General features: G+C 46.4%; 1 protein-coding gene across 2 annotated transcripts; it reads right to left on the bottom strand.

Annotated features, from left to right (window-relative positions):
* Window positions 1–31,267: 31,267 nt before the first annotated feature.
* FAM83H (family with sequence similarity 83 member H) lies at window positions 31,268–128,046 on the bottom strand. 2 transcript variants are annotated; one of them, XM_030220418.1, is made up of 5 exons: window positions 127,762–128,046; window positions 52,683–53,170; window positions 49,794–49,958; window positions 40,164–40,288; window positions 31,268–36,021 (listed from the first exon to the last, which is right to left on the bottom strand). In XM_030220418.1, exons 2-5 carry the CDS (start codon window positions 53,136–53,138, stop codon window positions 33,357–33,359), a joined length of 3,411 nt encoding a protein of 1,136 aa, XP_030076278.1. In that variant the 5' UTR covers window positions 53,139–53,170; window positions 127,762–128,046; the 3' UTR covers window positions 31,268–33,356. The 2 variants fall into 2 exon arrangements, with proteins under 2 accessions (XP_030076278.1, XP_030076270.1); XM_030220410.1 differs by lacking the exon at window positions 127,762–128,046 and adding an exon at window positions 93,128–93,250.
* Between the last annotated feature and the right edge of the window lie 16,133 nt (window positions 128,047–144,179).

Below are 144,179 nucleotides of genomic sequence, written 5' to 3'. Positions count from 1 at the left end.
GGGGGGGGGGCCGCTGCACCCGGGGGGCGGGGCGCCACCCCGGGTGTCTGCCCCCCTAGGAACGCCACTGCTCAAAACAGAATTAAGATCTTGTGCAAAAACAAAGGAGACTAAGAGTGATGCCCGCTCTGTTACATTATCTAAAGACTGTTCCAATATAGCAGATATGTTATTAACATCAAGATTCACATTTTGTGCATTTTTTATTTCTCCTTCCCTTTGGGGCTAATAGGTAGATAGAAAATCTTGTTTATTGGAGGAATAGCTTCAAGTGGTATTTTTAAATTTTCTGTTAAGTATCTTTTAAATAATTCAAGTGGACTAGTCCCTGGGAGTTTAGGGAAGTTCAGAAGACGCAAATTCAATAGTCTATTAAAATTTTCTATCTGCTCAATTTTTCTATGAATATCCATATTGTCTTTAGCAACAACAGCTTTAAACTCTTGAAATTGTTTAACATCTTTTTGTAGATTTGTAACTCAACTGTATTTTTTAAATCTTCAAATTTAACATAAAGAGCATTTACTTCACCTGAAGATTTCTGCAAGGTTGAGTCCATTTTAATTAACATCAGCCAAATCTTCTCAAGATTAACCTCCGAATTTTTCCCTGAGGTCACAGGAAATTCCTGGGCCTCGGTTCTCAGCGGCTTCTGCAGCTCTAGTCCCCCATTAGGTATCTCCGCGGCTAATGTGGGGGAAGTATGCCAGAAATGTGCGCATAAGGTTTTGCATTAAATGTGGCTTCTTGTGCTCGTCTAAACCAAAAACAAAAGTGTCAGCACAATTGGTGCTTGTTTTTCTGTGTCTAAATTTGGCCTTGCACAATTTGTTTGCACTTGAAATTTTTGAAAGGCTCATATTTAGGTGCAGAACAGGCGCCAATGTATGCTTTCACTTTGCTTTCATTGGACAAACGCACGTTTGTTACTTAGCATTTGCCTTTAAAACTTGCACAAGCTTTCTTCTGCTTGCATAACAAGACAAAGCTAGCACATAAATATGAAAAATTGATAAGAAATCCTCCCAACAAACCTTTTGTGCTACCCAGGACCCTCATGGAAAAATTCTCCCATTGTGCACACATTAAAAGTGGGTGGGATACCACGGAATACCTGAATTACCTTATCAGCATACATTTTCATATTGTTTGTGGCTGGGTCACACACACGCACAAGTCCTTTCTGCATTCCTTGATACTTACAACCTGCTCCAACCCTTGTTCTTTCTGCATCGCCCCATGAATGCCCTAGGGAAAATGCTGGCACTCATGTAACAGGTCTTTCTGACAGAGGACCCCTGCGGTTAGATGTTTGGGCTGTGGCCACACTGGTCCTTAATCTGAATAATTCCAATGCTAAAGTTTTGTGCTCAAATATGGGAAGAAAGTGGTAATATTCAAAACTGCCCAAGCTGCTGCTTTAATACTCAGTAATGTCCCTTCCATCTCTTGCCTGGTCACAATCCGGCATTAGCTTCCGCTAATAGATTCCTCCCCCCCCCCCCCCCCCCCCACTGCCCTTTCCCTGTCCTTCATATTCCCCCTGCCTCATTTCTCCCCTATCCCTCTTCAAGCTACTTGATTCTATGCAATTCAGATCCCCTATCTTATTGTATTTCTTAGTTCCATGTAATATAGATCAACCTCAATATAACAGTGAATCAAAATTAAAACACTCCCCTTTCTTTTGTTGTGTTTTAGATTGAAGGAGGAAAAAGACCTCATAAAACTGTGGCAAAAGACGTGAAAGGTAGATCACTGAATCAGTGAACTAATACGCACACAGTTAAAACAGTAATCATAGGTCAAAAACCTCCATACTGTGAAAAATATCTAATGTTCAATCAATCTTCATAACACTTGTGCCATAAACAATGGACACTCAAGCCTTCCTTAGTGTACAATAAATTATGAAAAGTGTCTAATCTTCATAATCCTTGTGCCATACAAACTAGTCACTGAGAACAGACTCTAATCTTTATGATAATAGTATCCCAGTGGTCGGTTGTTCAGTCTTAGCTGATATGAAGATTAATTGAACATTAGACACTTTTCACAATTTATTGTACACTATGGAAGGCTTGAGTGTTCATTGGTAAGATCTAGATTTCAAATATCCTGAGAACCAATCATGGACAGCACCACAAATACCATAATGGTTGAGAATATTGCGGCTGACAGTATCGAATGCACTAGACCAGGGGTAGGCAACTCCGGTCCTCGAGAGCCACAGGCAGGTCAGGTTTTCAGGATATCCACAATGAATATGCCTGAGATAAATTTACATACCATGGAGGCAGTGCTTGCAAATCTATCTCCTGCATATTCATTGTGGATATCCTGAAAACCTGACCTGCCTGCGGCTCTCGAGGACCGGAGTTGCCTACCCCTGCGCTAGACATATCGAATTGGAATACTTTTGTGAGGAGGTCTAAATCCAGATTGCAATTTATGCAGAATGGAACAGAGTTGGAGATATTCTGTTGTGAGACCAGTCCTTCCATGACCTTGACAAATAAAGGGATTGAGGCTGCAGGTCTGTAATTGGAAACAATGCTTTAGCTTGTTTGGGAATTTTTAAGGATAGAAGTCAGGGTAATATTGCCACTTCTTAGAGGAAACAGACCCAGGGATAACAATAAAGTAAGATAGGAGTGTAAATAATCAAAAAAACAGTGTGGGGTCTGACCTAAGCAGATAGTTGGGACAAATGTCAAGCAGACATTGTGATTTGGCATATTTGCATAATAACTGTCTGACTTGATCCACTGAAAAAGAATGAAATGCAGACCAAATTCTGTCAGCATCCAAGCAAGAGGATGACTGATCATGTTGACTCAGGAAATGCTCAGTTGAAGAGGGGGAGCTATATAGTTCCAGTCTGATTTTAATTATTTTCTGTTCAAAGTAGTTTGCCAATCGATCTGCTGAAGGCAGGGATTCATTAATTTTTATTTATTTATTTGTTGCATTTGTATCCCACATTTTCCCACCTATTTGCAGGCTCAATGTGGCTTACAATACTCCGTTTTGGCATTCACCATTCCAGAGTGAAAAAGAATACAGATTGGTATTACATTGAAAAAAAAAATAGAAAGGACAATAGAATTAAACAGTTATGCAAACAAATCTTGGAAGAGATCAGTTCAGAGTATAAAGTACAGTAGCGATGTGTTGCGATTATAGTTGTTACTCATTGTGGTATGCTGTGTTGAACAGGTAGGTCTTCAGGGATTTATGAAAGTTAGTTAGTTCATAAATTGTTTTTAGGTTAAGTGGCAATGCGTTCCATATCTGTGTGCCTAGATAGGAAAAGCTGGACGCATGTGTTACATAGTAACATAGTAACATAGTAACGTGGTAACATAGTAGAAGAAAAAAGAAAAAGACTTGCACAGTCCATCCAGTATGCCCAACAAGACAAACTCATATGTGCTACTTTCTGTGTATACCCTACCTCGATCCGTACCTGTCCTCCTCAGGGCACAGACCATACAAGTCTGCCCAGCACTATCCCCGCCTCCCAACCACCAGCCCCGCCTCCCACCACCGGCTCTGGCACAGACCGTATAAGTCTGCCCAGCACTATCCCCGCCTCCCAACCACCAGTCCCGCCTCCCACCACCGGCTCTGCCACCCAATCTCGGCTAAGCTCCAGAGGATCTATTCCTTCTGAACAGGATTCCTTTATGTTTATCCCACGCATGTTTGAATTCCGTTACTGTTTTCATTTCCACCACCTCCCGCAGGAGGGCATTCCAAGCATCCACTACTCTCTCCGTGAAAAAATACTTCCTGACATTTTTCTTGAGTCTGCCCCCCTTCAATCTCATTTCATGTCCTCTCGTTCTACCGCCTTCGCTTCTCTGGAAAAGATTCATTTGCAGATTAATACCTTTCAAATATTTGAACGTCTGCATCATATCAGCCGTTTCTCCTTTCCTCCAGAGTAAGGTCAGCAAGTCTCTCCTCATATGTCTTGTAACGCAAATCTCATACCATTCTCGTAGCTTTTCTTTGCACCGCTTCAATTCTTTTTCATCCTTAGCAAGATACGGCCTCTAAAACTGAACGCAATACTCCAGGTGGGGCCTCACCAATGACTTATACAGAGGCATCAACACCCCCTTTCTTCTGCTGGTCACACCTCTCTCTATACAGTTTAACAACCTTCTAGCTATGGCCACCGCCTTGTCACACTGTTTCGTCGCCTTCAAATCCTCAGATACTATCACCCCAAGATCCCTCTCCCCGTCCGTACCTATCAGACTCTCACAGCCTAACACATATGTCTCCCGTGGATTTCTATTCCCTAAGTGCATCACGTTGCATTTCTTCGCATTGAATTTTAATTGCCAAACCTTAGACCATTTTTCTAGCTTCCTCAGATCCTTTTTCATGTTTTCCACTCCCTCCCGGGTGTCCACTCTGTTACAGATCTTAGTATCATTCGCAAATAGGCAAACTTTACCTTCTAACCCTTCGGCAATGTCACTCACAAATATATTGAACAGAATTGGCCCCAGCACCGATCCTTGAGACACTCCACTACTCACCTTTCCCTCCTCCGAGCGAATTCCATTCACCACCATCCTTTACAGTTGGGGAAGTGAAGATTGAGGAATGTGCGGGATGATCTTTTCGTGTTACTGAGTGGTAGGTCGACCAGGTCTGACATGTATGGAGGGGCTTCTCCGTGAATGATTTTATGAACTAGAGTGCATACCTTGAACGCGATACGTTCTTTGAGTGGAAGCCAGTGTAGTTTTTCTCTTAAGGGTTTTGCGCTTTCATACTTTGCTTTCCCAAATATGAGTCTAGCGGCAGTGTTCTGAGCTGTTTGAAGTTTCTTAATGATTTGCTCTTTACAGCCAGCGTAGAGTGCATTGCAGTGGTCTAGGTGACTCAGCACCATAGACTGGAACAGGTTGCGGAATATGGTCTTTGGGAAGAAAGGTTTTACTCTTTTGAGCTTCCACATTGAATAGAACCTCTTCTTGGTTGTGTTCTTTACATGATTTTCTAGTGTAAGATTTTGATCTATGGTAACTCCAAGAATTTTCAGGGTGTCTGAGACGGGAAGGGAAAGGTTTGGTGTGGTTATTGTGGTGAATTTGCTTGTATTATGTTGCAATGTCAGTATAAAACACTGTGTTTTTTCTGCATTAAGCTTCAACCAAAATGCATCTGCCCATGAGTGAATGATTTGGAATCCTTGGTTGATGTCGTTGGTGATTTCCTTTAAGTCATGTTTGAACGGGATGTATATCGTGATGTCATCTGCGTATATGTATGGGTTGAGGGTTTGATTGGATAGTAACTTGGCTAAGGGTGTCATCATTAGGTTAAAGATGGTAGGTGAGAGGGGAGATCCTTGAGGGATTCCACAGAAACAGATTGAGGTGTTAAATAAGTTGTTAACCAAAGAAAATAATTTCCTAGGGTTGACTTATTTCACCTATAAACTAATAAGTAGTTTTAGCCTTAATTATAAATACAGTGCACTCCATTTAAGTGCACATTGGATAAGCGCATGCTCTGTTTAACTGCATGCCGTACTTCAGTCCCGTTTTTGGCACCATCAATTTCTATGGGGACAAACTTCGGCTTAGCGCACCACTGATAAGTGCAAGATTCGCTTATATGCATGGTTTAAGACTGCTCCTTTGCAGGACAGACTCCACATAAGCGCACGCATGGAATATGGAAGCCGATTGGCACGTGACAAAGAGGTGATAAATTTGAAAACTCATTGGCTAACTGCCACAGGAAGAATAAGCGAAAGAAAGTTGTTAAGAGTGTACACTAGAGTCGTCGTCATCGTCGTCATCGTGCAACTGTAAGACTTTAACACTGGCTGAACGAATAGAAGTTCTTAAAAAATTAGAAAACAAAGTCAAGCATCTATTGCTAAAGAATATGGTGTCAATCCCAATCAAATTTCACGTATCTTGAAGCAGAAAGATCAGCTTCTGGAAGACTGGCAAAACAATACAAATCCACACCAGAAATGGAAACGGGCGGGAAAAGCTGAGGTTGTAGAAGATGCTCTTCTTCGGTGGTTTTCTCAAGTCAGGAGCAGACAGTTTCCTGTCAGTGGTCCACTGCTTATGGAGAAAGCTAATCAGCTAGCTGAAAGTCTTGGACTAACTGAATTCAAAGCCACTGTTGGATGGTTGGAAAGATGGAAGGAGAGGAACAACATAAAATTCAAGAAACAGCATAGTGAAAAACAAGACGCTGATGACTTTGGTGCTGAAAATTGGGTTGTTTCAGTTCTTCCTACCATCTTGAACGAGTTTGCACCTCATGACATTTTCAATGCTGACGAAACGGTCTGTACTGGCGAGCGATTCCTGATGGAACACTTGCATTCAAACAAGCTGAAACTACAGGAAGTAAAACGTCAAAGGACCAACTGACGATCCTCCTTTGCTGCAATATGGATGGGAGTGAGAAGTTGGAACCACTTGTCACTGGAAAGAGCAAACAGCCCCGTTGCTTCAAGAATGTTAAGCGACTTCCTGTGTCATACGAGGCTAACGCAAATTCATGGATGACTGGGGAAATTTGGAAGCAGTGGCTAAAGAAGTTAGACACTAGAATGTGGGCACAAAAGCGTCAGACTTTGTTGCTTTGTGATAATTGTGCTGCACACAGTGATGATGTCAGGCTGTCTAACGTCAAGGTGGTCTACCTCTCTAATCCAACCTATGGATCAGGGCAAAATAGCCAATTTCAAAAAACATTATCGGGCTCTTGTGCTACGTCGTCTGATTAGCGATATGGATGACTAGACTGGCAAGGATAAACGTGCTGTTGAACTGGCCCGTAATCTATCACTGTTGGATTCCCTACATATGCAGAAAGAAACCTGGAATCATGTTACACAGACAACCATTGTGAACTGCTACAAGCGGGCAAGCTTTGTTAAGGATGTGGAGAGGGACGAAACAGATGCAGCTGTTGCAAATGCGTCAGATGAACAGGCTATTGACATCCCAGCCGGTGTTACTAAAGAGGAGTTTCATCACTAGGTAGCTGTTGATTACGATCTACAAACAGCTGACGACAGCTACAAACAGCTGATGTCGAGATATGCGCCTACACGCAGGCAACGGCTGATGATGAAACAGATGATGAAATGAGCAGCAAGCACACGCTGATGAAATTCAACAACCTCCTGTCACTTTTGCAAGAGCGCTGGAGAGTCTGAACACTGTGCGAACCTATCTGGAGGCCACTGGATGTCAGTGCTATGACAGTTTTTACCGTCTGGCAGACATAATCTATGGAACTCACAGACACAATAGTGTACAGAGGACTATGACTGATTACTTCAAGTAAGCCTAACGTCAGTTAATGGAGACTGTATAATGTCAGTTACCAGAGACTGCATACTGTACGTATAATAAACAGTACTTTACATATGTTTATCAGATGTCAAGCTTCTTTGAGTCACAACGGTTAAGTGCACGCTCCGGTTAACTGCATGTATTTCTTTGGTCCCAGACCCTTGCAATTAAACGGATTGCACTGTATTCTTTTAAGATCTTTTTCCAAAGAATCCATTGGTCCATGGTTCTAGTTTTAGCCCAGACTCTTGCCGTCTGCACTTACGCTTCATTTCTAAAAGAGAATCATTAAACCAGGGAGATAATTTTTTATTGGGTCTAGTGTCGCGCCTCTGTCGTCGCTCTGGTGTTGGTGAGCTCTCAAGTCTCCCCGAGCCCCACAAGGCCCCAGGAAACAGCCGAGCACCCCGAATCTTCACCCGTGGCGACCGCCGTTCACCGAGGGTTGAGCCCTCAGCTGCGGGCGGCCAGCAGGACTGTTGAAACCGCGGGGTGACGGCTGGCCTGTCTGGATGTGAGTACACAGTTCTTGGGGAAGGGCTTAGCCGGGCGGCTGGCTGAGCACTGGGAACAAACACAGTCTGAGGGAGGTGGCTTAGCCACTGCCAGCTGAGCACTAGGAACCAACACAGTCCTCACAGGAAGTAGCTAGCAGGACGGCTAGCTGATACGAGGAACAAACACAGTCTTCAAAGGAGATAGCTAGCAGGACGGCTAGCTGGCACGAGGAACAAACACAGTCTTCAAAGGAGATAGCTAGCAGGACGGCTAACTGGCACGAGGAACAAACACAGTCTTCAAAGGAAATAGCTAGCAGGACGGCTAGCTGGCACGAGGAACAAACACAGTCTTCAAAGGAGATAGCTAGCAGGACGGCTAGCTGGCACGAGGAACAAACACAGTCTTCAAAGGAGATAGGCTTCTGAACACGAAACGGAAGCACTGGACTCTTTTCATGGCTCCGTTTAAATCCCCCGCTCGTTCCTTCGCTAATGCCAGCTGAGACCAATCCCCTTCGCCCAGGCAGACCTAAGGGCCTGGATTGGCTCTCCCGCCCAGCGGGCGGAGTCTCTCAGGGGGGTGCGCCAATCCGGCGCAAGTAGGCGGAGCTACCTCGCCGGCCCCGCTCCAGCGAGGAGAACGAAAACGCCGGCGCCGCCATCTTGGCCGGCAGTTCTCCTTCTTCGAGACCGGCGCTTGCCTCTGTGGATCGCCGGCCTCGGAGCGGCCGGCGGCAACGCCGGATCCCCCAGGCAGACTATCACCGCCCTCCCGGGTCCCATGGGCGCCCTGGCTCCCGCTCCTGTCCGCGGACCGCCAGGTAAGGGCCCGGAATGGGACAGTATCCTCCCCGGATGACCCCTTTTCCCGGGGCCCGGGCTTGGACGGATACCGGGCGTGGAAGGCTTTGACCAATTCTGGAGCATGTACATTAGCTACGGGTTCCCAGGAGTTGTCTTCGGGACCAAACGATTTCCATGATAGCAAATAATACAGTTTTCCCCGCCGCCACTTAGAATCAAGAATCTCTCCTACCTCATACTCCGGATCCGGGGCCACCTGGAGATCTTCTTCTTGGGATGGGTGCGGGTGCCACCCGGACCCCCGGAACCTCTTCAATAACGAGACATGGAAGGCGTTGTGCACTCGTAGGGTACCGGGTAACCGCAACCGATACGTTACTGGCCCAACTCGTTCTTGAATCGCAAATGGTCCCGCATATCGAGGTCCCAGTTTTCGGGAAGGCACTCGGAACCTCAGATGCTTCGTGCTCAACCATACCTTCTGTCCTGGTTGGAGCACTGGGGCGGGCCGCCGATGGCGGTCGGCAAAGATCTTATCCCTGGTCAGGGTCTTCTGTAATTGTTCCCTAGCCATCTCCCAGACCTTCTGTAGGTCGGCCACGACTTGGTCCCCCGCCGGTGTTACTGCGGTAGAAGGGAACGGCCCTGGAAGCCGAGGATGTCGTCCGTATACCAGGAAGAACGGGGACTGTCCTGAGGATGAGTGGTCACTTTGGTTATAAGCGAACTCGGCCCAGGGAAGTAGAGAAACCCAGTTATCTTGTCGTTGGTTAACAAAAGCTCGCAAGAATCCCTTCAGTGTCTGGTTAATCCTCTCAACCATGCCGTTGGTTTGAGGATGGTAGGCGGATGAAAAATGGGTCTCTACTCCCAAGGCCGTGCACAAGGCTCTCCAGAAGCGTGAGGTAAATTGGGGTCCTCGATCACTGATGATCCGACTGGGCAGCCCATGTAGTCGAAAAATGTGATGAATGAAGGCCTGGGCTAGAGAGGCTGCCGAAGGAAGGCTCGAGAATGGGACAAAGTGGGCCATCTTTGAGAACCGGTCTACCACAACCCAGATCACGGTATGACCCTGGGAACGAGGTAAGTCAGTGATGAAATCCATGGATACCTCCGACCAGGGATTGGTCGGTACGGGTAGTGGTTGTAGGTCTCCCACGGGAGGTCCTCCTACTGACTTGGTCCGTGCACACACCGGGCACGAGGTAACAAACTGGAGAATATCTCGTCTCATCTGTGGCCATTGATAATGTCTTGTGATGAATCGGAGAGTCTTTTGATACCCGAAGTGCCCGGCCCATCTAGACGAGTGTCCCCAGTGCATGACCTTTCTCCGATCGGCGGCCGCCACGAACTTCTGGATCGGTGCGACGTCCCCTGTAGCCGCACTGAGGCAAGCGAGATCTAACATCGGATGAGTCTCCTTGGTCTCTTCCGGGACCTCAAATGCCCGAGAGAGTGAGTCTGCCGGAGTGTTCTGGGACGCCGCCCGGAACACTAATTGAAAATGAAACCTGGCAAAGAATAATGACCACCGAGCCTGTCGAGGATTCAGCCGCTGAGCCTCTTGGAGGTATAGGAGATTCTTATGGTCAGTGATGACCGTAAACCGGTGTTCCGCTCCCTCCAGCAAGTGTCTCCACTCCTGCAATGCCAATTTCAGGGCCAAGAGTTCTCTATCCCCTACCGTATAATTCCGTTCGGCTGGGGAGAATTTACGTGAGAAGAAGGAGCACGGCTGGCGCCGACCCTCAGGGTTGATTTGAGAAATGACCGCCCCGGCCCCTAGGGCGGACGCGTCCACCTCTACAATAAAAGGTTTCTCAGGATCGGGGGCCAGCAGAATTGACGCTGATTCAAAAGCCTCTTTTACCTGACGAAAGGCCGCTTGCGCCTCTGGCGGCCAATCCCTGACCCTCGCGTTCTTTTGGGTGAGCGCCGTCAACGGTGCTGTCAATCGAGAGTACTGGGGAATAAACTGGCGATAGTAATTAGCGAAGCCCAGGAATCGTTGTAGGGCCTTCAGTCCCATCGGTTGCGGCCACTCTCGAATGGCCCGGAGTTTGTCTGGCTCCATCTGTAACCCCCCTGGAAGCAGGATATACCCTAAAAAGGGTAAGGACCGCTGATGGAAGGCGCATTTACTGAGCTTAGCAAATAGATGCGCTTGTCGTAAGCGGTGCAGCACCGCGCGAACATGGCCCGGATGCTCCATGGGGTCCTTAGAATAAACCAGGATGTCGTCCAGATATACAATCACCGTGGAGTTTAGCAAATCCTCTAGCACGTCGTTGATAAGACGTTGAAACACCGCAGGGGCATTGCAGAGGCCGAACGGCATCACCCGATATTCGAAATGTCCCTCGTGGGTGTTGAAAGCCGTTTTCCATTCGTCCCCTGACCGGATTCGCACTAAATTGTAGGCCCCCCGCAAATCCAATTTAGTGAACATCTGAGCTCCTTGCAGCCTGTCAAAGAGCTCGGGAATGAGCGGTAGAGGAAACCGATCTTTCACGGTGATGGCATTTAATCCCCGATAGTCAATACAAGGTCTCAGGGACCCATCCTTCTTGGTAACGAAAAAGAACCCTGCCCCGGCTGGGGATGTAGAAGGCTGAATGAACCCTTTTCGCAGGTTCTCACGGATGTATTCTTGCATCACCTTGGACTCTCCTCGGGACAGTTTGTACAGTCGGCCCCGTGGGGGTACCGTATCCGTCTTCAGATTAATGGCACAGTCAAAAGACCTATGAGGCGGTAGCACCTCCGCTTCCTTAGGATTAAACACGTCTGCAAAGTCTCTATAATCCATAGGCAGCGAGCCCAGTTCACCCTGTCCCTCGTTGGGCAACATATTTAAGGCCGGACAGCTGCCAGCCCGACCCTTACAACAGGTCTCCTGACAGGAATTACCCCAGGCTTGAATTCTTCCCCCGGCCCAGTCGATAACCGGGTTGTGGTACCGTAACCACGGCAGTCCCAGGACCACTGGGTGAATGGTCCGGGATAACACTAAGAACTCGGCCTCCTCCCGATGATCCTCCCCCACCTGCAATCCCAACACGGGGGTGATCTCCGTGACCGGCTGGGGAAGGGTGGTCCCTTGGATGGAGGTTATTCGCAGCACCGGCCTCCGCGGGAGCGTGGGCCAGCCCATTTTCTGCAGCAGTTCGAGTCCAATAAAGTTGCCCCCTGACCCCGAGTCCACCAGGGCCCGGGTCTGGATCGTGGCCTCCTGCCACCGTAATGTTACTGGTAGGATGATCAGGGAGTCCGGTAGGGGAGCGGAGTGCCCCAAGAACCCTCCCCTCAGGGTGCCTTGGGGAGCGCATTTCCCGGCCGGACGGAACAAGTCCGGAGGAAATGTCCAGCCTTGCCACAATAGAAGCACAGTCCGTTCGACTGTCGTTGCTGTCTTTCGGAGGGGGTCAACCGTTGACGGCCCATCACCATCGGCTCTTCCCCGGGCTCCGTGGAGTCCCGGTTCCCCTGGCGAGGGGACGGCCCTTTGCCCGTCCGGGGGGTCCCTCGTGCCCACTTCTGCCGCTCCGCCCGGGCTCTGGCTCGCTCCTGGAATCGGGTGTCTACTCGTATACAGAGCGAGATGAGGGCATCCAATTGTCCGGGAATCTCCCGTCCCGCCAATTCGTCCTTGATTCGTTCTTGTAAGCCTTCCATAAAAATGGCCATCAAGGACTCCGGATTCCAACGCAGCTCCGTGGCTAAGGTTCGAAACCGGATGGCATAATCGGCCACCGTGCCCTCTCCCTGATGAATCCGGAGCAGCTCCGACGCCACGGAGGAGGGTCTCCCCGGAAGGTCGAACACCATCCGGAACCGGCGATGAAATTCACTATAATCATCCAAAATAGGGTCCTGTTGTTCGTTCAGGGGGGCCACCCAGTCCTGGGCCTTCCCTACGCACAGGCCCATAATGTAGCCCACCTTACTTTGGTCCGAAGCAAATGCCTCCGGTTGCATCCGGAAGGCCAGGTTACACTGGTTAAGGAACCCCCGACAACCTCCAGGGGTTCCATCGTATCATGCTGGTTCAGGGAACCGAGGTCCCATACGGAACCCTCCCACACGGGGAGCCGCAGCGGCCTGGTTCTGTACCTGAAGCGTGGAAAGTTGAGAGCATACGTTCTGGAGTGCCCCAGACAGGGCATTAAGCTGTTCCTGTTGCTGCTGGAGAACCTTGGCCAGGTCCCGTAGATCAGGTTGCGTCGGCGAGCTCATGGCTTCCGTTTTCTGTCGCGCCTCTGTTGTCGCTCTGGTGTTGGTGAGCTCTCAAGTCTCCCCGAGCCCCACAAGGCCCCAGGAAACAGCCGAGCACCCCGAATCTTCACCCGCGGCGACCGCCGTTCACCGAGGGTTGAGCCCTCAGCTGCGGGCGGCCAGCAGGACTGCTGGAACCGCGGGGTGACGGCTGGCCTGTCTGGATGTGAGTACACAGTTCTTGGGGAAGGGCTTAGCCGGGCGGCTGGCTGAGCACTGGGAACAAACACAGTCTGAGGGAGGTGGCTTAGCCACTGCCAGCTGAGCACTAGGAACCAACACAGTCCTCACAGGAAGTAGCTAGCAGGACGGCTAGCTGATACGAGGAACAAACACAGTCTTCAAAGGAGATAGCTAGCAGGACGGCTAGCTGGCACGAGGAACAAACACAGTCTTCAAAGGAGATAGCTAGCAGGACGGCTAACTGGCACGAGGAACAAACACAGTCTTCAAAGGAAATAGCTAGCAGGACGGCTAGCTGGCACGAGGAACAAACACAGTCTTCAAAGGAGATAGCTAGCAGGACGGCTAGCTGGCACGAGGAACAAACACAGTCTTCAAAGGAGATAGGCTTCTGAACACGAAACGGAAGCACTGGACTCTTTCCATGGCTCCGTTTAAATCCCCCGCTCGTTCCTTCGCTAATGCCAGCTGAGACCAATCCCCTTCGCCCAGGCAGACCTAAGGGCCTGGATTGGCTCTCCCGCCCAGCGGGCGGAGTCTCTCAGGGGGGTGCGCCAATCCGGCGCAAGTAGGCGGAGCTACCTCGCCGGCCCCGCTCCAGCGAGGAGAACGAAAACGCCGGCGCCGCCATCTTGGCCGGCGGTTCTCCTTCTTCGAGACCGGCGCTTGCCTCTGTGGATCGCCGGCCTCGGAGCGGCCGGCGGCAACGCCGGATCCCCCAGGCAGACTATCACCGCCCTCCCGGATCCCATGGGCGCCCTGGCTCCCGCTCCTGTCCGCGGACCGCCAGGTAAGGGCCCGGAACGGGACATCTAGTTTTTACTTTTAGTGGAGCCAGCTCATCTAGTACTTCATGACATGTATCATTCCATAGTTGTATAAAGTCTGTGGAAGGAGCTGAGATGAGCAAGCTAGTCATTTGATCTTTAGACCAGAAGCTTACTAGATCAATTTTCCCTCTAGTAATAAAGGTATTAAGTTTATTGGCTACATTGGGACAACTTATAACTTCTTTCCAATTAAGTTTGAATATTAGCCTACTATGATCTGACTATGGAATAGGAGACCACTGTGATTCTGATATAAGAAAGTTTGTGGGATCGTTAAATTTAGTTGCTAATATATCTAATTGATGACCTTTGGTATCAGAGGACAAACCATTAAAAAGTGAGAATTGCCAAATATCAAGAAAATCAAGAACATTTTTTGTATTCTGATTATTAGTGTCTTCTAGAAGTAAATTAATGTCTCCAACCAATTAAATATTATCATTATTGACACAAGCATTAGCGATGAACTCATTTAATTCCTCTTCTACTTGAATCCAACTTCCTGGAGGACAGTAAATTTAATTCCAGTTTCCTAAGGTCTTCCTGCAATTTTTCACACTCCGCATGTGTTTTGAGAACTTTAAATTTGCAGATGACACAAAACTATTCAATCACTTCACTTGTCGTTCTGATTTCCAGATCATTTGTTAAATTTGTTAAATAGCACTGGTCCCAGTACAGATCCTTGTGGCATGCCGCTCCTTGAGATCTGAGACAGGCTTTCTGTTGATGAGCTGCCACAGATACAATATGCAGATACTAGGGGCTCCTTTTACAAAGCAGCACTACCGATTCACAGCGCTGAATGCTGTCTATTCAGTTTCCATGAGCTTCTTCGCATTCAGCGCTTGCTAATCAGTAGTATCACTTTGTAAAATCAGCTGTAAGACTGCAGTTATTTCTATGGTAGCTCCTGTCCTTTGGAACAAATTACCTGGACATTTGCGGATGATCAGTGGATTGCACCAGTTTAAGAAATTCTTAAAAATGCATTTATTTATGAATTGTTCCTTTTGCAAGGGCGTCATTTAAATTGTTACCACCGTGCAGACTCTGCCCATCTATCGCTAAAGATTGTTTTATTCAAAACAGTCTAATCGGCCTGGAAATGGATACGTAAATGTCATTGCCTTTGCTACTACCATAACTCCGCTGTTGCCCATAAGACATAATGGTGCATTTCCACCAGATGTGGATTTGCCCCTCTTCATTGCTTGGGAAGACAAAGGCCTTCTTTACTTGCAAAATGAAATATTTTGCGGCAATGCAAGATTTGTTCGCCTATCTGCAGCTCAGATATTATGTGGCCTCCTTAGAGGTGACTCACCTTACTTTGGACACTCCTGAACTGCTTACAACTGCTTTCACCTTGGGTTCGCAGCTCAAGTTCCCATTACCTTTCCATCATCAACATCTTGTACATACTTGTACATTTTTAGTATTGTTATGTTGTTAACAAAATTGTAAGTTTGATGTTAAACTGTACCTACTATACACTGCCTTGGGTGAATCTCTTCATAAAGGTGGTTAATAAATCCCATTAAATAAAATATGTCGTAAGGAATATTCACCCTCCATTAACTTTGAGAAATTGAAAAGGAATTGGTCAATGAACTTGAGGATGCAGGTGACGGAGGGATCACTTGTTGCTGGCATCAAAGGCATCCGCTCCCTAATGGATCATGTGTCTTTCTGGGAGATGCAGTACAAATTTATTCTGTAATGATATATATATATATATATATATATATATATATATATATGTCTTCATGAAGGGCTCATCTTTTAAAAACTTTTTCATGTATGCCTGAAATGTGGTGTTTCGGATGCCTCGCTCAGACATATGTTTTGAAAGTGTGCAGTGGCGCAATCATTTTGGCAGCGGTTACTGATTTCTGATTCTAACATTTGGTCAGTTACAGTGTGACACCTGGTTTCTTGTTCGGCAATATTCCAAAACCCAGGCCTTTGAAGAAAGGAGCCAAATCTTTCTTGAAATGGACAGCTTTAATGGTGCTGAAGGTTATTTTGACTCTGGCTTTCTAAAGATGCACCTATGGAACATTAGTGACTGATCCTCATGATTTCTTGCTCACCATGGAGCGCCGTAAAGTCTCAGATTTGTCTTCTCCTGCTGGCTGAAAGTTTCAGTCACTTTGGGAGCCCTTTTGGGACATACTCACCCCACCTGTGAGGAGAAGAATCTTAAATTGTTGATGTTTGATATTATTCTCCTTGCCGTACACTGTGAGACTCTGAGCAAGGGTTGGGAGTGGGCCGGAGAAATAACACAGCCGGACAAAAGGGATGAACACAAAATAAGTATTTATTTAAAGAACTCCCCGGGCCTGTTCCTTCATAGGGCCCAAGACATAGTGTGGGTAAACCTCTGCGATTTAGAAAACACAGTTATTACACAGGCCTCTAGCAGGAGGTCTAACACAAGTTCTGACTGCCAGGGTTGCCATGTCCCAATCACAGCCTATAGTTCTTGTTTTTCTTCAGAGGTCCAGGTCTGGCTTCAGCCAGACCTCAGTAAAACTTAACAAAAGCACAAGGTTGGCTTACCTCAGCCAGGTCATAGTAGCTAGACATATTCAGTCAGGGCATAGACTGAGGCTTCTGTTCTTCCTTAACCTCAGTCTGGCCCTGTCTTTTATACTCACTGGTATAGGTTCTGCCCCTCCTGGCTCACTTCCTCCAGGGTGGGACCAGTGCTCTTAAGGTGGCCCAGGCTATCGGGACTGTTCTTAAGGTGGCCCAGAGGGACGTTTCCTAAGGGTGAGGGGCAGTGTTTTACAAACCCCCTCACATACACAAAGTCATTTTGCTTGTTCCAGAACTCAGTGCAGAGCTGGGGGCTTGGATGGGCTGGGGAGGATGAGGGGGAGAGGCGTGGGGTTGGAGTTTCAGGGTTATAATGTTTTCACAATGGAGTACCTTTGTTATGGGATGTACGTTCCATTACTTAGTCATTTTGATGTGTATCTTAGTTTTTTACTTGCTTGAGGTTTAAGCAAAATATAAAATCATTCAAATGAAGAAGGTATTACCTTCAAAAGCTAATCAAAAACTGTATTGTTAGTTCAATAAAAAAAGAAATCATCTTCGTTTCTTCTCTTAGTCTACTTTTAAAGTTAATAAATAGAAACAAAACAAAAACAGCTAACCCACTACTTTACTCAAGATACTAGTGAAATTTTCCAACAAATATCAAAATCAATGTGGTTTGTGCCCCTCGGAATAAAATGGATTCTCATTTGCACATCGTACAGAATAATTCATAGACTTTTTTTTGTGGGGGGGGGGAGGGTTGAATAAGGGGAGTGACATATGTCATTACATTGTCTAATGGGATCTGTTTGTTTAAAACAGATTTGTATAAATATGGAGAAGAGGAATGGTAGCAGTCCACAGGTAACATTGATTTAAATGAAACCAGAATTAGAAACTCCAAAGCTTATCCATTTTTTATTTGAAGAGGGCTTTGTTTGTCAGAATCACACACACACACACACACAGAGCATGGAAAATGTGATCTCTGCTGACATAAGGAATGGGGATTTATGAGTTGTGTTTGCTGTGAGGGTGGAGATGTAAACCATTTTGACAATCTATCACACTCTCAAGCTGGGGTGTTACCCCTGCTCCAGGTCACTACAAAACAATATAGTAACAGTTGTCAAAAAGCTGTCAGGTTAACACTTGGCTTCTGTTTATTGTACTACTGCAATGAAAATCCAAGGGAGCCCCAGAGAACCCAAATGTGCTACCATGGGACACTGTCCTGATAGGTAGGCTGATCCTATGCTGGATTTCCAACATGTACAGACTTGTACTGCAGATTTTAACCTTTCTCCTTACCCAAAAGTAGGTGTAGGGCATCCGTGTATGAATCTGCAGCAAATGCATCTAGCTTGGTAGCCCAATAAGCAGCATTGACAATTTCTTCTAATTTCAAAGTAATGCCCTGGCATGTCAGACTTTTCCAGGATCCCGATAACAAGAGCTGCAAGCTGCTCCCCAGTTACAGTGCGTGGTCTTTGTGTCACCAGTTGAGATCAGAAAAAAACACAGAGCTGGGTGCATTTTTAAAGGTCGACTTCCTCAGCAGAGACCAAAATGATAAAGGGGATGGAACTCCTTTCATATGAAGAAAGGTTAACAAGGTTAGGGCTCTTCAGCTTGGAAAAGAGATGGATGAGGGGAGATAGGTCTACAAAATCCTGAGCGGTGTAGAACGAGTAGAAGTGAATTGATTTTTTACTCGTTCCAAAAGTACAAAGACTAGGGGACACTCAAGGAAGTTACATGGAAATATTTTTAAAACAAATAGGAGGAAATGTATTTTCACTCAACGAATAGTTAAGCTCTAGAACTTTTTGCTGGAGGACGTAGTAACAGTGCTTAGTGCATCTGGGTTTAAAAAAGGTTTGGACATGTTCCTGGAGGAAAAGTCCATAGTCTGTTTTGAGATAGACATGGGGAAGCCACTGCTTGCCCTGGGTTGGTAGCATGGAATGTTGCTACTATTTGGGTTTCTGCCAGGTACTTGTGACCTGGATTGGCCACTGCTGGAAGCAGGATACTGGGCTAGATGGACCATTGGTCTGACCCAGTATAGCTGTTCTTATGATTTGAATGCTGAATGCATGGAGAGAGTTCCATATGGCAATCACTTTCATCTGGGGTTTCTAGGTTCAGTCTGTCCATCCTACAAAATCTGTTTTGCAGATTAGAGCTGAACTCCCAAATTCCCTCCCTCCTAGGGACCTATTTCTGCTGTTTTCCCAGCCTGTCTGTCTTGTCAGTGAGTTATAAGGAAGGAAAAAATGAGCATGACTTAACAACCTCTGCCTGTATGAAGGACCTCCTTTGGTTTTTGTCTCCATCCATCAGTGGTGCTTAAGTTAACTTTGACAACCAGGCATGGAGAACCTTATAGCTGAGGTGCCCAAGTTCAAACTGCATGTGCTTACCTGTAGGTGGTGTTCTCTGATTACAGCAGTGCAATGAGTCTCACGTTCCACCTGCCTCCTGGTAGGTTGTTTTCACTCCAGATAATTCATTTGTAGCTGTGGTACTTTGTAAACTGAAGAACAGCAGCTCAAGCAGCAGGGGGAATCCCTCTTGTGCTCAGAAGTTTTTTCTAGAAAGTTGTAGGAGCTAAAATGCTGGCCTTGAAATGGTAGTCAGCTCAAATGGGAGCCAATGGAACATAGGCATCAGAACGAAGGAAGGGGGCCATATAGGCTCTGGTTCCACCAAAATTTTCCTGCCAGATGCTACCTTCACTTAACTTGCAGCGTGATGGGAACTCAGGGCTGGCATATCGCCTAGGGCGACACAGTTTAGGAAGCAGCACTGGCACGGTCTCCAACACCTCTCTCCTTCCCACCACTCCAAGTTATTCAGTATCTACCTCCCCTCCTCCTCTCCTCAGCAACCCAACTTTCAGCATCTATAGAAGATGCATCAAAACTGGTGCAGGGGAGGTATGGAGGGGGCAGAAGCCAGATGGCCTTGAGCATGCATGGATGTTCAAAGACTGGTGCTAGCCACTATGCATCTTCTATAGATGCTGACTGTTGTGTCACTACCCTGGAGAAAGGAAATTAAGATGCTGAACACCTCACAGGGAGGTGGAGGGGAGATAAGGAAGGAAGGAAGGAAGGAAGAAGAGTGATGCTAGACACCACGGGAGAATGGGGAGAGATATGCTGGTGACCAAGTAGAGAGAGAATAGTAGAGAAAAAAAGAGATACTGGAGACCATGGGGGAGGGGGAAGGACGGAGATGCTGGAGACCATGGAGGGGGCAGGGAAGGAGAGAGATGATGGAGATGGGGGAAAGGAGGTAGGGAAGGATACAGATGCTGAAAACCACAAGGGGATGGAAGAAAAGAGATACTGGAGACTGGGCAGAAGGGAGGTAGGGAAGGAGAGAGATGCTAGACACCATTGGGAGGACATAGGGAGGATGACGCTTGACTATGGAATAGTAAGGAAGGGAAATGGAGATGCTGGAAATTGGGGAGGAGGCCTCAAGTCACCTCTTGATGATGGGGGGGGGGGGGAGTATGTCTAAAGGTTCACCTAGGGTGTCAAGCTTCCACAGGGGGTATTTGTCTTTCCACTGTCCCTGCTCTGTGTCACTACCCGCCGTGGTGTCCAGGTAGTCTGCCAACTTGCCAATCCAAGGACACAACTCCTCCCCGGCTTTATACAGGAACTTTTAATAATAGCTTGAAACCATAATAGTTAATGAACACAAAACTCTCTTATTTCCAAGATAGGCCTTTCCTCAGGCATCATAGCATTTAACAACTCAGTTCAAATAAGGCTCAGAGCCTCCACTCTACAAAAGGTGTCCAACAAAGCCCTATTATGTCCGGCATTCAGGTCCTTAGGCGTTTGTCTCCCACAGAGTTCAATACAGTCCTTTGTGCTTGGATAGAGCTCCTTCAGCAGCCCAAGATATCCTCATGGAGTGGAGGAGTAGCCTAGTGGTTAATGCAGTGGACTTTGAGCCTGGGGAACTGAGTTCAATTCCTACTGCAGTGCCTTGTGACTCTGGGCAAGTCACTTAACCCTCCATTGCCCCTGGTACAAAATAAGTACCTGAATATATGTAAACCACTTTGAATGTAGTTGCAAAAAAACCCTCAGAAAGACAGTATATCAAGTCCCATTTCCCTTTCCCTCATGAGCCTTAATAAAGTTTATTCCCAAAGCACAGCTTTTTTTAAGGAAAACCCCTTCACTTGAATAAAGTTCATTTATTTAGTACAGTCTTTTAACTCAAAGGTCCTATGCCCTCACCTCAGCAAATGTCCTGAGACTAAGGGGACCCCCCACCCTTTCAGATGCCAGCCCTTGAACACCTGGTATCCACCCACTTGAGTCTGGCTTGAGTCAAAGTCCAGCTTCTATTGTCATTCAAACAAATTCAAATACTTGCAGCAAGCCTCAGGCAGGTTCAGCCATCCACACTTCCAAGGTTCCTCCCCTTAGGGTGCATTCCTCCGTCTGCGACTTAAACTATCCAGCAGAGAGGTTATTTTTGAATATTGTCCATTATTCGTGATTTAATGTCCTAACCTTTGCAGCTGATCCTTTTAACTTTTTTTTTAACCATTTTCCTCATTTTAATATAGTCGCCACTCCATGGTCTCCAGCAGCATTCCATGCCAGAAGAATCTATTCTATATCCTGGAACTCAGCACTTCCTTTTATAGTCCTGCAAGAGGGCGCTAACTGATGATATCACTTGAGAGGATGACATGACGTCAAAAAGCTGCGCTGAGGAGAGGGAAAGGGAGATTAATTTAATTGGCTTCAGTTCAGCTTTTTGACGTCATGCCGTCTCTTGTTAACCTCCTTGGACTCAACCAATCGAGCCAAGAATGCGTCAAACGCTTTCTTTTTGTTTTCCTGGGCAGTACTGCGTGTGCAGTCAATCAACGCAGGGTGATAAAAGAGTTGCGGGAGAAGGGTAGCTGTATCTGGTTCCAGGTTTCGTTTTCTGTTGTTGGTCAGCCAGAATAGAATGGCGATTTCGTCTCTTTTCTTGCGGCTCTGAGCTTTTGTTCTTTCTCCCTGCAGGAAGGGGATTTTTCCTCAGTTCAGGTCCATTTCCTCGCTCCCGAATGGAGGCTCCCGTTCCTTTGTCGATTCTGAGGTCAGTCTGGAAATGGAAGAGGATCTAGATCTGGACCTGTCATTGGAACTTAAAAGGTAAAGAAATAACGAATGAGAAAATAAAAGTTTAGTTGGTAAGAGACGTCACTAGATCAAGACTCTGAGGCCCTAGGTGAAGCTTCAGGGCTATGCATACTCTCCCTTAATCCTATAAACTTGTGTGCACAATTTTAGCATAGCTGCAGAGTTGCAAGTGTAAGTTATAGAATAGTGCCAGTTAACATGTGTAACTTAATTTAATAATTAGCTTCTAGTTAACAGCCACAAGTTATTGGTGATAATTGGCTGTAATTAGCATTCCCCCAGGACAAACAGGCTTATAATTCTCACAAGTGGGTGACGCTGATCTGTGGCACCTGGTCCAGCATTTACAAAAGCTAAATAAGAGCTTTGTGGAGTGCGAGGCATGCTCCACTGTGCATGCACGGGTGCCTTCCCGCCTGCCGTGAGTTCCTATCTAGTGATATATATAAGGAAGTTTCTGACTCTCTACCAGTGCCTTTGCAACTGGTCTCCTAGCTTTTGCCTGGTGTGAGTTGCTATATCTGTCCTTGTTCCTGCCTTGCCTAGTTCCAGAGTCCTGCCTGTCGGTGCCTGCCTTGCTTCAGTGGGTCATCCTGTTGGTTTCCTCTACCCAAGGGCTCTTATAAGAGCCACCTACTGACCTCTAGCCTGTTCCTGTGTCTGCCTGCCCTGACCTCTGGGATTGTTTGGACTTGCTCACCTGCTGTGGCCTCAGTTACAGTACTCCTACTCTGCTGGTGAACCTCTACACTTATAGTTCTGGTCCTAGCCTGAGCATGACTTGCTTTTCACCAGAGCCCACCTAGCCTCCGGGTTAGTTAGGCAGTGTCAATTTGGCCGCGGCCCAAAGGCTCACCCTCCTTGGCCCACGATAAATGGCTACTGGAATGTCATTGGTTCTTTATTTTAACTATGTTTACAGTTTTGATGATGAAAATACTGATTTGATAAACTTTTATTTGATTTTACTGCTATGCTATGCAGCGTCAATGCTAATTACTCTATTGGGTGTACTGCAGTCTTCAAGCATCTCACCAGTAGGTTGTTTGGCACAGACAACTGGACGGTGGCAATGCTCTCTAGGAGGAGTCAAGAACTGGATTGCTGTTTAGGCTGAGGGGCTTGTGACTTCTGTCCCCACTGCTGTCATGGGCACGAGCGCTGGGATGCAGGAGCGCTGGGATGAGGAGGAGCAATAGGAGTATAATGACGCTTAGAGGTGTAGTAATTAGAATGCCTAACTCCTCCCAAAAATCTTCTAGAAGAAGAAGCTGTAGAGGGCTGTGGTCTTGAGAGTTTTAATGGTATCTGTATTTAAAGCCACTTGGCACCCTCTTTGACATTAAGGGAGAAATGGCCAACGCAAGGTCAAAAAGCTCAATAGTCCAGGGAGCTTGAGTGAATTTCACACTGAAAATGGTCAATGCTCCTAAAAAGGCCTCAGAGGGCCCTAAGGCTGAAAAATGAAAAAATTGAAAAAATTAGAAAAAAAAATTATTTGGGTTAAATTTAACCATGAGAAAAAGAAAATATGACAAAAAAAATATCCCGAAAAGGGAAGGCACCAAAAACGAGAGGTTGATGTGCTGAGGAGAGATTAGAAAACCAATCTCTCTGTTCCCTGGAAAACACAAGACTGCTGGTCCCGTGCTCAAGCATCAGGTGGGAAAGAACCTGCGCATGTGCGGTGGGGGCACTGCTTTAAAGTTGTTTAAAGTGACAGTGCACTATGGCAGTCTGCTCCTAAAGTGCAAGGCTCTGCTGGCAGATTTCTCCTTTGACTGTATAACAGGGACAGCAATGTCTTAGGCTTAATGTTTCTGAGACCTACCTTGATAGGGCTTGGCTTGAAGGCTCTCCCTAGATAGAAAGTCAGAGGCCCGATGTAGAACCTGTTACTGTATGCCTAACTAGTTACTGCTGTGGGAGACAGTGCAATATTGAAGTACAGAACCTGTAAGAGACAGAACCTATAAAGTTGCTGATGATGAATGAGGGTTGGGGCCCCTCTGTGTTCCTTCTAATCACAGAAAAAAGGGGAATCTGAGCTACTCTATGAAAACCAGCAAGGCATCCTGGTCACAATCCCTTGTTGTCCAGGAACATCTTAAGGCTGAAGGATTGACGTACTTATCATTTCTGCAGGAGCACCTGTGTGTTCAACTACAGCTAAAGGGATTCTAGAGAGTCACTTTTGCCAGCTAACTGTAAGTGATAACAAACTGGACTCGGGATTATCATTTCTCTTAATAACCTTGATAAAACCCAGGGCGACTATCTGCATCCTGCAGTGAGAATGGTTGCTCCCCATCCCATCATGTATAAGAGACAATCTTCATTTTGCCTTAAACCTGACAATCAAATCTGATCCTTGTCTCTCTCTAACCCCCCAAAGTCTGCATTGTCTTTTCACCAGTCATCATTTCCACAATACAGTAGCTGTTCTAACCCCTTCTTTAATGCAAATAAACAAAACAGACATTGCTTGGGCAGTACTCCTGATTCAGCCACTTCTTCATTTGTAAGTGCCCAAGAGTTTTGAGTCTCCCATGTTAAGATACTGGTTTAGCTCTCCACCAATCACGGTGTTGGGCATTTTCAGAAAGCTGAAGAATCAGAAGTAAATCTGAGAGCTTGAGGTTATCTCCAAGACAGAGTGAAGTTCATTCCTGTCACGCAAAGGAGAAAACTAATCTCTTTGTGTGTGTTTCTCAGCTGAGTGTGCTTTGGAAAACATTCTAGCCTGAGAGAAATGCACAAACACACTCACACGTACAGCCTACATCAGGTAGGCCAGGATTCAAATCCTGGTGACACCCCTTGTCATTTTGGGTATATCACTTCACCCTCCACTGCCTCAGCTACAAACCAAGGGCCTAATTAATGCGAGTTATGCATTTAGTGGTCAGTTTATTGGCACCTAGCTTTTAATGGCCTATATTGAATTTATCCCTAAGTTGGTCATCTACAACAGTAGCATTGCACAACAAATCTGTGAGAGAATACTAGCTAAGTCCACAGTTACATGCCAAACTTTAGGTGTGACCACTTACGGCTGGCGTAAAAGGAGCCACCTAAATGCAGCAGTTGGGCGTATAAACACCTATTATTTGGTAAGTTTGTGATATGAGTATTTGCTATATGCATGTGCTATTGTTGGTAACCTCTTGTTGGATAATTGTTAATTTTTCTTTTATTTTCTGTAATTGTAAACTTTTGCAGGTATCACCGGTCTCTTACACTGCATTGAACTTCTTTGAGGCTATTGCGGGTTAGAAACATCAAATTCTATTGTATTGTAAATGCAAATATTCTACGAAGTGTGTACAGGAATAGTCGCAATGCCCTGTCATGTCCATTCCCCTCCCGCTTTAATGCTCCTTTTGCAGTTGTGCCTAACAGAAGTTAGGCGTTCTGTCTAAAGAATAAGGGCCTACAGCAATCGTGCACACATCTGCCAATTAGTGCTTGTTAATGACAATTATGGGTCCCTATCTCCAATTAAGTACCAATTGTGTTACATTCAAAATGGACTCTCTTCAATAACTACATAAGTACATAAGTAATGCCACACTGGGAAAAGACCAAGGGTCCATCGAGCCCAGCATCCTGTCCACGACAGCGGCCAATCCAGGCCAAAGGCACCTGGCAAGCTTCCCAAATGTACAAACATTCTATACATGTTATTCCTGGAATTGTGGATTTTTCCCAAGTCCATTTAGTACTGGTTTATGGACTTGTCCTTTAGGAAACCGTCCAACCCCTTTTTAAACTCTGCTAAGCTAACCGCCTTCACCACTAGGCATCATTTATAGAATTTGGGGTTAGTAAATAAGTACCAAAAACAAAAGAGAGAATACATTAATACCTCTTGCAGGGAGAGATAATTTAGTCCATATTTAACAAGAAAAGAAAAGCTCCTTTTGACTAAGGTCTTTTTCTTCACTTTTTTCTTTTCTATTATTATGTACCAAACGTGAACTTACATGGGCTTTCAATCACTGGTCATAAAAACAATCTGCTTTCCTTTTTATAATGTGTCATATATATCAACTCACCGCAACAGGCTGAATATTCTGTGAATATAATCAGGCAAAAATAGCCACATTCATAAAAACTTTCTTCTGTATTATTTCTACATACAATTGCCAAAAATATGTTATCTTCAAAAATCATTTATTTTTTTGTTACATTTGTACCCCGCACTTTCCCACTCATGGCAGGCAATGGAGGGTTAAGTGACTTGCCCAGAGTCACAAGGAGCTGCCTGTGCCGGGAATCGAACTCAGTTCCTCAGGACCAAAGTCCACCACCCTAACCACTAGGCCACTCCTCCACTAACTGACAACTCAGCATGGTTTATCTGTTTGAAAGCCTCCAACTTCACCTGGAGAACAATCAAATCCCCACAGGGTTTCCCTGTTTTGCTCAACCCTGCTTTGGAGGATTGTAGAACTGTTCATCAAATGGTTTTCAAAGTGGTTCTACCCAATGACCCCCCCCCCCCCCCCCCCCCCACCCAGAACTAACTGGACATGGCCTGGGTGGACACAGGCAATATTCGTCAGCACTTCCCGCTTAAGTGCCACTGAAGACTGCCGGATGGTCAATTCAGCGTGGTTTAAACCCTACCTCTTCTGGGGCAGGAAAATCTCCATGTACCTGAATATACACGATGTCCGGGAAAAAAGGGACCCCCAACATTTTTTCAAATAACCCAAAAACATCCTACTGCAGCAGAAACTTCTGCCTGAAATTTGACACATTTCTGAGTACTCTATTTTTCAACAGGATGGAGCTCCAGTGCATCGAGCTCGCAAAACAGTTGCACTCTTAATTAATGAAACCCCAGAATTCATTGAGTGAACAGCTCAGAGGCATTGAACACCGTGAATGAGTCAAGGTTGAAGGAGGACACTTTGAGAATACATTAGTATAATGGGGTTTTTTAGTTCAAAATTTGTGTTCAAAGGTAATACTGAATGCTTAAACAATTACAAAGTATTTTGAAACTATGTAAGTGGTCCTGTGTTTTCCCGGACACCGTGTAACTCACCTGGAGCTTGGAGTTTGACAGTCGAGTAGTTAAATCTATTTTCATTCATACACAGCCATGCAAAAGAACAAGGAGCCCAAGGTAGAAACTTTTATTAACAGAAGATTCTTTAAAAACGCCTAAATACAGTCTTAAAATCTTATTAAACAAGAGATTTAAGTTGTGCCAATGCCCCACTGTTTGTTACATCCCATCCTAAAAATATAGTACAAGTTTTATTTAAAGCCCAGTGTGATGACTTCTCATCTGTCAGTAGTTATAAAACAGGACCAAGAATGGCCATGATCCAATGGGCCCCTGAGGGTAATGAGGCAGCCTGGTCCAGCCACACCTCACAGACCTGCCAAGTCTCCCGCATTCAGTGAGTCATCTCCCACACTCCCGCCAAAATGGGAAATTCTCCCGCTGAGATAAACTGCTACCACCGCACCGCTGCTGCTTCTCCCAATAAGCAGCAGCAGCGGCAAAATAACAGGAAGCAAGCGCAGAGTTGCAGCCTTCAGGCATGCGCTGTCAGCTCTGCCAGTCCTCTGCCCCCGCTGACATCAACTTCCTGTTCTGGGGCAGAGGACCAGTAGAGCCTACAGCACGTGCCTGAAGGCTGTGGACCCGCACTTGCTATTTGTTGTTTTGCCGGAGCCGCTGCTGCTCATTGATAGAAGCAGCAGTGGCTAGAAAACAGAATATACTGGGTCGGAGATGGGGGGCATGGAGAGGCAGGAGATGCTGAATGGAGATCGGGTAGGAAAAATGATAGAAGAGTGGGGACACTGGATAGAAGAGGGGTAGAGAGAGAGAGCGAAAGATTATGAGTGGAAAGATGGGGACATGAAGTGGGGAACACACTGGATGGCAAAGGGCTGGAGAGAAAAGGGAAATGGGACTTGATATACCACCTTTCTGAGGTTTTTGCAACAACACTCAAAGTGGTTTACATATATTCAGGTACTTATTTTGTACCAGGGGCAATGGAGGGTTAAGTGACTTGCCCAGCATCACAAGGAGCTGCAGTGGGAATTGAACTCAGTACCCCAGGATCAAAGCCCACTGCACTAACCCCTAGGCTACTCCTCCACTTCAAAGGATGGGGAGATAGGGGGAGACCATGACTGGAAGGATGGAGAAAGAGGGAACGTGCTGGATGGAAGGAGGGAGAGAAAGAGGGAAGATGGTGGAAGGATGGGGGAAGAAAGAGGGGAGATGCAGGATGGGAGGATGCAGAAGGAAGACGCTGGATGGAAGGGTAGAGAGAGAAAGTGGGCAGAGATGGAAGGTTAGGGAGAGAGTACAGAAAAAAGAGAGTGGGAAATGGACCAATGACTCCAGGACAACGGGAAATGAAATGCCAATAAAGTGGTTCCTTGGCATTTCATTTCCCGTTGTCCTGGAGTCATTGGTCCATTTCCCACTCTCTTTTTTCTGTACTGTTATTTTTACGTGGGAGTTTGTGTTCATCCACTTAGGTGGATTACTCTCTCTTAGGTTAGGGAGAGAAACAGAAAAGATGCTAGATGAAAGGATGCAGAGAGAGGGGGGGAGACACTGGAAGGATGGGGCTAGAAAGAGGGAAGACACTGGATGGAACAGTAGGAAGAGAAAGAGGGGAGACGCTGGATGGAAGGATGCAGAGAGAAAACGGGGAGACACTGGAAGGATGGAGAGAGGGGAAATGCTGACTTGAAAAGGATAGAGAGAGAGACTGGATGGAAGGAAGAGGAGAGGGAGGCACTGGATGGAAGGATCGAGAGAGAGAACAGATGTTGGGTGGAAGGATGGGGAGAGAAAGAAGACAGACTGGTGGAAGGATGGGGAGAGAAAGAGGGAAGACCCTAGATGGAAGGGTAGGGAGAGAAAATGCTGGATGAAAGGGTAGGTAGAGAAATAGGGAAGACACTGGATAGGAGACACTGGGTGGAAGGATGCAGAAAAAGGGGGAGACACTGGAAGGATGGGGAGAGAAACAGAGAACATGCTGGATGGAAAGGGGGAGAAGATAAAGTTAGCGAAAGTGGAGATGAAAGGGCATAGGGGAGAACAAGGGTGAGGGAAAGATGAAAAGCCATAGGTTGATGAAATTAAAAAAAGGGAAATTAAAGACTGGATAGTAAGAATGAATTAAATTTGGACAGAGAGGCAGAAAAATAAATTAAAGAAAACTGAAACAGGAGGGAGAAAAATGACAAATGCACAGGAAACCCTGGCAAGAGAATTAAGAGAAGACGAAGGAAAGCAAAAACAAGAGAATGGGACCAATACAATTGGAAAACGTAAATGGCCAGGCAACAAAGGTACAGAAAATAATTTTATTAATTTAGGATAAAGTAATGTGGTAGTTATGTTAATAAAGGTTAATAAATACAAATAAAACACAAAATAGAAAATAAGATGACACCTTTATATTGGACTAATTTTAATATATTTTTGACTAGCCAACACTTCCTTCCTCAGGTCAGAAGAGGATACCATAACAGCAGTATGTTGTCCTGACCTGAGCCAAGAGGGTTTGGCCTCTGAAAGCTAATTGAAAAAGTTATTAGGCTAGAACAATAAAAAGGCATTATCTTATTTTCCATTTTTAAGTGCCTGAATTGAGTATATGCGGGAGGGCCAGCATCAGCGGCTGAAGCATGCTGCCAACTGCTGCATTGCTCAAATAACACAGTAGGGGGCTCATGCTGTGGACCTCTTCAGCTAGCAGGGCTTGGGCACCTCCACCAGCGATTCAACTAGTGCCACAATTTTGGAGTGGTCTTAAGCTCAAAGGGGGGGGGGGGGGATTATGCCCTTGGGGGGGAATAGATGCTGGATAGGGGGTATAGAGTGAACTGAAAAACTCCTTCTTACCCATCCCTGCTGTCAGTGGTGTAAATAAAATATTTTTTCTGCAATGGCTGTGTGATTGAGGTATGCCAGGGGGGTGGAGCCATGAGGTAGAGTAGGCAGGGCCAAGGCAGAGTCAGGCGGGGCTGGGGCATGTACTAAAATCTCTCTCAAAAATCAGGACCCCCTTGGCAGCTCTGACCTCATATCCTTGGCTGCTTGTGCAGGAGCCAATAACGGGGCAGTTTGTGGCAAAATGTCCTGTCCACAGGCAGAAGCTGATAATTCAGGCACATGCAGGAATAGCGGTCCACCCTGGGACTGCTCTTTCTTGAAACTGTATTGGTGTTTCTGTTCCTGAAGAAACACAACACTGACCCTATCTGGAGAGCTGCTCTGCCACTCCTTTTCTGCCTGCCCAGTGGTAACTATCTGCAAAGCTCAAGATTACTTTTCCATGTTACTGCTTATGAGCTTTTACAGAGTGCCTTAACCAATCAGAACACTGCTGCCATGTGCTAATACCTCACTTCTTGCATCTCTGTTTTGCTTTCCAATTGGCTACAGGCTGCAGCCAGTCAGAATACAGCTTTTTATAAATATGAAAGTCATTGGCTGTAGCCACTTCCTCTTGACTCTTCTGATGCTCTTTTTCATTACAATTTTTTTAGTGAAAACTTACAATAAAATGTGAAAATTCTCTCAGCTTCCGCCAAGTGGATGCACTGGCTCTCAGCCTACTGAAGGAAGGCTAGCAAGCTACCAACCACCAGACTCCCCACCAACTATCCCTGGCTTCACCTTCACTCTACCCTACCAGCCCAATCCTGGGTCTCCCATCACCCATCCTTCCCCTGCTCAGATCCTGAAGACACTCTTCCCCTCCCCTGCTTCAGCTCTTCCTAGCTCAGCAATAGCAGGGTGTAAGCTCAGCGGTGTGCCCACTCCCTCACATGGTTTCCTGTAGGGCCTGTCAGTTCACATGATGGGTGCATGGCCTTCTGATCACTTACATCCTGCTATTGATACTGCCAAGAGCTGCCACCTCACTAAGTCAAGCCAAATAGGCTAATCCAGGCACAGGTAAAGCAGAAGTATATTTCCCTAAAGGCCTTGGGGCAAAACCAGCCTGTTCAAGCTGATCTGATATGGCATGCCTAATACTGATACTGCTGTCTCTTGGTTTCTGGCACGAAAGAGAGCTGAGGTGGGAGAGAGATCCCAAGACTGGTATGGGAAACAGTGAGAGCTGAGTTCTGAAAGTAAACAGCTAATTCCACTTCCCTCCTCACCCCTGACCCAAACTATAATCAGCCCACACAGGCTGACCCAGTCTTGGTGTTGCCTGTTGTATGGAGGTATCAGAGAACTGCATTTCCATGCACACAATAGGACAAAACATGGACTGGATCAGTTTGTTACAGTTCGGCTGGATCACATGGCAACCCTAGAGATGCACCAAGGATAAAACTGAGTCTGGCTCAACCTATTTCTGATGAACCGCAGCATTTGGAGACCCTCTGAGCCAGTCTGATTGTCCAGTGACTGCAGATCTTAACGAATGCTTCAGCTGTTCCTGGATTGTCAGTTCACCAAAACATCTGCCCCCGTTTACTAAGCCGTGCGGCAATGCTGACACAGCCCATTCAAAGTGAATAGGCTGAGTCGGAATTAGCGCGTGGCTTTATAAACGGGGGGGGGGGGGGGGGGGGGGGGGGTTGGGGATTTCTGATGTTCTGCCTGAAGAAGGGAGTTGGGAAAACCTGGATCCCGCCCAGGCCCCCTCCTTTGAGTGGGTTGGCAGTGAGTGAGACTGCATGTAATAAATGTAAAGTGTTTTGCTTGTAGCACAGAAAGGCGGTATATCAAATCCACGAATCCCCTTTACTCCTAGGGGACTTCAAACTGAATTTGAAAACACACATTTTGCTTTATTGCTGTTTTTGTAACCCACTTTTCTCTTACATCATAATGTTTGTATAGATTGTAGTTCGCTTTGCACAGCTATCAGCAGAAAACTGGCCAAAGATCTGCCCCACGTACCATTGCAGGGCCCACTCTTAAGGCTGAGGAAACAGGAGCTGAAAATCTGCAAACACGTATGTGTTTACTGTCCAGCTCAGATGTGGCAGTTACACAAACTTAAACACCAGAACTGGTGCCCCCTTGTGGACAGCGGCCAGATCTCTGTAGCTTCAATCTGAAGTGCAGAAACACTGGCCAGGGCTGTGTGGTACTGATGGTGGATCAGAGCCTCCAGCTCAGTAGTAATCAGATGTGTAATAGGAGCCCGTAACATTGTAAAACTAGGACTGGTTTTGGCTGTTGCCCTTTAAAACTTATCATTAATAAAAACAACAACAGAACACAATTGTCTTCCTCTTCTGTCACGCAATTCCTTGCCCAGTTCCTCTGCTTCACTTCCTAGCCCTTTGGAGTACTGCTTATGGTAAGGTGGGGTAGCTGAGCCACAGATACAGTACTAAGACAGCTGTGCCACAGAAGTAGCGCTGCTTCCTCTCAGGAAGAATGACTGTACCTCAGAGATAGCTTTCCTCCCCCAGGGGAAAACAGCTGTGCCAAGGAAGTAGCACTGCTCCCAGCACTACAGAATGCCTGCACTCTTCCCCCCAGCTGAAGACAACCCTATTACAGAAAAGGAAGTTCATGGAATGGATATAGCACTAGAACAAGCATGCCACAAAGGCAGTGCTACCCCCTCCTTGGCAGACAGGCACCCACAGTGATAGAGGGAAAGACAGCCATGTCACAGAGATAGTACTGTGTTTGACTGTGGAAGACAGCTGAGCCACAGATCTGAGGTCAGGGTTACCAAAGAACTCCATGCTAGAGGACAGGCTGATCCAGGCTTTACGTTTTATCTTTTTATGGCTAGAGATGTAACTCTGTTTTCAAAATAGGGCTGCATCTCCCTGCATGCACCTGAGTAATCCAAGCACTGGCTCTTGGCTTAGGTTAGTGACATGGAACTTTCTGGTAGCCATGGCTAGAACATAATCATTATAAATCCATAAGCATAAGGCTTCCATAAAAATCATCTTTATAAAAACTCTCATGTGTTTCATTTTAGTCCCATCTTTACACTTGCTTGCTCTGTACTCTGCAGCTGAGGCATGTTTATCAGTGAGGTACCTGTGTAGACCAATCCCACGGTACTGCCAAGAGCCTCCACTGCACTTTACAGCTGAGCCTGTGGCCTGCAGAGCTGCATCCCTCAGGACAGCTTGCATGCTGGGATGCTCTGTGACAATCCATGGCCCCCCTCTATCACTGGGGCCTTACAGAGACTTTTAGAGGTGTCTGTTAGCAACTCAAGGCCTTGAACTTTCAGAAAAGTCCGTAACCCAACCAACTGTGCCTATTTAAATGTTTCTGAAAGCATCTAAGGAAAATTATCAGGTATGTGTGTGAGTGGGGGGGGGGGGGGGGGGGGGGGGATGAAGAGAAATAAAATACAGCGGCTTATGTGATAAAGCAGAGTAGGTCAACCGTGGAAGAGACCATATATCCAGCATTGTTTACCTTTCTGAAAGCCATAACTAGGAATATTCCCACTGTACCCAGGACCCCAAGACCTAGGCTGTGAACTGTACTGTATTTTGTTTCTTATGGGCAATTAAATTACCATGAAAGTCCCAGCAAACAACGTCTCTTATAAACTTGGATTCCTAAGCAGTGTCTTAAGCTTGGAGCACTGAAGGATGATAAACACAAGCACTCTCTTTCCTTTTCAATAGGAAGAACCCCGGCCTGCTCCAGCACCATACAAGTCTCAGGATTCATTACTTCTTGGTTTTGAAAGACCCCAGGAGTTTGGGTACTATTTTGCCTAGCTTCCTATCTTTGGCATCCAGGTCTCCTTCTGCATCTCCTTGATTTGGCTGCTCATCTTTCTTGCAGAAAACCTCAAACCGGCTGTAGACCCGTTTCTCCTTACGCATACTCTCCATCTTCTTCAGAAGAGTCTCCCTGTCCTCCGCAGAGGTCTGAGGAGGCTTCATGAAGCGATTTCGAATGGTAAAGCTTTCTGATCTAGGGATCAGGCCCTGCTCAGGTGCCTCTTCCCCTTTGCTCTCTAGGTCATTGGTGGATGTCACTTGCTGAGCCTGCTTAATGAGCTCGGCCCGGTTCTTTTGGCTGTTGGCAGAGATTTGTTCCAAGATGACTTTGGTATCATCCCGGAGGTTGCTGCTGTAGATGACATTGGATGTAGAGGAACTTAGCCTGCTGTGAGAGGGCTGAGTGGTCTTGGAAGCTGGGGCAGTTTTGTGGCTCATCTCCTCACTGTTTGTCATAGAAGTGACCTCATGAACATCTCCTTTGGACTGCCATCTTAGAGTCGCATTCTGCTTCTCAATCTTGGCACTGTCCTGGACAGCTTCCTCCTCTGCCTTCTTCTCTACTTTTGTGTTCAGAAGTTGCTTCAATTTTAAGGAACCCTTCCGGAAAAACTCCATGGTGGGCTGGTCTGACTTGGTTGAACCCTCAGCATCTGTCTTGGTTGAAAGGATTGATGGCTCTGGGTTCCTGGACATGCTTTCCAGAGCATTCCCAAAAACTAAGGCAGAGTTTGGCTTCTTGGTCAGTGAATCTGAGTTTCCTCCAATAGAAATCTGGCTTTCTTGTGGTTGTGGGAGAGCTAGTTTAGTGGTCTCTAGAAGAGATGATTTAGTGGCATTTGGAAGAAGGTTGCTGGCCTCTCTGATCTGGAATTGAGTTTCTACCTTTTCCACCTTGCTACTGATAGTTCCCTGAGTAGACTGATTCATGAGTTCCTCAAACTGTGAGCTTACAGTAGATGTACTGTATTGACTATTCAAGAGTGTCCGAGTGAATGATTCCTTTGTGTCTAGCACCTTGGACTCCAGGGCTTTGAATGTTAAAGTTTCAGTACTCTTTTTCTGAATGTCTTGAGAGTCTTCCTGTAGGAAGCTGGAGACAGCTTTAGTGTGGCTCATGGCAGTGGTCTCTGAATCTTTACCTACAGTCTTATACTTCTCCAGGAGATCAGCCATTTTAGTAGAGGAGGTTCTCCCACTATCATTCTCACTAGTCACCTCACTGGTGGCCTGCTCCTTCTGGAACAGCTGGAATGTGTCACCCACTGAGTTGTGCTGCTCCACTTTGGAGTTGCTGAAGATCAGCGAGGATCTTAGTCTTGAGCTCCTCTGAATCATAGGATTGATCCTAGACCGGAAGGAATCATGTTTCAGCAAGGCACTTGATTCACTGTCTTTATCAGTGCCTGCAGTCTCTTTGAATCGTTCCGTAGCCAAAGGTGAGCTGTTAAATAGCCCTGTAGGTTTGTAAGAAGGGATTAGATCATTGGAATTCTTCAGCAGGGATTCACTGGGGTCCACTGATTTTTCCACAGGAACCAGGACATCATCACAGGTTTCCGATTCCATGGAAATCGGGAGACCTTCTTCTCCTTGGTCTGATTGGTAGGCACTCAGGTAGGATGAGATCCTCCAGTTGCGGAGACCCTGCTTATTATCCTGAGGTTTCTTGTCTGTGTCTTGGTCTTGTAAAAATAGTCTTTGCTCCAAGCTCTGCTTTTGAGTTGGGGAGGTCTGACATATGAACTTCTGACCAATGTTTTGCCTCTTCTGAGACCTCTGTCCTAGTATCCCATCTCCTGTTAGGTTTATCTGGTCTGATCCATATCTCACTTCCCGGGAAGAACCAGAGGGAACATAATCCAGTCTCAGGGGATAGCCCTCTTGTTGGTAGTTGGATTCAATGGGCAGAGTATCTGGGGGATATCTAGAATCATTTCCAAATTCCTCCAATTCCTGGAAGCCTTGGCGGCCAGCTCGGATTCGCTCAAACAGCCCTTGTGGCCGGTTGGCACCAAAAGTACGCTCAGTCTGGAAGGTGTGCTCCTTCTGAAAGTGGCTAGCCTGGAATCTGTAATCATCATTGTTCACAAGCATCTGTTTGCTGTACTGCTTGGAGGCCATGTAGTTTTCATATGTGCCCTCTGCAAAACTGTGCCGTTTGAAGGCCTCCATTTCCAACTGCTTGCTGAACATCAAAGCTCTGTTCTGCTCCATTTGGGTTCTCTCCATTTCCATCTGCTGTGCCACCTTCTTAGCAAACACCCGCATTCCAGACCCTTCCAGTGTGTGCCGAAGAATATCATCACGCCGGAAGCTCTGAAGAAACACCTTTTCTGGATCTGTCCTGTCATAGGAGTTGAAGGAATTCTGGGAACTGTCATCCCTGGGGAACATCATGTGGAGCTTTCTTTGGAAGAATGGACGGACGCCACCATAAGGGGCTATCGTATATGGGTTGTCCATCTTCACCAGGGCATTCTGTGCAGGAATGAGGGGATCTGACTGGGCAAAGAGAATCCGGAATTCCTCATCAAAGCTAGCCACTAGCTCCCCTTGGAAGATGTGAGCCATGCTACGGTGGATCTTTTCGAAGGACCACATAAAGCTGCAAGAAAGAAAAAAGAGAAACAGGTTAAGAGAGGATCCCCTATGATTGCTCAGTGTGCTGCATACAGGATGATCTTTGGTATTGTAACTGTAGAAACAAGCAGGCTGATATTCACGTGAATGCACAATTGGCTTATTGTGGATGTTTGTCCCTTATATGGATTGCTTCAGGTTGAAAATCCATTGAATAACTTGATATTAATAAGTCAATACTAGCTGTATAGTAAGGGGCCAGGCTTGGAGTGGAATGAGAACAGGCTATTAAGTTATCCAGCGTAGTGCAGTGGCTACAGTATCCGGGTGTTCAGCGCCATTGCTTATGTGAATAGCAGTGCTAAATATCTGGATTAGGTTAAACACATAAACTGGTCATTACACTGGCTGAATACTACTGAATTATGGTCTCTGTGGGCTTAGGGAGGGGGGCAAGAGGGAAGGAGAGGCACTGTCAGGGGAACGTGCCAGACTGGTTACATATTCAGCACCACCTACCTATATGTGTGGCAAAACAGTGGGTTTCCAAGCCTGTGCACGTTATTATTTCATGAAGTGCATTTTCCTTGTTTGGCCAGCAGATGGTAACTGTCTTTGTCTTGTAAAGCTGTTACAGAAGTGACAGTTTTTTTCCTGCCTAGTTATGAGGTAATCTTTAGTCTCAAATAGGGAGAGGAGAGAGAAAGATCTCTTCACTGAGGCCCTGTGAGCAGCTATATTTCCTGAACTCCCCAGGTACTACTCAGGTAGTAAACAAATGTTTAGTTTTAATATTGATACCTGTTTGATTTACCTGTTATTGTTGCTAATTTTCACCATTCTTCTTACCATTCACTGTTCAATTTCTGACAATAAACCTTATTAGTTTATTGACTCTGCTGTTCTGGACTAAGAATCCTGGGGGTATGTGTTATGGTCTGTGGATGCTTTATAGAAACTGTGGAACCCCTGGGATTGTGGCCCCAATGTCCTTAGAAACCACCGGGGAAATAACTTGTGGGTGGGAGACATGCCCAGGTGCAGGCGGGTCTGAGCAGTGTTGGGAACAGACCCACCAGGCAGCAGCATGGTTAGCCCCAGGCGGGTGCTAGGCATTCCGTGACAATATGAATAACTAAGCTGTCCTAAATTAGGCCACTTAGATATGCTGGGTCCCGCCACTGAATATCGGGCTGGCCGCTGCATATCCTTTTACAAAGTTTTGGGTAAAAATTCCCCTGAGTCCCCTCCCGCTCCCAACAATGCCCCCCTCCTTCCCTCCTGCCACCCCCCTCCCCAAACCCAGGGTGGGCAGGTCTGACCTACAAGGTAGGATTGCCCAGAAGCTCCATGCCAGCAAGAATAGGCTCTTTAAGCATGGGACAGGCACATGGGATCTCTTAGGAAAAGGAGGAGATAGTGGTTGCTGTGGATGGGCAGACTGGATAGGCCATTTGACTTTTATCTGCAGTCATGTTTCTCTGTTTCTAATAACCCATAATTAAGTCCTGATTTACTATCTCTGATATTCTTCCCATTGGGTTGATGAAGAGTAAACTGTAAGCTTTATTGGAAACACAGGTGAAAATCTAACCTTTTTTCCACTATTTCTTTTTGATTTGTTGAGGCATGTGTAACCCTTGGTTTGTTTAGGATTTACGCTAGTGAGCCCTGGGCAGCAAGTCATTAGGGGATTGACTGGATGACCTGGGAGGAGCTCAGAGGTAATAAAAGGGAAGCTCAGGGGGAAAAGATTTGTCCTTGGTTGCCTGAGGTCTGAGCTATCTATAGTCCCCTGCCAGGTGACCCACTGCAATTAAAGGGGAAGGGGGGTTTCTGTAGTGGCGAAACCAGTGGATTGGATTCACAGACAGTAAGCTGTCACATTGCATCAGCCATTTGAGGAGCCAGAAACTCTGCGAATTTGGGGAGTCCGGCTGTAACCAAGGCCTGGGTAGGACGCAGTCTACCTGTGGCTGTGGTGAGACTTTTACCTGCTAATAAGGGGTAGTGCCAGCCTGGTCACGTGTATTCAGCGCCACCTACCTCTAAATTAAACTAAGCATTGGTACTGTGGATAACTTACTCTGCTGATTGTGCCAGCTCAAAATGTACACTTTTTTACATGTGTATAACCAAAACAATTTTATTAACAGCCCAGGCGACTGTGTGCAATGCTGTTCCACGCATTATGCTATTGCCTATGTGATCTGCTCTCCCAAGCTGAATCTCACTACAGACAGAAGCAGCTCACCAAAGCAGAGAACCCAGACAACCTTTACGTCTCCAGTGGGTGTCTCTGTACGGGCTGTACTGTGGTTGTGCTTTTCTTAACCTGCAGGTTTATCTGACAGCAAAAATCTATCGCCAGAGAGCTGGATTCAAGGTGGACCATGGCCACCAGGGGGAGCTCCAACAGCTCTGTACCTGCCAGAGACCAGAAGCGTCTGCAGCTATAATCTTACCAGCAGATGGCAGCATCGCACTGCTTCTGCCAGTCTGAAGAAGGAACAAAGATCATGGAAAATTATCTTTGGAAATAGGATCAGCCTGAAAGTTTATGCCAGCAGTAGCAAGTTCTCTTTAACTCTGTCCCTCTCCTGCCCCCCACCAGGTTGCCCCCACCTGTTGCTTAAGTTAAAAAGCAGGGGAGGGAGGGGAGGGCCCAGTTTAAGAAGGATGCTGTCTCATTCTTTGTCTTAAATCAAGTCCTTCACTGGCCATTGTGAAGTGCTAGCAGGAGCTTCAGCAACACAGCTCCAATGGGTGTGAGCCTATGATGCACATATTCCTACAGTAGTCTCACAATTAGAGCCTGTATTGTATAGCTGTCAGTGAGTTTGAACAGTGCAGAGCACAAACTAGGTCAGGACAGCTATGGCAAGACATAAAAACTGCAGGAGCTAAAGCACAATTTCTAAGCATCATGGTGATCTGCAACGTAGGATCTGTTGCGCCTACTTTAATTATATCCTGACAGTAAAGACATTAGCTTTGGAGAGGGGAGGGGACAGCAGAGCTCAGCTCTGTCCTGTACATAGTGATATTAAAGATATGAGAGAGGAGGAAAAGGGAGGGTGCAGATCCCAGCTCTGTCCTGTATATAATAATATTAAAGATATGAGGGAGGAGGGGAGGGGAAAGGACAGTAGAGCCGGGCTCTGTCCCGTATATAGTGATATTAAAGATATCAGGGTGGTGTGGGGAGAGGAGGGGAGTGTAGAGCCCTGCTCTGTCCTGTATTTAGTCCATGTGTCGTCGTCCCCCCCATCCCCCCACGATATTCAGCCAGCGACAGTCAACATCTTTTTAAAAAAGCTTACTGTCACTAGTTAAATTAACTCACAATACTCTGCGCGGGGCCAAGAATATTGGGGGCTAAATGTGGCAGACTGGGCATTGGAGCTTATGTTGGCCCGGCTGATATTCAGCCAGGGCTGCATAAGAGAGTTAGGCAGGTGCTGGCACTGAATATCATTGAGTACGTGACGCACTGGCACCTTCTTTGTGTGAGAGGGTTTGTGTGTTATCAGGGATTATTGTAAAAGTCTGTTTTGCTTTCATATGATAGGCACATTTCTGGACTGTTCACATAGGTGCCCTGTCAAAAAATGACTTTAGGTATAAGATAGGGTCAGGGATCACCTAAGGCAAGATGTTGCCTGAGGCAGGGCTGAGATGCCACCTCTCCCCCCCACCCCTCTGGGGGGCAAGTTCTGGCACCTCCCCCCTTCCTTTCTCCACCCCATTCCCTGAGTTTACCTGCTTTCTCCATCTTTCAAAAGCCGGTGGCGCCAGTGATTCCCATACGCTGCCCTGCTGTCGGCACTGGCCTCTTCTCTACTGTGGCCATCTCTGAGGAGTTACATCAGAGAGGCAGGCCGCACTAAAGAGAAGAGGCGGCTGCCGGCAGCAGGGCAGCGTATGGGAATCACTGGCGCCACCGGCTTTTGAAAAATGGAAAAAGAAGATAAACTTGGAGAACAGGGTGGAGGAAGGAAGAGAGAGATGCCACTCCCGGAAGAGTGCCGCCTGAGGCCCCTGCCTCAGGTGGCCTAATGGTTGGGCAGCCCCTGGCTAGGGTGTGTGTGTGCATCCTGCGCGGTATACATACATACTTGTATAACCTGGTATAGGAGGGAGAAGAGTACAGATGCCAACTGTTACCTGTAATTCCCGCTGAGTACCATGGTGCAATCAACCAGTAGAAATTTCTCCATGAGGTTCCCTTTGAACGATGACCCTGTTCGGCAAAAATAGGTGGAACCCGCAACAGTCCGCACCCTGAAAAACTACAAGATAGCAGAAAATTTAAAGATGGTCAGAGATTATATACAGAAATATGATTACAGAAAAATATCTGAGGTGGTGGGGTACTAAACTCCTAATTCTGAAAAAGTCACCAAAACTTGGCTGTGCCCAATGTGCGCATGCAATTTAAATAAATAACAAGCTAATTAGTGCCAATAATTGGCTTTTTAACCAATTATTGGCACTAATTAAATTTAATGAACTTTACATACGTAAATTGGGCCTAAATTTTATGTGTGATTTGAAAAAGGGGGCGCAGAAATGGGAGAGTCATGGGCGGAACGTTCCTAAAATTAAAGCGAGTTGTTACAGAATAAGGGGGCTATGTGCCTAATGTAGGGTGTGTACATTCACACTACATTTCAGTTAGGCACGATTCGCAGGCATAAGTGCTATTCTATAAACCGTGCCTAATTTTAAGCAACGCTTATAGAATAGTGCTTTTTTCAGTGCCGATTTTTTGGGGCACCATATAAAGAATCTAGTCCTAAGTGATTCAATGTGGTATTTTGGAAATATTAGACTCAGTTTTTACCCTGTATGGGCTCAGATAGAGGTGCTTATTCATTATTTAGATTCAGTAGGCTTGAGGTCTTTTCCCAAACCTGAAACAATAAGCAGGCGGGTATCTGTCTCCCATGTGCTTCAACTCTAAATTCCCTTATGAGTACAAAAGTCCTCAGAGATTGCACTTTCTCTCTTCTCCAGATACAGCATTCCCTACACACTTGCAAAACTTTCTTTTTGCAGTCACTCAGTAAAAGTCGAAGTCCAAGACCAAGTCCAATTTATTTGATATACCACAAATAAAGCAAAAGTCTAAGCTGTTTACAAGGTCATTAAAATATACAGGGGAAACTGACAAGACATAAAAAGCAAGAACAATAAAGCTAAGCTGACAATAAAAGTGGACATGCAAAAAAGAAAAAAGTAGGGGAAGAAAAGGTACAAATCAAGCAGAGGAATGATCCCCAAGATGTATTCCTAATTAACAAAGGAGTACAAGGTCATAGCGGAGAGACTAAATGAATTATTTGTTTCAGTCTTTACTGAGGAAGATACAAGGGAGACACCCATTCCAGAAAAAGCGTTCAGTGGTGATGATTCAGAGGACTGAAACAAACCTCAAAGAGGGCAAACAGACTAAATAATGGCAAATCACCTAGACCAGATGGTTTACAACCCAGAGTGAAGATAAGAACACACAAGAACATAACAGCTGCCCTACTAGGTCAGACCAAGGGTCCACCTAGCCCATCTGTTCCACTATATCCTTTTTGAGATGCAGCAACCAGAATTGCACACAATACTCAAAGTGCCATCTCACCATGGAGTGATACAGAAACATTTATTCTCTATTCCTTTCTTAGTGAAGTGGAGTAGTTTAGTAGTTAGTGCAGTGGCCTGAGAACCTGAGGAACTGGGTTCATTTCCCACTGGAGCTCCTTGTGACTCTAGGCAAGTCATTTGACCCACTATTGCCCCAGGTACAAAATAAATACCTGTATGTAATATGTAAACCACTTTGATTGTAACCACAGAAAGGTGCTATATCAAGTCCTATCCCCTAGTATTTCTTAACACTCTATTTCCTTTTTTTGACCACTGCCACACACTGAGTAGAACATTTTAACATATTGTCCACAATGTTTGTTTATTGCAGAGTTGATATATCGCCTTTCACAAACAATTAAGGCGGTGTACAATAAAATAAAAGAAGAAAGGAATGCCAATATCAAAATAGGACAGAAAAATCACACAGCTTAGAATAGAAAAGGAAAGAATAGTTCAAGATCTACCAGCCACTTCTATCATATCCCCGGCTTAGTCAAATTTTCTCCAAGAAGAGCCCTCAACTGTATAGCCTCTGTTCTTAAGAGTGGTGTTTTAGCACATTTCGCATTTTTCTCACCCTTCTCTGAACTTTTTTCAGTCGCACTATATCCTTTTTCTGAGATGGGACGACCAGAAATGCACATACAGCCAAATTCTATAAATGGCGCCTAAAAACCACATGCTTAGTGTGATTCTACAAACTACCCCTAAAGTTAGGGGTAGTTTATAGAATACACTCACATGCTGTTCTTGTGACTAAAATTTAGGTGCACCCATTTAGGCCATCTAAAACCAGGCCTAAATACCAGATCGGGAATAATCCATAATAGTACGCATAGTTTTTTGAAAGATCCACAACCTGTCCATTCTCCGAGGACAAGCAGGCTGCTTGTTCTCACTGATGGGTGACGTCCACGGCAGCCCCTCCAATCGGAATCTTCACTAGCAAAGTCCTTTGCTAGCCCTCGCGCGCCCGCGCGCACCGCGCATGCGCGGCCGTCTTCCCGCCCGAAACCGGCTCGAGCCGGCCAGTCTTCTTTTGTCCGCACTCGGTACGGTCGTGTATTCGTCATGTCGAGCCCCGGAAAGTCGACCTCGCGCGTCCAAAGTTTTTTTTTGACGTGTTTTTTCTTCGGAAAAGTCTTTAAAAGTGTCGGAAGTGCTCCGGAAACCCCCCCCCCCCCGGGTTTCGTGTTAACCCTTCCCGTACTTCCAGCTTTTTGCCCCGATAAGTTTTCTTTCGTCGTCGGGGTAGGCCTCTTTCGGCCTCGGTTGAGATTTTCTCCCTTAAAATTTTTGGTGCTTTTTTTTTCCCGTCATTTCGGATTTTGATTTCGCCGGCGTGATTTTTCCGCCCATGACATCGAAGCCTTCCAGCGGCTTCAAGAAGTGCACCCAGTGCGCCCGGGTTATCTCGCTCACTGATCGACACTCGTCGTGTCTTCAGTGTCTGGGGGCCGAGCACCGCCCTCAGAACTGTAGTCTGTGTTCCCTGCTTCAAAGGCGGACTCAGGTAGCGAGATTAGCCCAGTGGAACGTGTTGTTCTCGGGCTCTTCGTCGGCATCGGCACCGGGATCTTCGAGTGCATCGACGTCGTCAGCGTCCAGACCATCTTCCTCGGCCGCCCCTGCATCGAGTGCATCGAGGCATCGGGCCTCTGCATCGGCGCCGAGACATCGGATAGCTGCATCGACGTCGGTGGTACCGGGACCTCATCTGCTGATGTCGTCGGACGGTGGTGCATCGTCGGGAGTGCAGGTGAGGGCTGTCCATTCCCCTGCTGGTGGCGGTGAGCCTTCGGGTGGGTCTCCTCCTACCCTGAGGGCTCCTGCGGTACAGCCCCCCCGAGACCGACCTCCTTCGGCCTCGGCCCCGAGGAAGCGACGGCTGGATTCTAAGTCCTCCTCGTCGGTGCCGGGGAGCTCCGGTGACGTGCTTCGGAAGAAATCGAAGAAGCATCGACACCGGTCGCCTCCCCGAGTCGGCACCGAGAGCTCTGGGTCGCCGAGGGAGTCGGCACCCAGCAGGCATCGGCACCGAGAGGACCGCTCACCCTCTGTTCAGGAGGTGTCGATGCGCTCCACTCTGGACAGCCCGGAACAGCCTCCTCGCCCGGAACAGGTTCTGACGTCGACGCCTGCATCGACCTCTTTGCCTTTCTCTGCAGCCGCTCTGAACAAGAGCCTCCGGGCCGTTCTCCCAGAGATTCTGGGAGAGCTGTTGCGCCCTACCCCTCCGGTACCGGCGGTGCTTGCGCCTCCGGTACCGTCGAGCGTGGCGCCGGCTGGCCCATCGCCCGGGGTGAGGTCCCCGACGTCGGTACCGCGTGCGGTGCCGACTGCGGCCACCTCCCAGGAGGGCTCCCCGACTACGTCGGCGGAGGGAGCTTCGCCGATGCGGGCGAGGGAGTCTACCTCTCGACGCCCCCATCGTGGACGTGGCTCCACTGAGTCGAGCCGGGCGAGGTTGCAGACACAGGTTCGTGAACTTGTGTCTGACACCGAGGGTGAGGCCTCGTGGGAGGAAGAGGAAGACCCCAGATATTTCTCTGACGAGGAGTCTGAGGGTCTTCCTTCTGATCCCACTCCCTCTCCTGAAAGACAGCTTTCTCCTCCTGAGAGTCTGTCTTTCGCTTCCTTTGTCCGGGAGATGTCTACGGCCATCCCCTTCCCGGTGGTTGTAGAGGACGAGCCCAGGGCTGAAATGTTTGAGCTCCTGGACTATCCTTCTCCACCTAAGGAAGCGTCCACTGTTCCCTTGCACCATGTCCTCAAAAAGACATTGCTTGCGAACTGGACAAAACCTCTAACTAATCCCCACATCCCCAAGAAGATCGAGTCCCAGTACCGGATCCATGGGGACCCAGATCTGATGCGCACCCAGTTGCCTCATGATTCTGGAGTTGTGGATCTGGCCCTAAAGAAGGCTAAGAGTTCTAGGGAGCATGCTTCGGCGCCCCCGGGCAAGGACTCTAGAACCTTAGACTCCTTTGGGAGGAAGGCCTACCATTCCTCTATGCTCGTGGCCAAAATCCAGTCTTACCAGCTCTACACGAGCATACACATGCGGAACAATGTGCGGCAGTTGGCGGGCTTGGTTGATGCTCTTCCCCCCGAGCAGGCCAAGCCTTTTCAGGAGGTGGTCAGGCAGCTGAAGGCGTGCAGAAAATTCCTGGCCAGAGGGGTGTATGACAACTTTGATGTTGCATCCAGGGCCGCTGCCCAAGGTGTGGTGATGCGCAGGCTCTCATGGCTGTGTGCCGCCGACCTGGAGAATAGACTCCAGCAGCGGATTGCGGACTCGCCTTGCCGTGCGGACAACATTTTTGGAGAGAAAGTCGAACAGGTGGTAGAGTCTCTCCACCAGCGGGACACCGCATTCGACAAGTTCTCCCGCCGGCAGCCTTCAGCATCTACCTCTGCAGGTAGAAGATTTTTCGGGGGAAGGAAGACTGTTCCCTACTCTTCTGGTAAGCGTAGGTACAATCCTCCTTCTCGACAGCCTGCGGCCCAGGCTAAGCCCCAGCGCGCTCGCTCTCGTCAGCAGCGTGCGCCTCAGCCAGGCCCCTCGGCTCCCCAGCAAAAGCAAGGGGCGAGCTTTTGACTGGCTCCAGCAGAGCATAGCCGACATCCAAGTGTCAGTGCCGGGCGACCTGCCGGTAGGGGGGAGGTTGAAAGCTTTTCACCAAAGGTGGCCTCTCATAACCTCCGATCAGTGGGTTCTCCAAATAGTCCGGCAAGGATACACCCTCAATTTGGCCTCAAAACCTCCAAATTGTCCACCGGGAGCTCAGTCTTACAGCTTCCAGCACAAGCAGGTACTTGCAGAGGAACTCTCCGCCCTTCTCAGCGCCAATGCGGTCGAGCCCGTGCCATCCGGGCAAGAAGGGCTGGGATTCTATTCCAGGTACTTCCTTGTGGAAAAGAAAACAGGGGGGATGCGTCCCATCCTAGACCTAAGGGCCCTGAACAAATATCTGGTCAAAGAAAAGTTCAGGATGCTTTCCCTGGGCACCCTTCTTCCCATGATTCAGGAAAACGATTGGCTATGCTCTCTGGACTTGAAGGATGCCTACACACACATCCCGATACTGCCAGCTCACAGACAGTATCTGCGATTTCAGTTGGGCACACGCCACTTCCAGTACTGTGTGCTACCCTTTGGGCTCGCCTCTGCGCCCAGGGTGTTCACAAAGTGCTTAGCTGTAGTAGCAGCAGCACTTCGCAGGCTGGGGGTGCACGTGTTCCCATATCTCGACGATTGGCTGGTGAAGAACACGTCCGAGGCAGGAGCCCTGCAGTCCATGCAGATGACTATTCGCCTCCTGGAGCTACTGGGGTTTGTGATAAATTACCCAAAGTCCCATCTTCTCCCAGCACAGAGACTCGAATTCATAGGAGCTCTGCTGGATTCTCGGACGGCTCGCGCCTATCTCCCAGAGGCGAGAGCCAACAACTTGTTGTCCCTCGTCTCGCGGGTGCGAGCGTCCCAGCAGATCACAGCTCGGCAGATGTTGAGATTGCTGGGCCACATGGCCTCCACAGTTCATGTGACTCCCATGGCCCGCCTTCACATGAGATCTGCTCAATGGACCCTAGCTTCTCAGTGGTTTCAGGCTGCTGGGGATCTAGAAGACGTGATCCACCTGTCCACGAGTTTTCTCAAATCCCTGTATTGGTGGACGATTTGGTCCAATTTGACTCTGGGACGTCCTTTCCAAATTCCTCAGCCACAAAAAGTGCTGACAACGGATGCGTCTCTCCTGGGATGGGGAGCTCATGTCGATGGGCTTCACACCCAAGGAAGCTGGTCCCTCCAGGAACGCGATCTACAGATCAATCTTCTGGAGTTGCGAGCGATCTGGAACGCTCTGAAGGCTTTCAGAGATCGGCTGTCCCACCAAATTATCCAAATTCAGACAGACAACCAGGTTGCCATGTACTACGTCAACAAGCAGGGGGGCACCGGATCTCGGCCCCTGTGTCAGGAAGCCGTCAGCATGTGGCTCTGGGCTCGCCGGCACGGCATGGTGCTCCAAGCCACATATCTGGCAGGCGTAAACAACAGTCTGGCCGACAGGTTGAGCAGGATTATGCAACCTCACGAGTGGTCGCTCAATTCCCGAGTGGTGCGCCAGATCTTCCAAGCGTGGGGCACCCCCTTGGTGGATCTCTTCGCATCTCGAGCCAACCACAAAGTCCCTCAATTCTGTTCCAGGCTTCAGGCCCCCGGCAGACTGGCATCGGATGCCTTCCTCCTGCATTGGGGGGAGGGCCTGCTGTATGCTTATCCTCCCATTCCTCTGGTGGGGAAGACTTTGTTGAAACTCAAGCAAGACCGAGGCACCATGATTCTGATTGCTCCTTTTTGGCCGCGTCAGATCTGGTTCCCTCTTCTTCTGGAGTTATCCTCCGAAGAACCGTGGAGATTGGAGTGTTTTCCGACCCTCATCACGCAGGACGAAGGGGCTCTTCTGCATCCCAGCCTCCGGTCCCTGGCTCTCACGGCCTGGATGTTGAGAGCGTAGACTTTGCCTCTTTGGGTCTGTCAGAGGGTGTCTCCCGCATCTTGCTTGCTTCCAGGAAAGATTCCACTAAGAGGAGTTACTTCTTTTTATGGAGGAGGTTTGCCGTCTGGTGTGACAGCAAGGCCTTAGATCCTTGCTCTTGTCCTACACAGACCCTGCTTGAATACCTTCTGCACTTGTCTGAGTCTGGTCTTAAGACCAACTCTGTAAGGGTTCACCTTAGTGCTATTAGTGCATACCATTACCGTGTGGAAGGTAAGCCGATCTCAGGACAGCCTTTAGTTGTTCGCTTCATGAGAGGTTTGCTGTTGTCAAAGCCCCCTATCAAGCCTCCTACAGTGTCATGGGATCTCAATGTCGTTCTCACCCAGCTGATGAAACCTCCTTTTGAGCCACTGAACTCCTGCCATCTGAAGTACTTGACCTGGAAGGTCATTTTCTTGGTGGCAGTTACTTCAGCTCGTAGGGTCAGTGAGCTTCAGGCCCTGGTAGCCCAGGCCCCTTACACCAAATTTCATCATAACAGAGTAGTCCTCCGCACTCACCCTAAGTTCTTGCCAAAGGTCGTGTCGGAGTTCCATCTGAACCAGTCAATTGTCTTGCCAACATTCTTTCCCCGTCCTCATTCCTGCCCTGCTGAACGTCAGCTGCACACATTGGACTGCAAGAGAGCATTGGCCTTCTACCTGGAGCGGACACAGCCCAACAGACAGTCCGCCCAATTGTTTGTTTCTTTTGATCCCAATAGGAGGGGAGCGGCTGTGGGGAAACGCACCATATCCAATTGGCTAGCAGATTGCATTTCCTTCACTTACGCCCAGGCGGGGCTGGCTCTTGAGGGTCATGTCACGGCTCATAATGTTAGAGCCATGGCTGCGTCGGTAGCCCACTTGAAGTCAGCCTCCATTGAAGAAATTTGCAAAGCTGCGACGTGGTCATCTGTCCACACATTCACATCTCATTACTGCCTGCAGCAGGATACCCGACGCGACAGTCGGTTCGGGCAGTCAGTTCTTCAGAACCTGTTTGGGCTTTAGGATCCAACTCCACCCCCCGAGGGCCCTGTTTGTTCTGTTCCAGGCTACACTCTCAGTTAGTTGGTAAATTTTTTAGGTCAATCTCAGTTATGTCCTCGCCGTTGCGAGGCCCAATTGACCATTGTTGTTGTTTTGAGTGAGCCTGGGGGCTAGGGATACCCCATCAGTGAGAACAAGCAGCCTGCTTGTCCTCGGAGAAAGCGAATGCTACATACCTGTAGAAGGTATTCTCCGAGGACAGCAGGCTGATTGTTCTCACAAACCCGCCCGCCTCCCCTTTGGAGTTGTGTCTTCCCTTGTATTGTCTTGCTACATACTGCACTGGCCGGCTCGAGCCGGTTTCGGGCGGGAAGACGGCCGCGCATGCGCGGTGCGCGCGGGCGCGCGAGGGCTAGCAAAGGACTTTGCTAGTGAAGATTCCGATTGGAGGGGCTGCCGTGGACGTCACCCATCAGTGAGAACAATCAGCCTGCTGTCCTCGGAGAATACCTTCTACAGGTATGTAGCATTCGCTTTCCGCGCCCATAGCCACACCCCCTTTTCAGCTTTGCGCATTAGAATTTACATGTACCGCATGGTAGAATATGCCGATAGTTGTGCACGTACATTCTAATTAAAACCAATTAGTGCCATTAATTAGTTGTTAAGTACCAATTATTCACACCAATTGGCATGTTAACCAATTAAGTTGTGCGTGCAATTTAGCCATGCGGCCAAATTAGCAAGTACAACTTAAGGCGACATATATAGAATTTGGGAGATAGTGTTCAAGAGGCGGACGCACCAAGGACCTATACAGAGGTATAATGATCCTGTCTGGTACTCCATCCTTGAGCCGAGGATTTCAATGTATAAACCGATTGGACAGCATCAGCCTGGGATGTCCCACCCACTCATTACTAGAGGGGGGACACCAGGAAGTTCGGATCCAATCAGTTCACAGCTCTAAAATGATGTCATCAGGGAAGTCTTACAGGGAGGAGGAGTTGGGACAGCAGCCAGCCAATGAGAGTCCATCTTCAGGGAGATGGGCGTTCTAGGATGTCAGCCAGCCAATAGAAGGAAGCAGCAGGAACAGCTAGGGGTGTAACCAAGCCCTGATGCTGCTGATTCCTCAAAGAAGAGCGGAGAGCAGCAGAGAGGTTTTTGCCACTTTTTCCCAGCAGCGGGAGGCAGGAAGCTGCAATACAGGTATGCCCAACCCAAAAAAAGCGCTTTTGTGTTTGCCCAAAAAAAAAAAGGGTAAATCTACGCTATCATACACGCAGCTTGTCTGCGAGTATGAGAGCCGTCTGTAGCATGTGCAGAGCAGCCATGCATAGCAATTGACTGTTCTGCGCATGCTCAGCTCAATGACTTGCTTCCCCCATATCGCATGCAAATGAGCAGGGTCGCAAAAGCAACGAGCAGCTCATTTGCATTTGATTTTCTTTGTGAATCCCTCTGTGTTTCTAAATTGGTAAATTTTTACCGATTTGGAAACGCAGATGGATCTTTAACGGGACCTTTGTGCATCTGGCTCTGAATGGCAAAAACGAGATATGGCAGTGTCTCTGTCCACCCAGCACAAGCCCCCCACCACTCACCTCCACATAGTTCAGGTTTACCCTGCACTTGGCAGCCATGTCTAGAAAGTGGTGGGCGTTCATCTCATCCAGTAGGATGTAGACAGGGACCCTGCGGGAAGCGGCATTCAGCAGCTCACTCAGTATGTCCACATCTGTGAAAATGTCCATCACAATAGCAATAACCTAGAAAAGAGACACAGACCACCGTTGTGTCTGTAAGGTTATCTCTGAAGCCTCATTTCACCACAGTCCACAACACCTCAAAGCAAGTCAGTTCTCTCCACAGCACACTATAAAAACACCCATCTGTAACTGCACAGCACAGCTGCTAGCTCTGAGGGTGTGCTGGGTGTGGCTCACCCCCAAAATTTTGCAAGCTCCTTCACTGTGTTCAGGGAAGGGTAGACTGTTGCATACAGCACTTCCATAATTTTTAAAAGTTCTCCTCTATGCTACGGAGTACTACTGCACATACTCACACTGCTGTATAAATTGTAATCACTGTCCTGAGACTCTACAGCGCTGTTTACACATGCAATTCCATCAGTGTACACAGTACTGTTCAGTCACAGGGCAGTGATTATTTATTTAATTATTTATTTGTTTGTTTGTTGCATTTGTATCCCACCTTATCCCACCTCTTTGCAGGCTCAAAGTGGCTTACAATACATCATGAGTAGTGGAAAAATGTTAGTAAATAAACATTTAGTATTGCAGGATCTTGGTCAGCATGATGATAATAAAACAAAGTAATAGTATACAGCAGGTATTAAGAAACAGTTCTGAATATAGATGGGCGAGTTATTATTTATAAAGCTCCATCATTGTACACATCATTGAGACTGGGAGACTGGGCGTCTAAATGGCAGATGACATTTAATGTGCGCAAGTGCAAAGTGATGCATGTGGGAAAGAGGAACCCGAATTATAGCTACGTCATGCAAGGTTCCACGTTAGGAGTCACCGACCAAGAAAGGGATCTAGGTGTTGTCGTTGATGATACGTTGAAACCTTCTGCTCAGTATGCTGCTGCGGCTAAGAAAGCAAATAGAATGTTAGGTATTATTAAGAAAGGAATGGAAAACAAAAATGAGGATGTTATAATGCCTTTGTATCGCTCCATGGTGCGACCGCACCTCGAATATTGTGTTCAATTCTGGTTGCTGCATCTCAAAAAAGATATAGTGCAATTAGAAAAGGTGCAGAGAAGGGCGACAAAAATGATAAAGGGGATGGGACGACTTCCCTATGAGGAAAGGCTAAAGCGGCTAGGGCTCTTCAGCTTGGAGAAAAGGCGGCTGAGAAAATATATGATAGAGGTCTATAAAATAATGAATGGAGTTGAACGGGTAGATGTGAAGCATCTGTTTACACTTTCCAAAAATACTAGGACTAGGGGGCATGCGATGAAGCTACAATGTAGTAAATTTAAAACAAATCTGAGGAAATTTTTCTTCACTCAACGTGTAATTAAACTGTGGAATTCGTTGCCAGAGAATGTGGTAAAGGCGGTTAGCTTAGTGGAGTTTAAAAAAGGTTTGGCCGGCTTCCTAAAGGAAAAGTCCATAGACCGTTATTAAATGAACTTCGGGAAAATCCACTATTTCTGGGATAAGCAGTATAAAATGTTTTCTACATTTTTGGGATCTTGCCGGGTATTTGTGACCTGGATTGGCCACTGTTAGAAACAGGATGCTGGGCTCGATGGACCTTTGGTCCTTCCCAGTATGGCAATACTTATGTACAGTCAAAGAGTGGTGATTATTATTTACAATGATGTGTACAATGAAGGAGCTTTATAAATAATAATCACTTCTCTTTAACTGTGCAGTACTGTATACACTGATGAGCATTATAAATTATTACTGCCCTGCGAATGTATAGTACTGTATACACTGATAGACCATTATAAATAGTAATCACTGCTCTGTGACTACACAGTGCTCTGTACACTGATGGAGCTTTAATAATCACTGCTCTGTGACTGTACAGTGCTGTGTACACTGATAAACCATTATAAATAATAATCACTATTCTGTGACTGCAGGGGTGTAGCCAGACCTCGGCGGGAGGGGGGGCCAGAGCCCAAGGTGGGGGGGGCACAGTTTAGCCGCCGACCCCCCCACCACTTTGGAACCCCCCCCCCGCGTCAGGTACCTTGTTTGCTGGCGGGGGTCCCCAATCCCTGCCAGCCGAAGAGTCTTCTTCAGCGCCAGTCGACTCCGACGCCTTTGTTGTGTGATCATCTGTTTCTGACGCCTTATGTCCTGCACGGGGCTAAATGCATGGTGCAGGACATAAGGCGTCAGAAACAGATGATCACACAACGAAGGCGCTGGAGTCGACCAGCGCTAAAGAAGACTCTTCGGCTGGCGGGGATTGGGGACCCCCGCCAGCAAACAAGGTACCTGATGCGGTGGCGGGGAGGGGTCAAATGTAGAGGGGGGCCAGGGCGTAATCTGTGGGGGCCCATGCCCCCGTGGTCCCACGTAGCTATGCCCCTGTGTGACTGTATAGTGCTGTGTACACTGAAGGATCTTTATAAATAATAATTACTGCACTTTGACTGTACAGTGCTGTGTACACTAACAGGACTTTATAAATAATAATCACCGCCCTATGACTGTACGGTGCTTTGTACACTGGTGATGCTTTATAAATAATAATAAGAAAACTGAGTGTACATTGTTGTGCAAACTGGTGGAGCATTATAATTACTGCTCTGTGACTGTACAGTGCTGTGTACACTGGTGGCGCTTTACAAATAATAATAAAACTCTGACTACAGTGTTGTGTACACTGGTGGAGCTTTATAAATAATAATCACTGCTGTGTATATTGGAGGATCTTTATAGATAATAATAACTGCTCGATACTGTGTACACAGGCAGACCCAGCTCCTCCTACCTGCTGAGCTGAGCGGATCATCCTCCGGACCTCCTCTTTTATGCTAGGATTGTCGGGGGGTGGTGGGTGAATCAACGTCGTCACCTCGGTCCCCTGAAAGCCAAGGATCATTGGCCAGCCCAAGTCCAGCTCGGGGGCGGCTGTGTCCGAGTGCATGGGCCAGTAAGTGCCAGAGGAGCCATCGGCATCCAGCTCTGTACTGTAGGAATTCTCTTGTGAGCAGCTGTCTTGTATGGCACCATGTGGTCGATGCAAGCGCTGGCTGATGTGGTCCACTTCGGTTGTGCACAGGAAATCGGGGAAGCCCTCCTCAGTCAAAAAGCGATTGTAGCTCTCCACGCCCTCCTCGGCCAACATGTCGATGGCCACCCGGTAGTACTCCTTGTAGTGGGGTGGCAGATAGTTCGGGTCCAGGGGGTTGTCCCCCTGGGAGGAGCTCTGGGACCGACGAGCCATTGGTTAGCACCAACTGGGGAAAGGGATGGGACCTGCAGATAAAAAAAAAGGGGTGAGTACGACAGCAGATATGGCTGACTGATAGTGATATAAGTTCAAATACTGGGACCCCAAGCTTGGGGTTCCGCCATAGTGGCAGTGCGAACGTTTCCCCTGCCTACCCACCCTGCCCATTGCTTCATAAAAACTTATGCCTCTGTGACTGGCTGGTGGTGAGCACAGCAAACACCGAATTTACACTCCCAGTGCTGCCATTGCAATGCGAAAGAGCAAATGTGGTTCTTATTGTGAGATTTGGCCCCAGCCATAGGAAATGATGTGCTTATGCTGTTAGGCATAAGTTGTTCTGCTCTGCCTCCATCCACTCAGTACAGAGGTCACTGGCCCCCTACGCTGCAGGGACTGCTTGGGTGGTATTTAGAAAAAAAAAAGAGAATAGGTGGAAAGGTAGCTGATCTTAAAATATGTTGTCTTGTGACTTCTTTTTTTAAAAAAAAGCATCTTATAGAAACAGAGAGGGAGGACATCAGTTGAATGAATATAGGTCAAAGGTCCTCTCAAAGTACACAGTTGTCCAAGTCCAAACCTTCCTATATATATTTCAATCATTTGTCACTCCCACCTCCACCTTGTCAAAAAATACTTTATTGCAACATTCCAAGTTCAATTTTAATTCTATAAAAATCCACTCCATAAGAATAAAATAAAGAAAAAGAAGCTGATTTGAAAGTATGCAGCGCTGGCTTCATTTCACATACCCGACGCCTACCAAATTCCGATGGCGTTTCAGCATTCAGCTTTCTCCCGAGGTTAACAAAAAACCTTAACCGCTTACGCCATCCACAATTCTAATAGCCTGACTAAAATATACATAGGAAGGTTTGGACTTGGGACAGCTGTGCGCTCTGATATCCTCCCTCTCTGTTTCTTTAATTTTTTTTTTTTTAAGTCATAAGTACATTTATTTTTTGTTACATTTGTACCCTGCGCTTTCCCACTCATGGCAGGCTCAATGCGGCTTACATGGGGCAATGGAGGGTTAAGTGACTTGCCCAGAGTCACAAGGAGCTGCCTGTGCCTGAAGTGGGAATTGAACTCAGTTCCCCAGGACCAAAGTCCACCACCCTAACCACTAGGCCACTCCTCCACTGTTGCTACTATTTGAGATTCTACATGGAATGTTGCAACATTCCATGTAGAAGTCGGCCCTTGCAGATCACCAATGTGGCCGCGCAGGCTTCTACATGGAATGTTGCTAGTGGAATAGCAACATTCCATGTAGAATCTCCAATAGTAGCAACATTCCATGTAGAATCTCCAATAGTATCTATTTTATTTTTGTTACATTTGTACCCTGCGCTTTCCCACTCATGGCAGGCTCAATGCGGCTTACATGGGGCAATGGAGGGTTAAGTGACTTGCCCAGAGTCACAAGGAGCTGCCTGTGCCTGAAGTGGGAATTGAACTCAGTTCCCCAGGACCAAAGTCCACCACCCTAACCACTAGGCCACTGTTGCCATACTAGGACAGACCAAAGGTCCATCAAGCCCAGTATACTGTTTCCAACAGTAGACAATCCAGGTCACAAGTACCTGGCAAAATCCCAAAACAGTACAATACATTTATGTTGCTTATCCCAGATTGGATTTTCCTGAGTCCATTTTAATAATGGTTTATGGACTTTTTTTTAATAGGATTTCAAGAACCCAATTCTCAAGATTGCTGGTCTTTCCAGCTTGCAGGCACTGATGATAGTAAAGGAAACAACAGGCTTGCTGTCTACAACAAATTCTTTGTGGCACACCTCTTGAGGACACACTGGTTGAGAACTACTGGTCTAGCCAGATGTGCAGCCAGCATACTCCAACAGGTGGCAGTATAACCCTGGGCAGGACAGTCAGGGCACTAGGTGTGACAAGCTGCTGGAACACCCAGCTCCCTGCAGAGTGGGTGTAAACTCTAAGGAAATGAATAAAGATCAGGCCCAGTTAGATCCTCCAGCCTGGGGTCTCAATATAGTATCCTGAAAGAATCAGTACTGTGGGTTTTTACTGGCTCAGTGCATGTGAACAATTCAGCGCTGAACAACGAGAGAGCGAACCTGACAGGAGCTTTCAGTACCACCTGTACAGTTTTGCCAGGAAGGTTCAGTTTAGAAGAATCAGCATTCGCTGTTTGTTCTGTTACCCATGGACTGTGGTGTCTTTTTCATCATATGGGAAATAAAAGAGGCTGTAGGCCCTCCAATGTGTGCATTTCTGTTACTCATTCTCACAGTATGACCATGGCACAATGAAGAGAGTTACCCTATTAAAAAAGATCATCTGAGGCCCACTTCCAAATATAACTGACTGATCAGTGGACCAGAAGGCATTTACCTTGGGAAGGAGCTACGCTTGCCCCAGAAATTCCTTACCTGTGGTAAAGTAATGTGGTAAGCTGTGTTAGTCTACTTTTAAAGGTAATAAATAGAAATAAAACAAAACAAACAAAAAAAAGATGATACTTTTTTATTGGCCTAACTTAATACATTTTTTGATTAGCTTTTGAAGGTAACCCTTCTTCTTCAGATCGGAAATAAGCAAATGTTGACAAATATTAGAATATATAAGTGAAACACAAAAGCATTCCAATGACAGTCTCACAGGAAGAGGGAGGGGTAGGTTAGGTGAGAAACGGAGAGCTGGCTGGGTGAGAATTAGGGAGAGATGGATGGCTGATAAGAGAGTGACAAAACAGTATAATTTTATGGTTTATAGTCAGATAGAAAGCCCAGATCTTTCTTTAGTCCTGTCTAGTGGGTGTCATTTTGACTTCAAAGGTCTTACCTTCTGGGATTGTCTTAAAGTTTCCTTTTAGTATTCTCACCATAAGATCATTGATGCAGTGTTCTTGTTTTGTAAAGTGCTGTCCCACAGAGGTGGCATCCTGGTTGGCATTTGTCATGTTTCATATGATGTCTATAAATATGTAGATTAAATCTTGTCTTTATCATCTGGTTTGTTTCTCCAATATAGCACCTTCTTCACACTTTTTACACTGAATCATACATACCACATTTGAAGATGAGCATGCTAAATGTTTTTCCCATGGAGATGACTGTGGGATCCTGTGAGATGTGTTGGCACAGTTTGCAGCTAGATATATTGCCATTCTTTTCTTTTTGAGCTTCTATCTGGAGCTTGCTTTTCACTAGTTTGTGTTTTAAGTTAGGTGGCTCTCGGAAGGCCAGCACTGGTGGGGCTGGGAATATCACTTTCAGTAGTTCATCCTCCTCAAATAGTGGCTGTTGGTCTTTTACCTGTGATAAATTCCACCAAGGGGGAATCTAAAATCTTTCAGATATTTGACTGTATCTGTTGTCTCCTCTCTTTCCTCCACTGAGTACATTTTCAGTGTCTGAATCTTTATCTCTATGAGTAGGGTTTGTCTTCCATGCCTATCAGTTTAGGAACCTTCCTCTGAACTGCTTCCACCCTCTCCAGTGACAATTTTCAAACTGACCATATTGCCCCAAATCCAGGAGTGTATTTTGCTTGCTGTCAAACTTTCCCTTTGAAATCTGTGCAGACATTGGCACCAACTTTGTTTCAGGTAAGATTTTGTTGAAAATGCAATTCAGGTACACTTATTATCCCTCCTTGACTTAAACACTCCTAAGGAATGCCTTGTCCTCTTTCACATGTCACCAACGTGCATTGGTCAACCACTCACGTATCTTTAGTTGGTCACCTCCTTGCAAGGTGCCACAGGGCTCCCCCACATTCACCCAAATTATTTAACATATATATGTCTTCTTTTGATTTGGGTTTTTCTCTTTGGATATAAAATTCTATTCTTATGCTGACGATATGCTTCTTTTGAATCCTGTAAATGATCACCATGTGATTACCTCAGCCACAGTTACCTGTATTACGATGATTGAGAACAGTGGCAGCCCTACCATTAGGCCAAATGAGGCAGGGCCTCAGGCGGCACTCTTCTGGAGCGGCATCCCCCTCACACACCGGCTGCACTCTGGCATTGCCCCCCTCCCGCCCTTCCTTCCCCAACCCCTTTTTCCCAAATTTACATTCTTTTATTGCTTTCTAAAAGTCAGGTGGCAGCAGTTCCTATACGCTGCCCTGCCACCAGCCCTGGCCCCTTCTCTCTTACAGCCCGCCTCTCTGACATCCTGCTTGGGTAAAAGGCTTTTGAAAATGACCTTTCCCATGTCAGTATGGAAGTGGGGCCCTCAGAAGAGGGCACAGGACTCAAGGTGGGCTCTTACTAGTACCCAAGAGGAGGGAGGTAGAAGTTGCAAATGATGGGGGGGGGGGGGGGGGGGGGGGCATTTGACTTGGGTTATATACATTTGTTTTATGTATCTGATAATTTTGTATATTTTTTAAAACTGAGCTCATGTCTTTTCAGCAGTCATTCCAGGTGAATTCCATTCAGGTTTCAACAGGTATTTTTCTGTTGCTAGAAGACTTACAGTATGATTTTGTACAATATTATCTACTGTACACACTGTGGCCCTGATACTCAGAAGCAAATGCAGGCGCTAGAGGCCATTAGCACTGGACTAGTGCCCGTATTTGCTAACGCCGAATGCTGAGAGCCAATGAGCTCATTGGCTCACAGCGCAATGAGCATGCAAATGCGTGCTGATGAGGTTGATCCCTATTCCTCCTCAATGCTCAGCAGACAGCACACGAAACAAAGGTACTCTTTCCACCATCAACCCTACGCCACGGTTAGAATTGTGCTGAGCCGTGAGAGGAAGGATGGAGACGAATGTTGCTGGCGGCCAAGTTCTTGCATCTCGAAGAGGGGGGGGGCTCCCTTCATAGTCTGAACTCCAACATGCAAGCCTCATAAAGAAACACTTATATATTTCAGCACTTGATATATACTGCAAGTGATCCCTGAGGCAACTATGCAGTTTACAATTTCTATTACAGGTACTTTGCACTGTCCCTAATGCGTTCACAATCTGTTATATACAGGCTTATTTTCAAAAGAGAAGGGCGCCTATCTTTCAACACAAATCGGGAGATGGGCGTCCTTCTCTCAGGGTCGCTCAAATCAGTATAATTGAAAGCCGATTTGGGGAGTCCTCAACTGCTTTCTGTCATGGGGACAACGAAAGTTCACGGGGATGTGTCGGAAGGGTAGCGAAGGCAGGACTGGGGCATGCCTAACACATGGCCGTCCTCAACCAATAAAGGAAAAAAGAACGGCGTCCCTGACGAGCACTTGGGCGACTTTACTTGGTCCATTTTTGTTATGACCAAGCCTCAAAAAGGTGCCCGAACTGACCAGATGACCACCGGATGGAATCGGGGATGACCTCCCCTTACTCCCACAGTGGTCACCAACCCCCTCCCACCCTCAAAAAAAAACCTTTTAAAATATTTTTTGTCAGCCTCTATGCCAGTCTCAAATGTCATACCCAGCTCCATGACAGCAGTATGCAGGTCCCTGGAGCAGTTTTAGTGGGTGCAGTGCACTTCAGGCAGGCGGACCCAGACCCATCCCCCCCTACCCATTACACTTATGGTGGTAAATGTGAGCCCTTGAAAACCCACCACAAACCCACTGTACCCACATGTAGGTACCCTCCTTCACCCCTTAGGGCTATGGTAGTGGTGTACAATTGTGGGGAGTGGGGTTTGGGGGGCTCAGCACACAAGGTAAGGGAGCTATGCACCTGAGAGCAATTTGTAAAGTCCACTGCAGTGCCCCTTAGGGTTTGGTGTCCTGGCATGTGAGGGGGACCAGTGCACTACGAATGCTGGCTCCTCCCACGACCAAATGGCTTGGATTTGGTCATTTCTGAGATGGGCGTCCTCGGTTTCCATTTTCGCCGAAAATCGGGGACGACCATCTCTAAGGACGACCATCTCTAAGGTCGACCTAAATTTCGTGATTTGGGCATCCCCGACCATATTATCAAAATGAAAGATGGAAACCCATCTTGTTTCAATAATACGCCCCTTCGCCGGGATGTCCTGCGAGGACGTCCTCAGGAAAACTTGGGCGCCCCTTTCAATTATGCCCCTCATATTGTACCTGGGACAATGGAGGGGTAAGTGACTTGCCCAGGGTCACTCAGAGCTGCAGAGGGAATTGAACCTGATTCCTCAAGATCTCAACCCAATGCCGACCGTCAGGCAGCAGTGGGAATTGAACCCAGTTTCCCAGGTCCGTAGCCTGCTGCACTAACCATTAGGCCATTCTTCCACTTCCACATGAAAGTTCAAAGCAGAAATTATGACTTCAGTACTCGAAGTAGCCAGGAAGAGAGAGGCGAAGGCAGGGGGCGGCGGAGGGGCTGCCAGTGCCTGGAAAGAACTCTGCCTGCTGGGTTCTGGGCCTGGGTCGAGTCACTCTCCCTCCCACCCTCTTCCTTACCATGGGTTGTTGCACGGGAATGGTGGGCACCCAACGCTTATTTCTCCTCCTTTCCTCCTCCCCCCTCTGGTTTTCTGGACATGCACTCAAGAGCTGTGCTTAACACACAACTCTTGAGCACATGCAGCAGGTACCATCTTCTCCTAAAGCTCAACACTATCAGTGTGCCTATATTGCATCTCATTAGCATTGAAAATTAGGGCATTGTTCTGCGCTTTTCCAGAGTTGTTTCTCCGGACTAATTCAACACTGCTGGAGTTTTGAGCATCTGGGCTTGTGTGAAATGTGGGTATCCAATCTTAGAATAATATTAACATATCATTTTCCTGCTTAATGATCATTTTACTTCTGTCAGAGAGCGTAAAGCTTTCTGTCATCTGATGTGATGATTCCTAGATCATATTACTGTTTGACAGTTTCAAGTTCTTGTCCTTCTTACTTATATGGAGTTATTGGATTTTTACATCCTAAATACAGGATTTCACACTTTTTAGCACTGAAGCTATTCATTTACTCAAAGTGGTAGAGAATCAGAAAGGAAAGTCACTGAGCAGGATCAGCTGGCCTTCATCTGAAATTATTTGCAATGTTGTTGAACCATCTTATCTGGTGTCATGTAATCTGTTTCTTTCACAGTGTTGCACAATTTTTTCCCCAGTATCACACAGGCATTTTTTTTTAATAGCGGAGCTTCTCCTCACTTTTGTGAACTAGGAATACATCTCCTCCCTTCCCGTCCCTCAGAACCTCCTCCCTTGTCTTCAAGGACATAGTGAACAGATCTCTGTGAGGTGCAGTCAGTACTTTCCTTGACTCTTTTGGTACAGACTAACACAGGAACCTTATCCAACACAAGCACCTCTTCCTCTGAAATTTAGTTTGGAATTATTTCAGGTTTACCAAAGCTCTTTCCTTCTTACGAACATCACTTTCCCCTTCCTCTGTAAATACAGAAAGGAATCATTTAAGATTTCAAGTCTTCTGCTGCTCCTCCTCTTCACAAATCCTATTTTCTCACGTTTGAATTTTGTCATGGCTGAAATAATTTATTTGACTCCTGAAGCAGGCACATGTGACACCGAAACGCAGAACTGCGTCAAGTCATTTTATTGTTTTTTTTTTCAATAAACCACCTGTTTTTAGAACCACACTGGTCTGTCCTCTTCTTCTCGTTTTTGATGCTGTGTTGTGGACCATTGTTAGGGGGACACTTCTGCTGTTCTTTGGCTTCGTAATATAATTACAATCACAACAACTAAAACTAATTTTAGCATTCCCCTCTCTATCTGGCCATCTCTTGAACTATACCCAGCTGGCTCTTCTGATAATAATCAGCCATAACTAGTTGTGACATCATGCAGCTTGTTTCACTGTTGTTTTGCTTTCAACAAAACACAATAGCGTACACTAATTTGTAACAACAAACAAAGAAAAAAAATTCCCCTCTATACCAAACTGCAGCAGAACCCAGAACAGGTGCTCTCAGATTATCTTATCAAAGGTCTCCTGGCCAACCAAATTGAGAAGCACTGACTTCTCCTGTACCTTGATGGCACTCTGTAGAGCTGCCATTACGATTAACTTGCTAACGTCTGCTGTCCCTTCATTATGTAATCCCCTGTTAGGTTGGGGGTTACTAGAAGAGTAAGTTCCCTAGAGAGTCCCTGGGTAGTAGAAAGCCCAAGGAGAGTAGTTTTGAAATAAAATGCAGAGAGACAGAGCCCTGGGACTGACAGTGACAGGGGGAAGGAGATAAAGAGGAGTATTTGCCCTTAGAGGAGGTCTTTGGTTGTCTGATGGTCAGCTACCACTGACCTTTGAGAGAAATAAAAAAAAAACTGGCTGTAAAGGGGAGTTGGCAGCAAAGCGGCAACTGTGAAGGAGGAGAGCTATGGGTGGACAGAGGAGAGGCCCAGCCTGGGAGCGTGGGATCGGAGCCAGGGAGTGCCCATCCTAGGACCAGGGTAGATCCAAAGTAAAAGTTACCCTGGAGGAAGGACAGACCATGGGGGGTCTGGACCTGTGAAATTGAGAGAAGCACAGCCTTTGGGACAGCTGCCGACTCCAGCATGTTTATTGGACTTGAGACAATATAAGTGTCTCCCAAGCCTGGTTAATCTAACAGCCAGCCTTATTCTCTACAGTTTTCAACTTGATTTCTTTTTTGGTTCCTGGGGGAGGCACTGAGCACTAGGCAGGTAAGGGTCCAATAGAGACTGCCCTCAGGAGACTCTAACCAGGTCGGACCCTAAACCTAGAAGCGTCCAGGACAGGGGCGATACAATTACATTACATTTCGAATTTATATTCTGCAAAACCTACTTGGTTCCATATGAATTACAATAACAAAAAGCCAGAACACTACCTCTGGGAATACCAATAAAAAAACACCATATCCTCTAAAATAAAACCATCCCACATATTTCTTTAAAAAGAAGGTTTTAAGCTTCTTAAGAAATATTAAATAATCTTTTAAAGAACAAACTAAAGAAGGGAGAGAGTTCCAGATTGAAGAAGATAATCTAAGAGTTCTAACCAGTTTCACCAAGGAAAAACTTAATACCAGCTGTTTCCGTAATAGCTGTTTGTGTAAAAGCGGAGTATTTCCATAAAGACTTAAAAAATCAAAGTACATAATTTAAACTGAGCTCTTGCAACCACAGGTAACCAATGAAGCTTATGAAGATGAGGAGTAATCCTGAGTGGTGTAGAACCAGTAGAAGTAAATCGATTTGTTACTCTTACAAAGACCAGGGGACACTAAGGGGCCCTTTTACAAAACCAAAGGAAGCCCACCATGGGCTTACTGTATAGCAATCCGGAACTACCATTCGCCCAATACAGGTGCCAGCGGTAGTTTCACCCCCAGCGTGTGGCATTTCCGGTGCTAGCAGAAATATTTGAAAAATATTCCCACATGGAGTTATCCGGTGGTAATCGCTGGCTGATTACTACTACTACTACTACTACTTAGCATTTCTATAGCGCTGCCAGGGTTACGCAGCGCTGTACAAGTTTCACATGAGGAAGGACAGTCTCTGCTCAGGAGAGCTTACAATCTAAAGGTTACAAACTATGTAGTCAGTGTAGGTAGCTTACAATCTAAAGGTTATAACTAAATAGCTTACAATCTAGAGGTTACAAACTATGTAGTCAGTGAAGGTAACATGAATGGGGAAGGTGGTTAGGCGCCAAAGGCAAGGGAGAAGAGATGGGCTTTGAGTAAGGACTTGAAGATGGGCAGGGAGGGCGCATGGCGTATGGGCTCGGGAAGTCTGTTCCAGGCATAAGGTGATGCGAGGCAGAAGGGGCGGAGTCTGGAGTTAGCGGTGGTAGAGAAGGGTACAGATAGGAGTGATTTGTCCTGAGAGCGGAGGTTACGAGTGAGAACATACGGGGAGAGGAGCGCAGATAGGTAGTGGGGGGCTGCAGATTGAGTGCATTTGAAGGTCAATAGGAGAAGCTTGAACTGTACTACAGGGTTAGTGTGGGAGCCCTTACCGCCACCTCAACGGGTGGCAGTAAGTGCTCCCCCCAACCATTACCACATGGCCAGGCAGTAAGTGCAATTTTACTGCACGACCATTTCTTTTTTCAGCCTCAGAGCGCAGCAAAAACAGCCGCTGCTGCCGCTTTTACTGCGGCTTAGAAAAAGGGCCCCTCAATGAAGTTACATGGAAATACTATTAAAACAAATAGAAGGAAAAATTGTTTCACTCAAATGGAACTTGCTGCTGATAAGGTTAGCGTATCTGGGTTTTAAAATGTTTGGACACGTTCTTGGAGAAGTTCATAGTCTGCTATTGAGACAGACACGGGGAAGCCACTGCTTGCCCTGGGATTGCTAGCATGGAATATTGCTACTATTTGGGATTCTGTCAGGTACTTGTGACCTGAAATGGCCACTGGTAGAAGCAGAATATTGGGCTACATAGACCATTGGTCTGACCCAGTATGGCTATTCTTATGTAAAAAGTGTATAACCCTAATCGCTAAATTTTTTAATCATTTATAACTTTTTGATAATCATATTTGTACAACCCACATAAACAACATTGCAATAGTCTATCCTTGACAATAGTAGTGATTACACAACAAGACGAAAAGTTGATATCTCAAAATACTTTCGAATAGATCTCCATTTCCTTAACAGCAGAAAATAATTTTTTACTGTCTTAGTTGCTATTATTCCCATACAGAGTTCAATGCGACTTACATCAAGAAATTAAGTACATCCAATAAAAATAGAATAAATGATGATGTTAAAACAGAAAAAAAATCTAAGACCACTGTCATTTATCCACCTCTACCCCAAGAATATGCAAGGAGAGCTCAAAAGTGAACTTCTTACTTCCAGCAGAAAAAAATCTCTTTACCAGGAATATCCTTGGCTGAGTCTAACCACAAAAACTTTGTTTTCTCTTGGTTAAGCTTTAACCGAAAAACTCAGAGCCCAGTGTTCTCTAAACTCTAAACATTGCTTAACACCTCTTAACATAGCAACATTATCTTTAGGTACTGGCACCATGATATCATCTGCATAGATAAAGAATCATATCTTTAATCTATCAAGAGCAGTCCCTAAAGGTTGTAACAATACATTAAACAGAAGTGAGCCCAATTGGACAAAATCCCCTGCATTTTTACTCTGTACTGAGTGGTCAAATAACCTTTAAATCAATTTAACACAGCACCCTGCATCCCAACACTATCTAACATTAATAATCAAAAGTGCTCAGCAGATCGAATTGAATAACAATAGAACATTGACCCTGACTAAGCAAAAATTTCCCATGAGCTATCATGAAGCCTGCCTGGTCGCAAAGTTTTTTTCTCTCTTAGATCTGGTTCCTCTCCAGGTTTCAGTAACACTATCATACAGTGGTTCCCAAATCTGGTCCTGGAGGCAGCACCCCAGCCGGTCAGGTTTTCACTATACCCACAATGAATATTCATGAGAGAAATGTGCATGCAATGGTGGCAGTATATGCAAATCTCTCTCATGAATATTCATTGTGGAAATTGGCTGGGGTGCCTCCAGGACCAGGTTTGTCTGCACGATTTTGTTCTTTCCCAAGCACCTATATTTCAAGAACTTCTCTACACTTTATTTTAAGGGGTCAGCTACAAGGTCTGTCATTATTTTATAGAATGCTTGTGCCTACAAATTACTATAACTGGTACTGTTTCTGTGGCTGGACTGTAAGCATGGAATACGTTACCTTTATCTTTGAAATCGCAGCCGAATACCACATCTTTTAAACAGATGTTGAAATATCATCTGTTGAACCATCTTATTGATTTATGATGTTTTCTAATATTGATGCCGCCGGACTTGTGATGAACTGACATTACTGTGTTTTTGAGTAATCTGTTTTTTGCTGTATTTTAGATTATGCATGTTGAGTTGTTATCCACCTTGGATAAAGGCAGGCTATAAATAAATAAAAATAAATATAAACTCTGGGCCTCAACCATCAGGTCCTGGTGCCTTATCCAACTTTAATGCCATTATTTCCCCCTGTGTAGTTGATACAACATTGTGGAAACTTCAATAATGGCCTCATTTTATGCTGAAAAACAAGATATCTGATTATTAGGACATTGTTCAGTCTAGTTTAGACCTTATGGACATTTGAATAGAGGGTGAAAGTGCTCTATATGCACCCAATAATCATAGCCCTTTGGGATTAGAAAGTTCTCTCCTTCATTTTTACTTTTTTGTAGTGTCTTTGGGATTTACAATTGACCAAGGGGTTCACAGTGATGTTACAGTCCACACCACATCCCACAATCATCTGGTATTTGTTAAAAGTTATCAGCTTGGCCAGAAAAATGAATGACTGTATACATTACAGAGTAGCACATACTGTCTGCAATTGTACCCACCAGTAACACAAATGTGCCCTCCGGGTCTTGTAACTGCTTGTGCATCACAAGTAGGATAGTCAGCTTATGAGGATCACTACCTACCTTTGCCTGCTATTATATGCTGAATAGCCCAATTCACCTTCCCAATCCTTCTTTAACCTTTTATGCTCTGAGGCACTCAAATGTGTTTACTGAAAAATTGTTATGTCAATCCCTATCTTTTTCAGAAAGTTACACATTTTTGTGTTTTACAAGAAAATGTATCCTGTCTACATTCAAAAATATTAGTTTCAGATCAACCATAGACTTTGGGATGGCCATAATTTTCATGCATATTCCATTTCACAAGTTCTCCGGAGACCTTTCAGCTGAACGAACCCCTTCTAAGCAAGTCTTCTGCTGCACCTGGAACTTGATAACGTCCCCCTTCCCCCATATCCCTCCCATGCCACATCACTCACAGTTCCTTCCTCACTTATATGTTTTTGTTACCACAAACAGACAATAATCCAGCCATTCATCCATCCATCACATTCAATACAGAACCCACCTCACTCCACTCTCCACTGCACTCTGGGGTAGGCTGCAACCCCGCCCCCCCCAGGAACCTTATCACGTCACTTAAAGCAATACCAAAACATCAGGCTCACTATAGCCTCATACTCTCATAGATACCTCACTCTGAACCATATGCTCCTGACTGTTGACTTTCCCCCTGGTTCTAGTTTTAAACAGAGGCATAGCTATGGGGGCCTTGGGGCCCTCCATCAATTTGTGTTTGAGCCCCTGGCTGGCGGGAGTCCCTGTGCCCTAGCAGCAGAAGTGCTTCTCCACTCATGATCACCGCTGCCGCCACACCAGGGCTCCCCCTGCCCATGCATGCTCAGTTTTTGTGAAACTGAGCATGCACTGGGGGGAAGGCCCGGCTCGGAGGTGGCAGCGGCTGCAGGTGGGAGTAGAACTTCTGCTGGTGGGGTTGGAGACCCTCACCTGTTCAGGTATGTGGAGGTTGAGGGGGGGATAAACAGCAGTGAGCTCTGTATATATCTGATAATTGATTATCCAATTAAAATGGCTGTTCTAACCCCTCTCCTGGGCAGAAGGCCCCAGAGACACCTCCTCGGTGTGAGAGAATATTGCATCCCTGGCTATTTGTGTAAACAGTATAACTTGAAACGCCTAATGCGGATGTTACCTAAATGGTTAGCACCAGTGAATATACATATGATTTGAAACTGTCTAAGTTAGACATCTCAAATTAAACATTTTCTGTGTGGCTGAATACTGACCCCCCCCCCCCCCCCCCCCCCCCCCACAGTGACTCCTTATTACACATTTGGGCACTCCTTAGCACAAGACCACAGGGGTGCATTATTTCACAAATGGGCTCCCAGTATCACAGAATCCACAATGTCACCTTATTAAACACAACTGGAGCCTTCTAATCTGTTTTCCAAGACTCCCAGTAGCCATAGCATCGATCACAGCCAAATATCTGCCCTATGGATTGTCACTTCCTGTAGTCCCATTCTTATGCTACTCATATTCATTTATTACAGTCCAATTTCCTTCTATTGCCACAAACTCAAAAGTGCATATGTTGTCCCTGGCGATATCCATACTGTGCAGGGTTTTTCTTCAAGCAGTGGGCAGATCCAGAGGTGTTGCTTAGTCTACCATTCAGCCCAAATGCAGGTCTCAAGGCTATCCATCCTGAAGCCTACAGATAAAGAGTCCCACTGAAAGCACAAGATTTCTGTACAGCACCCCACTATACAAATGGTGAACTTACTCAGTGCCTAAGGTGTGGATCACCCAATAGAGCTAGACACACACACACACATGCGCGCGCATGCAGGTGCCTACATGGATGCAGAGAGGCACAAACACTAACAGCTGACTGACTCCCTGAACTATGTGAAAGAAGATAAGCTGGCCAGCTGCCACCTGGCATCCAGACCTGCATTCCACAGGCCACAACCACAAAACATCATGTGACTCAGAGAGGGGCTGGGAAAGGGGGCTATGAAGGCCTATTCAAATCACCAGCCTTCCACTGAGCAAGAAAACTAGAGGCACTAGTGTCTCCAATATCAGACAACCCTGAACAAATTGAAGAGGGAATCACTGGTCAGTGTCAGTGCAGTGTAAATCTCAGGGAGAGTCACCGGTCAGTGTTAGTACAGGGTAAATCTCAGTAGGAGTTATTGGTCAGTGTTATTACAGGGTAAATCTCAGTGTTATGCAGGATAAATCTCAGGGAGAGTCACAGGTCAGAGTTAATGCAAGATAAATGTCAGCCACGGGACAGACTGACCATACCAGTGCCCTGAGGCTCTCTTCCCCTCCTCCCAGGTCCCACTTTAAAGGGTCCTGGAGGTCTAGTGGCCTCTTCAGGGGTAGAAAAGATCCACACTCTTTCCTGTCTGCTGCCACTACTCTGCCTGGCACCGCTGCATTTTCAAAATGGCTGCTGAGACTTCCCTGTGGCACTCTCCTGAGACTGCCAAGACCCCCGATACTACCACAGGAAGTCTTGGCAGCCATTTTGAAAGCACAGCGGTGTCAGGCACAGCAGCAGCAGTGGACAGGAAAGAGTGGGGATCTTTCCTGCCCCTGAGGAGAACACTAGACCACCAGGATCCTTCAAGGTAAGCCTGGGGAGGGAGCACTACTGTGTGTGTGGGGGGGGGGGGGGGGGGGGCACCGGTACTGTGTGGATGGGAGGCGCAGGTAGTGCCTGAGGTGGCCCAATGACTCTTACTACCCGGGGGCCAAGAGCACTGTCAGTCCACCCCTATTCAGGAGGAGTAAACGGTCAGTGTTAGTTCTGGACAGTGGTGTAGCTACGGGTGGGCTTGGGTGGGCACAGGCCTACCCATTCTTGGCTCAGGCCTACCCAGCAGCGGCTCCCCACATCAACATCTCTCCTCCTCTGTGGCGTCCCAGCATCTGCCTACCCCTCGCTGAACCCCATTCCTCCCTGATGTACCTTACAGGCGATCTCGGCACTTGCAGTGATTCAATTATTGCTGCCTGCGCCAGCCCTGCAGGCTTTCATCGGCCAGGTCCCACCCTCGCTTTCTTCATTTCCTTTCTGGCAGGACCCAGCTGATGGAAGCCTGCAGGGCCGGCGCAGGCATCAATAATTGAATCACTGCAGGCGAGGCGCTGGGAGGGACGTGGTTCAGTGATGAGCGGGCAGATGCTGGGACGCCATGGAGGAGGAGAGATTTTGATGTGGGGTAGGTGAAAAAATCTCTATATTTTTTAATATCTCCGGGGGGGGGGGGGGGGGGGGAGGCTGTGGTGAGTACAGAGTAAATCGCAGGAGGAGTCACCAGCCATTGTTAACGAGGATAAATCTCAGGGAGAGTCACTGGTCAGTTAGTGCACGATAAATCTCAGGGAGAGTCATTGGTCAGTATTAGTACAGGGTAAATCTCAGGCAGAGTAACTGGTCAGTGTTGGCGCAGGGTAAATCTGAGGGGGAGTCACCGGTCAGTGTTACTGCAGGATAAATCTCAGGGGGAGTTACCGGTCAGTGTTAGTACAGGGTACACAGTATGGTCAGGGGTCACCAGGATACACAGTGAATAACTGATGACCTCTCCTTTTTCTAACTTTAATCCTTTTTATTAAATAATCCCTTTCCCTATTTCCTGCGCTCATTCCCCTTTTCTACTGTAATACACAGAGCTGCTACCCACAGCCACAGATCTGCTGGACTTGTCTCAGGCATCCTCTGGACCCCGGTGCTCCACTTTCGCTGGCCATCACGCTGTTGTTGGAAGTGGTGTGAGGAGTGCCGTTCAGTCCCAGCCACCCTCCCACTGTGTGTCCGGCTCGTATGCTGCTCTCACCTACACAAACGTTTTGCAATAAATTAAACAGTTTCCTTTTTTGCCAACTTTGGGCAAGGCTGGGCCAGGTCATCCCAGCTCCAAGTTTTTAAATAAAATTTCCTGATTAGTGTCTCACATGCATGCACTCAACAAATGGTTGCATTCAAACTGTCAGGGCCCAGCACTCAGACAGCACAGACACCACCTGCTCTGTTGATCTGGAAAGGGCCAGATGATCTATAATCAGGAAGAAGGAAGGGCAGCCTTCTGGAAAAGAGCCACACCCTGTAGGATTTCTGCCTTTGACATCTCTCTATCAAGAATGTAACATTTCTAATTTGTTTTTACAAGGCTAGAACAATTACAAGGCCCCGGTACACTCAAGGTAAAGACTGTACCTCTTCTGTTGAAGTCCCTCTGCAAATCAGCCCATGACAGCATCACTTTACTTTACAAAATGTGATTTCTTGCTTCACCAAATAGCTCAAAGCGAATTATAATAAAACTAGTAAAAAAAGGCCCGTTTCTGGAACAAATGAAACAGGCACTAGCAAGGTTTTCCTGGGAGTATGTATATTTGAGAAAGTGTGTGTGAGTGTGACTGTGTGAGAGAGAGAGCCAGAGTGAATGTGCGGGTGTGTGACATAGAGGGAGACTGTCTGTGTGACAGTGTGTGTGTGAGAATGATAGTGTGCGGCAGGGCCCCCCTCCCCTGTTCCTTACACCCCTCACCCCCTTTCCTCCTCCTTCTTTCTTCCCCTCCTTTTCCTCCTCCTTCCCACACTTTGGCTTCCTTAAGTCTTTTAAAACTCTATCTACCCCCGTGGCCCTAATGCCCAGTATCCGGATACCCCACCACTTTCCTGCTCACCCCTCCCCCAAAATGTAACACTTTCACTTCCTTCATTCTTTTAAATCTCTCCTATCCAATGAACCCGGGCATTCAGATTGTCTTCCTCTGCCAAATTTTCATTTGTTTAATTCGTTCACAACTCCCCGCTCCCCCCCCCCCCCCCCCCCCGTGTACCACTTTTGCTTCCTTCAGTCTTTTAAAGTTGTCTCCTATGTACCCCCATGTCCGTACTCCTCCTCCTCCAGGACTCACCTGCTGGTTCCGCTCCACCAGCGCATCGTCGCAGCACAGGCGTAAGACCATCAGGCTCCGGAGCAGCTCCCAGGCGTTTTTACTCCGATAGGCTTCTCGGGGGTCTCAGAAGTGGATGGTGACCTCAGGGGAGAGAGTGGAGGAAGGGCTTCGAGTCAAGTCCTGTGGCCGCTGCATGTGCTCCACTTTTGTCCGCAGTGAGCACCGCTTCAGCGGCCCAGGTACGGGCTCCGAGTTGGTTGAGCGCCGCGGCTGGGAAGCAACGGAAGACTGCAGGCGACAAAAGACCGGGACCAGGGCCCGGGACACCGGGGAGAAGCTCCTGCTGGCCATGGAGCCTTGGAGGCACTGCGGAGCAAGAGACATTAACCGGCTGTGAAAAGAATCAGCGGTTTTGTTTTGTTGTGCGTGGAACTCCCTGGATTGGATTCCTAGGCAGAGGGAGGAGTAGTTTCCCTACTCCTCCCCCTCCCATTGGACACTCGCCACATCCGATTCGCTGCTCCCTGCATCGTGGCTCCTCCCCTCTCCCTGACGTCACTATTATCTACTCCATCACCTCTGGCCGGAGCCACGGTCCCAGGCAGCCTCAGAACGTTGAAGGTGAGAATTATTATATAGGATAATCAATACACTTTTCACATAGAGGTGCATTTTTGATTTGACGCCTAAATTCAACTTTGGATGTTTTGCTGAAAACGTCTGAAAAGGTCTACCTTTTTGTTTAGAAAATGGCCATTTCCTAGATGATTTTAAACATTGTGTGCTTAATGCTTATTTCTTTTGTGACTCCAAGTGAAAACGCACAAAAACATGCCATTGGGATGTATGGGGGGGCAGCACTCTTAATAGACTGGCCACACAGACATCCCAGCAGAGCAGTGGGGCACCCCAGGAGGTACTGCAGTGAACTTCACATAAAAGGTTCCAGATACTCATCCCACTACCTCCTTATATTGTATGGTGAGTCCTCCAAAGCCCACCAAAACTTACTGTACCCAACTATATACCACTACAATAGCCCTTATGGCTGCAGATGTCACCTATATGTGGGTACAGTAGGTTTCTGGTGGGTTCTGGATGGCTCACACTTTCCACCACAAGTATAACAGCGTGAGATACGGGCCTGGGTCTCCATCTCTACAGTGCACAGGCTACTCCAGGGACCTGCTTGCTGCTCTAATAGGACTGGCCATAACATCCGAGGCTGTCATAGAGGCTGGAATGTACTGTTTCATTTACATCTATAGGGGGTGGAAGGGTGTCAGTGACCACTGGGGGAGTAAGGGGGTCATGCCTTAATCCCTCCAGCGGTAATCTAGTCATTTAGGGCAACTTTTTATGACTTAGAGGCCAATATTCAGAGCAATTTATATGGGCTAGAGAGGCTCTGACCCGCTTAAATCGCCTGTCACCACCTAACCGCCGATATTCAGCGGCACTAAACCAGGCAGTGCCGCTGAATATCGCCTCTGATTGGCCCAAAAAAAAGTGGGCCAGTCATGGGTATGTTGGGGAGAAGCTGGGGCTTATGTGGGTGCTGGCAATATTCAGCTGACGCCCGCATACGTTTAAGCGGGTGAATTTAGGACAGCTCAAAAGCTGTCCTAAATTCACCCGCTTAAACGTATGCGGCAGGGGCGTATCTGAAAGTCGGCGGTAGCAGGGGCCGAAGCCAGAGTGAGGGGGCACATTATAGCCCCCCCCAGCCGCCGCCATTTCCGACCCCCCCCCCCCCCGCCGCCGTGGGTACCTTTGCTGGTGGGGGACCCCAACCCCCACCAGCCGAGGTCCGCTTCCTCCTGCCGCTGTGAGGTTTTTTAAGTTCTTCATCGGGATTCGTCCTCCGTCACTCTGTGCTGCTGTTCAAAGAAGCTGCTAGCTGAATGCAGTTTCGGACTGAGTCTGACGTCGCTGCTGCACGTTGTACATGAGTCTGACGTCCTGCACGTACAACGTGCAGCAGCGACGTCAGACTCAGTCCGAAACTGCATTCAGCTAGCAGCTTCTTTGAACAGCAGCACAGAGTGACGGAGGACGAATCCCGATGAAGAACTTAAAAAACCTCGCAGCGGCAGGAAGAAGCGGACCTCGGCTGGTGGGGGTTGGGGTCCCCCACCAGCAAAGGTACCCACGGCGGCAGTAGGGGGGTCCAGGGCGAAATCTGCGGGGGCCCAGGCCCCTGTGGCCCCACGCAGATACGCCCCTGGTATGCGGGCGTCAGCTGAATAATGGGCTGGGACCTGCATAAGTTTTTTTTAAACTGAAGTCCCTCTCCCCCAATGTGTCACATCCCCTCCCTCTCCTCCTCTCAACCCACGTCCACAAGCTACTCCCCCCTGCAAATGCCACCCATCCCCACCCCAACCCATCTGCCACGAGAGGTTGTGGCAGCCATTTTGCAAAGGTGCCAAAAGGGGCATGAGCGGGGGGGCTCTGCTCCTGCCCCCAACGAGCTCTACTGGACCATCAGGGATTAAGGTAGGCCCGAGGGAGCCCTGCATGGACTCCGGGGGGGGGGGGGAGTTGGGGGGGTGGAAGGCATTTGCAGGGGAAGTGGCTTGTGGACATGGGTTGGAAGGGGGAGAGGAAGGGATGGAAAGCATCGGGGGCTCAGGGGGATTTCAATTTTAAAAAAAAATTTTACGCTTATGTGGCCCCGACCCGATATTCAGCCAGACATGGCCCGGCACTGAATATTGTGGGATAATTTAGGCGGCTGATTATTGGGGGAGGGGTTAGTCTTGATTGAAACAGGTCCAGACCAAAGTGTCCAACTTTTAGCCCTGGACATTTTTGCTTTGTTCCATTATGGCAGAAAAAAAATCAGTTGTGGGAACACCCAAATCCCACCCCCCAACATGCCCCTGACTTGCCCCCTTGTGATTTGGATGTGCTGCAGACGAACTGCAAAGAAAACATCTTTAAAATGTGTTCAGAAAATAGCGATTTGAATGTTTTTGCAAGGAAAAAGTCCATCTGCTGCTTTGTTCCACTTTTTGGATGATTTTCTTTTTCAAAACTGAGCCCTATAATAACCCAACCCAGTGGCGTACCAAGGTGGGGGCGGTGTGCCCCGAGTACACACCGCTGGGGGGGTGCCGCACGCCTGTTGGCTCCGAGTCCGCTCGTTCCCTCCCTGCTGCTCCCTCTGCGTGGAACAGGTTACTTCCTGTTCCGGGGCAGAGGGAGCAGCAGGGAGGGAACGAGCGGACTCGGATCAACAGGCGCGCGGCACCCCCCCCCCCCCAGCAGGTAAAAATGCACCCTGGGGGGGGGGTGTAATTTCGCCTGGAGGGGGGGTCGCATCGGCGATCCGCCCCGGGTGTCAGCCAGCCTAGGAACGCCACTGACCCAACCTCCCAATTTTCCAATCAATCTATCCAATCATTCCCTCTTTGCAAAACATTAATTAAAAACCTTCTGATACAATCATGTTTTCAAATATTTCTTAAATTTAGAAAAAGATGCAAGTTTTCTTATCTCAAAAGGGACAGTAAGTCCATAAGAATGAGCCTACAACTCTAAAGGCTGTAAAACAGTTGCTTGGTATTTCTAATAATTCCCGCTTTCTACTAGGTACATAAGATTTAATACTTCCTTTAGATACACAGGGCCCTCTCCCAATAAAGTATTAAAAATGAAAGAGTTTTAAATTCATTATTCAACTAGCAACCAATTAATTCAGCAATGATCTTGCATCTTTCTTATCAATATTTTAGTGGTTGTATTTTAAATTAACTGTAAATCAGAGTAATTGATACTTTGTAATGCCACTGCAAATTGAATTACAATTCTGAAAAAAAGACAAATGCATGAAGTAAGACATCTAAATCTTTTCGATCTAGTAAAGCACGTAGTCACCAAAGGAAATGTAAGTATATGGACGCTACTCACATTGCAATGAAATTTGGTCATTAAATAACAAGTCTTTATCAATAAGAATCCCTAAATTCCAAACAACTGATTTCTCTGCTGATAGCAGCCCATCGATAACAAGGACCATTTCATGATCCTATTCTTTCTAGTAAACCACATATAATGAATTTTATTCAGATTCATAAGAACATAAGAGTAACCATACGGGGTCAGACCAATGGTCCATCTAGACCAGTATCCTGTTTTCCAAACAGTGACCAAGCCAGCTCACAAGTACCTGGCAGAAACCAAAATCGTGGTAACACTCTATTACAAATCTCAGGGCAAGCAGTTGCTTCCCTATGTCTGTCTCAATAGCAGACTATGGACTTTTCCTCCAGGAATTTGTCCAAACCTTTTTTAAACCCAGATACACTAACCACTGTCACCACCCACTGTCATCACATCCTCCGGCAAAGAGTGAAAAAATTGTTGAGTGAAAAAATATTTCCTCCTATTTTTTTTTTTTAAGTATTTCCATGTATCTTTTTCAAGTGTCCCCTAGTCTTTGTACTTTTGGAACAAGTAAAAAATTGACTTACTTCTACTTGTTCTGCAACACTCAGGATTTTGTAGACCTCAATCCTATCTCCCCTCAACCATCTCTTTTCCAAGAAGAGCCCTAACCTCTTTAGCCTTTCCTCATATGAGAGGAGTTCCATCCCCTTTACCATTTTCGTCGCTCTTCTTTGAACCTTTTCTAATTCCACCATATCTTTTTTGAGATATGGCAACCAGAACTGAATGCAATACTCAAGGTGCGTAAGCACCATGGAGCGATACTAGGGCATTATTTTATTTTATTTATTTATTTATCGTACATTTATACCCCACTTTTCCCCCAGTTTTGCAGGCTCAAAGTGGCTTACAATGTTTCAGATCAGAGGTGATACAATCACAATCAAATCAGATAGAATGGAAGAAACAGGCAAAGAAGAAAATAGGGAAAGAATAAGAGAGTTCAAAAATGGTCCGTAGCTATGTTGTTAGGATGGGCTTCAGGCTGTATGTTGACTCCTTGGTGTAGGCAGAACCTCTAGTGGCTGGAAGAGAAGAAATTCAACTGGACACCAAGATGACCTTGCAGGATGTAAATGGAGCTGAAATCTGCTCCTGTATCTGTCCACAAATTATAGTATTTTCGGTCTTATTCACCATCCCTTTCCAATAATTCCTAGCATCCTGTTTGCTTTTTTTTTGGCCACCGCCGCACACTGAGCAGAAGATGTATTATCTACAACGACACCCAGATCTTTTTTTTGAGCACTGACCCCCAAGGTGGCCCCTAGCATCAGGTAACTAAAACCAATCAATGATCTCACGCAAGCGCTGGTTCATGGATAATAAAACCTCATCTTGATCTCACCCACCGCTACCCAAAGCTGAACATATCAGCGTACAGATGACCTGAAACTACATATTTACTCATTACAGGAACCAGATACTGTATAAGGGAGACAACACTCAATCCACGTTGTAAGAAGACAAGTTTAAAAGGAAAGGCTGTTCCAATACACCGGTTGCATTCTATCAGACAAAAAAAGAAATCCAGGACAAAGCCAGACCACCAATCCCCACCTGCAACAATTGCTGATGATTAAATGTAGCAAAAGCTGCAGTCAGATTCAAGAAAATTAGAAGCACATCACTTCCTCTGTCCCAACTACACTGAATATCATCAATCAAAGCGGTTAGTGCAGCGGACTTTGATCCTGGGGAACTGGGTTCGATTCCCACTGCAGCTCCTTGAGACTGTGGGCAAGTCACTTAACCCTCCATTGCCCCAGGTACAAAATAAGTACCTGTATATATGTAAACCGCTTTGAATGTAGTTGCAAAATACCACAGAAAGGCGGTATATCAAGTCCCATTTCCCTTCCCTTTCCCTTCCCTTCTCTGTACTATGATATTTTCGAAACCCCGACCATCTAGCTTTTAATGACCCAACTGTTTCCAGAAAGTTAGTCCAGGCCTGCCGTTTCTAAGTCCTTGCTTAGTGCGATGCTGCGTCTCTTGGCTGGGACTGAAAAAAGCAGTTTGGGATAGTCTTCTCCCATAGCAGAGGCTCAGGTTTCTGCACACTGAGATGATGAATGGAGTCACCTGGAGAAGTCCCCCCCCAAGCATAGCTCACAGGCTCTGTTCAGGTTCTTTGGAGAAATGATATTAGAATTACTAGAATGCATGGGGACAAGGCATGGTGTGCTTTACCTCCTCCAAAACTTACAGCAAAACTGCATTTTAGGTTCCAAGAACAACTGTTCAGTTGTTTTCCTCCTGTTCCTGCTTCCCCCGCAGCCATACAGAGGCCGTGGCTGGCGCCTGTGTAAACTCGTCTCTGCCTGTACCATGACTCATATCTCCTCCGCTCAGTTCACGCCTCTCTATGATAACATTACAAATAATTATGTACATTTCAACAGCAAGGTTCAGTCACACAGCCCAGTTCACTCCTCCAAAATACTACAATCAGGGTTGCCAGGTGGAAATTTTTTTTCCAGCCCAATCCAGCCCAAAAAACACACAATCTCCCCCCATCTTTTCCTCTAAATTGTTGTTGGCATGCAAACTCCATGATGCTGGAAGAAAACAGAATAACTGTTCATATCATCATTTGAGTCACCACAAACAAGCCTCCAGACAAAGTGCAGGGGGAGATTAAAACTGGAGGAGGGGAGGGAAGAACCAGCTTGAAAGGGATGGGGGTGGTGACAGGATGGTGAAGGTTGACAGGATGTCTGCCATTTTGTCCAGCGATGATCTTGATTCTCATACTGAACTTTTTTTGACAAACTGGCCCCACTTGAAAAATAACGAAAATCTCTCTGTTAGATGCAGGGGGGTAGCCACGACAACAGCATCCTTGAGCCACCGACAACTAAACATGCGTGGGATGCCGGCATCAGCGGATTGGGGATGTTGCTGCTGCCTGCCAAGCTTGGTAAAAGGGAGTTCAGGCCACCTTCAGAGAAAGTATTTTGAGGTGGGGATAGGGTGGGGCAGAGAAAATTTTGTGTCCACCCACTTTGGTATGCCATTGGTCAGATGGAATTAAGACTACTGAGGGTCAGGAGGACTGATGCATTCAGTCTTCCTTCTGCCCCTGCACTGAACAAGTCATTGAGGGCTTCAGGGTCACAATCTGATATGTATCCAGCTGGCTGTAAAGACATGCAGAGGAAGGCCTTTAGATGGCTTGGTTGTTATGATTAATTCATTTGCTTTTAAAGAATCCACAGTCAGACCCTAGTCTACATGAAAATTATCACCCAGTTTCATACTTCCCCTTCATGGGAAACACAAGAAAGTTATCGCTCTTTAGCTGGTGGAGTTTTTGAATACTACAGATTTTTTGGATAAATAAATAAATGTCAGTCAGGATTTAGAAAATATTACAGCACCAAATTATTGATTCATTTCTGGATGAGCTATTTATAGGCTTGGAGAATTGAAGGATTATTCTGGTTGCTTTTCTTGAGCTATCAACCACCTTCAACACAGTTCATCTTGGAATATTGTTTGATCGGTTGTGCATAGCATAGAGTGAGAGGGGGGCTCTTCCATGATTTGCCTACTTGCTTTCAGAAAGGCTTCAGTTTTGGCAATGGGTCTTTACCACTCTTAAGGTAGCACTTGCCTTGTGGGATGTGAAAAGTCTTATGGGAACTTTGTGTCATCTTTTGGGGTGGAAGAGGTTCATTATTACCTATACACAGATGATGTCAAAGAGAGACAGACAAGTACAGTCTGAGATTAACGACTGCGTCGCTAGGATCTCAGGATCTGATGTTCAAATGTTCGCAGTAGAGTCCTCACTCTACCGCAAACTTAGTGTAACAAAAAAAATAGTCGCTGTATGCCCAAAACTAATGAGCATGCAAATTACTGCTGCATTAAATCACAGCAGTAATCTGCGATTTAGCGCAGAATGTCAATTTTCCTGTCAGTGATTGGCTCGGGCACTGATGGGAAAGTTGACATTAAAAAAAATGCTCTGGCTCTCTCCTGACCCCCTCCACCTAATGTTACAAAAAAAGCTGGTGGCCTATTGGACCCCTGGCCCCCTAAGACCCCAAAAAACTCCTTGGCCATCTAATGAGACCCCAACCCAAGGCCCCGGCCTGCACACCTGGAAGGAGGCACTTAGACCTCTCCCAATGAATCCCAGGATGCACTGGGCAGGTGTGGGGTGCTGCCATTTTGAGGTGGGCAGTCCCAGAGGCATGAGGGAGTAGGTGTTCCTCCAACAGAAAGTATGTGGAGGAGTCGGGGGGGGGGGGAGAATTCCACTAGACCACCAGGGTTTTTGTGGCGACTAGGAGGTTGGACCTGGTCTGGCCTGGGGCCCGCCAGATCGGGTTGGTAGGCTCACTGGACCACCAGGCAATTTTGAGGGGTCAGGGGGGTCCACCAGGGATCTATTTAGGTGTGGGGGATAGTCAGGAGAGGGTCCAGTGGACCACCAGGGATTTGTTTTGGTTGCAGGGATCAGGAGGGCTCCAGCTCACTGGACATACGCAGAAGAACTATGCCTACTGCACAGCTCTTGTGGCCATATTCCAGGAATGCTTGGACCCCTTTATTGACCAATGCTGAACACTAACAGCATACATATAATTTGCATGTTGCTTGTATTGAGCATTGGTCAGTAATTGCGACTCAGTGTTCAGCCAGTGTTTTCCAGCGCTGTTCCCTACAGTGGCGGAATTCTGTGCATCAGGCCCTGAGTAACAAAAGCAGCGTTCTGTTGTTTGATTACATAACTTCATCTATTTCTGCCACACAGGATTTAGCCACAATAATCCAGGCCATCATTATCTCAAAACTGGATTTCAGTAGCATGGTAGCGGTAGGTCTATCAATACAATGTATACATTTATATTCCGAGAAAAAAACAAAAGAACGGAAGAAACCAGAAAGACCATGTGGGCCCAAAGTGGATTACACAGAAGAATCTAGAACAGAACACTGGGGAATACAAATATCTCAGCTAACAGAATTCAACAATAGCTACAAATAAACATACTTTAGAAAAAGAGCTTTCCAAATAAAAAAAGAGTTGCAAATAGTGAGAAAAAACGAAGGGGTCTGTTTACTAAGCTGCGCTAGCGGCTTCTGCGCAGCATTGCCATCACAGCCCATTCAAAGTGAACAGGCTGTGTCGGCACTAGTGCACAGCCAGCCGCGCTACTGGCTTAGTAAACCCCAGCGTGAGATTGTTGAGATGATCTGTAGGTAGGCCGCTCCAGATTACAGGTGCGTGAGAAGCCATAGGATTACCCACTACATTCCTATAAACTAAACCTTGTACAGATGGAAATTGCAAAATTAAATTATTCTTTAACCTTACAGTTAGAAAACGTCGGTAAACAAATAAAGCTGTCAAGACTTCAGCCTTCAAATATCTTACATACCAAGCACTCCACTTTAAACACCATTCTCGCCTGAGTATGTAACCAATGCAAATAAATCAGTAAAAGTATCACTCAATCATATTTATGAGATTTGCAAATTAATTGAGCAGCCGTATTCTGCAATAACGAGTCTAGATCGTGACTGTGTAGATAAACCCCCACACAAGGCATTACGATAGTCCAGGTGTGACAATATGAATGTCTGGACCCAAAGCAAGAAATATTCTTCATTAAAGAGTGAGCACATTGATCATAACTCATTTTTTGATTTCACAGCTAGATTGTTGATAAGATTCGAGATTTAGACTCTGCTCTTTGCCGGATTAAAAGTGATTAAAGACAACTAAAAGATTACCTGATCTATCAAAATTTTAGGTTGGTAGGGCAGAGTACAATAATTCCATACTTTGACTATTGTAATGGTCAATTGATAGGCACACCAAAATGCTACATAACAGCACTGCAGGTGGCACAGAGAGCAACAGCTCAAGTGTTGACAGGTACATCTCGTCTTTCCCATATATCTGGTGTTAATGAATTTACACTAGTTTCCTCTGGAGCAAAGAATAAAATTTAAAATTTTCCTTTTGGTTTTCAAACTATTGAACAATGAGATTATCAACTATCATTTCTGCTCGTTTACATCTTTATCAGCTTTCTAAAGCACTGTCATCAGCAGAAAAGATCCTGTTAGATGTACCTTCCTTTCATACTATTCTGTTTTAAGAATATTGGTCCTCTGTTTTCTATATTGTAGGACCTAAATTGTGGAATACGCTGCCTTTGAAACTGAGATCTATCCATAATATGGAGAAATTTAAGACAGAGCTAAAGACAGTAGTGTTCTTCCAGGCATTTGAAGGTTAGAAAATTGATGATCAGTAGAGTCCTATGGTAACATGATGACAGTGGATTTTAGATTATTGATCTAAAATTTTTATGTTGTGGTAACAGAGTAACAAAGTAAATGACCGTTCCATCCAGTCTGCCCAATAGTCACACTCATTATCAATTCATGATTAAAACAACAGTGAATGTACTAAACTAACTAAACTAAACTAAATGCTAGGTATTACTAGGAAAGGAATGGAAAACAAAAATGAGGACTACAATGTCTTTGTATGGCTCCATGGTGCGACCGCACCTCGAATACTGTGTTCAATTCTGGTCACCACATCTGAAAAAAGATAGAAAGGAATTAGAAAAGGTAAAGAGAAGGGCGACGAAAATGATAAAGGGGATGGAACGACTTCCCTATGAGGAAAGGCTAAAGCGGATAGGGCTCTTCAGCTTGGAGAAAAGACAGCTGAGGGAAAATATGATAGAGGTCTATAAAATAATGAGTGGAGTTGAACGGATAGACGTGAATAGCTTGTTTACTCTTTCCAAAAGTACTAGGACTAGGGGACACCCAATGAAGCTACAAAGTAGTAAATTTAAAACAAATCAGAGAAAATATTTCTTCACTCAACATGTAATTAAACTTTGGAATTCGTTGCCAGAGAATGTAGTAAAAGCAGTTCGCTTTGCGGGGTTTAAAAAAGGTTTGGACTGCTTCCTAAAAGAAAAGTCAATAAGCCATAATTAAGATGGATTTGGGAAAAATCCACTGCTTATTTCTAGGATAAGCAACATAAAATGTATTGTACTGTTTTAGGATCTTGCCAGGTACTAGTAACCTGGATTGGCCACTGTTGGAAACAGGATGCTGGGTTTGATGGACCTTTGGTCTGTCCCAGTATGGCAGCACTTATGTTCTTATGTAAAATTAAAAAAAAAACCTACTTTTATACTGCATTACCATATCAGTTCTATGTAGTTTACATATCTTAAAGAAAAACCAGCCACACCTAGGAAGTATACAATCCAATTAATAAGACACTTACAAATAATCACGTTATTAATACATCTCTAAAAAAAACCTTAAAAATTACTATTCAGTTGTGAGACACTAATAGGAAGACTGTCCGAAAGAAAATTAAGTTATCAATACAGGAACTTCTTAAATAACCAAGTTTTTAATACGTTTCTAAATCATAAAAGACCATCAGTCTAGGAATTAATGGAATATCATTCCAAAATTTGATTCCTGTGAAGGAGAAAGAAGATTGAAAAATTATTTTATATCTCCCAGATCTAAAAGAGGAAAGATGTAAAAATAAAAGATTCCGTAGTAGCATACTAGTATCCCGACAGGGAATAGTGAACAGTAACAACATATACTCTGAAGCAAGACCATATAACATTTTAAGTATGTGCGTGCAAGCCTTAAAATACACCCTAGCTTGAACAAGAAGCCAATGGGCCTTGATCAACAAAGGAGTAACATTATCAAATTTGTTTAGCAGAATAAACTACGCAAATTGCTACATTCTGCAGGGTTTGTAGCTTCTTCAAAATTAATTGTGTGCAACCAATATACAAAACATTGCAGTAATCTAGTTAACTCAAGATTAAGGCTTGAACAATTAATCTAAACTGTAAAGGTTCAAAACAATCAGGGCCGTGCCTAGGGTCTCTGGCGCCCCCCCTGCAGACTATCAGTTGGCGGCGGCGGCGGCGGCGCCCCCCCCCCCCCCCCCCCCGTGAAAATGATTGCTCACCACTTGCCACACTGACAGGGATTGTCAGAAATATCCTTAGAAACAAATTGCTATACATTGCAAAATAAGATAGCAGATGTAAATTCTCAAAGTGGACATATTCCAAACACTAAAATGAAAATAAAATGATTTTTTTTCTACCTTTGTTGTCTGGTGACTTTCTTTTTCTGATCATGCTGGCCCAGTATCTGATTCTGCTGCTATCTGTCCTCTTAACTCCGTTTCCAGGGCTTCCTTTCCATTTATTTCTTTCCTTTCCTCCTTTCTTCTTCATTTCTGGTCCTCAGCTTCTGCCTATTTTCTTCATCCATGTGCAGCTTTTCTCCTCTCTTCCTTTTCCCTCATTTCATCTCCTTCATCTCTCTTCCCTCCCCTCTATGTCCAGCAATTTCTCCTCTCTCCCTGAGCCCTGCCCTCCCAATCCATGCCCATCCATGCTCCTCTGTCCCCTGCCCCCTCCATTCATCCCTTTCCAGCAATTCCCCTCTCTCCCTGAGCCCTGCCCTCCCAATCCATGCCCATCCATGCTCCTCTGTCCCCTGCCCCCTCCATTCATCCCTTTCCAGCCATTCCCCTCTCTCCCTGAGCCCTGCCCTCCCAATCCATGCCCATCCATGCTCCTCTGTCCCCTGCCCCCTCCATTCATCCCTTTCCAGCAATTCCCCTCTCTCCCTGAGCCCTGCCCTCCCAATCCATGCCCATCCATGCTCCTCTGTCCCCTGCCCCCTCCATTCATCCCTATCCAGCAATTCCCCTCTCTCCCTGAGCCCTGCCCTCCCAATCCATGCCCATCCATGCTCCTTTGTCCCCTGCCCCCTCCATTCATCCTTTTCCAGCAATTCCCCTCTGTCCCTTCCATGACCCCCCCCTCGCATCCATGCTCTCGTCTCTCCCCTGCCCTCCCGCTCCCATTGTTCAACTGCCCGCCCTCTTCTCTCCCCCCAACATCCCTTTTCTTTTTAAATTTACCTCTGTGGCGGTTCCGGCAGCGCAGCGTCAGGGAAGGAGGCGGCGCTCCCGACGTCTAGCCTTCCCTTCGCTGTGTTCCGCCTTCTTCTGACGTCATCCTTGACGTCAGAAGAAGGCGGAACACAGCGAAGGGAAGGCTAGAGACGTCGGGAGCGCCGCCTCCTTCCCTGACGCTGCGCTACCGGAACCGCCACCATGGAGGTAAATTTAAAAAGAAAAAAATAGAAAAGGGATGTTGCGGGAGGGCGAGCGAGGTGAGCATGGTGCGGCGGCGCCCCCCAGAGGGAAGCGCCCCCCTGCCATGCTTACCTCGCTTACCGTGTTAGCACGGCCCTGAAAACAATACCTAATTCTTCTTAATCTTTTCAAAGTAAAGAAGACTTTTCTAAAATACTTGATCATGGTCTTTCTTTGGCATTTCTGGGACATAGTCTGCCCAACCCTGTCCTTACATTCCAGCTGCTGAAGTTGCTGTCGAAGCCCTTTCCAGGCTATCCTAAACCAGATTACCATATACAGGACACAGACCCTACAAGTTTGCCCGGCACCAGCCTTAGTTCTTCACAGCTGGAGTTACCACTTAAGTGCCATTTGACAAATCCGAAAACATGCAGTTGTTTAAGTTTTGGGGTTTTTTTTTTAATACCATCCATTTTCAAATAAGAGATCCTTTCTGTTCATCCCATATCTTTTTGAATTCCGTCACCATGGTGTTTTGTATGTATTAATTTTGCTTATGCATGTCAATTTTGCAACCCACTGAGAATGCTGAGATCGTCCAGGTAAGAAATTTGTTAATTAAATAAATAAGCAAACTATTGCAACACTGTTTATGCTGGAATTTCCCTTTTGTCATTAAGGGGGGAAGTAATCAACGTGGGCTACCATTAAGATGGGTTATTTTACCACAGAGTTAACAGTAGCCCACCTTAATAACTCCCTCTTAAAATGTTTGCCGAGAGACAGGCCCGGGGCAGGGCGGCCACCAGTGCTGCCCCCCCCCCCCCAATCAGACCACAGCTGCCACCCCTTGACACCCCCCTAACTTTGGCCCCTGCCCCTCTACCTTCCTGCATCTGCTCTTTCCCGGCCTGCAAGTGGGGGGACCAGCGCTAGGATGACACACAGGAGCAGGAGAGAGACAGACCCTGGCGCCGGGGGCCCCTTGGAGGCTGGGCCCGGGCAATCTTGCCCTCCCCCATTCCCCCTCTCGGCGACCCTGTTGCAGACAGTTCAAAATACTGTAGATCAATTTTTGCATTGAGCCCTTAAGTTTGATTCTGTTACCCCACTATTATTTCATCTGCACTGGTTGTCAATATCTAGCATTCAGGGCTTTACAACAAAGGACTCCCACTTATTTAGCAAAAGTGATTTGATTTATGTTCCAACACAGATCTTAAGATCAATTAATGAGGACCAACTGGAATCTACAAGGCACAGTGCCTTCTCTTTTCTTGCCCCATCGCTCTGCAATGATCTCCCACTCACATTATGAGGTGAATTCTATATATGGTGCTGAAAAAGGAGCTATTCTATAAGCCATACTTAAAGTTAGGCGCGGTTTATAGAATAGCACTTACGCCCGGGAATCATGCCTAACTTTAGGTGTGACCATTTGTATTGAGACATGGTGCAAATCTTTGCGCTTAAATTAAGCATGTTCCCCCTTATTCTCTAACTATGCACATTAATTTTAGGAACAACCCTGTTCCACACAGCCTTTTTGAACTTGCGTGTAAAATGTAGGCACAAATCCCGTCCCTAAATTTACGCATGTATATTACAAATAAATCTAATTAGTGCCAATAATTGATTGCTAACAAGCTAACTATTGGTGCTAATTAGCTTGTTATTCAATTAAATTGTGCACAATTTTAGCAACTTTTATAGAATTTGGCAATATATGTGGAATTAATAATACATTTAAGACTCTTTATTTTCAGAAGACCTTTGAGGTAGGATTGGGTGGTTGGACTAGCCATCTGCATACCTGGCTTTCTACTTATTCTTTGTCTCCTATAGCTCTCTCTTTTTAAAAAAAAAAATATTCATCTTTATTGCAAACCACAAAATTCAACAAGCAGAAATAGATATGAAACAGCAGCACAATAATCCATTTGCGCTACACATATCATACACACCTTGTGATAATTTTTCATGTAATATCCCCCTCCCTGTTCATTACCTCTCCCCTCCCCTTGCTTAAGCTCCCTCTACCCTCCCCCCCCCCCGACTGTTGTGTAGTCTGGTAGGCTTGAGATTGCACATGTGGTTCCTTCATGGCGATCTCAGCCAAGTCGCCTATGCCGTACAAGCCCCCTCCCCCGAAAACCCACCCCCATCCCAGGGATCAATCACCAAGTCATAAGTTCAAGGGGTAACTACGTGCTCTGTGTGGTAACCTATCCCATACTGATGATCAAATTTGCTGAAAAATGTCTCCACGCACGGAAAGATCCCCTATTTGCGTTGAGGCATTCCGTTTTTATCAAGAGATAAAGTTTATCACACCAAACAGTGATAGAGGGAGCATCAAAGGATCGCCAACAAACCAAAATAGATTTCCTCGCCAGGAGGAAAGATTTATGTAGCAGTATGTTTGGACCTTTTCGCAATTCAAGAGAAGTAAAGCTGGAGAACAGCACGACTGTTGCCTGAAGTGGTATCTTTTTTTCCTATATCTCTTTGTTTTACTGCATACGATTGTAGTTTCTGTCCTATCTAAATTTGTAGCTCTTTGCTGAATTTCCTGCTTGTTTTATTTATTTATTTGGATTTTGGCCCACACCTTTTTCAGTAGTAGCTCAAAGTGAGTTACATTCAGGTACACTGGGCTACTGTAAACCACTTTGATCTGTTTTGATAGTAAAGGTGGTGTATCAAGTTTAAATAAACATAAACATAAGATAATGTATCTTTTATTTTTACCCTGTAACGCCTGTAGCACAAAAATTCTCCAACAAGAGGTCTACTTTATTACAAACATTACACCTGGCACAACACAATGTGGCCTGGTTATTTGGGCAGTGAATGGTGGGAGACTCTGTGAGTAACTCTGTTTTGTGAGCTCTACTGGATGACAGTGAGTCCTGAATGAAATTTAGAATTTTGATATGAGTTTTTGAAGGTTTGACCAGGTGGTTTTTCACTATGCAGGTGAGGGTAGCCCCTGCGAGGACATAAAAGTTAAAGCTATTTTGGAAAGGAAAAAGTAAAGGGTCTTCATGGGTGAAGGAAGCAAAGTTCTCTAAGGGCCCGATGCACAAAGCCTACCGGGCCAGCAACATACTTTTTAGACCGGTTCCAGCCAGTTTAGCGAACATGTTGTTCAGCGGGAGATGTACTATTCTTCAAAATTAGCACCCTCATCTACAAAATACTATTTGGACTGTCTGCTGAATATATGCCCAGAAACCAGAAGCTACCTACTTCTCCACCTACCCAACTGAAGAAACATAATTTACAAAATCATCTACATGGCCGGATTCAGCTACCTGGGCTCCAAATGGTGGAACTCAATACCCAAGGCCACAGGAAGCATCACCAATTATCTTCAGTTCAGAAAAGACTGAAGACCTACCTTTTCAAAATTTTACAACTAACCACATAAACTGCAGATGTTCTACAATACTTTCTAACTGACAAACACTACTGTAACTTCACCTAACTGTAAATTGTAAGCCACTTTGAACTGAAACCTGTTTTTGGAAAATAGTGGGATACAAGAATGAATCTATCTATCTTTAAACCCTTAGTACACAAGGCAAACAGCTTCATACAAGACACCACAGACTTACATCAAGCTGCTACACCGGGTGCTCTTCTGGTCACAATGGACGTAGAATCACTACATAGCAACATTCCCCATGCAGATGGCATAGCTGCATATGATAAATTCCTAAAATCATCTACCCTGACCCTCCAATACACACTTGAAACCATTACAATATTAATCGAATTCATTCCAAACCACAACTACTACTACTATTTAGAAATTTCTATAGCGCTACAAGGCGTACGCAGCGCTGCACAAACATAGAAGAAAGACAGTACTTCCATTTCAACTTGAAATACTACTACTACTATTTAGCATTTCTATAGTGCTACAAGGCGTACGCAGCGCTGCACAAACATAGATGAAAGACAGTCCCTGCTCAAAGAGCTTACAATCTAATAGACAAAAAATAAAGTAAGCAAATCAAATCAATTAATGTGTACGGGAAGGAAGAGAGGAGGGTAGGTGGAGGCGAGTGGTTACAAGTGGTTACGAGTCAAAAGCAATGTTAAAGAGGTGGGCTTTCAGTCTAGATTTAAAGGTGGCCAAGGATGGGGCAAGACGTAGGGGCTCAGGAAGTTTATTCCATGCGTAGGGTGCAGCGAGACAGAAGGCGCGAAGTCTGGAGTTGGCAGTAGTGGAGAAGGGAACAGACAGTGGTGTGCTGGAGCCGGCTCGCACTGGCTCACAAGAGCCGGTTGTTACATTTTGTACCGACTTGCGAGCCGGTTGTTTCCCACTGCGAGCCGGCTCTCCTCCCGCCCGCCCAATCCAGTCCCTCACCTGACTCTTCTAATTCTTCGGCGGGGCAGGCAGTCTTGCCTGCCCGCTACCAGCGCTGACTCTCCCCTGCCGGTTTGCCCTTTAAAAATCGCTGCCGAGATTTCCAGAGGCGGCCTCGTGAGACTTCTACTGAAGTCTCGGCGGACATTTTGAAGCGCGAACCGGCAGGGGAGAGTCAGCGCTGGTAGCGGGCAGGCAAGACTGCCTGCCCCACCGAAGAATTAGAAGAGTCAGGTCGGTGAGGGACGGATCCGGAGGGAGGGAGGAGAAGTCGCCGGTGAACAACGCGGGAGGGGTGTCAGGGGAGAGAAGGGAGTCCCTGGGCATGGGTGGATGGAGGGCAGGGGAGAGGAGGGTCACTGCTGGGCATGGGTGGATGGAGGGCAGGGGAGAGGAGGGTCACTGCTGGGCATGGGTGGATGGAGGACAGGGGAAAGAAGGGTCACTGCTGGGCATGGGTGGATGGAGGGCAGGGGAGAGGAGGGTCACTGCTGGGCATGTGTGGATGGAGGGCAGGGGAGATTAGGGTCACTGCTGGACATGGGTGGATGGAGGACAGGGGAAAGAAGGGTCACTGCTGGGCATGGGTGGATGGAGGGCAGGGGGGAGGAGGGTCACTGCTGGACATGGGTGCATGCAGGGCAGGGGAGAAGAGGGGAGAGAGAAGAAATGCTGGACATGGATGGAGGGGAGAGAAGAGTGAGGAAGGAGATGAGATGAGGGAAAAGGAAGAGAGGAGAAAAACTGCACATGGATGAAGAAAATAGGCAGAAGCTGAGTACCCGAAATGAAGAAGAAAGGAGAAATGGAAAGAAATAAATGGAAAGGAAGCCCTGGAAACGGAGTTAAGAGGACAGATAGCAGCAGAATCGGATACTGGGCCAGCATGATCAGAAGAACAGTCACCAGACAACAAAGGTAGAAAAAAAAATCATTTTATTTTCATTATAGTGTTTGGAATATGTTCACTTTGAGAATCAGGTGCTCAACATTAAAAGTTTATATTTATTTACTTATTTAGGCATTTTATCCCACATTAAACAAGAATTAGATTGGAACCTGGGATCATTTAATTTTTTTTCCTGGATAATGCATTGCCACCCGCCCCCCCCCCCCCCCCAGGCTCTCTCCCCGGCTATAGTCAGCTCTGCAATTTGGGGGGGGGGCACAGAGGGGTACGGGGGGCGCAGAGGGGGACCGGGGAGAGAGCCTGTTGTTAAACATTTACCAGCACACCACTGGGAACAGATAAGAAGGATTTATCCATGGAGCGGAGTGCACGGGAAGGGGTGTAGGGAAGGACGAGTGTGGAGAGATACTGGGGAGCAGCAGAGTGAGTACATTTATAGTTAGTAGAAGAAGTTGAAATCATGAACACTGCTATTGCACCAGGATGGCACCACCACATGCCAACCTTTTCAGGGCAGAACTGAATTCTCCAAATCTACAGACTAATCCATTTAAATATTACCAATATCTTGATGACATTCTTTCAGCATCTCATCCTTCAGTTGAAATCATAAAAATTTCACAGTTCTTTTAATGCATGCCATCCTTCAATCAAATTCCAAATTGACTAATTCACAGAAGCAGTGAATTTTCTAGACACCATAGTTTTTATCAACATTGGCTATATTCAGACATTTATACACAGGAAACCAATTCACATATGCAGCTACCTCCACAACTCCAGCTTCCACCCAACACATGCAAAAAAGCCCATTATACACAGCCAAACCACACGATACCATCGTATCTGCTCTGACCCAAGAGACAGAGATAAACACCTCAAAATCCTGACTGAATTCATCAAACAAAAAGTGTACAACCCCAAAATGATCTCCAAGAAGATTGCCTCTTCCCTCAAAACACCTAGGGAAAATCTATTGCAGTACAATGAAAAGAAAACCACAGAGAGAGTGGCCCTTGTAGTGACATGCAATCCAGAGCTGGAAAAACTGACAAGAATCATAAAAGATCTACAGCCACTATTCCAGAAGGATGAATTACTGAAAGAGCCAGATCCACAAAAAAACAGATATTCAATGATGAAGCCCGGACATAGCCTGGCATTGAATATCTGTGAAAAACGCCACTGGCTGAATATTTAATCCCCAAATTATAAAACCACTCTTCTAAAATTGTATCTAATTTAACTGCCTATATATGCTTTACACTGTGGCAAATTGCCAACTGCCCTGGTTGTGATGCCAACATTTGGTCATGAAGGAGAGTAACTTGATCGGAGCGGTAGGTATGGCTCTGGCTGCCTTGCTGGGCAGACTGAATAGACTGTGCGGATCTTTATCTGCCATCATTTACTATGTTAGTTGTTATAGCCGTTGCAGTTGCTGTTGAGCTGCTGGAACCCTGGAAGAGCTGAAGAAAGCAGACCATTTGCCGGTTGAAGTTGGGAACGTCGGTGGTTGGAGCTCCTCCTCCGCTTTAAGCTAAGCAACTAGTTTTTTGTGATTGTTAACGACTATATATATTTTTTATGTCTGGAACATTTTTGGGATTAGTTTTGGGGGTATGATACAACTTGAGTGACTTTGGCTATCTTTTCTCTGGTTTTTTAGACAGCAATGTTTTCTCCAGTGGGAGATTTTTTTTATTGCTCTCTTTTTTTCATACTCCTAGTGTTTGAGGCCAAATTATAAGAACTGTGGGACTCAATTGTGAGGTAATGTGGACTGTTGTGGCGGATCTGAGGCCTCATTTGTTTATGGTGATTTTGAACAGCCTCATACAACTTATATCATACTTCTAATTATCAAACTATTTTTTTCCTGTTTTGAATTATTCATTAGTTTGCTACCTCTATTTTTCGTATTTATTGAAACTATGTTACTATATTATATTGATTATGCCTTGGTTGTTCACCCTTGGAAATCCTGCCTTCAGTGGGAAGCACATGGTAAGTGGTACAAGCTGTAAATCAGAAGAACAAAGCGATTACATAAGTACATAAGTACATAAGTAGTGCCATACTGGGAAAGACCAAAGGTCCATCTAGCCCAGCATCCTGTCACCGACAGTGGCCAATCCAGGTCAAGGGCACCTGGCACGCTCCCCAAACGTAAAAACATTCCAGACAAGTTATACCTAAAAATGCGGAATTTTTCCAAGTCCATTTAATAGCAGTCTATGGACTTGTCCTTTAGGAATCTATCTAACCCCTTTTTAAACTCCGTCAAGCTAACCGCCCGTACCACGTTCCCCTCCTCTTCCCATTTCTTGTAACAGGAGGACCACCAGGTCAGGTTAAACAACCCTGCCCCATGTCACAAGCATAGTAACACAGTAAATGTTGGCAGATAAAGACCTGCACAGTCCATCCAGTCTGCCCAACAAGGTGGCCAGAGTTCAATATGGCACTCGGCACAGGTTTCACTTCTTCATGATTAAACACTGGTATACTCAGGGCTTTTTTTGAGGGGGTACTTGTGGGTACTGAGTACCGGTACCTTTTTCATTGTCTGCTAAAATTGACCCATGAACCCCAAGTTTTATTGAAAGAGCTCCGGCTCTACACACCAATTCTGCCTTGTCATAGATTCTGTGACTGGTTGCAGGGGGCCTGGCTATTTGTGGGGTGAGTCCCTCAGTGATCACCCCACCCCTGAAGGGTGGCCTGGCATTTGAGTACCGGCACCTTTTTTGCTAGAAGAAACACACTGGGTATACTTATCTCTCCCCAGGGCCGCCGCCACCGCTGCTATCCCCTCCAGTCACTTACTGCGTCTGCTCTCTCTCTTAGTCTGTCTCTCTCCTGCTCCTGTGTGACGGGACCCAGGTTATCGTGTTAACACAGCTCTGCTGTGATCCTTCTTCCTGCCGTGTCCCCTCCCGCCTATGCAGAAACAGGAAGTACTTCACAAAGGAGGTGGGAAGAAGCAGAAAGAAGGTCCTGTGGTGGCAGAGCTGCATTAATGCAATAACCCGGGTCCCGGGACACAGAAGCAAGAAAGAGACTGAGGGAGCAGAACCGTATGCCTGCCACTGGAAGCCTTTCCGGCGCTGAGTCCCCCTTGGAGGCCGAGCCCTGGAGAATATTGTTCCCCCTGCCCCCCTCCTGTCTCTCCCAGCCATTTGGGGCAGAGACTGTAGAAGTCTGCCTGGCACCGGTCCTACTTCCGAACTACTGGAGTTACCAGTGAAGTCCACTCCAGCCTTGATCCTGATCTGGTTTTTGACATTTACGGAACCCAGACCCTAGAAGTCTGCCCAGCATTGGTCTTACTTCCCAACATCTGAATTGCCCACCCTTTAGCCACTCTGGGATATCAGGACTTCCCAATCCATACAAGATTTTCCAGCTCACTTTTCCATGTGTTACCACACCACAAGTTTACGCACTAAAAGATTTAAGCACATGCTGCAGAGAGATATATAATATACAGTCCCTGCACTGTGGAGCATACTAAGAGACATATGAGAAAAATATGTGTTTTGAGAGGAACAATTTAAAGTTTCAGAGATTGGTGATTTTATGGCCAATAATCTGGAAGCACATGTCACGATTTGATTTTCGGCTGGCATCTATGTGTTCTTTGCTTGTGAGGGATTCTGCCACAGCTGGGAAACAGGAGTTGAGAATGCCCAAAATAGTTGCAACCATGGCGGATTAACCAAAATACACAAGCAGGTGCTTTCTCTGCTGCTCTGAGTACAATATCTGCCCCACCCCCAATACCCTGAGCCATCTCTGCTGCCCCCGCCCCACAAATTACCTTTTCTGGGTTAGCCCTGCAGGTCTTTGCTCTCTTTTGACTGAGAACCTACCTAACCAGTTCTTTACTTATCTGGTTTCAATGAACTTTCCACCATTTCCTGAAGCTCAGGGAGCTCTTACTGGACACACCCTGTGCTACTTTCACTCCAAGGTCTGCCCCTGACACCAGGTGTGCTCATGGGAGGGGTAGAGAGAGAGAGAGAGTGAGTGTGATTGTGTGTGTGTGTGTGTGATTGTTCAGCACACTGTATTTTGCAGCAGAGTAACACACACAGGTTGCCATGTTGGGGAAACAGAAGACACACAAGAGAACAGAAAGCAGGTCAGAACCTTATCACGAGCACAGGCGATTCAGACTAAGTTACTGCCTTTTCTGTAAAGTGCGAGCTTTTCCTATAAAAAAAAGCCCCCAATTTACCAGGTCTTTTCCCACTGACAAGGAACAGCTGGAATACATCAGTGACACAAACCCATTTCAGTTCTCCCTGAATCCCACAAAGTACAAACTGTCAGGAGAGTTTCTCAGCCTCCGGATCGCACCTCCCATCGTCCCTGCACTGGAAGTTTACCTGGAGGGGTCTGGCTCTCTGCATGTACCCCAAGCGTGACCTCCTGTTGCGACCCTCGCCTGGCCTCCACAGACTCTGTTCCCTCATGAACACCTAAGCCGTGACAGTGCTGGCTCCTGGCTCTCTCCACCCTTCTACCTGACGTGAGCTTCCGGGGTCTCCCCTTTCCGTGTTCCTGTGCTCACCTCATTGCCTCACCTGCATACCTGACATCCCAAGAGCCTGCCACAGCCTGTGCATCACAGGATGGGGAGGGCGGAGAGGAGAATTCAGTCCTCCCTCTGATAACACTGCCAGCTCACAGGCCCAGGGAAGGAATTCCTCTGATAACCTGCGGCAGACCAGAGAATGCAAAGTCCAGGAATGATCCTTCTTACAGACTTCTCTGTACAGAACTTTATTTTCAGTTCAGGTTATATTTATTTGGGGCTTTTTTTTGAGGGGGTAGGTACTGAGTACTGGCACCTTTTCCATTGTCTGCTAACATTGACCCAAGTTTTAATGAAAGAGCTCAATCTCTACACACCAATTCTACCTTGTCATAGATTCTGTGATGAGTTTCAGGGGGCCTGGCTATTGTGGGGTGGGTCCATCAGTGACCACCCCACCCCTGAAGGGTGGCCTGGCATTTGAGTACCGGCACCTTTTTCGCTAGAAAAAACACTGTATTTATTTGCTAAACCACTTAGGGAAAATCATCAGAGCGGAGTACAATCGATACACAAAATCAAAACAATTGTCTAAACCCCAACCAGTCCATTTCCAATCAAACTGCCAGGGCCATAATATAACCAAAACACCAGTCTAAGGGCCCTGTTTACTAAGATGCGCTAAGGCTAGACGCACCCGTATATTCCTACGAGTGTCTCTAGTTTTAGCGTGCAGTAATTTTTAGCGCTCGCTAAATACGTTAGTGTGCCTGCCGCGCAGCTTAGTAAACAGGGCCCAAAGAATCCACATGGAAGGCTCTCCATAGGAGCCAGATATTTAACAAATTCCTTGACTACGTCCAGGGAGGGGTAATATCTGTTGGATTTAGCACTCCCAAATGTTTGAAAAGTTGGCTCCTGTGCTATCAACTGGTGTGGCTGGATCGAAGGGATCGAGCGTGCATATATCGCGTCACAAACTGCGTCAGGAAAAGTGGGGAGTTAGTCTGGTGAATTTTACACATCAACGTCAATATTTTAAAAGTTATACGGAACTCGCAACAAGTTCTGGGCCAGCAGAAGTGGAGTAGCATGATCATATTTCCTCACCCCAAACAGCAGCTTTGTCACAGGATTTGGGACTAATCGGAACCATTTAACTTCCTGCTGTAACTGTTACTTTGTAACTTATCTCCTTCTATTATTTTATTCTCTATCTACCAGTATTACGTTAGCAACACATGTAACATTATCCCTCCCAATAAAGTCATCTCAGAAAAATTAATCTGCCTTAGTAATGTAGGACACTCTCATTTATTCGCCCAACCATAGACGTGGCATAAGTGGTCACGTCTAAAGTTTAGTTTATTTTATTTGTTGCATTTGTATCCCACATTTTCCCACCTATTTGCGGGTTCATTGTGGCTTACAATACATTGTATTGATGGAAGTACAATCTGTTACAACATAATTATGGTTACATTATGGGGCGTTAAATTAAAACAAGTCCCTGTATCGTTAAAGAGAATAAAACAATGGCAAAGAACAACAAAACGATAGAAGAACACCGGATCCTGATTGGGCAGCAGAGCAATAGTAAGAGATCGTTCGTGTATAATATTTTCTGTTTTTTACCTGTAGATTATGTTTAAGCGTGTAAGATTGCGGGGGATAGAAGTACGGAAGAGGATGTATTGATGCATTGCTAACAGTGTGTGTGGACTTCATGTGTTTTGATCCTTTCGATATTTTTTTTCAAAAAGATGGGTCTTTAGTAGTTTGCGGAATTCGGTTAATTCGTGGATCGTTTTCAGATTTCGTGGTAGTTTGTTCCAGAATTGTGTGCTCATATAAGAGAAGGTTGATGCGTGCAGCACTTTGTCTAAAGTTTGGCACATAACTGTGGATTTATGATAGTCTTCTAGAACAGATCTGGCACAAAACTCTGCCGTTACAGAATATACGCTTAGCACCCAGTTTTTTGATGCCTCGCTGTATTGAACTTACCCACTGTGTTTAGTTTAGGCCCACTGAATAGCACCACTAAGCCAAATGGATAGTGCCGATGTGGTAACTGCGCTATTCAGATATTCAACGCCTCCACCTTTACAGACAGCAGCACTAACTGTATAGATTACGCTAAATATCAGTACTGACATTAACCTGGTCACTTTGCCAGCTGAAAATTGTCCCCTTTATATACGAATGATACTCCACCCCCGCCCCCATCAAACACACACACACACACACACACACACACAGAGTCAATAACTGATGCAGATCAAAATTAGCTTACATCAACCTACTACTCAAAATACCTCATTTGAATCACAAATTAGTGAAACACAAGCTCCCAATACAAGCTCAAAAAGAGAAAGGCACACGTCCCTGCAATATACCAAGCTGCAAACTGTGCCAACACATTTCACAGGATTTTATAGTCACAGCACAAGGGGATCTTTCACATGCTCATTTTCAAATGTGGTATGTATCATTCAATGCAAAAAGTGTGAAGAAGGATAATATATTGGAGGGGTGAGCCAGATAATAAAGACGAGAATCAATTTACACAGACATCATATTAAATATCACACTGCCAACCAGGATGCCACCTCTATGGGACAGCACTTTACAAAACCAGAATACTGCATCAGTGATATTATAGTGAGAATCCTAAAAGGAAATTTTAAGACAATCCAGGAACGTAAGACCTTTGAAATCAAAATGATGAAATATTTTGACACGCACCAGACAGGACTTAGCAAAGATTTTGGCTATCTATTCCACTATAAACCATAAAATTATACTGCTTTGTCACTCCCTTATTAGCCATCCATCTCTCCCTGTCTCTCACCCTACCCAGCTCCCGGTCTCTCACCCATCCAATTCTCCCTGTCTCTTACCCACCCAACTCTCCCTGTTTCTCACCTAACCTACCACTCCCTCTTCCTGTGAGACTGTCATTGGAATGTTTTTGTATTTCACTTATTCTGATATTTGTCAATATTTTCTCATTTCTGATCTGAAGAAGAAGGGTTATCTTTGAAAGCTAATTGAAAAATGTATTAAGTTAGTCCAATAATAAAAAGTATCATCTTATTTTCTTTTCTATGTTTTGCTTTATTTCTATTTATTATTCAAAATAAAAAAGAGAATACAGTAAACAACAGGAACAAACTCCTTCCACTACACAAACCCCTGGAAAAAAAAACCACACTCAACACAACAGGTACAGCAAACCTGTCCTGCCAAATCAACATTAACACCCAGAACCCAAACAGCAATAGCCCTGCCTGTCAAAAACAGGCAATGCAAACACTCCATAAGCCCTAGAGCACAGGAGACAAATCTGTGAATGCTGAACACCCCCAACATTAAGCAATTTCCTTCATTTATGCCCAAGGAGCAGGGGCGTAGCTACTATGGGGCCACGGGGGCCTGGGCCCCCATAGATTTGGCCCTGGACCCCCTGCCGCGACCCTCTCGACCCCCCTTCCCACCGCCAACCCTCCCCCGCTGCCGTCGCGTACCTTTACAGGATGTCAGACGCACAAACAGAAACTTGATCAGATCATTCAGCAAGCAACACTGCGCGGCCGAGGAGAGGACTTCGGCTGGCGGAGGTTGGGGTCCCCCGCCAGCAAAGGTTCGCGGCAAGAGAGGGTTGGCGGCGGGAAGGGGGAGTCAAGAGGGTTGCGGCAGCGGCGGGAGGGGGTGAAAGTTGGCAGTGCCGGGGAGGGGGGTCGGTGGCACCGGGGGGGTGGGCTAAAATGTTCCCCCCTCACCTCGGGCTCTGGACCCCCCTCCCGTCGAGGTCTGGCTACGCCCCTGCAAGGGAGAACTCATTTCTATCATGTTTAACACTCCTAATCACTTTGAAATGTTGATGCCTTTTCTGTAGAGTACCAAAACACCTCCTGCTGGGAGACACAGATCTGAAATCAGAACAAGCTGCACTGCTAGAGATCCCTGCAAAGAAACCCCGGATCCTATATATGGTGACTAAAGTTGTGCACGCAAATCAATGCACATAGCCAATTTGCACACACAACTAATGAGTCATTCAGCACCAATAATTGGCTGCTAACAACCAATTGTTGGTATTAATTGGCCTTAATTGGGATTTATACATGAACTGTATTTTTATTTTTTTATTTTTTATTTTATTTGTTACATTTGTATCCCACATTTTCCCACCTATTTGTAGGCTCAATGTGACTTACATAGTACCGGAGAGGCCTTTGCAGGCTCCGGTGTGAACAAATACAGGGTGATGTTGTGGTAAGATCAAGTTCATGTGGCACAGCCACATTAGGGAATCGGAGAACGGAAGAGTTGTGTTATGTCCATTACGTGCTTAAGTTTGGTTATGTTGCAGAGATTAGGCATTTAAATTGAATCGGTAGGGTATGCCTTTTTAAACAAGTTGGTTTTTAGTGATTTCCGGAAGTTTAGGTGGTCTTACGTCATTTTCAAGGCTTTTGGTAATGTGTTCCACAGTTGTGGTGCTTATGTAGGAAAAACTAGATGCGTAAGTTGTTTTGTATTTAAGTCCTTTGCAGCTTGGGTAGTGCAGATTTAGATAAGATCGTGTTGATTCAGATGTGTTTCTAATTGGTAAGTCAATCAAGTCTGTCATGTAACTCGGGGCTTCTCTGTAGATGATTTTGTGAACCAGGGTGCAGATTTTGAAGGCGATGTGTGCATAACTCCTATAGTGTGTAATTCCAAGGGGACATCTTACGGCGTTCCTATATGTGCATTTTTATAGAATATGCCAAATCCGCCCCTAATATAGGCGCCGGCATTTGCACTGGTTTCAGCAGGCGTAAACGCAGGCACCTTATGTTAGGTGCGGATTAGGCACTGGCACTATTCCATAAAGTGCGGATACTCTTTATAGAATAGCGCTCGATGCATAATTTTTTTCCGCACCGATTTTTCGGCATAATTTATTGAATCAAATCCTAAGAGAATACCTGACCTGAATCACACACACAAAACATAGTGGGCCAAATTCAAGAAATGTTGCCCAAAATTGGGTGCGGGAAAAAAATGGTGCTCAATGCTATTCTATAACGAGTACTCAAAGATGGATGCCCATTACAGATTACCATTGAGTGCCGATTTTTGTGTCCATATTTAGGTGCCAGGACTTAAGGCTGCTGAAAGTAGGTATAATTCCTGGTGAACATCCCCAGTATTCATTCATTCTACACGCAAATTTTAGGAACACCCCTGATCCACCCATGGACCTCCCATGGCCATGCTTCTTTTGGTTTGTGCACTATGGGGCTGATGATTAAATTCCCCATGCTGTTCCGAACAGTGCTGAAAAATTAGCACCAGAACAGCTCAGGGAATTAAAGCCCTGATGATCTTCGGGACTAACCACCCAGACAAGATTCCTGGTGACCCAGTGGCCTTCTCCCCCCCCCCCCCCCCATCCCCTGAATATGGAGGGACTGGAGGTCCAGTGGACTTCCAGGGCCCTGACCCCCCCCCCCCCCCCCCCCCAATACAACCCTACTTCCACCAGCCTTGGTGGCCTAGTACCCCCAAAATCCTCACCTTACCTTTAGAAGGGAAGAAAAGCTAACATTAGAGATCCCAAGAAGGCCGCGGTCTGAGACACAGCACCAGACGTGCTCTGTTTCTGAGGCAAACGCTGTTGCTGAGGGTTCCTCTTCCTCCGCCGAAATGGGGAAGCGAAGAGGCAAAGTTAGGGAGATTCCCTCCACCCCTACCGGGCCTTACCAGCTCCAACAGATGACTTTGGAACAGTTTGGAGTTTTGTCTGGTCCCAGGACGGCTTCTACCCCCGCAGTCGAAGCACGCGTCTCGGCGAGTGCTAACAGTGTAGACGGGGTCTCCCTGAGCCCCGTCGAACGTGCGGCTCCTCCCCAACCAGGAAGAGGAGATTCGGAGGTAAGTCCTGGAGCTCATCCAATGAATGGGGAACAGAGCGAACAGAGGGGGAATTTGCCTATGATGAAGGGAAAGTCAAATGCAAGCAGACCTGAGGATCCATTGGCGACATTTACACCTGCATTTTCTTCACAGATACTGAGTACATTGGAACAGGCTGTTAAAACCCCTCTTCCTGATTTTTCTTTGGGGAAAATGGAAAAGCCAGCTGTAGTGACAATGGAGTCACTCTGGGACTTGACCTTTGCTATGCAATCTTCCTTACAAACTTTGATAACTACAAATACTCATGTAATTAAGGCTTTATCTGAGACTGCTCTTACTCAGACACAGATTAGTACACAACAAGCTTCTGAAGTGAAATTACTTGGTGAAAGAACTCAAAAATTGGAACTTGTGGCCCAAACTACTTTAAGAGAAAGAAATTTTACTTTCAGACGCTTGGAATATTTAGAGTACCAATCCAAGAGGCTCATTTTTCAGTTCTATCAGTACTCTGGGATGAATACCATCTGGTCAAGGAGATTTGCTACTCTTCAGTTTGTAGAACTGCCCCATTATATCCTCTAGGTTTACAGAGAATTCATTAAGTTTCTCCGACTCGTCAGCTTCGAATACCATTTCTGGCACCAGTATCCCACCCAAATCTTTCTCGGTGAAGACCAAAGCAAAGAATTCATTTAATCTCTCCGCTACGGCTTTGTCTTCCCTGATTGTCCCTTTTACTCCTCGGTCATCTAGCGGTCCAACTGATTCTTTTGCCGGCTTCCTGCTTTTAATATACCTAAAAAGTTTTTACTATCAGGGGCATTTTCGAAAGAGAAGGGCGCCCATCTTCTGACACAAATTGGGAGATGGGCGTCCTTCTCTCAGGGTCGCACAAATCGGCATAATCGAAAGCCGATTTTGGGCATCCTCAACTGCAGTCCGTCGCGGGGACAACCAAAGTTCACGGGAGCATGTCGGAAGCATAGCGAAAGCGGGACTGGGGCATGCTTAACACATGGGTGTCCTCGGCCGATAATGGAAAAAAAAGGGTGTCCCTGACGAGCATTTGGTCGATTTTACTTGGTCCATTTTTTTTCACAACCAAGCCTCAAAAAGGTGCCCAAACTGACCAGATGACCACCGGAGGGAATCGGGGATGACCTCCCCGTACTCCCCAAGTGGTCACCAACCCCCTCCCACCCTAAAAAAAAAAATTTTTTAAACTAGATCCTGCAGTGCCTGCTAGATTCTATCTGTTAATGCTGTGGTAGAAAGTTTTTAAAACTAAGTGGAAAAGACTATGGAGATTAGTTGATAAAATTAGCTTTTTATATTTTTATTTTGCCTAACACTAACCTTCAATTCCCCCTTTAAACCCCAATCTTTAACTCCCAAAGCACAAAATAGCGTTCACTTACCAGAGAAATATCCTCTTTTCTCGGAACTTCTTAAATGTGACCCAGAGAGGTTTTTCCATGATTTACACAGTCAAAATGCCTTGATAGAAACACAAAAACACAATGGCAGCTAAAGGCCAAATGGCCCATCCAGTCTGCCCATCGTCTGAAACCCATAACTCTTCCTTTTCCTAAGCGATCCCACGTGCTTACCCATGCCTTCTTAAATTCTGACACAGTGCTCCACCACCCTTTCTGTGAAATATTACTCCTAAGCCTATTCCCTCTTAACTTCATCGTATGTCCCCTCGTTCCAGAGTTTTCCTTCAGTTGAAAAAGGCTCACTTCCTGTACATGAATGCCCTTCAGATATTTAAACGCTATATCATATCTCCTCTCTCCCTCCTCTCTTCCAGTGTATACATGTTGAGGTTCATAAGCCTATCCCTATATTTTTTGTGTTCAAGACCGCTTACTAATTTTGTAGCCCCCCCCCCCCCCCCCCCATTGATGTAGTCAATGAAATTTGTGTGGATATTCTATGGTATTTGCATCTTTGCAATCCATCTCACAACCATGATGCCTCTAGTTCCTTACCCTTTATTGAATCCTGCCCAGCTTGGGAGACCCTGGCAGTAGTTTACTTACCAATGGCACAGCTGTCAGCATGACTGAAGCACCCAAGCCCTTGCGGCATGACAAGCTGCAAACCAAGCAAGGGTGTGTGTGAAATACAGAAAGAGATACCTGATGCAGTGCCACATATGCTCTTACTGTATGCTGTATCCCCTGGATTCTATATATGGTGCTCAAATTTGAGCACACATAAATTGGTTAATGAGCTCCTAATCATCAATAATTGGGTGCTAACAACCAATTACTGATGTTAACTGGCGTTGATTAAAATTTGCACATACATCTGACTGTGTGCTACTGTATAAGGCAGGGTGCCTAACTCCCATAACATGTATCCCAAAAGGGGGCGTCGCCATGGGATGGGCATATTAGGGCATTCCAAAAAGTTACATGCATAGTTACAGAATACTGGATAAGCGCGCCTAATTTCGGCACCATCATTTACACCAGGTTTCAGCAGGCATAAGTCTGGCACCCAAAGAGAGGCGTGGGAATCGGCGCTATGCACTATTCTATGCAGTGTGTTTATTCTTTCAAAAAAGGTGCCAGTACTCAAATGCTGGGCAACCCTTCAAGGGTGGGGTTATCAATGAGGGACTCATCCCACAGTAGCCAGAACCCCTACAACCAGTCACAGAATCTATGACAAGGCAGAATTGGTGTGTAGAGCCTAAGCTCTTTCATTAAACTTTGGGGTCCATGGGTCAATTTTAGCAGACAATGGAAAAGGTGCCGGTACTCAGTACCCCCAAGTATCCCCTCAAAAAAAGTCCTGATTTTATGCAGAGTGAACACACTTTACAGAATAGCACTTACTGCTGATTTTTCCTTGTACCCATTTTTCAACGCTATTTATAGAATTCCCCCCAACCCCCCCCCCCCCCGGATCCTATATATCGCGCCCAGATTTCTGCAAGAAAATTGAAGCGAATTCCATAACAATATGCATAACTAATTGGTTAACAAGCCAATCAGCGCTAATAATTGACAATTAAAAAATGTAATCCCCTATCAGATAGGTATTACTATAGAAGATAATTCCCCTGAGAGTCATTGGGGGAGTGAGTGGGAGGTCCCAGTGTGGGAGGAAGCCCAACCCATGGGGAGCATGTTTGGATATAGTGGCCTGTTCTGTAGAGTGACGGAAAGAGTTTAGGAGGATATAAAAAGGGAAAAGAAGAGTGGGAAAGGGTCTTCGGTTGCCTGCAGTTTTAAGCTGTCTGCATTGTCCCCTGCCATTGACTTGGAGGAGGGAAAGGGGAATCCTGGAAAGCAGAGAGATTCTCTGGCTGTAAAGAGGCTGGTTGCGGCTGCATAAAGTGGCAACCAGGAGTGGCGTGTGCTACGGGTGAGTAGAGGAAGGTCCAACCTGGGAGCAGGGGACCAGAGCTAGGGAGAGCTCGTCTTAGCACCAGGGTGGATTCAGAGTGGGGTCACCACTGGAGGAGGGTCAGACTAAGGGGGTCTGCTCCCAATACAGAAAAGTTATTTTGCTAGTAAACCCTTCAGAGTGTCGTGTGGCTCCTGGACTGAAGAAATGAGTGGAACCCCAGAACTGGAAAAGTGTCTCCCAAATCCCTGGGTTGCTATTCCGGACCATAGACCCACTCCCAAGCTCGACTGCATGTGTGTTGGAACTGATGAGTGGGGGGAGATTGGCCTGAATGTGGGACTGAAATGAGATCTGTTTTGTGGCCTGGGGCTGGAGCTGACGCATGGGTGCGACCTGGGTTACACAAGCAATTATTAACACTAATTGCCATTAATTAGAATTTACACACAGAACTATAATGTGCTGTGCATATATTCTAAGACATATAGTTGAAAATGGGGTGTGGCCATAGGCGTAGAATGCAGGTTGTGGGGGTTTCTAGAATCTATGTGCGTTGTTATAGAATACACCTGGTCTGTGCCTATTTTAGGCATCAGCATTTAAACCAGGTTTTACTTGGCATAACTGCCCATGACTAAATTTTGTCGTAAGTATGGGTACTCAGCATTTTCTATAAACCTCACGGAACTTTAGGCTTATTCTATAAAGTATGCCTAAATTGAGGTGTACTTTATAGAATAAGCATAAGCAAATTTCATGCTTGCACCAAATATTTAGGTGTGATATATAGAATCTAGTTTAATACATATAAAACCACACACGGTCCCTGTAATACCTGATACACTGTTACGCACACTCTCAGCATTTTATTTAATATCACAAATGCTCCCTGCATTATATACCTTCCATAGCACTACACACTCTCTCAGCATATATACTACGAATATACTGATTCAGCATTATATTTATATTTAAAAAGAACATAATCGTTGACATACTCAAGCCCAGTATGCTGTTTACAATAGTGGCCAATACAGGTCCAAGTACCTGGCAAGATCCCAAACACCTCGTTACACCTCTGCCTTGCAAGAAACCCTGCCTCCTCGACTAGGTGACTGCTTAAGAACATAAGTGTTGCCATACTGGGACAGACTGAATGTCCATCAAGCCCAGTCTCCTGTTTCCAACAGTTGCCAATCCAGGTCACAAGTACCTGGAAGATCCCAGAAGAATAAAACAGATTTTATGCTGCTCATCCTAGAAATAAGTAGTGATTTTCCCGTCCATCTTAATAATGGCTTATGGATTTTCTTTTAGGAAATTATACTACCCTCTTTTAAACCCTGCTAAGCTAACTGCTTTAACAAATTTTCAGAGATATGCACATATTTCTCCTGGGATAAAGTATACTATCTACCCAAATAACGCAGTTGCTTGTTCCAGAATACATTTTCCAGGTGAAATTTTCCTTCTCCACGCATATCCAGCAGATAGCCAAGACCTGTCGCTTCTTTCTCTATAACATCAGCAAAATTCACCCTTTCCTCTCTGAGCATACCACCCGAACTCTCGTCCACTCTCTCATTACCTCTCGCCTTGACTACTGCAACCTACTCCTCACTGGCCTCCCACTCAGCCATCTATCCCCCTTCAATCCGTTCAGAACTCTGCTGTACGTCTTATCTTCCGCCTGGACCGATATGCTCATATCTCCCCTCTCCTCAAGTCACTTCACTGGCTTCCGATCAGGTACCGCATACAATTCAAGCTTCTCCTACTAACCTACAAATGCACTCAATCTGCAGCCCCTCATTACCTCTCTACCCTTATCTCCCCTTATGCTCCTACCCATAACCTCCGCTCTCAAGACAAATCCTTCCTTTCAGTACCCTTCTCCACCACCGCCAACTCCAGGCTCCGCCCTTTCTGCCTCGCCTCTCCCTATGCTTGGAATAAACTTCCCGAGCCCATAAGCCAAGCCCCCTCCCTGCCCATCTTCAAATCCCTGCTGAAAGCCCACCTCTTCAATGTCACCTTCGGCACCTAACCATTATATCTCTCTTCAGGAAATCTAGACTGCCCAATTTGATTGTCTGTACATTTTGTCCTTAGATTGTAAGCTGTTTTGAGCAGGGACTGTCCTTCTTTGTTAAACTGTACAGCGCTGCGTAACCCTAGTAGCGCTTTAGAAATGTTAAGTAGTAGTAGTAGTGAAAGAATACGCTTACCCTTCACTAGTGCAGGCAGAGTTAAATTACCCACATAACAAAGCTAACTTTCAGACAAACACTGACCCAGTGTATGACTCTGTCTGAACATTGTTCATTGTTTAGAATGGACAACATGGTGACTTATACCTGGGACAGAGAGTACCCATCTCTCCTTCAGCATCTACATGCAGAAAAGGCAAAAGGAATGAGTCTGTCTGTCATTCCTCTCAAAATGACCCTGGACTATCACAACCCACAGGCAGAGCAAGGACCGCCTAAGACCTGTCCCCTACAATCTGGGCTGTAAGAACTTCAGAGTACCTTCTATAATGAAATAAGCCTCTAGCCACCAAAAAACAGAATCAGGCTGTGTGGGCCCCAGTAAATAATATAAATATATTTAACAGGATTACAGATAGAGTGAATCTCTAGCTCTGATGCATGTCTATAAACTAATACAAAATCTTACCCCTCTGTGGCTGGAGCTATGCATCTTGTGGCCAGCACGATGGGAAGTGATATCATCACAACAGAAGCCATAACATCAGTGGAGAAGGAGGAGCGATGACATCAGCAGAGCAGGAGGAGTGATGTCATGAGAATAGCAGCAATGACATCAGCAGAGCAGGAGGAGTGACATCATCAGAACAGCAGCGATGACATCAACAGAACAAGAGGAGTGAGAGCAGAGCAGGACCTGTGACATCAGCAGAGCACGAGGCATTATGTCAGCAATGACATCAGCAGAGCAGGAGGAGAGAGTGTGGAGAAGGACGTATACTATATCGGTACAGCAGGAGTGATGTTATCAAAGTAAGAGCAGCGACATCAGGCTCCCTCCTGCTGCTGAGAATGTAAAGAGGACGGAAGGCCCAGAGAGAGCTGGAAAGGCAAAGAAAAAAGAAAACAGTGTATTAGAGACCAAAAGGGAGAAGAACAACATGAAATAAAGGAGAGAATGTATCAGGTACGGATGGGCGGTGCAGGAGGAAAACAGTGAGGAGAGAGGGTGACTTGAGTGTGATGAGGAACTATAAGAATGGCAAAAGATGGAGCCCTAACACTCACCCAAGATATCACAGCCCAAAACAATGCTGGCAAAGACCTGAGAGAGACTGACTGAATACAACCCTCTCCCAACACAAGTAAGCTCATGTGGGAAGAGACTGTCCTTGTCACCATTACACCTCTCTGTGTCCACTTTTTTTGCAATAAAGACCACCGGTGTAAGCTCATGGGAGAAAGGACTGTCCTGGTCACATTTGCTAGCACAGCATCTTGTTAGAACTGTATAAATATACTTGTCGATATTTGGCCAATGACAGCCAGTATTTCCTAATGCTCTGACCCCAGTGGCTAAATTACACCCAGATCTTCAGCGCTGACACCGCCACTGAATATCTGTGTGGGGCTGATATTCAGTGCTATCCGGGCATAGTTAGGGCCATTACTTATGCAGTCCATGCCCGGTTAGCTAAGTGGGTGCTGACATGGAATGTCACTGGTGTCTACATAACTTCCAACTTTGACGCTGGACTGCCTGGCACTGCAGCACTCAGAGCAGATATTTAGCAGCATTGTTCAGTTAAAGTGCCACTGAACATTAGCTCCTGGGCCGACCAGAATGATGTAGTTGGGCCCTGTTAAATCACTTTATTTATTTATTTTCAAAAATTTATATCCCGCTTTAGAGTCAAAGCGGGTTACAATACGAAACAATCATAACATTAAGGGAAAAATAAACACAACAAACAGAACAATCACATAAAATCATAAATCTCATTCAATATAAAAAAAACAAAAACAGAGCAAAACATGGGAAACTGCCAAAGAAATAAACTCAGTCCCATCCATCAATAAAAGCTTTTACAAAATAAAAAGTTTTCAGCAATTTCTTAAACTGTTTGTGATCAGCACAAAGTCTTAAATAACCTGGCAAAAGGTTCCATAACTTCCCTCCAACTATTGAAATAGTATAATTCCGTACTTCTGCAAAATGACATGATGAAACAACTAACTGTTGCATTGACACACACCACAAATCACGCCGTCGTTCGTACATATTCATACAATTCAAGAAATATTGTTGAATATTACTATATACACATTGATGTATCAAAGTTAAAATTTTTAAACATATACGGAATTTTACAGGTAGCCAGTGCAAACATTTCAATGTGGGAGAAACATGTGGTTAGTGCAGCGAACTTTGATCCTGGGGTACTGGGTTTGATTCCCACTACAGCTCCTTGTGGCTCTGGGCAAATCACTTAACCCTCCATTGCACCAGGTACAAATAAGTACCTGTATATATTATGTAAACTGCTTTGAATGTAGTTGCAAAAACAGAAAGGCGGTATATCAAGTCCCATTCCCTTTCAGTTCTACAAGCAAACAAGCTGCTGCATTCTGAACAGTTTGCACAGCCTGTATCTTAGATGAATTTAACCCAAATAATGGGAATTGAATAATCTAATCAAGATAGTATCAGGCTCTGCAAAATTGTACAGAAATCACATGAAGGAACTATTCCCTTCAATCTACTCAACACCCTTAACTGAAAAAAAGCAGTCGATTTATCTGTGGTTGCATCTCAAATCTCAATCTAACAACGCCCCCAAATTTCAGATCACAGATTTTATATATGATGAATGTGATGACCCTTAATGTCTGTAAATCAGTGATATGCAGAGTACATATACCCCCCGATTCTATATAGCGTGACTTAAGAGGTGTGCACAAAACTAGTTGCATTCTGGATTTGTGCACACAACTTAATTATTTAACAAGCCAATCAGTACCAATAATTGCCATTTAACAAGCAATTATTTATACTAATTGGCATTAATTAGAATTACGTGCAGAAGTGTCTAAACGTATTCTATAATGTGATGCACGTAAATTCTAAGCTGCATAGTTGAAAAGGGAGTGTGGCCATGGGCGTGGAATGGGAAGGTCGTGGGCATTTCTAAAATCTATAGGCACGTGGTTACAGAATACACTCAGTCTGCGCCTAATTTCGGCATCGGCATTTACACCAAGTTTTACTTGGCATAACTGCCCAGGACTAAATTTAGTCGCATGGCTGGGCACTCAGGTGTATTCTATAAACTATGCAGAAATTTAGATTTCTTCTATAAAGTACGCCTAAATTTAGGCATACTTTATAGAATATGCCTATACATATTTCATTTTGGTGCCAATTTTTTAGGCGTGATATATAGAATCTAGTCCATAATGCCTGGTAAGAAGCCCCTGTGCTGCCAGCGTCACACAGAGAGAGTAACACTTTCTCATGCCCTCACACATGCTATCAGCACTATGTGCAGGTAACTTTATCAAGTGCTTTCTGTGTGTAAGGCGTGGTTTCCTTATGGAAAATGACTCACAAAACTGCATGCTGAGCATGTACTTTTAAACAGACTACACATGTGCATTGCAGGGGTACAGGATGGGTGGAACTGCAGTGCAGATCTGCATTTTATAAACAAGAGGTGTAGAGGCTATGACTACACAAGCCGCTCTCCATTTCCTCTGGTTTGCGCTTCTGCTTACCTCATGGCTTGACTATTAAACCATACTATTTGCTCTTCGGTCTTTTGGGAAGCAGGAGAGTGTTAGTATTGTACTGTCTTTGTGCTGTGCTTCCCTGCATACCATTCGTGTTGCAACATTTACCTGTACCTGTAGGCAGTGGTCTATTGCATGTAGGAGGGGATGCGGGGGGGGGGGGGTTGAAGGGGTTGTTTGGGCTTTGTGTATCCTTGTTATATGGGTTGGATTGGGGTTTGGGCTGAGGGGGGTTGGAAGAGTGAGGGAGAACATGTGAAATTTCTTGAGGACTACTGACTTTGCAGATTTTGTATTGTTATGCTTGTACTATTTTGTCATCAATAAAAAAAGACTTAAACTAAATAAGAGGTGTAGAAGCTTAGAGTACCAAAGGACAGAAAACAGGAGCAACCCTCTACGGAACGTCAAAGGAGTAAACACGAGAGCAGAGGGTGACAAACTGATTCAAAGTCTGGGAGATGATATGCAAAAATCCTTTATTCAGTAGCACCAGATGAATGACCCCTGAAGCAGGCGGTTGCATCTGCTGAAACATGGACCCGTGCCGGGTGCCGTTAGAGCAAAGTTGAGTTGCTGCACTCTGTAAAGGTATATAAGCACTCTTGGTGCTGTTAGAAGACACAGGTGCATTGATACAGTCTGTAAAGGTACGTAAGCGCAACTGGTCTAGGAACCAACAAGTGAGGGAACCATTTTAAATCTAGTCCTTAGTGGAATGTAGGGTACAGTACAAGAGGTAACGGAGTTTGATCTGCTGGGAAACAGTGATCATAACATGATCAAATTTGAGCAGATATATGGAGTGAAGTCACTAAGGAAATCTACTTGTAACAGCACTTTATTTTCAAAAGGGTGACTATGATAAAATTAGGAAAATGGTTAAAAAGAAGCTAAAATGATCGGTCACAAAGGTTAGGACTTTAAATCAGGCATGGACGTAAAACATTTTGGAAGTCCAGACCACATGTATTCCACATATTAACATAAGTGGAAAGAAGAGCAAACAACAGCCAGCATGGCTAAAATGTGAAGTGAAAGACGCTATTAGAGCCAAAAAAAAAACATTCTTCAGAAATGGAAAAAAGATCTGAATGAAGAAAATAAGAAGCAACATAAGCACTGGCAAGTTAGATGCAACGCATTGATAAAGAAGGCTAAAAGAGAATAGAAGAGAAACTTGTCACAGAGGCCAAAACTCGTACTAAACTTTTTCAGTTACATTAGAAGCAGAAAGCCTGTGAGGGAATCCACGGGACTGTTACATAACATAGTAACATAGTAGATGTTGGCAGAGAAACACCTGTACAGTCCATCCAGTCTGCCCAATAAGATAAACTCATTACATATGGTATGTATACCTATTCTTGATTTATCCTTGTCATTTTTAGGGCATAGACTGTAGATGTCTGCCCATGGCCTTGTTCTAAAAGCTCCACTCTAGCCCATCCAAATCTAATTCAGCCTCCATCAGAGCACAGACCATAGAGGTCAGGCCAGCACTGGGTTTCCTACCTAATCTTCCCTAAGCTTCTTTGGATCCGATCCTTCTAAACAGGATTCCTTTGTGTTTGTCCCACGCAGTTTTGAATTCCGTTACCGTTTTCATCTCCACCGCCTCCTGTGGGAGGGCATTCCAGGCATCTGCCACCCTCTCAGTGAAAAAAAATACTTCCTGACATTATTCCTGAGTCTGCCCCCTTTCAATTTCAATTCATGCCCTCTAGTGCTACCACCATCCTGTCTCTGGAAAAGGTTTGTTTGCAAATTAATACCTTTCAAATACTTGAATGTCTGTATCATATCACCCCTGTTTCTCCTTTCCTCCAGGGTATACATATTTAAGTCAGCAAGTCTCTCCACATACGTCTTGCTAAGTAAACCCCCTACTATTTTTGATGGTTTTGTCTGAACCGCATCAAGTATTTTTACATCCTTAGAAAGATAAGGCCTCCAAAACTGAACACAATACTCCAAATCGGGCCTCACCAACGACTTGTACAGGGGCATCATCATCAAGGAGCGAAAGGAGCACTCAGGGAGGACAAGGCTATAGCGGAGAGACTGAATTAATTCTTTGCTTTGGTCTTTACGGAAGAAGATGTAAAAGATCTACCTGTATCAAAAATGGTTTTCAAGGGTGATGATGCGGAGGAACTGAAAGAAATCTCAGTGAACCTGGAAGACAGACTGAACCAAACGGACAAATTAAAAAGTAGTAAATCACCTGGACCAGATGGCATGTACCTGAGGGTACTGAAACAACTCAGACATGAAATTGCTGATCTGCTGTTAGTGATCTGTAACCTTTTGTTAAAATTGTCCGTAGTACCTGAAGACAGGAGGGTAGCTAATGTAACGCCAATTTTTAAAAAGGGTTCCAGGGGAGATCCGGGAAATTACAGACCGGTAAGCCTGACTTTAGTGCCAGACAAAATAGTGGAAGCTATTATAAAGAATAAAATTACAGAACACATAGACAAATATGGTTTAATGGGACAGAGTCAGCATGTATTTAGCCAAGGGAAGACTTGCCTCATTAACTTCTTTGAAGGCATGAATAAACATGTGGATAAAGGTGAGATGTAGTGTATCTAAATTTTCAGAAAGCTTTTGATAAAGTTCATCATGAGAGACTCCTGAGAAAATTAAAAAGTCATGAGATAGGAGGCAATCCAAATTATAATAGAAACTTTTCACCGGCGATCTTCCGACACAAATCAGGAGATCGCCGGCGATTTCACAAAAGCGGCTAAAAGCGTATAATCGAAAGCTGGCTTTTTAACAGCATTGCCGCTTTCCCGTCGCCTCACCGGCGAAAGTTCAAGGGGGCGTGTCGCTGGCGAAGCGAAGGCGGGGCATGGGCGTGGCTACCAGATGGCCGGCTTTCGGCAATAATGAAAAAAAAAAGCGGCGTTAAGCGGTATTTGGCCGGGTTTACTTGGTCCTTTTATTTTCACGACTAAGTCTCAAAAAGGTGCCCCAACTGACCAGATGACCACCGGACGGAATGGGGGATGACCTCTCCTTACTCCCCCAGTGGTCACCAACCCCCTCCCATACTACAAAAGTTAAAATGAAAACCTTTTTTGCCAGCCTGTATGCCAGCCTCAAATCCCGTACCCACCTCCATGACAGCAGAATGTGTTGTATCGTCTGACAGCCTTTCTGTGGTTGCGATGTGGCTCTCGGGTGAGTGTGACACCTTTTCTGTTAGGTGCCCTGCAGAGTCACATCAGCAATACATTGTGGTGGGTGTAGGGTACTGGGCTATACTCCCATGGTGCTTTTCCCCCCTGCTAACTGGGTCAGAGGGTGCCCTGTTTTGTTTCCGGTAGTCCATGAGGTAGTGGCCATTTTTGTAAGCCAGTTTTAGATCCCGTTCATGTGTTACCCACGTTAGAAACCGTTTTTACGGGGTCACGTGATGACTGCTTCCTGAACAGCAGCAGGAAGGGAGAGCTCCCTCGAATTCTTTGCAAAAAACCTGCTATTTGAAATATTTTTTACACCCTGAAGAATCCCAAATAACGCGAAGGGGCAGAGAACTCACAGCACAAATTGGGCTATAATCGGAGGAACGGGAAGAGCGGTATGCCCACTAGAAATCAGGGCGCCATAAAACATAAGCACACTCCCGCGGGAAAGGCTGCCAAGATGGCGATGTCTCCAGATCCTTTACCTGGGCCGGAAAAAAACGCGGGAGAATGGGCAAAAGAGATATCCTCAACAGTAGCGGCGGCATTGGAGGATCGACTAAATAAAATCCACTCTGCGGTCGAGGAAATTAATGAGAAATTTGACACGCAGGCCCGCAGGCTAACAGAGGTGGAACAGCGCGTGCTAGCTCAAGAAGACACGACAACGGGTATGGCGGCCCAGATCGAAACCCTGCAAAAAGAAGCAGCAGCTCTCAGAGCACAGGTGGAAGAGCAAGAGAATAGAAATCGCCGCAATAATCTGCGAGTCGTAGGGCTTCCAGAGGAAGTGAAAGAGGGAGAACTTTACAAATTTTTTAGCGAATGGCTCCCTACGCAGTTGGGCCTGGGAGGAGGAACTGGCGCCTGGCAATGCGATCGTGCACATCGTATAGGGAGCCGGAAAGAAGGAGATAATAAACCTAGAACAGCAATTGCCCATTTCCTCAACTGGCGAGAGAAAGAAGCGATGCTAAAGCAGGGAAGAACCAGACAAACGCAACTAGAATACAATGGACATAAACTCTTACTGTTCAATGATTACTCCTTGGCGGTGGTGCAGCTTAGACGAGCAATGGCCCCCACGTGCTCCCAAATGTACAGCAAGGGCATCAGATTCTCGCTTCTATATCCTGCGAAGTTACGAGTGTGGCATGAAGGAAAAGCACTGATGTTTCAAGAAGCAGCAGAGGCCAAAGCGTTTATGGAGAGATTGAACAGAGAGGCACCAGCCAGAGAATAAATGTTGAAGGAGACACATCTCCGCGGGACAGATCGAATAGGATCTAATGGTTTGATTTAACTTTGTTTTCACCCACTGTTTGCATAAAGAGAGCCAAGCTGAACAGACCTAGTCGGAGGGCAATACTGTTAATAAGAGAAACCCTGAGATTGGAGCCTGATCGGAGTTACCAGGAGAAACACTCATGCCCCCAAAACAGGCTAAAAAGATATGATCAGGATATCATCAAGGTACTGCTCCTGTGAGGTCTGGCACTAAGCAAGTGGACGGTGGGGTAACCATGATCCTGATGCATTGGCGCAGAGAAGGTGCAGCCCAAAGTTCCAGAGAAAAGTGCAGAGCTCTCGAGCAACAGTTAATGTGATAATCTTAGCAAGTTATAAGAATGTTATGTACATAGGTTGTGTTATGCTGATCTGGCTGTGGGGGACTGTTACGGGGTTAGGGGGTATACTACTGGGCAGGGAGTTCGAGGGGGGAGTATGATGTATGTTCCTTGCTGTATGAAGACGGGAAGGAGAAGGATGATGAAGAGGAGGAATCAGAAGGGCTTTGAAGGGGAAGAGGGAGGGGTGGGAGGGAGAGGAGTTAGGGTCAGTGTGAATGATAGGGAAGGAGGCAGTAAGGGGGAATTGGGAGGGGGGAGGAAGGGAGGGGGGAGGGAAGAGGTAAAGAGCCTGCAAAGGGGAAGATGGAGATGTTGTTTGATGGAAACTGAAATTCAGAAGCAGAGAGTTCCTGGTGGGCTTAGCTGGGAAGCCGGCAGGGAACAAAAAAAGAGCAGAAAAGACGGCATGAGGATTACAGACTAGAGAGTGGGAAATGGTTAATTTGAAGATACTATCTTTGAATGTAGATGGGATTCACTCCCCAGTTAAACGTACCAAAATATTGTCCTGGCTTAGAAAAGAGGGGGCGGATATCGCCTTTCTCCAAGAAACCCATTTGTCCAATTCGGAACATGTGAAACTGAAGAGAGGGTGGGTGGGAGAGGTGGTATGTTCATCCTTTAACAGCAGACAAAGGGGAGTTGCTATTTTAGTACACAAACAGCTGTCTTTAACCATCCATAAGGTATTACAAGACAAGGAGGGAAGGTATGTCATAGTGTTGGGAGAGTTGTGGGGCCGAAAGATCAGCCTTTGTAATATATATGGGCCAAATACATACAACCATAAATTCTTCTCAGATATAGTGGCACAGATGGCGCTGTATCCGGAATACCAGAGAATCTTGGGAGGGGACCTCAATATTACTGCAGATCCCACTATTGATTGTAAACCAAGTAAATCCAAAACAAAGGGATGGGACCATAGGGGAGTCAATTTTTTGCTACACCAACTGGGGTTGATTGATGTGTGGAGAATTCTACACCCTTATGATTCAGACTTTACATTCTTTTCCAATCCACATAATTCATATTCTAGAATAGACTACTTTCTGGTATCACAGGCCCTATTCTCGGTGTCAAAAGCAGCACACATACTGGATAACACATTGTCAGATCACTCAGCACTCGCATACTCCATAGAATATACTAAGGGAGCCTCGGAGAGGGTGTGGAAATTTTCCCCTACACTATACAGAGACGAAACGTTTAAAGCATACTTGAGAGAGAAGTGGGCAGATTATCAAAGGGATAATAGAACCCCGGAAGTGAGCCCAACGGTATACTGGGAGGCGGCCAAGGCTGTACTGAGAGGCCATATCTTAGCGTACACTGCCCGGAAAAAGAAAAAAACAGAGGCAGAGCTGTTAACCCTGTCGGCCGAGTACCAGCAAGTGCGCAGACAACATATGGGAAGCATGGATAAAGAACACAGGGAGAAATTGGGTCGACTTCGTAAATGTATTGATCAATTGCTAAATGCCAGAGCTGAAAGGGACATATATTTTCAGAGATTCAAACTATTTCAATGGGGCAACAAGGCAGGGAAGCTTATGGCAAACCTAGTGCGACCGTACAGGAAAAGACAGATTGTTACATCAATAAAAGACAGTACAGGCAGAGTATATCATGAAGAAACTCAAATACATAAACAATTTGTTCACTATTACCAATCCCTATACGCAGTACGGGAATTAGACCCACTGCAGAGAGATGCTTTCTTTGAGGGCCTACAAGTGCCGCAGATGACCACAGATCAAGCACAACGATTAAGCGCCCCTATAACAGATCAGGAGGTCAAGCAAGGCATTAAAGCACTAAAGCTGACTAAAGCCCCAGGCCCAGACGGGTACAGGCCTGAATACTATAAGATCTTAATGACAGATATTACTAAACCACTGGTCGATTTTTTTAATGATCTATCAGGGGGAGGAGCAGATGGGCAACATAATCAAAATCTGGCACATATTATCTTAATCCCTAAACCAGGAAAGGATCCGGGGCAGGTGGGGTCTTACCGCCCAATATCCTTATTAAACCAGGACGTTAAACTTCTAGCAGCTATCCTAGCCCGAAGAATGAACATATCTCTATCTGGGGTGGTGCAGGAGGATCAGGCGGGATTTGTACCGGGCCGGTACGCCTCAATGAATCTCATTAGGGCATTGGCAGCAATCCACACTTATAAAGGAACAAAGGGGAGTGAGGTCATAGCGGGGTTAGACATGGAAAAAGCTTTTGACAGCATATCGTGGCAGTATCTTTTTTGGGTGATGGAGAAGTACGGGATTAGTGGCAGATTCATTGAGTGGGTTAAAACCTTATACACTAAACCAAGAGCGAGGCTGATGATAAATAATACCCTAACAGAAGACTTTGAGTTACAAAGGGGAACAAGGCAAGGATGCCCGCTGTCGCCTCTCCTGTTCCTGATGGCAATTGAACCGCTGGCGATTAAAATAAGGCAGAGTGACAAGATTAGGGGGCTTATGGTGGGAGGGAAAGAGATCCGCATTAATTTATTTGCAGATGATATCCTTTTATACCTGCAGGATGCATTTACTCATCTGGACCAGGCATTACTCTTAGTAAAGCAGTTCGGGGACGTATCGGGGTTAAGGGTCAATTGTGAAAAATCTGAATTACTTCCACTAGCAGGAACCCAAGGCAACTCAAGGTTTGGTAGTGTCCCTATACCACCAGTATCACAGGCAATGCGCTATTTGGGGATCTTTTTGAGTACTAACCCATTAGTGATGTATAAGAAAAATATAATGGAACAAATTGATAAGATCAGGATAACTTGTGAGAGATGGAAAGACCTCCCCCTGTCACTTTATGGCAGAATAGCATTGGTCAAGATGGTTCTGTTGCCAAAATTATTATACCCATTGCAAGCAATTCCCATATGGATTAAGAGACAGGACGAAAGACTATTTAGATCCACTATAAGATCATTCATATGGAGGAATAAAGGCGCACGCATAGGATATCAAGTGTTAATACTCAATAGGGAAAGGGGAGGCCTTAATCTACCTGAGCTACGCCTTTACAATGTGGCAGCCCTGATGCGTATAATATACGAAGGTATTAGTAGCCAGTCAAAATTCACTCCAAATCATTGGTGGGAGGAATGGTGCAAACCATACTCGTTTATAAATCTAATACACACCCCGCCAGGACTAGGTACCATTGCAAACAAACAGCTTAGCTTTCTTACACCGCTCCGTAAGGCATGGAAGTGGTGGAGGAGTCGACAGGATAGAAGCCCATTTGCCTCGCCCTTTCAGAGATTGGTGGGGCTGGTAGACTTCCCGGTGGGTATGGGACCCTCTGTATTTAAAAGATGGGCAGAAAATGGATGTGTGACATGGGGAGACTTGGTGTCCACGGAGAGCAATAGTTTCCTTCCCTTCTCGCAAGTGAAGGAAACATGGAGGATCCCAAATAATCAAATGTTACAATATCTGCAAGCACGACATTACTGGTCACAGGCATGGAGGAAGTATGGGAAGGGATGGACATATGGGAAAATGGATGAGATGGTGTTATGTTTACCCCCAAAGGGCAATAAATTATCTATGTGGTATAAGTTGACGAAAATGGCTGGGCCAGCTGATGGGAGGGGAGGAATTGTCTCTGCATGGAATAGAGAAATGGGAACTGATTATTCGCAGCCTCAGTTTAATTTCCTGTTTGTGTCATTAGCAGAATTTGTCAAATGTGCGGACTGGCAAGAAACTCAGTTTAAATTGCTACATAGGGCATATATTACTTGTGAAAAGGGAAAGAAGATGAAGCTGTGGGAGTCGGACATATGTTCCAAATGCCAGGCGGGTATAGGCACCTTCATACATAGTTTCCTGGAATGCCCGAAATTGGAACTATGGAACCAACTCTTTGGGGTATTGAATGCAGTGCTCCAGGAGAGGGTAGAGTGGTCCTACCATTCGCTGCTGTTGGGAGACCAGACAGATCTACTGGAGCAGGGATTCTCTCAGCCACAGCGGAGATTTTTATATATGGCTACCCTGGCAGCAAAAAAAAACTATCCTACAGTGTTGGACAAGGGAAGAACCAGTACCCTATAATTGCTGGGTGGCAAAGGTCAAAGAAATAGCAAAATATGAGAACACATTGTATAAGTCATCTCCAAACTCAGACAACAGACAGTATGCACTGCTTTGGCAGAAGTTAGAGGAACTGTTAAGACAATAAGGTTTCCTAGCACCATGGATGATCACAGGGGGGGGAGGGGGGGGCAGGCCGGGGGGGGGTTTCGGGGAGGGTGGGGGGAAGGGGAATAGAAGAAAATGTCAGTGCAATTGTGCTTCATGTATATTATTTGTGTATATCTCTGTGACGAAGGACATACTGTTTTAAGTGTTGATGGTTTGTATTACATAGTGCATTGTATAAGCATGTATTGTACCGACGACAATAAAGAGAATTGAAAAAAAAAAAGAAACCGTTTTTACCTTGAATGTTGCTGAAAGAGGGCATTGTACAGCATTCTGCCAGCTCGGACCTACTGATAATCTCAGTATCAGGGAGACTCTTTGCCAGTGGGGCACAACCTCTGATCTGCAGTTAACTGTGAGTAAAGGTGCTTATTCAAATAAAGCACTTTTTCAAAGACATTAGTCTTCAGGTGTCAACTGCTGTGCCAAGGTTATACAGCAGCAACAAGTCCTAGAGGCCTGAGTGTGTGCAGGTCCCTGGAGCACTTTTAGTGGGTGCACATTTGTGGGTAGGGGGTTTGGGGGGGGGGGTGCTCAGCACCCATAGTAAGGGAGCTATGCATGTGGGAGCTGTTTCTGAAGTCCACCACACTGACCCCTAGGGTGCCCAGTTGGTGTCCTGGCATGTAAGTGCACTACAAATGCTGGCTCCTCCCACGACCAAATGCCTTGGATATCGCCGGGTTGGAGATGGCCGACATTTCTTTCCATTATCGCTGAAAAACAAAACCGGCCATCTCAAACCCAGCGACATCTAAGGCATTTGGCCGGTCTAAACCGTATTATCGAAAAAAAAGATGGCCGACCATCTTTTTGATAATATGGTTCCAGCCAGCTGTTGCGCCACCGCCAAAATAGATCGCCGGCGACCTATTTGGCCGGCAACGTTCGATTATGCCCCTCAATGTCCTCCAGTGGAATAGGGATTGGTTATTGGACAGAAAACAGAAGGTAGGGTTAAATGGCCACTTTTCTCAATGGAGGAGGGTAAATGGTGGAGTGCTGAAGGGATCTCTACTGGGACCGGTGCTACTTAACATATTTATAAATGAACTGGAACGTCAGGTGATTAAATTTGCAGATGACACAAAACTATTCAAAGTTGTTAAAACACATGCGGACAGGAAACTGGAAGACTGGGCATCCAAATGGCAGATGAAATTTATTTTTTTTTTATTTGCAAGAAGTCTTTATTGTGCAGCGAAACTGAACAGTAACAACAAAATGTAGAAACAGTGATACACAAGATTGTCAATCAATAAGCAATGTTTCTTTACTAACACATAACATCGGTGAATCCACCTTACAGTATGGCAATCAGCAGTTTCAGCTCTTCTTCAAGGCAGATGAAATTTAATGTGGAAAAATGCAAACTGATGTACATTGGAAAGAATAATCCAAATCATAGGAATCAGCACTCAAGAAAAAGATCTAGGTATTATTGCAGACAATACGCTGAAATCTTCTGCCCAGTGTGCGGCGGCAACCAAAAAAGCAAACAGGATGTTAGGAATTATTAGGAAAGAGATGGAAAATAAGACCAAGAATATTGCTTCATGGTGTGACCTCTCCTTCAGCATTGTGTTTAATTCTGGTTGCCGTATGTTAAAAAACATATAGCAGAATTAGAAAAGGTCCAAAGATAATGTTTGGAAAAGAAACTGCTGAGAAGTGATATGACTGAGGTCTGCAAAATCCTGAGTGATATAGAACAGATAAAATTTAATCAATTTTTCACACTTTCAAAAAGTACAAAGTTACATGGAAATATTTTTAAAACAAATAGGAAGACATATTTTTTCATTGAACAAATAGTTACGCTCTGGAACTCATTGCTGGAGGATGTGGTAACAGCAGTTAGTGTATCTGGATTTTAAAAAGTTTTGAACAAGTTCCTGTAGGAAAAGTCCGTAGTCTGTTATTGAGATGAACATGTGGTAAACCACTGTTTTCCCTGGGATTGGTAGCATGGAATCTTGCTACTATTTGGGATTCTGTCAGGTACTTGTGACCTGGATTGGCCAACTGTTGGAAACAGGATACTGGGTTAGATGGACCATTGGTCTGACCCAGTACGGCTATGCATACAGCACTATAAGAATATAAGAATAGCTGTACTGGGTCAGACCAATGGTCCATCTGGCCCAGTATCCTGTTTCTAACAGTGGCCAACTCAGGTTAGACGTACCTAACAGAATCCCAAATAAAAGCAAGATACATGCTACTGATTGTAGGGCAAGCAGTGGCTTCGCCCATATCTGTCTCAATAGCAGACTATGGACATTTCCTCCAGGAACTTGTCAAAACCTTTTTTAAAACCCAGATACACTAACAGCCACTACCACATCCTCTGGCAACTAGTTCCAGAGGTTAACTATTCATGGAGTGAAAAAAATATTTCATCCTGTTCATTTTAAAAGTATTACCATGTAATTTCATTGAGTGTCCCCTAGTCTTTGTACTTTTTGAAAGAGTAAAATCTCAATTTACGTTTACCTGTTCTACACCATAGTAACATAGTATATGACGGCAGAAAAAGACCTGCACGGTCCATCCAGTCTGCCCAAGAAATGTGCCACTTTTTTGTATATACCTTACCTTGATTTGTACCTGTCTTTTTCAGGGCACAGACCGTACAAGTCTGCCCAGCACTATCCCCACCTCCCACCATCGGCTCTGGCACAGACCGTATAAGTCTGCCCAGCACTATCCCCGCCTCTCAATCACCAGCCCCGCCTCCCACTACCGGCTCTGGCACAGACCGTATAAGTCTGCCCAGCACTATCCCCGCCTCTCAACCACTAGCCCCGCCTCCCACTACCGGCTCTGTTATCCAATCTCGGCTAAGCTCCTGAGGATCCATTTCCTTTGAAGGCCTCTTCTCTTTCCCAAGATGAAGCGTCTTAACCTCTTTAGACTTTCCTCATATGAGAGGAGTTCCATCCTCTTAGTCATTTTGGTTGTCCTTCTTTGAACCTTTTCTAATTCTGCTATATCATTTTAAGATAGGGCAACCAGAATTGCACACAATACTCAAAGGGCCAGATGCACTAAACTTAACGAGCCAGCAACATGGTTTTTAAACTAGTTCTAGCTGGTTTAGCACACAAGTAGTAAACCCGAGACATGCACAAAAGGGTTCTCCGAGTCATTTTCCTGTCACGGTAGCAGCTAACGAAAATGGAATGCAAAGCTATTATAATGAGCTAATTACTATTATAATGTGCATGCAATGCGATGCACTACCATTTCCAACCGCATGCACAAAAGCAGTCCCTACCTTTACCGTGGAAATTTTAACAGGAGGTCTGGACCTGCCGGTTCTTCATTACCACAATTAGAAGAGGAAAAACAAGGCAGGGAAGATGGAGCACACACAAAAAAAAAGTACACCAGCTTATACGCAGCTTCTTTGCGTGTATGAAAGCCGTGCCATGTTTCTTTTTCAAATGACATTTTACTGGCAAGAAGTTGGGGGGAGGGGGGGGGGCAGTACCGAAATGTAAAGCATAAAAGTAATGGTGACTTACCAAAAATGCAAGGAAGACAAGGGTCCATCAAACAGCGTCTGTGGGAAACACTCAGGGCTTGGTTTCACCCCCAGCTGTTCCTGCTGCTTACTTCTATTGGCCGGCTGACATCCTAGACTACCCATCTCCCTGAACGTGGACTCTCATTGGCTGGCTGCTGTCCCAACTCCTCCTCCCTGCAGGGCTTCCCTGATGACATCACTTTAGAGCTGTGAACTGATTGCATCCGAACTTCCTGGTATTCCCCTCCAGCAGTAGTGGAGGAGTGGCCTAGTGGTTAGAGCACTGGTCTTGCAATCCAGAGGTAGCTGGTTCAAATCCCAGTGCTGCTCCTTGTGATCTTGGGCAAGTCACTTAACCCTCCATTGCCTCAGGTACAAACTTAGATTGTGAGCCCTCCTGGGTGGGCCCAGTGGCGTAGCTATGTGGGGGCCACGGGGGCCTGTAGATTTGGCCCTGGACCCCCCAGTTGACAATCCTCTCGACTCCCATCTTTGTGGGCTACCTTTGCTGGCAGGGGACCCCAATCCCCGCCAGCTGAGGTACTCTTCTTCCGGCGCAAGGCTTTGTTCTGTTTCTGAGTCTGACGTCCTGCAGGTTGTATGTGCAGGACATCAAACTCACAGACACAGAACGAAGCCTTGAAGCCTTGCAGATCAGCCAACACTCACCCAAGATATCACAGCCCAAAACAATGCTGGCAAAGACCTGAGAGAGACTGACTGAATACAGCCCTCTCCCAACACATGTAAGCTCATGTGGGAAGAGACTATCCTTGTCACTGTTACACCTCTCTGTGTCTAATCTTTTTGCTGGCTGATCTGCAAGGCTTCGTCAGGACGTCAGACTCAGAAACAGAACAAAGCCTTGCGCCGGAAGAAGAGGATCTCAGCTGGCGGGGATTGGGGTCCCCCGCCAGCAAAGGTAGGCAATGGCGGCGGGGGAGGGTTGGCGGCAGGAGGGGGGGTCGAAAGGGTCGTCGACGGGGGGGGGGGGGGTCAAAGTTGCTGTTGTTGGTGGTGGTGATGGCGGGGGGGGGGGGGCTAAAATGTGCCCCCTCACCTCAGGCTCTGGACCCTCCTCCCACTGAAGTCTGGCTAAGCCCCTGCCTGGGACAGAGAAATATCCAGTGTACCTGACTGTAACTCACCTTGAGCTACTATAGAAAAAGGTGTGATCAAAATCTAAATAAATAATAATAATAATAGTGAGTGCACAGGACATTCCAGGCTGACACTATCCAATTGGTTTAGCCCCTCTCTGTGGAGGGGGACACCAGGAAGTTCAGATCCAATCAATTCACAGCTCTAAAGTGATGTCATCAGGGAAGCCCTGCAGGGAGGAGGAGTTGGGACAGTAGCCAGCCAATGAGAGTCCATGTTCAGGGAGATGATGGGCGTTCTAGGATGTCAGCCAGCCAATAGAAGGAAGCAGCAGCAACAGCTGGGGGTGGAACCAAGCTCTGATGCTGATTCCTCACAGAAGAGCAGAGAGCAGTGTTGCCAGGTGGGCGGTTTTCCGCGACCCGCCGCGGGAAATTTTTGCCCGCGGCGGGTTGCGGTTTTTTGGGCTTCTTTTTTTTCTTTTGGGTGGTTTTCAGGCGGTTTTTTCCGGCCGCGGGGGGCGGGGTTAGTGACGTTTTGGGCGGGGTTAGTGATGTTATGGGCGGGGCCGATGATGAGGGAGGTGGGGCCGATGACGAGGGAGGCGGGGCCGGTGACGGGGAGGCGGGGCCGATGATGGCAGGGGTGGGGTTGATGATGGCGGGGCGGGGTTGATGACGGCGGGGGCAGGGGTGATGACACGGGGGTGGGGGTGTCAGGGGCGGGGTTTGAGCTTGGGCCGGTTTTGGGCTGGATTTAGGCTGGTTTGGGTGGGAAAAAAATTTTCCACCTGGCAACCCTGGCAGAGAGCAGCAGAGAGGTTTTTCCCACTTTTTCCCAGCAGCGGGAGGCAGGGAGCCCCAACACAGGTATGGTCATCCAAAAAAAAAAAAAAAAGCACTTTTGTAATAGCAAAAAAGAAAACATGGGTAAATGTACTGCTTTCATACACGCAGCTTGTCTGCGTGTATGAGAGGCATCTGTAGCATGCGCAGAGAAGGCATGCATAGCGACTGACTGTTCTGCACATGCTCAGCTCACCGACTGGCTTCCCCCATATCACATGCAAATGAGCTGGGTCGCAAAAGCAACAAGCAGCTTATTTGCATGCGATTCTCTTTGTGAATCCCTCTGTGTTTCTAAATCGGTAAATTTTTACAGATTTGGAAATGCAGATGGATTCTTAACGGGACCTTTGTGCATCTGGCTCAAAGTCAGGTCACACCATGGAGTGATACAGAGGTATTATAATATTCTTATTTTGAATCCCTCTCCTAATAATTCCTAGCATTTTGTTTGCTTTTTTGGCTGCCGCCACACACTGGGCAAAAGATTTTCAGCATATTGTCCATGATAACACTTAGATCTTTTTCTTGGGTGCTGATTCCTATGGTGGACCCTAGTATCAGGTAACTATGATTTGAATTATTCTTTCCAATGTGTATCACTTTGCAGATTAAATCTCATCTGCCATTTGGATGCCCATTCTTCCAATTTCCTAAGGTCTTGCTGCAATTTTTCACAATCCGCAGGTGTTTTATAAACTTTGACTAGTTTTGTATCATCTGCAAATGTAATCACCTCACTTATTTTTCAGATCATTTATAAATATGTTAAATAGCACTGGTCACAGTACAGATCCCTGGGGCACTCCACTATTCACCCTCCTCCACTGAGAGAAATGATCATTTAACCCTACCCTCTGATGCATATAATGTGTATAGTGGTGCATACGTCCAGTAGTGCTATAGAAATGATTAGTAATAGTAGTAGTAGTATTTCTATCAACCAACTTCTAATCTACAACATAACATTGCCTCCTATCCCATGGATTTTTAATTTTCTTAGGAGTCCCTCATGAGCGACTTTGTCAAATGCTTTCTGAAAATCAAGATACACTACATTAACTGGCTCATCATTATCCACATGTTTATTCATGCCTTCAAATAAATGATGCAGATTGGTGAGGCAAGACTTCCTTTGGCTGAACCCACGCTGACTCTGTCCCATTAAACCATGTTTGGCTATGTGTTCAGTGATTTTATTCTTTATAATAGTTTCCACCAGTTTGCTATTTCCTAAACAGTGGTGCCCCTACCATTAGGCCACATCAGGCGGGGGGGGGGGGCCTCAGGCGGCACTCTTTTGGAGTGGTATCCACCCCCATGCCCGCTGCACTCTGGCATTGCCCCCCTGCCCTTCCTTCCTTCCTTCCTTCCCTCCCCGAATTTACCTTCTTTTCTTGCTTTCCAAAAGTCAGGATGGCAGCTGTTCCCTTACTCTGCCCTGCCACCGACACCTACGCTCTTACAGCCCGCCTCTCTGATATACTTCCTGTTTCCTTGAAGGTGGAGTGGGCCACAATAGAGAGAAGGGGCCAGGGCCGGTGGCAGGGCAGCGTACGGAAACTGCTGCCACACCGACTTTTGGAAAGCCAGAAAAGAAGGTAAATTCAGGGAGGGAAGGAAGGAAGGGGGGAGATGTCTGACTGCCGGGGGGGTGGGGGGTGGGGTGAAGTAGAGCCGCGGTGGCAGACCATCCCCTCGCCTCAGGCGGCAGACTGTCTTGGCCCACCCCTGTTCCCGAATCACACTTGGATCCCTTTTTATGCACACTGTCAGCACTTTGTAAGTATAATATTCTCTCATATAGAACTATGCACACTGTCAGTACTCTGTAAATAAAATACTCTGACACAACCCCAGCACATGGTCAGCAATAAGTATAACATTCTCTCACAGCACTATGGCCCAGATGCACAAAACTTAACGAGCCAGCAACGTACTTTTTATACTGGTTGTAGCCGGTTTAGCGAGCACAGAGTTCAGCAAGACATGCACAAAAGGGTTCTGCGGGCTCCTTTCCTGTCATGGTAGCTGCTAATGATAATTGTATGCAAAATTATTTTAATGAGCTAATTACTATTCAAATGTGCATTCCGAATAATGCACAGCTGTTTTCCCAGTGATGCACAGAAATGACCACCTACTTTTAGGGTGAAGGTTTTACAGGTGGTCAGGAGCTGTTGGTACTGCTCTTTCCCATTACCGCTGAAATAGCAGCTTCCTGGATGGCTGAGGAGAGCTGCGGCATCTCTAGAGCCCGCCCCCCCCCCACACACACACACACACTTGCCAAGCATGCATGCACGCTGCCCTTTCCTCTCCGCCTCAATCTCCCTTGCTTCCCTCCCTGCCTGCTTACAGAGTTGACACCGGCTCCCCTGGCTGCTGAGGGTCAGATCAGATCGGGCAGGTCTGGCTGCAGGAAAGAGAGTGCTGCTTACACCAGAGGAGACAGCTGGCTGCGATAAAAAAAAAAAAGACTGAAAACAAAAAAAAGCTACACACTGCTTTCATACACGCAGCTTGTCTGCACTATATAAATACTAGCCGTTGAGCCCGTAAAAACGGGCTAGTAAAGCAAGGGGGGGTTGAAAGCCCCCCCCCCCGGATAGGTCGCTGCCGCCTCTCCTCCCCCCCCGGAGTCCCCTCCACCACCCCTCCACCCGGGCCGGGTACGTGGCTTCAGTATTCAAACCGCCGGAACGCAGCACACAGCTCATCTGAGCTGCTGTCAGCCTTCCTTCTTCTCTGTGTGTTCTGCCCTTGTGTGACGTAACGTCGGCGAGGGCGGGACACAGGCAGGTAAGGAAGGCCAACGGCAGCTCAGATGAGCTGTGTGCTGCGTTCCAGCGGTTTGAATGGGGAAGCCAGGTACCCGGGCCGGGTGGAGGGTGGGTGGCGGCGGTGGTGACTCCGGGTGGGTGGGGGGAGCGGTAGCGGCAACCCTGGGAGGGGGGAGCAGTGGCGATGGCGGTTCCCTCACTCGCAGGTGCGCAGGTTCCCTCTCTGTCATGCCCCGTCATCACGGGGGGCGGGACAGAGAGGGTCTCTACTGCGCATTTGCGAGTGAGTATGCCTCTTGCCACTTATATGTTTGATACTACTTCTGGTACAGCACTATGCACACTGTCAAGGATGTACTCCAAAGTTCCCCAAACTGTAGGCTGGGATCACAAATGGGATCACAAAACTTGCCTTTGGGGTCATGACTTAGGTGGACTCTTAATACTTGTATCATTATTCTGCACCTCCAGAGGGTCACAATCATGGGGGTCACAGGCACAAAAAGATTGGAAAGTACTCCTTCCTATATAAATATGCACACAGTCACAGCTACATAAACATTATTATTATTATGATATTTCTACACCGTAATTTCCCAAGAAAGCTCAGGTTCAATGCGGCTTACATAACAAATTAAGAAGCATTACAAGACAGTTAATATTAACACAAGAATACTGCTGTTTGGTAAACCGTATTGTAGAAATTCTTTAGCATCATATCTATGTGAGTTGAATGTTCTAATGCATACTTATTAGATGTATTATGCTAACGCTGTATTTGAATCCCAGTGCTGTTTCATGGTAGTTCTATTATTAGGTTCCAATTCACTGTTTTCAAGTTTACTTCATTTATTGTATTTATATTTATTCTTGGTTATTTTACTATTGTTATGCTGTTAACAACATTGTAAGTTTTATGTTAAACTATACCTGCTGTACACTGCCTTGGGTGAATCCCTTCATAAACGTGGTTAATAAATCCCAATAAATAAATAAAATTATGAAATATAATACTCTCTGGTATGACACAAAGCACACCAAGACTGTTACCACTCCTTCGTATAGAAATGTGCACACCATCAGCACTATATAAAAAAAGATACATGCACACTGTCAGCAGTATACAAATAAAGGTACAGGCCCACTGTATACAATATACAAATAAAGGTACATGCACACTGTCAACACTACAAAAATACATACACACTGTATATACTTTGAGCCTACTAATAAGTGGGAAAAGGTGGGATACAAATGAAACAAATAAAAAATAAATAAATATACTATACAAATATATAGTGCACACTGCACTATACAAATGCAGATACGTGCACACTGTCAGCACTATACAGTGTTTTTCTACCTAAGTGGCTGCAAAAGACTTCAGCACTATTCTGGAAGGGCATGTGGAAGTGGCATAGCGTATAAAGGGGTTCACATGGGAGCATCAGGGCTGACACATGCACATCCTACATCCTACAGAATACAGTAACGTATTATTCATCCCATTGCCACATTTGGCATCCCGCACTTACACCTGTGCCATGGTTGGTGTAACTGCAGCCAGGTTACACTGGTATTCTGTCATGGAATGTGGGTGCCTAGACTCTCACTGTGTGTGGCATAGGGACGCCTAACAGGAACAAGGCAGTTGCCTAGGAGTTGCCTAGTAGAGCAGCAGACCTTGATCCTGGGGAACAGGGTTTGATTCCCATTGCAGCTCCATGTGACTCTGAGCAAGGCACTTAACCCTCCATTGCATTGCCTCGAGTACAAATCAGTACCTGTATATACTATGTAAACCGCTTTGAATGTAGTTGCAAAAATACACAGAAAGGTGGTATATCAAGTCCCACCCCCTTTCCCTAACAAGAAAGATCCAACGTGAAAAAAAGAACAGCAGAAAGCAGCAGTGCCCATGAATCAGTAGAGGCTCTTGGCTGTGTGCTGTTCTGTTTAAAGGTGAATATTGAGCAGGCTTTTTCCTTCACTTTCCACCCAAGACCAGCACTTGCCCTGCACCCGGTGAGCAAACTCCCCCCTTCTCCCTCCCCCAGGTGTGGCAGCCCAGCCCCCACCAGACCATGTCTCACCTGGGGCTCCAGTCTCTACTTTACTTCAGAGGGCGATGCCTGCTGGACTTCGGGGCATCCCCAAACAGGAGCCCTGCCGAACCAGGTCTGATCCGCACAGTCCCGAAACAAAGGGGGAGCCGATCCGTGCAGATCCGTTCGGTACCGGGACGGAATACGGCCCAGATCCGCACGCTAGCGGGACAGAGAACAACCCTGAAATCCCAGGCGGTACCGGGACAGCATAGCAGTGCCAGCCGGAGAAAGTGTACTTGTTATACCACCCAGCGCTGTAGCAGCCGCTCCCCGGCCTCGTCGGACTCCGACTCCCTCCCTAGAGACAGGAAGAGAGAGAGAGTGGTGGGGGGGGGGGGGGGGGGGGGGAGGGAGGCTCCGCCCGGCCCGAGGGAGGAGCAGAGCCCGGCGCTGACACAGGGACCCGACCGACCAGGACAGCAGAGCCCGGGGCTCACGGGGACAGGGACCAGGACAGCAGAGTCTGGGGCTCACAGGGAGAGGGACCCTGGGACTAGTACAGCAGAGTCTGGGTTTATGGGGGCAAGGACCCTGGGACCAAGTCATCAGAGCCCAGGGCTCACAGGAACAGGGACCCTAGGACAAGTAGAGCAGCACATGGGGCTCACGGGGACAGTGACCAGGACAGCAGAGCCCAGGGCTCACAGGGACAGACAGGGACCAGAACATCAGAGCCTGGGGCTCATGGGGGCAGGAACCGGGACAATAGAGCCCAGAGCTCACGGAGACAAGGGACAGGACACCAGAGCTCAAAGGGACAGGGACCAGGAGGATACAGAGCCCAGAGCTCACATGGCAGGGACCCAGATCGTGGAGCTCAAAGCTCATAGGGGTAGGGACTACAAGACAAAGAAAGCAGGATGCAGAACTCAGAGTCAGCGCCCAGGGACCTTGGAGGTGGAATTCCCCAGATGAGAGCAGCAGCACAGCCAGACCTCATGAGGACAAGGAGCACAGAGCTCATGGTACATAAGTTTAGGTTTGGAGACTGAAAGTTAAGGAGAGCACAGCCGGGTTCATAGGCATATGGACCACAAGTTGATCACATTCATCAGAGCCATCACACTAGAGCCCAAAAATAGGCCAAGGGGAGGAAAGTTTGTAAAACAGGACTGGGGCTGTTAGAAAAGGTGTCGTTCATTTCAAAACTATATGAATACACATTAAACTAGAGCTAAAAAGCAAGGACCCAAGAATTAAATCTGTACAGGAGTAAATAGGCCAAGGAAAAGTAGCCAGCTTGCAGGTGGGGATGTCCAAACATTAGTCCAAAGTGATCTTCGGAAAGCAGCACTTTTCAGTATCACCATATCCAGTTAATCTGTAGGTAGCGTCCTTCTCTTCCAGAACTTGGTCCAGATTGAATTGATTTGCACAGAATTCTCCCATTGTGTTCATTTTGCTGACTCAGCAGGGTGGGGGGTGTGAACCAGGGAATCTGCTCTGTGCTTTCACAAGCAGCAACATGGGTGTAGCCACTACTGAGTACTGTACTAAAGCCCTGCCAACTTTCTGGCATCTGGAGACCACACTGTATGTGAGGAGGAGGGGCTAAAAATGCAAGAGAGACTGCACAGAATGCAGAGAGCGCAGGGAGTGGAAATACCAAAGAAGACTCCAGCAAAATGCAGAAAGTGTGCAGGCGGCAACACACCACGGCAAGGTGCAGGGGCTGGAAACATCAGGACGAGGCTGAACTCTGTTCATTTCGGAACTCCTATCTATATGCTTTCTCCATTTCCTTCAGCTGTTTACATAAGTATATAAGTATTAACATACTGGGAAAGACCAAAGGTCCATCAAGCCCAGCACCCTGTTTCCAACAGTGGCCAATCCAGGTCACAAATACCTGGCAAGATCCCAAAAAAGTACAAAATATTTTATGTAGGCGATTGGTGGCCCAACTGTTTGGGGAGGCTAAAGGGGTTGGGGTTGGGGGCGGAGCTTAAACCCATAATTGTCTGATAACACAGAAAAAATAAATTAAAATAAGTCACAATACCTTTTATTCAATTTAGATATTAGATATGTATCATATGTCAAAGAATAAAGTGATTGCTGAAAGCATATACTAACCACAATCACTCAACTGCAAAACACTATGCACAACTTTGTGCAAAAACACACTCAGAACCTTACTGTACCATATGAAACAAGGGATCATAATATCATGATATGTGTAGAGCCACAAAACACCATAATTCATGTTTAATATGGGATAAAATGCCATAAATAAGTAAATAAATATAAACTTTTAATGTTGAGCACCTAATTCTCAAAGTGGACATATTCCAAACACTATAATGAAAATAAAATGATCTTTTCTACCTTTGTTGTCTGGTGACTTTGTTTTTCTGATCACGCTGGCCCTGTATCCGATTCTGCTGCTATCTGTCCTCTTAACTCCGTTTCCAAGGTTTCAACGTATCATCAGGGCCGTGCCAACACAGTAAGTGGGGTAAGCACTGCAGGGTTGCGCCGACCTCTGGAGGGCACCGCCGTGGTGCTTACCCTCGCCGCTTACCTCAGCTCCGCGCCGCCCTGGGGGCTTTAAATCTTTTACCTCCGACGGTCGCAGCAGCTGAGCAGCGTCAGTGAAAGTGCTGCCGACGTCTCCAGCCTTCCCTTCGCGCTCGTTCGTTCCCTCAGTGTCCCGCCCTCGCAAGGAAATGACGTCAGAAGAAGGCGGGACACTGAGGGAACAAACGAGCGCGAAGGGAAGGCTGGAGACGTTGGCAGCGCTTTCACTGATGCTGCTCAGCTGCTGCGACCGTCGGAGGTAAAAGATTTAAAGCCCCCAGGGCGGCGCACAGCTGAGGTAAGGGAAGGGCAGAGAGGGACATGGATGGGAGGGCAGGGCCCAGGGAGAGGAGAAATTGCTGGAAATGGAGGGGAGGGGAGAGAGGAGAATTGTTGGATATGGATGGAGGAGGGAAGGGCAGAGAGGGACATGGATGGACATGGATGGGAGGCCAGGGCCCAGGGAGAGGAGAAATTGCTGGAAATGGAGGGGAGGGGAGAGAGGAGAATTGCTGGATATGGATGGAGGAGGGAAGGGCAGAGAGAGACATGGATGGGAGGGCAGGGCCCAGGGAGAGAGGAGAAATTGCTGGAAATGGAGGGGAGGGGAGAGAGGAGAATTGCTGGATATGGATGGAGGAGGGAAGGGCAGAGAGGGACAAGGATGGACATGGTTGGACATGGATGGGAGGGCAGGGCCCAGGAAGAGAGGAGAAATTGCTGGACATGGAGGGGAGGGGAGAGAGGAGAATTGTTGGACATGGATAGAGGGGAGGGAAGGGAAGACAGAGGAAGGAGATGCACATGGATGGAGGGGAAGGGAGAGAGAAGAAATGCTGGGCATGGATGGAGGGAAGGAAGAGAGAGGAAGGAGATGAGATGAGGGGAAAGGAAGAGAGGAGAAAAACTGCACATGGATGGAGAAAAAAGGCAGAAGCTGGATCCACTGGACAGTCAAGTCTGCGGGGGACCCAGCTTTTACTTATGGATATAGAGCAAGAAATGAAGAAGAAAGGAGAAAAGTAAAATAATAAATGGAAAGGAAGCCATGGAAACGGAGTTAAGAGGACAGATAGCAGCAGAATCAGATACTGGGCTAGCATGATCAGAAAAAGAAAGTCACCAGACAACAAAGGTAGAAAAAAATCATTTTATTTTCATTTTAGTGTTTGGAATATGTCCACTTTGAGAATTTACATCTGCTGTCTTATTTTGCAATGTACAGTGGTGGAAATAAGTATTTGATCCCTTGCTGATTTTGTAAGTTTGCCCACTGACAAAGACATGAGCAGCCCATAATTGAAGGGTAGGTTATTGGTAACAGTGAGAGATAGCACATCACAAATTAAATCCGGAAAATCACATTGTGGAAAGTATATGAATTTATTTGCATTCTGCAGAGGGAAATAAGTATTTGATCCCCCACCAACCAGTAAGAGATCTGGCCCCTACAGACCAGGTAGATGCTCCAAATCAACTCGTTACCTGCATGACTGACAGCTGTTGGCAATGGTCACCTGTATGAAAGACACCTGTCCACAGACTCAGTGAATCAGTCAGACTCTAACCTCTACAAAATGGCCAAGAGCAAGGAGCTGTCTAAGGATGTCAGGGACAAGATCATACACCTGCACAAGGCTGGAATGGGCTACAAAACCATCAGTAAGACGCTGGGCGAGAAGGAGACAACTGTTGGTGCCATAGTAAGAAAATGGAAGAAGTACAAAATGACTGTCAATCGACAAAGATCTGGGGCTCCACGCAAAATCTCACCTCGTGGGGTATCCTTGATCATGAGGAAGGTTAGAAATGAGCCTACAACTACAAGGGGGGGAACTTGTCAATGATCTCAAGGCAGCTGGGACCACTGTCACCACGAAAACCATTGGTAACACATTACGACATAATGGATTGCAATCCTGCAGTGCCCGCAAGGTCCCCCTGCTCCGGAAGGCACATGTGACTGCCCGTCTGAAGTTTGCCAGTGAACACCTGGATGATGCCGAGAGTGATTGGGAGAAGGTGCTGTGGTCAGATGAGACAAAAATTGAGCTCTTTGGCATGAACTCAACTCGCCGTGTTTGGAGGAAGAGAAATGCTGCCTATGACCCAAAGAACACCGTCCCCACTGTCAAGCATGGAGGTGGAAATGTTATGTTTTGGGGGTGTTTCTCTGCTAAGGGCACAGGACTACTTCACCGCATCAATGGGAGAATGGATGGGGCCATGTACCGTACAATTCTGAGTGACAACCTCCTTCCCTCCGCCAGGGCCTTAAAAATGGGTCGTGGCTGGGTCTTCCAGCACTACAATGACCCAAAACATACAGCCAAGGCAACAAAGGAGTGGCTCAGGAAGAAGCACATTAGGGTCATGGAGTGGCCTAGCCAGTCACCAGACCTTAATCCCATTGAAAACTTATGGAGGGAGCTGAAGCTGCGAGTTGCCAAGCGACAGCCCAGAACTCTTAATGATTTAGAGATGATCTGCAAAGAGGAGTGGACCAAAATTCCTCCTGACATGTGTGCAAACCTCATCATCAACTACAGAAGACGTCCGACCGCTGTGCTTGCCAACAAGGGTTTTGCCACCAAGTATTAGGTCTTGTTTGCCAGAGGGATTAAATACTTATTTCCCTCTGCAGAATGCAAATAAATTCATATACTTTCCACAATGTGATTTTCCGGATTTAATTTGTGATGTGCTATCTCTCACTGTTACTAATAACCTACCCTTCAATTATGGGCTGCTCATGTCTTTGTCAGTGGGCAAACTTACAAAATCAGCAAGGGATCAAATACTTATTTCCACCACTGTATAGCAATTTGTTTCTAAGAATATTGCTGACAATTCCTGTCAGTGTGGCAAGTGGTGAGCGATCATTTTCACGGATAAAAATCATAAAAAATTATTTGCGATCAAGTATTTCGCAAAAAAGGCTTGTAAGCCTTGCCATGATTGCTATTGAGAATGATATATGTGCCCAGTTAGATATCAAAGATTTAATTACTAATTTTGTGGACATGAAAGCACGAAAAGCTAAGTGGTTGTAAACCCTCTATTTGTTGAGCAATCCCACAAAGATGCACTCCATCTTTCAGCTCCTATTTTCTTTGCATCTTGTGCCTCACGGGGGGGGGGGGGGGGGGGGGGGGGGGGGGGGGACGCCAACTGATAGTCTGCAGGGGGGCACCAGAGACCCTAGGCACGGCCCTGCGTATCATCAACGACGACACCTAGATCCCATTCTTGGTCCGTGACTCCTAACATTGAACCTTGCATGACGTAGCTATAATTCGGGTTCCTCTTTCCTACATGCATCACTTTGCATTTGCTCACATTAGACGTCATCTGCCATTTAGATGCCCAGTCTCCCAGTCTCATAAGGTCCTCTTGTAATTTTTCACAATCCTCCCGCGATTTAACGACTTTGAATAACTTTCTCTCATCAGCAAATGTAATTACCTCACTAGTTACTCCCATCTCTAAGTCATTTATAAATATGCTAAAAAGCAGCGGTCCCAACACAGACCCCTGGGGAATCTCACTAACTACCCTTCTCCATTGAGAATACTGACCATTTAACCCTACTCTCTATTTCTTTTAACCAGTTTTTAATCCACAATAGAACACTACCTCCTATCCCATGACTGTCCAATTTCCTCTGGAGTCTTTCATGAGGTACTTTGTCAAACGCTTTCTGAAAATCCAGATACACAATATCAACCGGCTCACCTTTACCCACGTGTTTGTTCACCCCTTCAAAGAAATGTAGTAGATTGGTGAGGCAAGATATCCCTTCACTAAATCCATGTTGGCTTTGTCTCATTAATCCATGCTTTTGAGTATGCTCTGTAATTTTGTTTTTAATAATAGTCTCTACCATTTTGCCCGGCACCAACGTCAGACTCACCGGTCTAAAATTTCCCAGATCTCCTCTGGAACCTTTTTTTAAAATTGGCGTTACATTGGCCACCCTCCAATCTTCCGGTGCCACGCTCGATTTTAAGGATAAATTACATATTACTAACAATAGCTTCGCAAACTCATTTTTCAGTTATATCAGTATTCTGGGATGAATACCATCCGGTCCAGGAGATTTGCTACTCTTCAGTTCGTAGAACTGCCCCATTATATCCTCCAGGTTTACAAAGAATTCATTAAGTTTCTCTGACTCGTCAGCTTCGAATACCATTTCCGGCAACAGTATTCGACCCAAATCTCCCTCAGTGAAGACCGAAGCAAAGAATTCATTTAATCTCTACGCTACAGCTTTGTCTTCCCTGATTGCCGCTTTTACTCCTCGGTCATCTAGCGGTCCAACCAATTCTTTTGCTGGCTTCCTGCTTTTAATATACCTAAAAAAAAATTTACTATGAGGGGCATTTTCGAAAGAGACGGGTGCCCATCTTCCAACAAAAATCAGGAGATGGGCGTCCTTCTCTCAGGGTCGCCCAAATCGGCATAATCGAAAGCCGATTTTGGGCGTCCTCAACTGAAGTCCGTTGCGGGGATGACAAAAGTTCACAGGGGGCATGTCAGAGGCGTAGTGAAGGCGGGACTGGGGTGTGCTTAACACATGGGCGTCCTTGGCTGATAATGGAAAAAAGAAGGGCGTCCCTGACGAGCATTTGGTCAACTTTAGTTGGTCCATTTTTTTTCACGACCAAGCCTCAAAAAGGTGCCCAAACTGACTAGACGACCTCCCCTTACTCCCCCAGTGGTCACCATCCCCCTCCCACCCTAAGAAATAAAATTTAAATTTTTTTTGCCAGCCTCAAATGTCATACCCAGCTCCATGACAGCAGTATGCAGGTCCCTGGAGCAGTTTTAGAGGGTGCACTGCACTTCAGGCAGGCGGACCCAGGCCCATCCCCCCCTACCTGTTACACTTGTGCTGGTAAATGTGAGCCCTTCAAAACCCACCTGAAACCCATTGTACCCACATGTAGGTGCCCCCCTTCACCCCTTAGGGCTATGGTAGTGGTGCACAGTTGTGGGGAGTAGGTTTTTTTTGGGGGGGGGGGGTTGGAGGGCTCAGCACCCAAGGTAAGGGAGCTATGCACCTGGGAGCAATTTCTGAAGTCCACTGCAGTGCCCCCTAGGGTGCCCGGTTGGTGTCCTGGCATGTGAGGGGGACCAGTGCACTATGAATGCTGGCTCCTCCCACAACCAAATGCCTTGGATTTGGTTGTTTTTGAGATGGTTTCCATTATAGCCGAAAACCGGGGACAACCATCTCTAAGGTCGACCTAAATGTTGAGATTTGGGCGTCCCCGACCGTATTATTGAAGCGAAAGATGGATGCCCATCTTCTTTCCATAATAGCGGTTTCCCCGCCCCCTTTGCCGGGACGTCCTTAGAGATCGGCGCCCTTAGAGATGGGTTGTCCCTGTTCAATTATGCCCCTCCACGTGTTTTTGCCTCCAACGCAATCTTTTTTTTTAAGTCCCTCTTAGCTTTCCTTATGAGCGCTTTGCATTTGACTTGACATTCCTTATGCTGTTTCTTATTGTTTTCAGTCGGTTCCTTCTTCCATTTTCTGAAGGATTTTCTTTTAGCTCTAATAGCTTCCTTCACCTCACTTTTTAACCACGCTGGCTGTCGTTTGGTCTTCCATCCTCCTTTTTTAATACGCGGAATATATTTGGCCTGGGCTTCCAGGATGGTGTTTTTGAACAGCATCCATGCCTGATGTAAATTTTTGACCCTCGCAGTCGCTCCTCTAAGTTTTTTTTCACCATTCTTCTCATTTTATTATTTGTTGCATTTGTATCCCACATTTTCCCACCTATTTGCAGGCTCAATGTGGCTTACAGAGACCTGTTATGGCATCGCCATTCCAGGATATCAGATACAATTGGTAGTGTGACAGTATTAAGGATAAGAGGAAAGAAAGAAGATCTAAGCAGGTTGTTATAAAGAAATGACATTCGGAACAGGGTGGAATGGCGAGATGGTTTAGTTACTCTATGGGTTCTCTTTGTAGGCCTTGTTGAAGAGATACATCGTCAGAGATTTACGAAAGTTAGATAATTCGCTGATTCTTTTTACTTCATTTGGTAGTGCATTCCATAATTGCGTGCTTACATAAGAGAAGGTAGTCGCATGCATTAGCTTGTATTTAGTCCTTTACAGCTGGGGAAGTGTAGATTAAGAAATTTGCGGGATGATCTTTGGCATTTCTGGGAGGCAGGTCTACGAGGTCTGACATGTAGGTCAGGGCGTCTCCGTGGATGATTTTGTGTACAATCGTGCAGATCTTGCATGTGATGCGTTTCTTAAGTGGGAACCAGTGAAGTTTCTCTCTTAGGGGTTTTGCACTTTCATATTTTGCTTTACAGAATATGAGTCTGGCGGCTGTATTCTGGGCTGTTTGGAGTTTCTTAATAATCTGTTCTTTGCAGCCCGCGTACATTGCGTTGCAATAGTCCAGGTGGCTTAATACCATTGACTGTACCAGGTTGCGGAAGATGGATCTCGGGAAGTCTCCTTTTTTAAAGTTAAATGCTAACGTATTTGATTTCCTATGTATACTTACTTCAAAGCTAATATCAAATCTGATCATATTATGATCACTGTTATCAAGCAGCCCCAGCACCATTACCTCCCACACCAGATCATGCGCTCCACTGAGGTCTAGGTCTAGAATGTTTCCTTCTCTTGTCGGCTCCTGTACCAGCTGCTCCATAAAGCTGTCCTTGATTTCATCAAGGAATTTTACCTCCCTAGCGTGCCCCAATGTTACATTTACCCAGTCAATATCGGGGTAGTTTGTTTCCCCAGAACCCAATTGTGCATCAAAGTGGGTAGGGCTTAAGCAGCAAAGGTGACATCAGCCTCTATAAATGCTTTGTCTGGTGGTATATCGCCACAAGCCTACAAAGGAGCCTTCTCCACAGCGCACCTAACTCATATCTGTGTTTTGTTTACCATTAGCTCTGATTGATTTATTGCTTCACAACCCATCCAGTGCTCTGGGGTCATGGCCTGTGCGCTTCACAATCATGCAACTGGGATGATACATCCCCTTTTTGTGGGTACGACTAAAGCCATTTACATATATTGTATTCAGGTACTTTCTCTGTCCCTAGTAGGCTCACAATCTAAGTTTTTGTACCTGGGACAATGGAGGGTTAAGTGACTTGCTCAGGGTCACAAGGAGCTGCAGTGGGAATTGAACCCAGTTCTTCGGGTTCTCAGCTCATTACAATAACCATTAGGCTACTACTCCACTCCGCTGATGCTCCAGGTACCTTCTCGCTCTACCTTCACACTCAAATTCTTCTGTTTGGTTACTCTTTTTATAGGTTTATCCTGTCCAATGGAAGGGGCGGGGGAAACCCGTATTATCGAAACAGGATGGGCGTCCATCTTTCGTTTCGATAATACGGTCGGGGATGCCCAAATCTCAGCATTTAGGCCGACCTTAGAGATGGTGTCCCCGGTTTTCAGCGATAATGGAAACCGAGGACGCCATCTCAGAAACGACCAAATCCAAGCCCTATGGTCATGGGAGGAGCCAGCATTTGTAGTGCAGTGGTCCCCCTCACATGCCAGGACACCAAACGGGCACCCTAGGGGGCACTGCAGTGGACTTCAGAAATTGCTCCCAGGTGCATAGCTCCCTTACCTTGGGTGCTAAGCCCATCAACCCCCCCAAACCCAATCCCCACAACTGTACAACACTACCATAGCCCTAAGGGGTGAAGGGGGACACCTACATGTGGGTACAGTGGGTTTCTGGTGGGTTTTGGAGGGCTTGCTGTTTCCTCCACAAATGTAACAGGTAGGGGGGGTATGGGCCTGGGTCGCCTGTCTGAAGTGCACTGCAATACCCACTAAAACTGCTCCAGGGACCTGCATACTGCTGTAAGGGAGCTGGGTATGACATTTGAGGCTGGCAAAAAATATTTTAAAGTTTTTTTTTAGGGTGGGAGGGGGTTAGTGACCACTGGGAGAGTAAGGGGAGGTCATCCCCGATTCCCTCCGTTGGTCATCTAGTCAGTTCGGGCACCTTTTACCAGCACAAGTGTAACAGGTGTGGGGGGGGGGGGAAGGCTTGGGTCCGCCTGCCTGAAGTGCACTGCAATACCCACTAAAACTGCTCCATGGACCTGCATACTGCTGTAAGGGAGCTCGGTATGACATTTGAGGCTGGCAAAAAATATTTTAAAGTTTTTTTTAGGGTGGGAGGGGGTTAGTGACCACTGGGGGAGTAAGGGGAAGTCATCCCCGATTCCCTCCGTTGGTCATCTAGTCAGTTTGGGCACCTTTTTGAGTCTTGGTCGCAAAAAAAAATGGACAAAGTAAAGTCAGCCAAGTGCTCGTCAGGGACGCCCTTCTTTTTTCCATTATCGGCCGAGGACGCCTATGTGTTAAGCAAGCCCTGTCCCGCCTTTGGTATGCTTCCCACACGCCCCCGTGAACTTGGTCATACCCCGCGACGGAAAGCAGTTGAGGACGCCCAAAATCGGCTTTCAATTATGCTGATTTGGGCGACCCTGGGAGGACAGCCATCTCCCGATTTGTGTCGAAAGATGAGTGCCCTTCTCTGTCGAAAACAAGCCTGATAGTAACCTATGGAACTTTGTAACGTCTATGTGCTTTGAAAATGAGCCCCAATTTATCTCCTTGTTCCATGGGTTACCAAACACTAACAAAGCTGGGCTGGTTTCTTCTCATCGGAGGATCTCACACCATTCCCCCTACATTCTAAGGGTTGCAGGGACATTCCACCCCAGAGGAGGCTGCCCTGCTTCGACACTCAAACATATAAAGTACTTTGGGATTCTGTTCAAGTGAAAGGCCTTATGTAATAAAATTACATTATTTTTCCGCCGTGCCCTGTCTGTCTAATGTCTGACTCACTGAGTGACGGGAATTGTGAGTGAATGTATCACCTCCTTGCCAGCTCCCACCCTTCTTTCTCCACTGGTGCTCAGGCAGAGTGCCAGCTGATGGTGATGGTGGGAATGGAAGGGCTGTTGTTGGATTTAGCAACTGTGGGCAATGAGGGGTTAAATGCGCCTTCGGCTGCAGGGGTGGCAGCTGAGAATGACTCTGGGCTTCAGTACTCTGTCATTACACCTGGCAACACAGCTTGTGTACAGGGTGTGGTTTATACAGACAGCAGGGAGGAGGGTGCACAGGTACAAGAAACAGCAGTGCTGGGGGGAGGGGGAGGTGTGGTATGTGGTACTGGTGTGCTGGGAGGTGATTCACTCCCTTGTAAGCTGACTTCTGCTCTGTCCTAACCTGAGAGAAAAGGAGCAAAGCAGAGTGCAGAGGCAGGCAGGCAGAGAGAAATAAGACTCTTCAGTCCTATCCAAATCCTGAATGAATTCCAGAGAAACTCTGTCCCTCATGTAAACAACCTCCCCCCCTCCCCCCCCCCCCCCCCCCCCAGTCTCACCTCTCCCTTCGGTCATCAGTTCCAGCACACATGCAGTTGAGCTTGGGAGTAGGTCAGTGGTCCGGAATAGAGATCCAGGGGTTTGGGAGACACTCACGTTCTCAGGGATCAGTTCACTCTCACCTCTCATTCCCAAAGACACACTGTAATCCACAGTCTATGCAAGAACTCAACTTATTTTCCAACTCACAACAGTAGTAATGTCAATCCAACTTCAAATGAACACAAACCAGGTTTCAATTCTTCTCTTGATCCTCAGGGGAACTCCTCTACCACTTCTTTCCTCAGGTTATTTACAAAGGGCAAGTTCCCATAGGGAATATGTACATTTATACAGTTCTTCTGTCCATGTGTCACGACCACAGGATGGTGAGCCCTTGGATTGCAGCCAGAACTCTGCAGACAAGTTCCTGAGCTGGCACAAGGCAAGAACTGAGGCAAGACTAGAACACAGGCAGACAGGACTAGGCAAGGCAAGATGAGACAGGACAGGGCTAGACTAAGCAAGGCAAAGCTAGGCTGGGCACAAGTAGACAAGGCAAGACAGACAAGACAGGAGCCAGATCCAGACGAGGCAAAGTAAGCAAAGCAACAGGTCTAGAAATAAACCCAGACAGGAACAAAGCAAGACAAGGAAAAAAGGGTAGAACTGGGTTCAGACAAGGCAAGGCAAGAACTGGATCCGGACACAACAAGGAACAAGACAAGGCTAGGCAGCAAGGCACGAACTGGAACCCAGACCGGACAGGGCAAAACAAGGAACTAGGCTAAAACTGGGTCCAGACAGGCACAACAAGGGCAAGGCAAGAACTACTACTACTTAACATTTCTAGAGCGCTACTAGGGTTACGTAGCGCTGTACAGTTTAACAAAGAAGGACAGTCCCTGCTCAAAGGAGCTTACTAGACAGGACTAGGTAGGGCAAGGCTAGGCAAGGCAGACAAGACAGGAACCGGATCCAGACCAGACAAGGAAAAGCAGGGCAATGGGGCTAAGAACCCAGGCAGAACAAGGCAAGACACCAAAACTAGGTTAAAACTGGGTCCGGATAAGGCAAAGCCAGGCAGGGCAAGGACTGGATCAGGACAAGAGACAATACAAAGGACCAGACACTAAGGCAAGGTAAAGATAGAAGCAAGGCAAAAACTGGACAAGACAAGACTTGGCAAGGCAAACAACAAGTGTCTAAGGTAAAGCAAGTTCTGGAAACAAGGCATGGCTGGAGCTTGGCAGGAACTCAGAGACAAGGCAGAGCCTGGAGATTGGCAGGAACTTGGAGACAAGGCAGAGCCTGGAGACTGGCAGGAACTTGGAGACAAGGCAAGACTAGAGCTTGGCAGGAACTCGGAGACAAGGCAGGGCTGGAGCTTTGCAGCAACTCGGAAACAAAGCAGGGCTGGAACTGGAACAAGGCAGGAACTTGGCAAGGCAGATCTGGAGCAGGAACAAGACAGGCACTTGGCAAGGTGAATCAGGAACCAAACAAGTGTAAGGGAGCAGGGAAAGTTGGACCAAAAGAATACGGGAACAGGGGCTCAAGCCGGTAGGAGGTTGCAGAAAGAGAAAGTTTCAGTGTCAAGTTTCCAGTACACCGAGGGTTTCGCCCCCTAGTGGCTGAGAGACCAGCCCAAGTATTGAGGAGGGTGAGGAACTACCAGTCCCAAGAATCCTCTCTTCCTAGCAAGTCACACAGGAGCTGGGAGGCGGGGATTGGACATGATTTCTGATGACAGTGATGAGGAACAGGTGGGAGAGCCAGTGGGAGGAGTGACTAGGGATTATGATAAAATGGAGATAGCTGAGGAGCTGGGGGAGGAAGGTATGAAGATTGCAGCCCTGGCTCAAACTGTGGGAGAATGCAAAGAGAGGTTTTCCTAGTGGCCACGCTGAGTCAGTTGTGGAAGACTGGAGAAAGCAGGTTGAGGCGATGGGGGAAATCCCTGTGGGAAAGATGTGCAGGTAATTTGCCTCAGAGAATAGGAAGGAGTGTTGCAGAGATTAAGTACCGGAGTAGAAGAAATGCAAGAGATTGGCTGGTTTGATGAACTGTGACTATGTGAAAAAAATATACTGACGTTGTAAAGGTGTAGAAGGACATTAACTGCTGAGAGTTTTGAAACAGTGCCTGAAAAGTAAAGGCACAGTAAAACTTCTGCCAGCTGTGTGTGGGACTGAGGGGAGAAAGAAGTTCCACTGTGAAGTTGTAAGCAGTACTGCTATGAATTGCTCAAATAAACTTTCATTTATAAGAAGTTTTGCCGTTGGTGTGCATTTGTGGATAGAAAGAGCAGCAATACGGGCAGTAAGGACTGAAGCTGAATAAAGATTTGAGTGAAGACCAGAGTGTGGCAGATCCATCCAGTTAGCAGTGCGTCTGAGGTGAGGGACCGGCTGACACAAGGCAGACACATGAGGCAAGGCTAGGGCTGGAGACCTTGTTGTGAAGGCACAGGGACAAGCCCAGGCCTTCCTTAAATACCACGGGGCAGGAAGTAATGCCCCCCGCGGGGTTCCCCAGGGTCACCACTGAAAAACAATAAAAAGGTCTCTTCAGCGTGCGCAAACCCTAGGAGGACTGGCAACACCGGAAGCACCTTGCTGCAGGATGCAGGAGACAGCCACACTACCCGATGAGGGCCCCAAACACTGCGGGACCTGCCAGGAGAAAAGATGAATCGGGTGAAAGGCATGCTATCCTTGAGCAGTGTTTTTCCCCCTTGCTGCTTCTCCTCCTTTTCTGTACACATTCAAACTCTGTGGGTTCAGATTCTCCTCTGGTCCTGATTCTCTATCAGCGATGCCCTCTCTCTGGATCCACCCTGGTCTCAGGACCGAGTTCTTCCTGGCTGCAATCCACTGCTCCCCGGGCTGGGTGTCCTCTGTCCACCCATAGCACACACAATCTTCGGTTTCCACTTTTAGGAGCCGCAACCCTCCTTTACAGCCATGATCACATTCCTTGTTTAGGATTCCCTTTTATCCTCTTGGTAGGGTTACCATTTTTTGTCCTCATAAAAAGAGGACACTTACCCCGCCCTTTCACGCCCCTGCCCCGCCCCTTTCACGTACTCTCGCCCCACCCCTGACACATATTCCCCTCCCCCGGTCCACCCCTTCCTCCCCCCATCACCCTTCCCTCCCCCCGTCATCTCCACTCCCCCTGTCACCTCCCCTCCCCTTACTCTACTATCCCTTGTGGTCTAGAGGTAACTCTTCGGGGCAGGAAAGAGCCCCCTCTTTCCTGCCCGGAGCGCTGCTGTCAGCTGCCCTGCATCCTGTGAGTCCGGCTCTCGGCGTTTCAAAATGGCCGCCGAGAGTTGAAGTCTCGTGAGGCTGCTTCAACTCTTGGCGGCCAATTTGAAACGCCGAGAGCCGGACTCACAGGATGCAGGGCAGCCAACAGCAGCGCTCCAGGCAGGAAAGAGGGGGCTCTTTCCTGCCCCGAAGACGAAGAGGTACCTCTAGACCACCAGGGATAGTAGAGTAGAGTAGGGGAGAGGAGTCCCGCGCCCGCCAGCCAGCCCGTTTGTCCAGAAAATCCGGACAAACGGGCAGGCTGGCCAAATCCGTCCGGATGCCCGGACTTGTCCTCAAAAAGAGGACATGTCCGGGTAAATCCGGACGTATGGTAACCCTAACCTCTTGGTTTGTTGACAATGTACCCTCAGTCACCAAAGAACCCCTCATGGGCCTAATTCCAACCTTTCTTCCCTTTGTAACTCCTTCCCCCTTGTCATTCTCTACAAGGGCAAACTCTTTCTCCTGAATTCTGTTTCAAAACCACTCCACTTGGGCTGGGCTTCCTCCTACCCATGGACTTCCTACCACTCCAGTCCTCTAGCAGGAACCTCTGTCCAGTGACAATCCTAGGTCGGCTGCCACCCGGGGCGGATCGCTGATGCGCACCCCCCCCCCCCCCCGAGTGCAGCACGACCCCCCCCCCCCCGGCGCAATGACACACACACACACACATCCCCGGGTGCATTTTTAGCTGCTGGGAGCAGCCGCGCGGCTCTCGGCTCCACTGGCTCCCTGCTCCCTCTGTCCCGGAACAGGAAGTAGCCTGTTCCGGGGCAGAGGGAGCAAGGAACCAGCGGAGCCGACAGGCGCGCGGCTGCTCTCTGCACCCCCCAACCCAGCATGCATGCACCCGGGACGGACCTCCCCCACCGCCCCGCCCTTGATACGCCGCTGCCTCTGTCCCCCCAGGGCTCTGGAAAAATCTATCACTTTTGTAATGCCCATTCTCCGAGGACAAGCAGGCTGCTTGTTCTCACTGATGGGTCGGTGTCCACGGCGGCCCAGAAACAGAGATTTTTCCAGCAAAAATCAACTGCGCATGCGCGGCCATCTTCCCATCCGCGCGCGTCCGTTCCCGCCTCAGTTTTTCTTTTCTGCAGAGGAGAGTGGCTGCGTGTTGGTCTCTCTCCCTCAGGCCCAAAGAAAGACTTTGGCGTTTTCGCGCTCT

The sequence above is a fragment of the Microcaecilia unicolor genome, chromosome 1 (assembly GCF_901765095.1).
Source record: "Microcaecilia unicolor chromosome 1, aMicUni1.1, whole genome shotgun sequence".
In the NCBI taxonomy this organism is placed as follows: Eukaryota; Metazoa; Chordata; class Amphibia; order Gymnophiona; family Siphonopidae; genus Microcaecilia; species Microcaecilia unicolor.
Note: the sequence above shows the minus strand (reverse complement) of the source record. Positions and strands in the feature narration are given on the sequence as shown.

Excerpts from the sequence above, each read along its gene's own strand:
- FAM83H (XM_030220418.1), bottom strand. The coding sequence starts at position 53,138 with ATGGCTCGTCGGTCCCAGAGCTCCTCCCAGGGGGACAACCCCCTGGAC. Across the intron at positions 40,289-49,793 it reads TAAACCTGAACTATGTGGAG|TTTTTCAGGGTGCGGACTGT; the intron begins GTGAGTGGTGGG and ends GCTATCTTGTAG. Across the intron at positions 36,022-40,163 it reads GTACTCAGCGGGAATTACAG|CTTTATGTGGTCCTTCGAAA; the intron begins GTAACAGTTGGC and ends TCTTTCTTGCAG.